General features: G+C 39.4%; 4 protein-coding genes across 8 annotated transcripts; 1 reads left to right on the forward strand and 3 right to left on the reverse strand.

The window, feature by feature from the left end:
• Positions 1 to 8,827: 8,827 nt before the first annotated feature.
• Positions 8,828 to 29,141, reverse strand: txlnbb (taxilin beta b). Its single transcript, XM_057859644.1, has 10 exons — positions 29,074 to 29,141; positions 25,693 to 25,921; positions 21,581 to 21,672; positions 21,345 to 21,515; positions 17,430 to 17,624; positions 16,119 to 16,238; positions 15,978 to 16,052; positions 11,586 to 11,678; positions 11,411 to 11,506; positions 8,828 to 9,307 (listed from the first exon to the last, which is right to left on the reverse strand). The coding sequence occupies exons 2-10, from the start codon at positions 25,904 to 25,906 to the stop codon at positions 8,996 to 8,998; spliced, it is 1,368 nt and encodes a 455-aa protein (XP_057715627.1). The 5' UTR covers positions 25,907 to 25,921; positions 29,074 to 29,141; the 3' UTR covers positions 8,828 to 8,995.
• Positions 29,142 to 32,005: 2,864 nt separating this feature from the next.
• hivep2b (HIVEP zinc finger 2b) lies at positions 32,006 to 75,530 on the reverse strand. Of its 3 annotated transcripts, none has more exons than XM_057859393.1 (7): positions 74,634 to 75,530; positions 48,839 to 52,352; positions 45,262 to 45,419; positions 43,963 to 44,138; positions 43,616 to 43,714; positions 41,510 to 42,216; positions 32,006 to 38,153 (listed from the first exon to the last, which is right to left on the reverse strand). In XM_057859393.1, the coding sequence occupies exons 2-7, from the start codon at positions 52,271 to 52,273 to the stop codon at positions 37,845 to 37,847; spliced, it is 4,884 nt and encodes a 1,627-aa protein (XP_057715376.1). In that variant the 5' UTR covers positions 52,274 to 52,352; positions 74,634 to 75,530; the 3' UTR covers positions 32,006 to 37,844. The 3 variants fall into 3 exon arrangements, with proteins under 3 accessions (XP_057715376.1, XP_057715375.1, XP_057715377.1); XM_057859392.1 differs by lacking the exon at positions 74,634 to 75,530 and adding an exon at positions 66,124 to 66,768; XM_057859394.1 differs by lacking the exon at positions 74,634 to 75,530 and adding an exon at positions 66,124 to 66,751 and having other exon boundaries at positions 41,510 to 42,213.
• Positions 75,531 to 77,614: 2,084 nt separating this feature from the next.
• fuca2 (alpha-L-fucosidase 2) lies at positions 77,615 to 84,675 on the reverse strand. The gene is made up of 6 exons (XM_057859736.1): positions 84,383 to 84,675; positions 84,082 to 84,269; positions 83,602 to 83,941; positions 83,305 to 83,515; positions 81,261 to 81,560; positions 77,615 to 79,904 (listed from the first exon to the last, which is right to left on the reverse strand). The coding sequence occupies exons 1-6, from the start codon at positions 84,571 to 84,573 to the stop codon at positions 79,767 to 79,769; spliced, it is 1,368 nt and encodes a 455-aa protein (XP_057715719.1). The 5' UTR covers positions 84,574 to 84,675; the 3' UTR covers positions 77,615 to 79,766.
• A 136-nt stretch (positions 84,676 to 84,811) lies between these two features.
• On the forward strand, positions 84,812 to 102,651 carry LOC130931173 (putative deoxyribonuclease TATDN3). Of its 3 annotated transcripts, none has more exons than XM_057859739.1 (10): positions 84,812 to 84,904; positions 84,973 to 85,005; positions 85,084 to 85,157; positions 85,249 to 85,333; positions 92,374 to 92,436; positions 93,336 to 93,445; positions 93,524 to 93,579; positions 96,633 to 96,745; positions 100,888 to 100,968; positions 102,131 to 102,651. In XM_057859739.1, exons 1-10 carry the CDS (start codon positions 84,851 to 84,853, stop codon positions 102,272 to 102,274), a joined length of 813 nt encoding a protein of 270 aa, XP_057715722.1. In that variant the 5' UTR covers positions 84,812 to 84,850; the 3' UTR covers positions 102,275 to 102,651. The 3 variants fall into 3 exon arrangements, with proteins under 3 accessions (XP_057715722.1, XP_057715720.1, XP_057715721.1); XM_057859737.1 differs by having other exon boundaries at positions 84,828 to 84,904; positions 100,891 to 100,968; XM_057859738.1 differs by having other exon boundaries at positions 84,828 to 84,904; positions 100,894 to 100,968.
• The last annotated feature ends 232 nt before the right edge of the window (positions 102,652 to 102,883 follow it).

Raw genomic sequence — 102,883 nt, forward strand, 5'->3', positions numbered from 1 at the left:
TTCTACCACATGTGCAAGGACAGACAGAGAATTGAAATTGCGTTACTCTCTAACCTCAGTGGCAAGTAAATAAAAGAGAAATGAATATATATTAAAATAGACAACTGTACAATCCGACAATATCTATGAAACAAGACACAAAATAAAAACAGGTGAATAGAAAAGAAGCTGAGTGTAGTAGTGCAAATGTATTGTTCTATATACATATACATACAGTGCCTTGCAAAAGTATTCGGCCCCCTTGAATCTTGCAACCTTTCGCCACATTTCAGGCTTCAAACATAAAGATATGAAATTTATTTTTTTTGTCAAGAATCAACAACAAGTGGGACACAATCGTGAAGTGGAACAACATTTATTGGATAATTTAAACTTTTTTAACAAATAAAAAACTGAAAAGTGGGGCGTGCAATATTATTCGGCCCCTTTACTTTCAGTGCAGCAAACTCACTCCAGAAGTTCAGTGAGGATCTCTGAATGATCCAATGTTGTCCTAAATGACCGATGATGATAAATAGAATCCACATGTGTGTAATCAAGTCTCCGTATAAATGCACCTGCTCTGTGATAGTCTCAGGGTTCTGTTTAAAGTGCAGAGAGCATTATGAAAACCAAGAAACACACCAGGCAGGTCCCAGATACTGTTGTGGAGAAGTTTAAAGCCGGATTTGGATACAAAAAGATTTCCCAAGCTTTAAACATCTCAAGGATCACTGTGCAAGCCATCATATTGAAATGGAAGGAGCATCAGACCACTGCAAATCTACCAAGACCCGGCCGTCCTTCCAAACTTTCTTCTCAAACAAGGAGAAAACTGATCAGAGATGCAGCCAAGAGGCCCATGATCACTCTGGATGAACTGCAGAGATCTACAGCTGAGGTGGGAGAGTCTGTCCGTAGGACAACAATCAGTCGTACACTGCACAAATCTGGCCTTTATGGACGAGTGGTAAGAAGAAAGCCATTTCTCAAAGATATCCATAAAAAGTCTCGTTTAAAGTTTGCCACAAGCCACCTGGGAGACACACCAAACATGTGGAAGAAGGTGCTCTGGTCAGATGAAACCAAAATTGAACTTTTTGGCCACAATGCAAAACGATATGTTTGGCGCAAAAGCAACACAGCTCATCACCCTGAACACACCATCCCCACTATCAAACATTTTGGTGGCAGCATCATGGTTTGGGCCTGCTTTTCTTCAGCAGGGACAGGGAAGATGGTTAAAATTGACGGGAAGATGGATGCAGCCAAATACAGGAACATTCTGGAAGAAAACCTGTTGATATCTGCATAAGACCTGAGACTGGGACGGAGATTTATCTTCCAACAGGACAATGATCCAAAACATAAAGCCAAATCTACAATGGAATGGTTCAAAAATAAACATATCCAGGTGTTAGAATGGCCAAGTCAAAGTCCAGACCTGAATCCAATCGAGAATCTGTGGAAAGAGCTGAAGACTGCTGTTCACAAACACTCTCCATCCAACCTCACTGAGCTCGAGCTGTTTTGCAAGGAAGAATGGGCAAGAATGTCAGTCTCTCGATGTGCAAAACTGATAGAAACATACCCCAAGCGACTTGCAGCTGTAATTGGAGCAAAAGGTGGCGCTACAAAGTATTAACGCAAGGGGGCCGAATAATATTACACGCCCCACTTTTCAGTTTTTTATTTGTTAAAAAAGTTTAAATTATCCAATAAATTTTGTTCCACTTCACGATTGTGTCCCACTTGTTGTTGATTCTTGACAAAAAATTTAAATTTTATATCTTTATGTTTGAAGCCTGAAATGTGGTGCAAGGTTCAAGGGGACCGAATACTTTTGCAAGGCACTGTATATATACACATACAGTGCCCTCCATAATTATTGGCACCCCTGGTTAAGATTTGTTTTTTAGCTTTTTTTTTTTATTCAAATAATATGGCCTATAATAGAAAAAAAGAGAAATATCCAGCCTTCAATACAAGTGCATTTATTCAGTGGGGAAAAAATCCCACATAAAGAAATAATTATTTGACATCAAATAATGTGTGTCACAATTATTACCACCCCTGGTGTTAATACTTTGTACAACCCCGTTTTGCCAACAAAACAAGGTCTGGGGACTGAGATGGCCATGGGAGGAGCTTGATTTTGTGTTCGGTGAACCATTTCTGTGTAGATTTGGCCATATGTTTAGGGTCATTGTCTTGCTGAAAGACCCAGTGACGACCCATCTTCAGCTTTCGGGCAGAGGGCAACAGATTTTGATTTAAAATGTCCTTTTTCAAAGCATTCATGATGCCATGCACCCTAACAAGGTTCCCAGGGCCTATGGAAGCGAAACAGCCCCACAGCATCACTGACCCACCCCCATACTTCACAGTGGTTATGAGATGCTTTTCAGCATGCGCATCTTTCGTGGCAAACCAGACCCACTTAGAGTGTTTGTTGCCAAAAAGCTCATTCTTGGTCTCATCTGACCAAAGCACACGGTCCCAGGCTTCCCGTGTGCTTGTCATTTTGCGACCTGATATCAACAGGACGTGTCCCCAAAATGTCCCCAAATACACAGGATGTGACCTGATATCAACAGGAAGTGACCCCGAAATGTCCCAAAATTCACAGGAAGTGGCCTGATATCAACAGAACATGTCCCCCAAATGTCCTTAAATTAACAAGAACTGACCTGATATCAACAGGACGTGTCCGCGAAATGTCCCCAAATCAATAGGAAGTGACCGAATAAATCTGTATCTACCACAGCAAAGCCCCTTCGTAATTTCTCCAGAAATTGCAGTTTCTAGTTAAAATGACTATTCTTGTAAAACTGTGGATTTTTAAAATTTTTTTTATTAAGTGATATTTTTTCAGGGCAAAATATTAAAATTGACAAAAGTACCCATTTGCCGCCACTTACGGCAATGTCCAATTCATTTGAACTGAGACGGATCACCGTAAATGATCATGATTGAGTTGCTGGTAGTGGTTGGCAATGATTGAAACATGATCAGTCAATGCCAGCCATCCCGGTTCAAATGATTTTCACATCTGTTGCTGTCAATGGCAGTGAATGAGTTACAGGAGAAAAACCTACAACAATTAAATTGTTTTTCAAGGGAAAAAAAATGTTGTTTTTTTCAGGAAAAGGTCATGGTAATAAAGTTTTTGTTACTGTTTTCTCCCAGGTGGAAAACCATGAGAATCTTTAAAAGATTTTTTTTTTTTTTTTTTTTCCCCAGAATTAAATCCGGATATCTCAAGAAGGAAATCCTAATAGTAAGTCACATTAAAAAGGAATCAAGTTGCATTTTTACAAGAATTCAGTATTTTATTTTATTTATATAAAAATACGTGTTACGAATCCTGAGAAAAATATTCTCATGGTAATATTTTTGGGACCACTTTTAATTTTAATCAAATTTTTTTCAAGATTATGTCATGCGTTGATGCTAATTTGTAGTTGCAAATAAGTGTTGATTGCAGTAATCAGTATCGTACTGATTGACAGGTCTGCGTGCTTTCTTGCCTATACGAATTTCAGATAAAAGCCGCAAAGACCTTTGTTGCATCATCTTCTTTGTCCATTTTGACAGCTTTAATGTGGTGCTGTGCTAAATGTATGGCAACCCTTATCGGTGTCTCCACCTCGGCCAAGCCATTGTTTAATCAGTCTTCTGTTGTAAAGCGAATTTACACTGCTCTGACAGCTTGGGCTCTCGTTGCCACAGTGACAGAAAACAAAAGGACATAGGCGTCCAATAGGGTTATAACGCTCAAAACCGGACCACATTTTGAGGGTCTTGATCTTGTCTGAATCTCGGGCTGGCTAGGCGAACTCAGGGTTTACTTTCAAAACCAGCATTTCAATTTCAACACATTGAATGCCATTTTACCAGGTTTGGATGGCAATTTGTGTTGAAAGTGCCCAGAATTTCATTTTCTGAGTGATTTTAGGTGGTCCTTTTCTCGCTCCTCTGCGGAAATGTTTTTTCTCATTAATTTGCAGCTGACTGGAGCAAATTTGCATACTCTTTGCACTGATTGGCCGTCGGTGGAGAAGGTGTGTCAGTTGGAAGCTTGTGGGCGTTGGCAATATAAAATAGTGTCTCAAGGCTAATTTATGCTTCTGCGTTCTGGTTACGGCAGAGCGACAGCATAGACCAGATATGTCCAAAGTCCGGCCCAGGGGCCAAATGCGGCCCGTGGTAAAATCTCATCCGGCCCCCAGCCTCTGTCATAAAATCAATAACTTCTGGCCCGCACACAGACTTAATAAATTGGTCAGCAGTACTGCAACCAGCATATGACGTAGCTTACACACAAAATGCTGCTCCTCATTTACCCACTAAAAGGCAGCAGCACTTTAACCCTTTATTGCCAAACGTTTCACATTTGATACACCTCAAATTTAATGATTTTGAGACTGATTTAGAATTTTGATATTTCTTTTTGAAGAAAAAAAAAAGATGGATGCAAGTCAACACATGCATCTGCAGGTTCCATGAGAAAAAAAAAACATGATTTAGCATGGGTTATAGATATAAGAGCGCTTATTACGCATATTCATTTTGACTTTTCTTTTTACAAATTTGAAAAAAAGGTTTCATTAGGACCTTATTTTTAAAATTTTGGGATTCTCTGATAATTGCTTCATGTTGGAGGTATTTAAGGGCTAAGCAATGTTACCTCGTGTGACCCATGACTTCCATTTTCTAAAACGGCGACAACAAAAAAAAGAAAGTTGACTGTTACGGCCGACGCTTCAAGGATAGGTGGAAATTGGACTATTGTTTCACTAAAATACGCAACAACTGTGTCTGCCTCATTTGCAAAGAGACAATCGCTGTTTTTAAAGATTTCAATGTTAGGCGATATTACCAAACGAGACAATCTGACATGTTCGGCAAGATTACAGGGAAGATACGCAGCGAGAAATTGAAGCAACGTGAAGCTAGTTTAATTTCACAGCAGCAGTATTTCGCAAATGCCTGAGAGTCGAAAGAGAACGCCACAAAGGCTAGTTGGAAGACTGTTGAAATTATTAATTAAAAAATAATAATAACGCAAATGTGCCACACCGAATGGCTTGCTAAAATTTGCTTAAATATATTGTTCTACGTAAAGCACGTCAGCCAAGGTCGGCCCCCCACATTTATACCACACCAAATCTGGCCCCCTTTGCAAAAAGTTTGGACACCCCTGGCGTAGAACCTACGCCAGACATGTGCAAAGTCCGGCCCGGGGGCCAAATGCAGCCCGTGGTCAAATTTCATCCGGCCCCCAGCCTCTGTCATAAAATCAATAACGTCTGGCCCACATACAAACTTAATAAATTGGTCAGCAGTACTGCTACGAGCATATGATGTACCTTACACACTAAATTTACCCACTAAAAGGCAGCAGCACTCTAAGCAACATTACCCCGTGTGACCCTTTACTTCCAATTTTCTAAAATTGTGACAATCAACAAAAGAAAGTCAAGGATAGGGGGAAATTGGACTATTTCTTCACTAAAATATGCAACAACTGTGTCTGCCTCATTTGCAGAGACAGTCGCTGTTTTTAAAGAGTTCAATGTGAGGCGATATTACCAAACAAGACACTCTGACATGTACGACAAGATTATAGGGAAGATACGCAGCGAGAAATTTAAGCAACTTGAAGCTAGTTTCATTTCACAGCAGCAGTATTTCGCAAGAACCCGAGAGTCGAAAGAGAACGTCACAAAGGCTAGTTGCGAGATTGTTGAAATTACCGATTATTTTAAAGCAAATATGACACACAGAATGGCTTGCTAAAATTTGCTTAAATACATGTCCTACATAAAGGACGTCAGCCAAGGTCGGCCCCCTACATTTTTACCGCACCAAATCTGGCCCCCTTCGCAAAAAGTTTGGACACCCCTGCCCTACGCCGTCATTGCTCATTCGAAGTTCTGTGTCAGGGGGATGCGTTGCTATGTAATTCAGAGCCATTCCACTAGAGAAGTGTGGGTTTGTCTTTGTATGTTTTTTGTCGAATTCCTTTAGTTTTCCTCCGGTCATTGACGGCAATGGCAACAGAGATGGAACGTGTGTATTTGCAGCTGCAACGAATCAATATTGAACAACAAATGTTGTTAATACAAATCTTGAAGTGTAGGCGACACAGAAGACGTTCACGAAAGGTCGTTGTTGCGCTGAACCAGAAACAACATCTTCTGAAGACGATACATAAGAAAGCCCGCCTGTCTCATCAGACCATAGGACATGGTTCCAGTAATCCATGTACTTTGTTGACATGTCTTCAGCAAACTGTTTGCAGGCTTTCTTGTGTACAGAGGCTTCCTCCTGGGGTGACAGCCATGCACACCAATTTGATGTAGAGTGTGGCGTATGATCTGAGCACTAATAGCCTGACCCCCTCACCTATTCAATCTCTGCAGCAATGCTGACAGCACTCCTGTAACGAGTAACATAACATTTTGGAGGGAAAATGACAAGCAGTACTCAATTTGGACATTTAGGGATATACGGTTTAGGGATGTTTCGATATTAATGGCTAGTTATTTTGAGGGGAAAATAAATTAACTCTTTGAAGCTGCACACAGACTACTTTTCATTGTCTCAAAGTGTCATTTTGTCAGTGTTGTCCCATGAAAAGATATACTTAAATATATGCAGTAATGCAAGTAGTGTACTCACTTTTGTGATACACTGTAACAGAGGTTGCACTAGACTTTTTCGTTGTCTGTCATTTTGACTGACAGGGTCATAAAAATCCGGTCATAATCTATTTTTACCCGTCACTTAAATTCTTAAAATGATGATAATGACATTGTGGTGACCCTTTGTTTGGCATAATTCACCTTCCGTACTTGTGTGTCCATTTGGCCGAGCGCATTACCGGCTACGACAGTCACGTGACAGAGACACTTGAGAGCCGCGCGCGGTCCCCTCACTATCCACTCGCTCTCGCTATATGATTGGCCGAAGAGTCGAAATGCTCTCCCGTGAAATGCCTATTTAAAAATGTTCCCGCTGTTACTTCTTGCGTTCGCTCATAAGTGCCCATTTAAAAAGGAAACGCGATGGATGATACTACACACAGAGCGTATTATTAACAAATGTTAAAGTTGTATAATCATATAGCGAGAATAAGGAACGTCACTGACAAGCGCAGGCCCCCGCGAGTGGATAGTGAGGGGTCTAGGATAGTGCGCCTACAGCTAACAAGACTCTTAACATTGCATACCGCTTCAACATATTCAATAGTATTTAGTTTTCATTCATTTTAAATTAATATTCTGTCCGAACAAGCTTAACAGAGAATCCACACCGTGCCATCACACATCAAGCAGATGAATATGTAACTTTTTCTCCGCAGTGACAAAAACAGCTGACTGTGGCCCCAGTAGTTAGGTAGCCTACCATATGTAGCATATGGAACAATGAAATTAACAGTTCACCTGCTGTGGCCTGAACGTAGTCTCACACTTTCCTCCTGGTGCGCATGGACTTGAATTGCGTGCCCGCTTGTGCAGTCCCTGTTTTTCACCTCTTTTATCAACACCATCGTCGTTTTGGGGCTTTTTGAAGAAACTTTGGACACTCAGTTGCCTTGACATTTTTCAGAGTAAGGCCAACGACGTCATGCATCAAGAGAGACAATAGCTAATTAATATGCTCACTCGCCACCCTGTGGTCTGGGGTGTGAATTGCAACCGGTCAAAATGACAGATGGACTTCAGTTTTTTCCGTCACCGTTTTAAAAAAAACGGTCAACGACGGAAAATATTCGGTTAACGCGACCCCTGCACTGTAACAAATTCCTTATTTAATAATAATACTGATAAAAATAATAATACATTTTATTTTAAGGCGCCTTTCTGGCACTCAAGGTCACCGTACAATCATTTAAAAATATTAAAAGTGAGAAAATGAAAGTATATAACATATAAGGAAATTTAAAATACTAAAAGAGATATAGGGGCAGTTAAAAAGACCAGAACTAAGTGATTATTGTGTATAGGCTAGTCTAAACAGGTGAGTTTTGAGTTTTGTTTGAAAAAGGGGGAGCGAATCTGTGTTCCTGAGGTCGGGTGGGAGTGAATTCCAAAGTCGGGGAGCCGAGCGGCTGAACGCTCGGCTCTCCATGGTGCTAAGGCGAGCTGGGGGGACAGACGGTTGTATGGAGGAGGAGGATCTAAGGGCACAGGAGGGAGTAGTAACATGAATGAGATCGGACAGGTATGGAGGGGAGAGGTTATGGATGGCCTTGAATGTGAGGAGGAGAACTTTGAACTGTATTCGAAAGTGGACCGGGAGCCAGTGAAGCTGTTGGAGGACTGGAGTGATGTGGTGGATGGACGGGGTACGGGTTATTTCTACTTCAATAAAATATTCACTGACTTGAAGCCAACACACTCACACTGTGCATGGAATTTATCGTTGTCTTGCGAGTGTCAGGAGACAACACGCAGGATATACTCGTAGTAGGGTTAAATATAAAGTCCACAGCTTCATTTTCAAAGTCCACCTTTTTTCAAAGCTCATTTACTTCCATTGGCAGCTGTAAACTTTGGCATTGAATAATCATGTTTCTGTGCCAATGAGTTAATGTATGAAATAACATTAAAGCCGTTAGAACAGTAATAAAGGTTGTTGATGTGTTTTAAGACCCTTTGATGGTAAGATGCATTTTCTTTTCTCTGCTTCATCATTTTCACTGGCAGCCAATGAGTTGAAGACAACCTTGTGATTTAAAAAAAAAAAAAAAAAAAAAAAAAAAAAAAACATTTGATATCAAAACAGATTTTTTTGTCTTGAAAAATAAACTTTTTCCGTTTCTTTGTTCGAGTACAAATATATCTGCCTTTAAAATATCCAACTTTTCTCACATTCTATTCAGCCGAAATGTATGGTGGAAACGCCAGCACTGAAATGTGTGTGGTAAATGCACCTTTTTTTTTTCTTTTTTCTTTATTTTTTTATTTTTTATTGCCACCCAGTAAAAAGCAGAACATAGAAAGTGTTAATCAACAGACTCCGGTTCCAAATGTTCTTGGCATTGAATGCTGCCTTCTGTGTGGTTGTCCACCATTTCGTGGGCACCTCCTGAGGGCGCCGGTGTCATCGTGTCATCAGTTTCCTTTGGGTGGGCCTGCTCCTGGCTCGTGGGGATTTCTGGGGAGCTGACGGTTGTCTGTTCCTGGGGGACCTCCTTCTTGGCCGCTTGCGCTTTCTCGTAGAGATTTTTCCTCTCGTCTTGCAAAGCCCTGCAAAGACTCTCCAGCTTTTGGTTCTTGATGGTGACCACCTCCAGCTCCTTGTCCCGTACTGCTTTCTGCATTGCGCACAAACATGACAGGATGTTTTGTAAATGGTAAAATAGTCTCTTGAGCTTATACACGTGACAACCGGTTTGAAGGTTTAGCTAGGTTTTCCAAAGTCAACGTCAAAATCAATATGATCGTGTAACTACACTTAACCCTGTACGGGCAACTGACTTTGTTAATGTAAAAAAAACTTAACCCGTAGTCCACATGCATACATATCTACCGTAAACCTCAACCATGAGAGACAGAATGTAGAAAATACCCAGAAAATCACATTGTTTGATTTTTAAAGAATTTATTTGCAAATCATGGTGGAAAATAAGTATTTGGTCAATACCAAAATTTCATCTCAGTACTTTGTTATGTACCCTTTGTTGGCAAAAACAGAGGCCAAACGTTTTCTGTAACTCTTCACAAGCTTTTCACACACTGTTGCTGGTATTTTGGCCCATTCCTCCATGCAGATCTCCTCTAGAGCAGTGATGTTTGTCGTCCTGGTCCCTTTGCAGAAAAACAGCCCCAAAGCATGATGTTTCCACCCCCATGCTTCACAGTGGGTATGGTGTTCTTCGGATTCAATTCAGTATTCTTTCTCCTCCAAACACGAGAACCTGTGCTTCTACCAAAAAGTTCTATTTTGGTTTCATCTGACCTTAACACATTATCCCAGTCCTCTTCTGGATCATCCAAATGCTCTCTAGCGAACCGCAGACGGGCCTGGACGTGTACAGGCTTCAGCAGGCGGACACGTCTGGCAGTGCAGGATTTAAGTCCCTGGTGGCGCATTGTGTTACTGATAGTAGCCTTTGTTACTGTGGTCCCAGCTCTCTGTAGGTTATTCACTAGGTCCCCCCGTGTGGTTCTGGGATTTTGCTCACCGTTCTTGTTATCATTTTGACGCCACGGGGTGAGATCTTGCATGGAGCCCCAGATCGAGGGAGATTATCAGTGGTCTTGTATGTCTTCCATTTTCTAATAATTGCTCCCACAGTTGATTTCTTTACACCAAGCGTTTTACCTATTGCAGATTCAGTCTTCCCAGCCTGGTGCAGGTGTACAATTTTGTCTCTGGTGTCCTTCGACAGCTCTTTGGTCTTGGCCATAGGGGAGTTTGGAGTGTGACTGACTGAGGTTGTGCATAAGTGTATTTTATACCGATAATGGGTTAAAACAGGTGCCATTAATAAGGGTAATGAGTGGAGCCTCGTTAGCAGAAGTTAGACCTCTTTGACAGCCAGAAATCGTGCTTGTTTTTAGGTGACCAAATACTTATTTTCCACTCTAATTTGGAAATAAATTCTTTAAAAGTCAAACAATGTGATTTTCTTTTTTTTTTCCACATTCTGTCTCTCATGGTTGAGGTTTACCCGTGTTGACAATTACAGGCCTCTCTAATCTTTTCAAGTAGGAGAACTTGCACAATTGGTGGTTGACTAAATACTTATTTGCCCCACTGTATATGTAAAAACAATGATCCTTCGCTACTTCTCGGCTCAACTTTTGCGCCCTCAGTGCATCGCGGATTTAAAAAAAAAAAAAAATTATTATATAAAAGAGTTCTAAAAACTAAAAAACATTCATGTACACTTTATTTACATCTATGTATGTAAAGTCCACTTACACACACACACGTGTCATGTGAAAGATTGAGAGAATGAATGTACATTCCGTATTATTTTTATGATAAATAAGAATTAATTTTGAGGTAATAACTGAGGGAGCACTGTCTATCCATTATATTATATGTTGGGCGGTTTGATTTGCAAACCATCCCTCCAATTATTTCATTAGCTTCCCGCCCAGGTACTTCTGAACATCCATTTTCGTCAATGGCAGCCAATCTGTTACCGGGAGTTTTCAACATAACTACTAACTGCTCTTTAAATACCACACCCATTCCTGAGCAGGCTTTTTTTTTCCCTGAATAAAACAACCATCTAGTTTTTGATCAACACTTGGGTTATCTACAGTATTTCTCATAAATCAAAGTGCGTACAGTAAATCTGGTGAGTCTGACACCTCCCGGCCGGCGCTCCTTTTGAGCTATAACGAGCATCACACGTCCACTCCATCACTTGATTAGGGAAGAACAAAGGCTAAAGCCGCCTTACATCCGCCACCATGTCAATGAGGCTCTTGTTGCAGCCATCGAAGCGACTCTTCCATGATTGACACTCCTTCTCCAGCTTCCTCATCTTCTTGGCCATCTTGGAACACAACAAACATGCTAAGCGCCTAAAAATATCTTGCTTTTTTTCTGCCTCCTTCAAAGGCTGCCATTCTTACTTTGTCCATGTCCTGTTTGAAGCTGCTGTAGACGCTGTTACTTTTTGAAACGGTGCCCTGGAATTCATCAAATTTCTTGGAGTACATGTCGAGCTGAGGAGAAAAGATTAGTTTTATTCTTGGAGAAAAAAAAAGCAAATTAAAAGTCCACACCATTTTGACTTAGGTAGGCTTGCAGTGAATGATCGCTGCCAAACCTCCTTGTCAATATGTATTGGACGTCTAACACCTGCAATGGCAATGAAAGATGAGCATTCACGGGCAGTCCTAATGTTAACGAATTGACATCTATCAATGTCAATGGCCGACAGTCATTGAAGAACTATGAAATTAAATAATAATTATTATTATAATTGTATTTATTATTATTAAAAAAAAAAAAAAAAAAAAAAGAGTTTTTATGCGTGCATATAGGCCTATACAGCTTATATTACTGAGACAAGGCGTACACACGCAACTTGTATACCAAATGTTAATATTGTGGCCTACATCAGTAATCCCCAAACACCCGGTACTGGTCTGTGGCGCATTTGCTACTGGGCCGTATAGAAATAATGCATCGTTTGTTAACCCTTTAATGTCTGCAATATAAAGCAATTGTCAGAGAATCACAAAATTTGAAAAATTCTGTCTTAATGAAACCTTTTTTTTTTCAATATGTGTAATAAGCACTCTAATATATATAACCCTTGCTAATTCCTGTTTCCTTTTCTCATGGAACCTGCAGATGCATGTGTTGACTTGCATCCATCATTTTTTTTTTCCAAAAAGAAATGTCAAAATTCTGAATTAGTATCAAAATCATGAAATTTTAGGTGTATCAAATGTGATACATTTGGCAATAAAGGGTTAATGACTGCAATCCGGCCTGTCCCCCTTAAATAATCCAAGTAGAGATTTGCGTACGTCACCCTCTAGTGGCTGGCCGCCATTACTGGGGTGTTTGCCCATCTATAGCAGCCCAGCGTCAGTGTCAGTGTAAACAGTAACATTAGCTGCTGTTGGCTGTGTGCTGTGGGCGGCGAGATCTTTGAAAGGCCTTTTTACCGGGAAAAGGCCACCTGCTGAGTCAGAGAGTTGCCTACAATCAGTCTATTCTACATAATATATGGCTAAAAGCGAGCAAACGAGGCAAGAAAAGCAAATGCACTGAGAGCATCATACCGTATTGAACCGTATTGCTAAAGCCAAGAAACCTTTCACGATTGGAGGAGAACTCATTATGCCTGTGACCAATAGTGATGTATCGTTCGCAAACGAACCGGCTCTCAGAACTCTTTGAAGTGAACGACGGGAGCCGGCTCCTAATAGGGAGCCACACCTAATAGGAGCCAACTTTTTTTTTCTCCTGTTTTTTCCCCCCTGCGGTTAAAGCCGCACGTGATTGGTCAAGTTAAAAGCTTATAAATATACACAATCAGAGATTGGAACTTTTTGTTGACCTTGTTTTGAGATGGGTCTTTGTTTTTGTACTTTATAATTTATTTTTTCTAGCACTCCATGTTGTACTCCATGTTGAGTATGTAGAAGATTATAAAGCCATATAAATAATAAATATTACATATACTGTATATTTTTTACATTAGTAATTCGTTTTACACATAATTTTACATTATTTTTGGTAGTAAATATAATTTAAGCAACAAAAAAACTGAGGAGCCATTTGGGAGCCGAAAGAGCAGGCTCTTTTTAGTGAGCCAAGCCAAGAACCGGTGTTCGGCCATTCCTTACAACGCGGCGAAATGTCCTACACAATGCTCAGCGTGCTTGCGCATGCATCCACACGCATGCGCTCATCGGTTAGAAGCGGCGAGAACTCACTATTTTTGTTTTTATTCAATTATTTAGAACCTTTTCACTGCCTCAAAGATACTTTTTGCATGTATTACCCTCTCATACTTTTAACCATTGTGTTTTTTGTGTTAGCTTTGAAGCAGTTGACCACATTACTCACGTAGCGTATTTAAACCGTCCTTATCTGATATAACTACCTAAGTATTTTCAGCTGGCACTTTTTTAGTACGTTATTCCTGTATGCATCTAAACAAAACAAGTTTAGAGTAGGGATGTCCCGATCCAGGTTTTTGCACTTCCGATCCGATACCGATATTGTTTTGCACTTCCGATCCGATACCGATACTGGCCGATACCGATACCGGCCTATCTGAGCATATGTTAAAGTTTAAAGTTATTTAGCCTCCTTACTTAGTTGCCAGACTCATGTTGAAAAGAGTTTTAATACTGTTGATAACAACTAGCCAGCTGAATTAGGTGAGTTTGAATAACACACAACGGTTGGTAACAAAAAACTGACCTGTTTATTCAATGACAAACACAAAACATTATAAATAACAAACAGAAATGGCATAGTCAGTCAGTAAAACGTGCAAATAATATTGTAAACTGTCTTGAAAAAGCAAAACACACAAACAACCTCAGTGGAAAATCCCACAACCACCCCCCCCAAGCTATTAGATGCTTTTAATGTTTCGTGCATTAGTTACAATAATTGTATAAAAAGCCTCTCAGGTTTAAATAAACGACTATTTCAGTATCAAGTTAACATTTTAAAACAGTAAATAAGATACTCAAGTCCCCCTTCTGTATCAGTAGCTTTAAACTACATTCAATTCATTTAATTTTGCGAATCAACTGTTAAAGTTGTTAAAAATGCTCCCGTTATTCCATAATTTCCCTTCTGTCTACTTTCGACATGTGAAAGTCAAGATTTTGCCGATTTAGGAGTATTTTAGATAAAAAGTTAATTAGGTTCGCTTGGAAGGTTCACAACAGCCTACTAGGGAAGTCTCCTGCTTTAAGATGGCGGCCGTTTACTAGCGCATCTAATTTTCCATACTTCAATGTTGCTAACGCCGTCGAGTCTGTCATTTTGTATCTAGTTCTATATACATATGATATCTATTATCTACAGTAAAACGATGTTGACGTAGTTTGTAGCGGCTGTCAGCAGCAGTCAGGTATTCTTGTGTATTTTATCCAGCGGCATGAGTTGAGCTAAAGCCGTGAGTTGAATATTGGCATTACCCGGGTCTATGACAATCATGATGTTTACTCTCGGGACGCAATGCGGTCCGTTTCTCATTGCGTCCCGAAGACCGCGCTGTGTATCAGTTCCGCTTTACTCGACATATTTCAATAATCGGAATTTGGATGTTTGTGAATCGTTCTCGAATCTTCCACGGCCGAATCGCTCAAGGATGTAATGACAGCTGGGCATGTTGTACCACGGTTCTAAGTGTTGGATGGTGCGTCTTTACTCACGAGAGATAATGGCTCGTCATCCAGAATGAATTCTTCGGCAATGACTCTTGTTATTCCCTGGGTTTTGGGACTGTCGAGTGCCAGTTTGTCACGCATAGCAAAAGTTTCTGCTAGTGTTAGTTGCGTAGGACCTTTCTTTTTGTCTTCGGTTTTCTTAACATACGCCTTTTATTGTTTGTGGTGGTATGTGGCTAAATGCTTGATTAGGTTGGTTGTATTAAAATTTCTTACAGCTTTACCACCACGCTTGACTTTATTGTGGCATATGTTGCACTCTGCCTCTTCGTCTTTGTCGTCTTTTAAAGTGAAATGATCCCACACAGCTGACATTTTTACCGATAAAGTCTCTCGGTAAATTGGGAGACGGTAATGTAGTGTGTTGAAGGTGTGCCGTAAAATTCGGACCGGATTTTAGGGAAACCGAAGCAAAAACTGGAATAGATTATGTAAATCGGTGCGCCGGACTTATAAAAAAAATAAAAAAAAAACTGGATCGGAAGTCTGGATCGGAATTTTTCTGTGTCGGCTGATCCGATAATGACGCGCATTTTTGCCCATTTCGGCGTCCGATCCGATCCAAATATCGGATCGGGACATCTCTAGTTTAGAGCGCACGGTAGTACTTTGGGTGTCAAATTCGACTAATGTAGCACGTTTCGCCGATGTAGGAGATTTTGGCAGAACACCAGCTCTCTAAAAAGAGCCGGTATTCCCATCACGAGACCAAGGATATTTGCCATCAAGTTTAAGGAGAGGCCGCTGTTGAAAAAGGTTCATTCAGTGAATGGTGAGTTACATTTTCCCTGTAATTAATGTCCGTTTTTAGCCCAGTCGTGTTTTTTTTATATTTACTGTAATTTTCTGCCACACATTGCCAGTTGTGAAAAAAAAGGCCGACATCACACCGGTCCGTGGTGCAAAAAAGGTCGGGGATCACTGGCCTACATGACCCAAAATATGATGTCCACGTACAGTAAGTGGGCGCCAGGTATTAAAATAATCACTTACCCTATAACAGGCCGAACTTGGAGCAATATCATATACAATGCTTTTCATGAAAAATTTGGAATCCTGTTTTTTCATTTAACGGGTATTTGTGTTCGAGTGTACCTGCGCCTTCATGTCCACCTCACTGTCCTTCAAGAGCTTTGCTTGTGACTTGTATTCGGCGGCCTTTTGTAGCAGCTGTTGGGACACGGGCAAAGTTGAGGAAGGGCGTTGGGCACCAAAGTAAAACGTACCAGCACATACTAGCTCCCTCTCCAGCTTGTGCTTTTCCTCTGCCTCCTTCAGCAACATGTTGGCCTGAGTCAGTTTGGTATCCAGAAGCTTCTCTTTTAGGTCACGGTGCTTGAATACTTTTTCTAGGTTCTGCCGGAAGACAATTGTAATGATTTAATCAATCGAAACACGAAATACAGATTGTCATCATTGTTTAAATATGTGTTATGTTCAAAAGATTGTTTTTTTTTTTCTTGTTTTTTTTTTTTTTTCTCAAATATCTGAAATGTTTCAGCAACAAAGTTGTGCAAAATGTCAAAATTACTTTAGAAGAAAAGTAACAGATTTTTGTTAAAAGTGAGCAAGATATCGAATTAAATCCATCAAAGGCCTTCAAATTAAATCATCATGAACTTGGCGATATACTTTAGGACACTGCTTATTGATACAAAAGTTGCCTGAATAAAGTGCTGTTCAGATAGAAAAGTTTTATTATTAAAGAAAAAAAGTCCAGATCTTGAGAGAGGAAAATCGTGTTATGAGAGTAAACAAAACTCAACGGTTGAACTTGAATAAATAAATAAAATTAAAAAAACAATAAAAAAGAATGCTAGTTCTGCTACTTTTTATAATAGCGTTGAAGGTTTTAAATGTTTTAATTTACTCATCTTGATAAATTTTCTTATAAAAGGCATTGTATTTTGTCTTTAAAACAACTTAACCCTTAAAGTCCAGGCATTCACTTACGTGTCATCACATTTTGAGTCATGTAGGTCACATTATTATTGGTAGCTTTCACATATGAATGAAATCATTATTGTATTTTTCTTATTTTGTGTATTTATTAATAAATACAACTATAAATATAAAAAATGTTCATCAAACATAAGTTTGTAAAATTAAAATGAATAAAACCAGAAATACACTCTTGTTATGCCCCGCAATAACATTCCAAAGTTTGTTGTTGTTTTATTTCCTAGCATTTAACTCATTGCCTGCCATTAACAACAATAGACGTTAAATTCATTTAAACTGCATGGACTGGCTTGTGAAGGCTCATCTTTCAGTGCCACTGACAGTGTCAGACGTCCAATTATTTAAATGAGAGCCCTATAATGGGTTAAATTAGGAATCGTGCTACGTTGCATGCATTGTGTTTGAGAATTTTTTTTACTTTCTTGGAGTTGTTCGGGAAATTTACCCCAAAATTGCCAATAAAACCTCTTTTAGGTGATCTAAAGAAGGTATTTCAAAAAGTCTACAATTTCAAAATGTGCATTTAGTGAAAAAAAGACCATTTTAACTAAAAAATTGCAGTTTAACAACTTTAAAAATACATACGGCCTCCCGCTGGTCGTACTGCGTGACGAGGCCCTTGAGTTTGTCTGCCAGGGCGCTGTTCTCTTGGCACAGTTTGGTGTTACGGTTGCTATGCTCTTCAATCTGGGCCTGGATGTCGCTCAGGGTCCCCTGGAAGTGGGTGGTGATCTCCTTCCTCTTCAGGTCGTCTTCGCGGCACCTCTGTAGCGTCTCCTCCTGCCATCGGCATTTGCATTATTTGTATCTGGGGTTAGAGCAGTGACGCCTTCGGAAATATTTCGAACAGGTGGCCATATGGGGACACTTTCAATGTTGTTGTGGCACTCCAAAACCAAAAGCCATCATTATGCCTGTAGAAAGCTATCGGAAAGACTTAAAAGGAAAGACAATAGCTAGTATACAATAAATGACCTTTTAACTGACGTTATATAAGAATGCAAAATACGAATTACTTAGAACTCTAGGAGTGAATTACAGTAAAAATAAAATAAATAAAGGCAAATTGAAAGGATTCAGTGAATTAATCAAATAATATACTCTGGAAGAATACAATTAATTTAATTTCAATTCAACACTGAGGAAAAAAATTATCTGGAGGGGGAAAAAAACGAATGATCTGAAGTTAAAATGCAATTTCGAGCCCCCCCCCCAAACTGTCCAACTTTTAAATGATCAAAAGAAGACGGAAACATGGCATAGTGCACATCTTTCTTTTTTGGAACGTAACCTGTGATTAAAATGCCAGAATATTTAAAAACTCAATAAATCTTTTGCACTTAGTTATTTATGATTAATCCGTTAAAGTCACAGCCTATTCGAAACACACTCCACTTGTGAGTGCAGCCATTTTATACGTTATGTAAAAAACAAGTTGGCAAAATTTGAAATTTCAAGTCAATCAGTTTTTCTTGAATTTTTAAGTTTTGATGGAAAACTCCCCAAATAATTATTGGTCAAAACTTAATATTTTAAGCAAGCTGGACTTCAGTTAAGTAGTTTGAACTCGAAGTTTACAATATTAACATGATCCGATGAGTAAAGAATACTCAAAATATCAAGTCAGTTCTGGTGGAAAACTAAAAAAAAAGTTTTTGGTTCAAACTCATTATCCATCCATCCATCCATCCGTCCATCCATCCATCCATCCATCCATCATCTTCCGCTTGCTTCGGGGTCGGGTCGCGGGGGCTTTAACAGGGAAGCCCAAACTTCCCTCTCCCCAGTCACTTCAACCAGCTCCTCCGGCGGGATCCCAATGCGTTCCCAGGCCAGCCAAGAGGCATAGTCTCTCCAGCGTGTCCTGGGTCGTCCCCGGGGCCTCCCACTGGTGGGACATGCCCGGAACACCTCTCCGGGGAGGCGTCCAGGAGGCATCCGAACCAAATGCCCGAGCCACCTTAGCTGGCTCCTCTCAACGCGGAGGAGTAGCAGCTCAACGCCGAGTCCCTCCCGGATGACCGAGCTTCTCACCCTATCTCTAAGGGAGAGCCCGGATACCCTGCGAAGGAAACTCATTTCGGCCGCTTGAATCCAGGATCTTGTTCTTTCGGTCACGACCCACAGCTCGTGACCAGAGGTGAGAGTAGGAATGTAGCTCGACTGGTAAATCGAGAGCTTTGCCTTTTGGCTCAGCTCCTTCTTCACAACTACGGACCGGTGCAGCGTCCGCATTACTGCAGACGCTGCACCGATCCGCCTGTCGATCTCTCGCTCCCTCCTACCCTCACTCGTCAACTAGACCCCAAGATACATGAACTCCTCCACTTGGGGCAGGATCTCATCCCCGACCCGGAGAGGGCACTCCACCTTTTTCCGACTAAGGACTATGGTCTCGGATTTGGAGGTGCTGATCTTCATCCCAACCGCTTCACACTCGGCCGCGAACTGTTCCAGTGAGAGTTGGAGGTCACGGCTTGATGAAGCCAACAGCACCACATCATCTGCAAAAAGCAGAGATTCAATGCTGGGGTCACCAAACCGGACCCCCTCAACTTCCCGACGGACCCTCCCCTCCAGCACCCCTGAATAGACTTTACTAGGGAGGCTGAGGAGTGTGATCCTTCTATAATTGGAACACACCCTCCGGTCCCCCTTCTGAAAAAGGGGGACCACCACCCCGGTCTGCCAATCCAAAAGCACTGTCCCCGAAGTCCACGCTATGTTGTAGAGGCGTGTCAGCCACGACAGCCCCACAACATCCTGAGCCTTTAGGAACTCCGGGCGGATCTCATCGACCCCCGGGGCCTTGCCACCGGGGAGCTTTGCTACCACCTCAGTGACTTCAACCCCAGAAATCTGAGAGCCCACCTCGGTTAATGTTAATGGTGCACTGCTTTCCTCTCCTCAGACACCGGATGGTGGACTAGAATTTCCTCGAAGCCATCCGGAAGTCGTTTTCCATGGCCTCGCCGAACTCCTCCCATGTCCCAGTTTTCGCCTCGGCGACCGCCATAGCTGCAGTCCGCATGGCCAGTCGGTACCTGTCAGCTGCCTCCGGAGTCCCACAGGCCACAAAGGCCCGTAAGTCCTCCATCTTCAGCTTGACGGCATCCCTTACTGCTGTTGTCCACCAGCGGGTTCGGGGATTGCCGCCACGACAGGCACCAACCACCTTACGGCCACAGCTCCGATCGGCCGCCTCAACAATGGAAGTGCGGAACATGGCCCACTCGGACTCAATGTCCCCCACCTCCCCCGGGACAAGGGAGAAGTTCTGCTGGAGGTGGGTGTTGAAACTCTTTCTGACAGGGGATTCTGCCAGACGTTCCCAGCAGACCCTCACAATACGTTTGGGCCTGCCAGGTCTGGCCAGCATCTTCCCCCGCCATGGGAGCCAACACACCACCAGGTGGTGATCAGTTGACAGCTCCGCCCCTGTCTTCACCCGAGTGTCCAGAACATGCGGCCGTAAGTCCGATGACACGATTACAAAATCGATCATCAAACTGCGGCCTAGGGTGTCCTGGTGAAAAGGACACCCCTATGTTTGAACATGGTGTTTGTTATGGACAAACCGTGGCGAGCACAGAAGTCCAATAACAAAACACCCCTCAGGTTCTGATTGCGGGGGGCCGTTTCTCCGAATCACGCCCCTCCAGGTGTCACTGTCATTGCCCAATGTGAGCGTTGAAGTCCCCCAGGAGAACGCGGGAGTCCCCAGAGGGGGCGCTCTCCAGCACACCCTCCAAGGACTCCAAAAAGGATGGGTACTCCGAACTGCTGTTCGATGCATAAGCGCAAAAAAAAGTCAGAACCGGCCCCCCCACCCGAAGGCGGAGGGAAGCTACCCTCTCGTCTACTAGGGTGAACCCCAACGTACAGGCACCAAGCCGGGGGACAATAAGAATGCCCACACCTGCTCGGCGCCTCTCTCCGTGGGCAACTCCAGAGTGGAAGAGAGTCCAACCCCTCTCGAGAGGATTGGTACCAGAACCCAAGCTGTGTGTGGAGGAGAGTCCGACTATATCTAGTCGAAACTTCTCTGTCAAACTCATTATATCAAGTAAAATTGTGACTTCCGTTAAGTATAGTTACAATTTAAAATTTTCAAGTTTACAATATTAAATTAACTTGATGAGTTAGGAATACTCAAAACAACATGTCACTTGGGATAACTTAAGAAATAGAGTTATACTTGCAATCTTACATTAGTTTACTCATGATTGAATCATGATTCCTCATGATTTGTCCGAAGGTTTTTTTTTTTTTTTAAATCACAGTGCGACATCAGTTATACCAGCACACATGAACAACGACTTGAACACAGGTGCTTGTAATAAAGGGTAAAATTACGTCACGAGAAAGGGCGGATAATCTAGGAAACTCGCGTTTCATTAGCTAAAATAGTACCAGCATTGATAAACTGCTGCCATCCCTTACGATGGCCGCTCCTGGCATGGCTATCCTTGGTAGCACCATTTGCCAGTAGGGGTTTACCTTTAGGGTCTTGTTGTGCCGCTGCAGTTCCCGGCAGAGTCCCTCCAATTTGCTGCGAGCCAGCACGGCGCGACTGTGCTCACTTTGCAGCTGGTCCTTCTCCTTCATGACCTGCAGAAGCTTCTTCTGCAAAAGCTTCAACTGCTTCTGGTCGCTCCGATGTTCCTCCAGCTATAACCACAGTCCAGATGTCTTCAAGTAGGTGAAACACTCCCGAGGCTCGTAAACCCACTCACCAGCTCAGCGTGCTTCTTAATGGTGGCCTCTAGTTTCTGCTCAGGGGTGTCGAGTTTGTTCAGACTTTGCATCAGGAGCATAGCGTCCTTCCCTGAGCCATGACAGAGAAAACTCCTATTTAGCGTTAAGTCAAACCTCTAAAAACACTCTGCTAAAACTAATTGGCGTCCCTTGCGGATGTTAGACGTTCAATCCATTTGGACTGTGAGAGGCTGACAGTGAATTAAGTGAACGTTAGTAGTTTGGACTCAACATTTTACTGGACTGCAGTTTCGGCAAATAAAAAAAAGCTGCTCGAAGCGGAGATAAAATAGGGATGCTTGATTGCCAGAGAAGCGTAGGACAACTGAGCTTAACACCCTAAGTAACTAGTAGAGTATGAAATATTTAGGGAAATCCAGTGGGTGACGGGATTCCCACGGGAGTCAAAATTTTATTAATTCCGTGATTGGGTTGGGACTGGAACACTACTATAAGGTGCACCTGACTATGAGCCACCACACACCAAATTTGACATGAAAACGGCATTCGTTCAGAGATAAGCCACACTGGGCTATAAGCCACAGCTGTCTTTACTGTATTATGGAATATTAACACCATAAGATATCAACCGGTAACAGTTTATTTGACAGCGGCATGATAAGGCTGTCGTAAGACCAATAGAATAGAATAGAATAGCCCTTTATTGTCATTATACAGTTGTACAATGAAATTGTGGAGCATCTCCCTTTACATTGCAGGGTAAGTAAAAATCATGAAAGTGGCTTGCAAGAATAAAAGTATAAAATCTAAATAAATATAAAATATGTATGAGGTAGTCCTATGTTCAGGCAGTGCAAATATTGAAGTGAAGTAGCAACAGTTGACAGTGAAGGCATTGAATATTGCACAAGTAAAAATCTCGAAATTCGCTTGCAAGAATTAAAGTATAAAATCAAAATAAATATAAAACATGTATGAGGTAGTCATATCTTCAGGCAGTGCAAATAATTGAAGTATCAGCAGTTGACAGTGAAGGCATTGAATATTGCACATTAATATTGCACGTAAATAAGTATTGCACATAGAATATGTGTGAATAGAAGTTTACAACCAACATAAAGCTTTGACCCAATTGCTCCAAGAAGCGTCATTTGGCCATCACTGTTCTCTTGGGGGAGACAGTCAACCTCTGCTGCCACCTGCTGTCAACACTGTTGTCGTCCAACATGCCTCCTAGCATGCATTGCAGCATTATAGATGTACATAACAAATCAAAATTCATGTTCTGTGCTAATTATTTCTTCAGTTACTATTGTAGTTGTTTCATTAATTGCTAGTTATGGAATTTGGTCACACTTTATTCAACAGTGACGCCATAAGAGTGTCATAAGACCATCATAATTATGACATGACGCTGCCATGACCACTAATGAATGCTTGTGACAGATGTCATTTTGTGTCATCCAGCAAATTATCTCCCTTTTGAATGGATGTAAAAGATCCGAGCTGGACATAAATGGAGTTAGTGACATATTTTTCCCGATGGCACTTAACGAAATCCGTCATAAGCATTCATAAATGCTCATCATAGTCTCATGTCATAATTATGACGGTTTTATGGTTGTCTAATGACACCGCTGTCAAACAAAGTGTTACCTATTAACCCAAATAAATCAACAAATAAGCAATACTGGACCATAAGCCGCATGATTTAAAATGAGGGGGAAAGGTAGTGGTTTAAAGTCCGGAAATTACGGGAATCAGCAGAAGCGGGAACACACAAATAGATGATGATTTTCACCTATGTTAAAAAACCTACAGGACCGACACATTCATTTTTGTAGTTTCATTGGCCAACACTATCTCGACTTGTGTTGGCACGTAAAAAAAAAAAAAACTACACATTCCAACACTTCGACTTTCGGCTTTCCTATTTGCGCGGACTCAAAATGGCGAACGGTGGAGGTAAAAACCCAAAGAGAGAACTTCACATCATGAAACTCGAAAAGAATGACCCATCGGTTAAACTGGAGGAGTTTATAAGAGGAAGGTCCAAGTTATTAGAAAACTTCTTGAGAGTGGAACACGACAATGCCATTACAAAATATGTGGTGTGCTTTATCAAAAATAAATAAAAAAAACAAAAACCGGGTGTGGGAGTAATTTTGAATTGGAGAAGGACGGTATTGGGAGTTATTCTACAGGAGTGGGACGGGATGGGATTTACTTTTTGACACGGCCCCTGGATTGGGATTAGATGGGAAATTTTCTCTGGGAACAGGAGTGAAAATCCACTCATGATTCCTGCTCGACTGCCTAGTTGAAAACAAGGATTTTTGAAGGCATCAGGAGTAAAGTTAAGCGTAAATTTACACAATTTATATAATTCTGTTTACTGAGAAATTGAATTATGACCCACAAACTTAATCATGCAATTTAATCAAGATCACAATATTAACTTGATAAAATGACTTAGGGATACTCCAAATAACAAGCTACTGACGGCAACTTAATCATTTGAGTTATTTACATCTACTAAAATCTTTAGTTACCATAACTTTGTTTTATTTTGTACAGCGAATTAAAAAAAAGGTTGTTTAAACACTTGATTCCGTCATTCTTTTGTGTACGTAGCCCTCAAACCACCAGTTGTATCCGTACTCGTACCACACTTTAAGAACCATTAACCTCACCATCTGAGGACTTTATTTTGCAATATAACTTGGAATCTGGGATCCATTCAAATCCAGAGTGGAAGTAAGAGTTGAAATGATCTCAGCTTGCAATTTCTTATGTTGTCATCACCGAAGGTTGAACTACAAAATCAAGACTTTCCCGAAACCAGAAATTGCTGAGCTCATGTCAAGATACAGACTTGTGGGTGTCAAAACCAAAAAAAAAAAAAAACAAGATTAAGTCTTGATCATACAACATGAGCGGTTGGATCATACAATACCAAAAAAATATATCTGACCCCTTTTGGCTCAAGATCCTTATCGTCTTTTAAAGTCCGTCTTTTAAAGTCGGCCAGTCAGTTGTCAGACGTCCGTCTTTTAAAGTCGGCCAGTCAGTTGTCAGACGTTAAAGAAGTGAGTGAGAAATGTAATCAGATTCAATTAAAAGCTGTATACAGTGGTACCGCTACATATCAATTTAATTCGTTCTAGGACCTGGTTTGTAAATCGAAATGGTCATATGTTTAGCGGCATTTTCCCATAAAATTACATTATAATTCAATTAATTTGTTTCACAGCCCTAAATCAACGCTGAATCCTTAATAAATACTGCGGGTATAATTACAAATGGCAATTACACATAGCAAAACGAATAGATTATAAATACAAATCGAAATAATAATAATAATGATAATGTAACGAATCAGGTTCTAATGTAGCGGTTGTGTTTTGCATGCTGTCCCTGAACACACCGTGACTGATGAGAGTGACAGAGGTGCAAAAGAGTGGGAAGTTTTTACTTTCTCTTTTCATGTTCTGTTGTTGGCAGCGGACAAAAGCCGTGTTGCTTTGCACAAGTTCTGAAATGAACGATTAAAAACCTGATGAAGCTGGCGACTTCCTTGCCAATGTTACAACAATAATAATCATAATGAGAATTGTCCTCGAGATCATAGACATATTCCGGCCAAATTGTCGAGCCAGTTCACTGATGCGCACACCACACTCATATTTATTATATATTATTATTTATTATCATTTCCTTCTTAATTTCAATGGTAAGCGTCACATTTTTCCTTATTTCACCACTTGCACTAACCTTCATGAGACCCAATCTTATTTCTCTCTCATGAAAATCCGCCGTGCGTCCATCTTTTACGAAAACAATGAAATAGCGAAGCTGTCATGAATCGTCGTATTTTGAGCATGTCGTCATATGTAGAGACAAATGACGAGTCAAATTTTATTAATTTCGTACTGTACGTCGATGCGATGGTATATCGAGGTACCAGTGCACAAATATTTTTGCAGTCCGCATTACTCGTCCAGGTAATTTATACAGAAGCTCTTAAATCAATATCCATCGCAATCCACATTACATAATCCAGATATTTGATGGAAGCTACAAACCACATTTCATCGAAATCTCTTGGTGTCACACAAACAAGCCCTACCCAAATTTTTCAGCATCTTTTTCTCCAATTTCTGGTCCCGTCGCGTGTTGGACCGGACCTCTTCCTTGTCTTCCGGCTCCTCTGCAACCTCGTTGGCCTGGTAGGTGCTGATGATGTCCTCCAGTTGCTTGCCCAGATCCTCGGTCAGGTCCGCGTCAGGGTCCCCGACCGGGACTGCTGGGGTCTTGGTGCTGTTCTCCGGACAGGGCTCCATCTTTAATTTGCTTCGCTGTGAAGTAATCATATTTTAATCATATTTTTGTGTCTGTATTCAATTTATATGGAGGAACACGGAAAAACAGACAAACTCAAGGGCTGACCAGATTATGTATGAACTTTAAGTTTCTGCCGCATTTGAATTTAACAAGGATTTCTTGTTTAAAAGGGAAAAAAACTTATTTAAATGAACATTGACATAGCTATATAGCGGAAAACACAGACAAGGCTGAAAAAGCAGTTTCTGCTTGTGCACCCTTCTTTAAAATAAACTTCTGTATTTTAAGACAGGAACTTATGTGTTTGATAGAACAATATGTCTATATGCTGCCATAGCAGATTCATGGCGCACTAAGCCTCCGAGCTATTTTTAATTTGTCCGTTTTACCCTGGAAACCCCCGTTTACAGACGTCGCACAACCGCTTTTGTTTCTACCTAGCCATAAAAAAAAGGTAAGTAATTATATTTATTATTCAAAATGTCTGTCATTTTTAGCCTAGAATCATTAATTGATGTCTAATATTTAGTTTAAAAAAAAAAAAAAAAAAAAAAAAACACTTTAGAAAATTATTTACTCGCATATTTTAAACTTTTAAACAAATTACGTCACAATGAAAAATTTGGTTTCTGTAAATAAGTCACGGATATCTACCTAATAACTATAACTTAATTGTATTTTTTTCTGTCAGATTATAAATAATCGATCCAAACAAAGAAAAATTGAAAATAACGTTTAAAACGGTAAATATATGAAAAAGAAAATCTCGACCACTCCTTGTTGCCTGCGATTTCTGCATCACGACCCTTGTTATATCACCATGTTTTACCCATAAAATCCCCCAAAAAGCCAGCTGTGGCCATTCACAGCTGTGTCTTGACACTCGGTGATACATGCGACATGGAGTTTTTGGATAAAAACAAGGTAAGTACGTGATAATATCACGTTAAAATCGTGGCGTCTTTAATTCTGCTCTTGCGTGCTCTCGCCTCCAGTTAGGGTTTTTCTGTTTTGTTTGTTTGTTTGTTTTTTAAATGCCCTACTGTTCAAAATTTGTATTTCCCCAGAAAATTGAGATTTTAAGCTTTCCAGGGATGTATCACACATGCATCTAGGACCATTTTGAAATTTGGCCAAATTGGGGGTTTCAAAACGGAACTTCAAGTCACCTGAGTGTTTTCCGCAAGTATACGTGTGATATAATAAGTCGTGACGTGACGAGATATGATGTGATAAGGCTCCTAAAAACCAAAGTTGTAACAAACAAGAGATTGGCCAGTATTTAAAATTTTGTAAGATCTCTTCCAAATATGTTATTAACATAAAAAATGAATACGATATCAATACTGTACTTTGGACAACAATATAATATTTCCCAATATTACAAAATCTGCTAGATTTGAGGACCTTCAATCGATTAATATTATGTACAGTAATTTTTGGAGTATAAGGCGCACCTGACTATAAGCCTCCACCTACCAAATTTGACACGAAAACGGCATTTGCTCATAGATGAGCTGCACTGGACTATTAGCTGCAGATATCCTCACTGTATTATGGGATATTTACCCCAAAAGATATTAACCGATAACACGTTATTTGACAGCGGCATCATAAGACTGTCATAAGACCAAATGAACCACCATGACTTCATTGCTTCAAGAAGCTTCGTTTGGCCATCACTGCTCTCTTGGAGGAGACAGTCAACCTCTGCTGTCACCTGCTGTCAACAGTGTTGTTGTCCAACATGCCTCCTAGCATGCATTGCAGTGTTACAGATGTAAATAATAATCAAAAGTCATTTTCTGTGCTAACTATTTCTTCAGTTACTGTTCCTGTTGTTTCATTAATAGCACTCATGGTATTTGGTAACACTTTATTTGACAGTAGTGCCATAAGACTGTCATAAGACAATTATAATAATGACATGACACTGTCATGAGCATTAATGAATGCTTTAACAGATGTCTTTTAGTGTCATCTGGCAAATTATCTCACTTTCGAATGGATTTAAAAGATCTTGGCATAAAGTGAGTTAGTGACATAATTTGCCAGATGACACTGAATGACATCTGTCATAAGCATTCAGTAATATAAAGTGTAGAAATAAATCAACAAATAAGCCGCACTGGGCTATAAGCCGCAGGATTCAAAATGTGGGAGAAAAAAAGTACAGGCTTATAGTCGGAAAATTACAGTATATATTCAGCACAATGCGTAACATTTCACCTACTGTAAAGTAATGAATTAGGCAAAGCTTTGTTGACGTGATTGTATAATTTTGATGCTAAACACTTCAGAAATTTACACGAAAAGCATTCTTTTGAACAAAAAGCATTTATAAAAATGACAATATTGATCCACGTTTTTTACATTTCTATAGATTTGACCTGATTATTGCTTGACCAGTTAATGTTATCGATCTAGACAGAGGCATCGTTAAACCATTAATTCTTTCAGATATTTTTGTACCATTTTCGTATTACATTGAACGTTCTGCTTATAAATTAGTCATATTTTTGCAAATAAAATGTCATTTTTTACAGAAATCATTCTCCCGCATGTGCCAACAAAAACAGTACTCCCAATTTGTATGTAGCCTACTTGTAATTGGTGTAGAACATGCATTTTATGCTTACAAGTGAATAGTTTGTCAGAAAAGATGATTAAAACGATAGTATTTGCACAAGAAGGATCAAAAACAAGCAGTAATGTTGTGCAGAATCCCAGTTGGAGAATGTTTACGTGCATAAAATTAGCGCAGCCTTCACACTGCTTTCACAAGCTGAGCACATGGCACCTGTTCCCGAGCCATGTTTATTTTTAGATTCTCTTTATACGGGCAAGACATTTATTTATTTCCTCCGAAACCCATGCTATTGATGGTTGGGAGCGTGCAGAGAAACAGCAATGATTTGCTGGGGGGAAAAAAATTGGAGGATGCAAAAAAAAAAATAAAAAATTTGTAGTAGAGACTGTAAAGCCGTCACTATTGTGTGAGTAATGGCATATAATGCAAACATGCATCAAACAAACACGTTTAAAGACAACAGAAGTACTGAAGGGTATTTTAAGTACTGAAGGGTATTTTAAAACTATTTAGGTTTTTTTGTTGTTGTTATTTTTTAAACAAACGGGCTAAACCTAGCTAAATGAGGAGTCTTACCGGGATCGAGGGCCGCAGGGGGAAAGAAAGTGTTCAGAGGGGCTCTGACAGGCTGCCTGCCACCACAGATGCAACAGCTGTGATAAGACCACCTCAAAATAGACCACCCCCCAACTGGGGGGGACGTAAGGGTGATTGGAGGACAGAACAGGAATTCATAAAAAAAATGACAGAACCGGCAGTGAAGGATCATTTTACAGTGACATTGACGAAGTTCGACGTCCAGTTAGAATCGGGAGTTCATATGGATTGGAAGTCTGTTCATCCAATGTCCAATAAATCTTGCTAAATTGAAATTTTAAGTAGATATGACTCAAATTCGTAAGTTCTCTGAAGTAACTTGTTATTTTGAGCTTTCCTTAATAATTTTATCAAACTAATCCTTTATGAGGTACTCATTGATTTCATTAGCTTCCATTGATATTCGCTAGGCGTCCAGTCAATTTTGACTGAGAGGGATGACAGCAATTTGTTTTTTGGGCATCTAGTGCCACCAGTGGCGTCTCATGAGTTAACAGAAAATATTTTCCCATTTGATTTACAGAATGTTTATTTATTTATGTATTACATTTTTAAATAAAAATAAAAGCAGGTAAAGAAAAAAACTGATCTGTTTGTACTTTTTATTTATCATTTGAATTAAAAACATACTTTAAATAAAATACAAAAAAGGACAAAATGATAAAACAGTGATTCCCCCGTTTTTCGCGGTTATTGGAGACCAGAATAAGTGAAAAACCGCAAAGTAACCCCCCAAATGTATCATCATCATTGTACATTGTAATCAATGTATTTATTCAGATTTAGCATTGGAAAGACATACATATAAGACATGTATTTTCACTTTACTATAATGTTTTTTTAATATATGTATATTCTTTAATAAATGGTTTTTAATCACTTCAAAAGTAATAATTATTGTTAGTTTTTAATATGTTTACTGTGCCACCAAATTATTTTTTAGACAAGAATAAAGTAGTAGAAAAAATGTTTGGCTTTATTAAATGCTTCATTGAGTTAGTCCACTCAAATCCGCTTATACACAATGAGTTGCCACAGCAACTGTTAGGAAGTTAAACGATGATTGACGCATGCAGAGCTTTGAAGCTGTTGCAAGAACAAACCCAAACATCTGTCAACATTGTTGGCTTTAATAAGCAACTCCAGTGGACAGGCTGATGAACAAAGAGCAGGGAGAGGGAGAGAGCGAGAGTGAGACTAAGCGATCGGCTCGGGACAGCTCATTTGTATTTTTTTTTTTTTTTTTAATCTGCGATGGACTAAGTGCGCGAAGTTTGAAGCACGAAGTAGCGAGGAAACACTTTATGAATTATATTTTTTTAAGTCTTAAAATATTTAGTTTGAAAAAATCATAAAAATAAAGTAAATGTAATCTTTTTTAATTTACTTTTCTGTTTCAATTTTTTAAATATATATTTCAAATAAAAGACATGAAACGATCATTCACAAGCAGTCCTCCCACTTTACATAAATTGGACATCTATCTTGTTTAGTGGCAGGCTATGATTTGAATACTAATCAAACCCCCCAAAATAAATAAATAAACAAATGAGTGCCATTGGAGTTATCTGTTTTTATTCTTAAATTTATTAATTTTTTTCCTTATTAAAATTTGATAATTGAAACCTGGGATCCACATACTGTATGTGGACATGTGATGTCCACACATGCCTGGTCTTCATGAGGTAAAGATTTTTTTTTTTTTTTTGGACCTATAACCTCCGCCCCATATCCAACCTCCCTTACATCTCCAAAATCCTCTAAAGAACAGTCGCCTCCCAACTCCACTCGCACCTATCCCAGAATAACCTCTATGAACATTTCCAATCTGGTTTTCGACCACTACACAGCACTGAAACAGCACTTGTTAGAATAACCAACAACCTCCTCATGGCAGCTGATTCTGGACTGCTCTCCATCATCATCCTCCTGGACCTGTCTGCAGCCTTTGATACCATTACACTTGCACTTTGCACTTTACCAACTTAGCTGTATGAGCTGGATGGATGCTCCAAACAAAGTTTCGTTGTGCTTTTTTTGTAACAATGACAATAAATATTCTGAATCTGAATCATTAGTCACACCACACTCCTCCACTGGCTTTCCACAATTGGCATCACCCGCACTCCGTTGAACTGGTTCTCATCCTACCTTTCTGAGCGCACAGAATATATCCAACTCAAGTCATTTAAATCTACACTCTCCCCAGTTACCTCTGGTGTGCCTCAGGGCTCTGTCCTCGGGCCCCTACTCTTCATCATATACCTACCTTCCCTTGGCAATATTTTTCATAAATTCAACATCCACTTCCACTGCTATGCCGACGACACCCAACTCTACCTCACTTCCGAACCCTCCTCCTCTCTCCCGCTCTCATCCCTGATTGACTGTATCACAGAACTAAAAATCTGGTTTACCTACAATTTCCTGACACTCAACAGCAATAAAACTGAGGTGCTCCTCGTCGGCTCCAAATACACCATCTCAAAAAACTCTAGCCTATCCCTTACCATTGACAACTGCACTCTTTCACCCTCCCCCCAAGTCAAGAGCCTAGGACTAATCCTGGACAACACACTTTCGTTTCAATCGCACATCAGTAAGATTACCCGGATTGCCCACTTTCACCTACGCACCATTAAACGCCTCCGCCCTTCCCTCACCCCACATTCTGCTGCAATTCTGGTTCACAGCCTTGTCACTTCCCGCCTGGACGACTGCAACTCTTTCCTCTTCGGCCTACCTCAAAAAACTCTCCATAAACTCCAACTGGTCCAGAAGTCAGCTGCCCAACTTCCTCCTGTGCCCTTAGATCCTCCTCCTCCATACAACTGTCTGCCCCCCCCCCCCCACTCACCTCAGCACCAGCTTTGAAATTCACTCCCACCCGACACAGATTCCCTCCCCCATTTTTTCAATCCAAACTCAAAACTCACCTGTTTAGACTTGCCTATCCATAATAATCGCTAATTTCTGGTCTGTTTTTCCTTTTTTTAATGCCCTCATATCTCCTTTAGTATTTTAAAAAATGCCTTAAACGTTCTATACTTTAATTTTCTCACTTTTAATATGTCTGAATGTTTTAAATGGTTTTACAGTGACCTTGAGTGTCAGAAATGTTTTAAATGATTGTACGGTGACCTTGAGTGCCAGAAAGGCGCCTTCAAATAAAATGTGTTATTATTATTAAAGTTAAAATTTCGAGTTGCAACCACAGGCGTCCAATTTACTAAAGATATTGAGTTTTAACCACTAACATTTTGGTGTGTGGGACTTAAATTTCAAGTTCTGCCAATATTTATTGTTTTCTTTTACAGTGCAATAGACGTCCAACCACTCTTGACTAGAAAGGGCCAGCAGTGGCATTGAAACATGATCAATCACTGACGTCCCTTCCAGTTCAAATCAATTTGACATCTATCGCTGTCACTGGTAGCTAGCCACTAGAGTTAATAGGTGTCGCAAATATAATTTTTCTTCTTTCAATAACAACCACAACACATCTTCTGTAAATACTTCACTTAAAACCTGGGCTCTTAACTTCTTGCCAGCCGTTGACGGCAATAGATTTCCAATTCATTTAAACCGGTCAATGGCAGCAGTTAATTTGTTAGATTTTTGCATAATTTGATCATAACATTTTTGTCTGATCATCTAAATCACAAAGACAACACACACAGAGAACTGTTTTCCAAAATCTCACAATATGTTTTCATATTTTTATTGAAAATAACAGGTCAATATTCACAGGACAAGGGGGAAAGTATGTGAACCCCTGCATTTAGCAGCTGATTGAGCTTATTTTAGAAGAAAATTCTGACCATTCATCTTTACAAAATTGTTCATTAACCCTTTTTAGGGCACTCGTTTAACTACTAGGTGGCAGTGGCATTTAGTGCCGTCACGGGCAATGAAACTTGAGCATTCACAGCTAGTCTTCCTTGTGTAAATCAACTGGATATCTACTGTTGTTAATGACAGGCAATGAGAAAAACAAAAATACTTGACACCAAATATTGATATGCGCCCTACTCAACCCAAAATATGTAGTCCCCCAATGTGAATTTGTGGGTTCAAGCTCATTTTTTTTGCCCTGTAAAGAGTTAAGTTCACATACTTGTGCCACCCTGCATTGTGATTTGTACTTGTGTTCAGTAAAAACATGGAAACATAAAGTAGTATGCCTTTAGGGCAACCATTTTTGTCTATTGTTAAAAAAGTACATGAACCCTCTATTATTTCTGCATTACTTGCTCCTAAAATGTCCAATTTTTCACATTCTACCGCCAGTCTCTGCAGAAATCTAGGTCATTCCAACGTAGTTTTTCTTTGAACTGCACCACTATTTTTGAAAGCTTTTTTTAGTTTCCAGTGCCAATTTGGAACAAAGTGTGAAATAAATTGCCACACGCACACATTCCTGGGTTAGAAGTATATTCTCTTAAAACAATTTTGAATTGAATGTGAGCACCAAATGATAATAATAGAACTTCAAAAGCATCAAAGAGGCACTCCATCCCGACCGTGCAAATTTAACGCAAACTAGTCAAAGGATGGATTGGCTACTGAGGCTTTTTGCCCTCAATAAATCTCATCTGAGAGGTAAATGATGTGTCCTCTTACACATATGAGAGGCACAATGCACTTCAGTATATATACGATGTCTATATGTATATATATTCATGAATACAGAATAAAAAACAAACACAAACACAATCCGGGTACATAGCTTTTCCCTTTACACCCGCTTTGACGAAAAAGTGATCAAAATCTGCAAGACGCGTCGTTAAAGCAGTGCACCTCTTAAATATGATTTATGTAAACATGAACGGCATTTATCTATCCCTTCCTACGCAAACGCGGCAACGCTCCAATAAAAAACTCCACCGCGTTGCCGTCGTTTAGCGTTGATGCAAGTAATCCACGTTAAAAGTTTTCAGAGTTCCGACACTGAAATCAAACACGAAATGTATGTACAGAGAAGCGTTTGGTGAACCATCGCTTACATTTTCCAGTAAATATCGGCAACCAGCGCACGTGCAATGCGAGTAGGGATGGGCATTTGACTTTTTAAATATATATAAATTTTGATATGCCATCTAAATTGATATAACAAAACATAGATACATAACTAATGTGAAGGAATATAAATGTAAGAAATAAACAAAGCACAGTATAAAATGGTGGATGGATATGGATAGTATCAAATGCAAATAAATGTATGATTTTTTTTTTCATTTTCAAATTTCATTTCTTTTAACATTACAACAGGAATTAACATTTAGTCGAATGCATGATAATGTGAAAAAAAATGTATATTCGTAATGGTTAGGCAACACACAAACAGGTAAATACAGTGAAGAAAATAAGGACTGTATTCGGAAACCCTGCTATTTTGCAAGTTCTGTCGCTTAAAAATCATGGACGAGTCTGAAATTTTCATCGTTGGTGCATGTCCATGTGAGACAGATAATCTAAAAAGAAAAAAATCCAGAAATCACATTGCATTATTTTTTTAACAATTTATTTGTGTGGTACAGCTGCAAATAAGTATTTGAACACTTGTCTGTCATCAAGAATTCTGACCCTGAAAGACCTGTTAGTCCGTCTATTAAAAGTCCGTTTCCACTCCATGTTTTACCCTAAATCAGATGCACTTGTTTGAGGTTGATGGCAGCATAAAGACACCTGTCCACCCCGTACAATTAGTAAGACTCAAACTTGTAACATCGTCAAAACCAAAGAGCTGTCCAAAGACACCACAGACAAAGTTGTTCACCTCTACAAGGCTGGAAAGGGCTACGGAGTAATTGCCAAGCACTGTTGTCCACTGTTGGAACAATCTTTAGAAAATGGAAGAAGCTAAACATGACGTTCAGTCTCATTCGGAGTGGAGCTCCATGTAAGATATCACCTCGTGGGGTCTCAATGATCCTAAGAGAGGTGAGGAATCGGCCCAGAACTACACGAAAGGAGTTGATCAATGACCTGAAAAGAGCTGGGACCACCGTTTCCAAGGTTACTGTTGGTAATACACTAGACGTCATGGTTTGAAATCATGCATGGCAAGAAAGGTTCCCATGCTTTAACCTACAAATGCCAAGGCCCCTCTTAAAATTTTCCTATGGCCATTTGGATGATGCAGAGGAGTCATGGGAGCAGGTTTTTTGGTCAGACAAGAGTAAAATATAACTTTTTGGTCATAATTCCACTGTGTTTGGAGGAAGAAGAATGATGAGTACAACCTCAAGAACACCATCCCTACTGTGAAACATGGGGGTGGTAGCATCATGATTTTTTTTTTTTTTTTTTCTGCGCATGGGAGAGGACGAGACAGGACAAGATTTCAGGGAACAACCTCCTTCCTTCAGTCAGAGCATTGAAGATTGCATAACATAAGCATAACAAGGTTCTAGCATGGAATAGCCGGTCTCCAGACCAAAACCCAATAGAAAACCTTTGAAGGGAACTCAAACTCCGTGTTTCTCAGCGACAACCCAGAAACCTGACTGGTGAGTGGGTTAAAATCCCACATGCAGTGTGTGCAATCCTGGTAAAAAAAAAAAAAAAAAAACTATGGGAAACGTTTGACTTCTGTAATTGCAAACAAAGGCTACTGTACCAAATATTAACATTCATTTTCTCATACTTATTTGCAGATGTATCACACAAATAATTTGTTTAAAAAAACATTCGTTGTGATTTCTGGGTTTTTCTTTAGATTATATCTCGCACAGTTGACATGCTCCAACGATTAAAATTTCAGACCCCTCCATGATTTGTGGGAGAACTTGCAAAATAGCTGGGTATTCAAATACTTATTTTCTTCACTTTATATTAAATATAAATAAATAGTTACATAAATAACACTGGTAAAATAAAATTGTTGCATTGATGCAAACACCTGTTCATCCATAATTTGGGTGTGTGGATTCCAAATTTTTTTTTTTCCTCTAAGCTTTATTTTTGGGCAAATCAAGGTTATAATTTTTGTGTGTGATATTCTGAACAAAGGGGGTTTATAGCTGGCACTGAACTTGCACAATTGGTGGTTGACTAAATACTTATTTGCCCCACTGTATATATAAAGAAATATATGTATGTATAGGGACTGCTGCAAAAGTGCTCAAATATGTGAAAATCTGTCAACTAAAAATGTACGTAACTATGAAACGGACTGAAAAATTAAACTAGAATTGGTTGAAAATGTATGAAGAATCTGTATAAAATACAAATATCAAAATGCCAATTGCAGGAAAACTGAAACATATGGGGGGAAAAACCAGGCAACAATTGTAGAGAATCAGTTAAAACAAACAAAAACAACTCATAGAACAGATTAAAATATATATATATATATTGGCCTGTGTTGTATACAGTACAGTATATATGACATAACAGGGCTGGCCAATGATTGCACATCTCAATAACGATTAATTGCAGTTTCGCGATTAATCGATGTCACATTTTGACAGAATTCTCACGTCATGCCCATCCCTAAACATTACCTGCGGCAGGTTTTGTGTGCGCGTTTCTCTTTTACGGCATTGTATCAAAAAGAAATGGAATGTTTGAAAAAGCGCCCAAAAAACAATACGTTTCCCGCTTCGACAAAGTGCATTGTGGGAACACGGCGAGTACTTATTCTGATGGTCAGTACAGGAGAGGAAAGAGAGCAAAAATATATCAAAAGCAACACCAGCTTGGTGGCTCACTGCATAACTTGCTGCATAATAAGTACATATATATTATATTTTTATATATATATACCATATATAAATAGTAGTCAAATATTTACCAGTATCAATAAGTGCTTACGTCCTAATATATAAATACATCTTACAGTAATTACATGTTGACTTCCTGTAGTTTTTGTGCAATAGCAAATCTCATGCAAGTTAAAAAGACATTAGGAAAAAAAAATCTTGTTTCTTGTTGGAGTTTTTTTTTTTTTTTTCAACTCTTTCAATGCCGTTGATGATGATAGACTTCCAAATCAGAAATTGAATTTAAATTTGTTTGTCACTAAATAGGCGCCCAATCCATATGACTTGGTCAATATAGATTTGACGTCTATCTCCCTCAATGGCAAATCCATTAGTTTCAGTGTTGTAAGTGGTAATTTATCAAAGTTATTGTGTGGTTTAGAAAACAATTTCATTTTTAAAGTAACTCTGGTTCATCTATCACTGTCAGTAGCAGCCAACAAGTTAAATTCGCCAAGCTCTTCCTCGAACCTTTTAAAACAAAGCAAAATAAAGGCACAGACCCTCTTCCCGCAACATTTAGACCGTCTCGTCATACGCGCCTCCGGCCTTTTTATTTTAAATATAAATAATTACCGCACTACTGCATCACACCTCGATATGAGTACATGAAACAACAGTCTATACGCAAAATACACGTACGTTAAAATACATCGCATCTAAGAAGGAGGGAGTGTAATAGGTCAAAGGGCAGGGGGTTTTGTACAGTAATCTATAAATATAATTTATGTGCAATCGTATGCAAACTGCTATGTCAAACAAAAGGCATATTAGCGTAATACAGAATATCTCTTCTTCATATTGCACCTGCACCCAATGATGATAATAATAGATTTTCTCGTCCAGTCCAAAACCAAGAAATTGTTGTCATATCGCCTCCCCGATTGGGGGGGCTCTTTTCAAACGAAGGTTCCTCCGTGTTTAGGCAGTCCAAAGAAGCTTTGTCGTCATATTGCCAAACAAGTGGGTGACGGCCCAAGGTCTTTAATGGGGGTCCTCGGTGTTGATCTTAAGCGAGGCGATGGCTTTCAAGCACGTTTGGACGTTCTCTTCCTGTCCGCCGTCTCTGACGCCAGATTCTAGACTCCCGCCGTCCCTGTGGGACGCCCCCTCTTTGCCGGATGGGCTCGGTGGATTGTCAGAGGAGGCGGGGGAGGGCGGCGGCGCCTGCGGGGTTCCTCCAACAGGGAGGACGGGAAGCAAGCTGAAGGCCTGCTGCTGAGAGTGGAGAGGCAGGTGGCTTAGAAGGTTCTGGTGGGGACCCCCGCCAGCAACGGTGATGTTCCTCTGCTCCTGAAAGACAAATAATGGAGGTAAGAATATATTGAATAATACTTGGACAAATAAATGGGACCAGTTACGTTAAATCAAAGGTTTCAAACATAAGGCCCTGAGGCCAGATCCACGCCGCCACATCATTTTGTACGGCCCTGCTTAGATTTAATGTTTCCCTCAAAAATAAAATGCCTGTAGTTCTAAATGAAAGACCCAGGATAATATTCAGACAATAATTATTAAAAGAAATAAAGAGAATAGTTACTCTTATAAAACAATAACAAGAAAAAAAGGTAATAGATATGTTTTTTTTCCCTCTTTTTGCTTTTTTATGAAGAAAACTTAAATAATTATTCTTTAAATATGCCATAATTTTATTTATTTACTTTTTGCTCTTTTTGAAAAAATAAATAAAGTGAATATTTACTGGTTATTTTAATGTTTATTTTCTTTTAATAAACAAAAGAGAAAATATTTGCTGTTGTTCTTCTTCTTTGCTCTTTTTATAATATTTTAACATAATACTTAAGAGTATTTTTCAGTTCAGTCTGTTGATGGGGGCACGGATGGCCCGGGGGACCACCCTGGATCCCGGGGGGATGACAGCGGGCCTGGGCGGCTCCTGCATGGCATTTCCACTCGTATACAGGTCTATCACATGTCTGATAGGATTCACGCATTAATAGGTGCAATTAGACACACTCAAGTAGAAATACTCAGGATTAGCGATCAGACAGCATAGAATAGGATGCCAACATACTCACACTCACAAAAGATTCACAAAAATACTGGGTTCTCTGCCACATGGCTAATTTGTGTACACTCCACCCCTCCCAATCACTTATCTTTCTGACTCCATCCACCCCCCCCCCCCCCCACTCTCCTTGGTCCCCCACATGGTGTCACCCAGAAATATAACTAGCTAACGATAGCCCCAACATATTCATAGTTAGTGTAGGCGTTCAATGTATTTCTTGTTGTTGTTTGTTTGTTTGTTTGTTTCTTCTGTCTCTTTCTCTGTCCCCCCATAACCTTTTCCTGTTCACTGCTTTCTCCTAATAAACGAGACACGTTGAATTATCACAATGGGAGTATGTCATACTCCCGTGTGATGCATTAAAACTATTCAGACCAATCGGACACTCAGATTTCCATTCTCCGTGTGTAGTACCTGAACAAGACAAGTTAAAAACTAAAGGAAAAATTTTTTTTTTAAAACCTAAACCCTAACCCTAGACATCAAAAACATAAAAATAAATCAGTTATATAAATAAAGAACATTTACAAAAAAATGCCAAACAAAAATGATGAATATATTATTTTTTAAATTTTTATAAGAAGCTCAAAAAAGAGGATTTGTGTAATTTTTGGTTGGGTGGCAGCCCTAGGTAGGAGAAATAATGGCCCTCCGTAGAAAACCATAACTACGACGTGGCTGGTGATAAATATGAGTTTGAGACTCCCCAGCCTGGTGGTAGAGAAGCCCACCAATGGCTCACCGTGTTTTGGGGAAATAAATAAATAAAAATGTTATGTTGACAGGAGAGATGTCCCGATCGATCGGGTCCGATCACGTCATTTTCAAAGTATCGGAATCGGCAAAAAAATATCGGCCATGCCTTTTTTTAATATCTATATTTTTTAATTAAATCGTTTTCTAATTGTATTTAACATTACAGACATAAAATGTTACACTCATCCAGAGTCTTTTAGTTTAGGCTTAAGGTAGGGTTATCAAATTTATCCTGCTAACGGCGGTAATTAATTTTTTAAAAAATGTATCACGTTACAATATTTAACGCAATTAATGCATGCGCTGCACGACCCACTCACGCATTGTCGCGCTCAATCTGTAATGGCGCTGTTTTACCTATAAGAGAGATAAAAGGCAGCATAAAATGATTAGAGTGAATTTTGGCAGCCGTTGGAGCCTTTTTTTAATTGGCTAAGGCCTTACAATCCCTCTCCCTACGATTAGAAATATCATGGGAGGCAATGTGGGGAAGCAAGGTAGCAATTGGTCTTTTTCTTAACACCTTATGTTATTTCCCAACGCAGAGAAGATATATCAATTGGTAGCACTACGCACAGTCATGGTTCCACTTCCCATCATGCTTTTGGGCATGGCTACAGTATCATTTACTGAAAGCTCAACAAATACACTAAATGGCAATGTTTAGTCACAATATACAAAGTGACAAGTCTTTCTATCCGTGGATCCCTCTCACAGAAAGAATGTTAATAATGTAAATGCCATCTTGAGGATTTAATGTCATAATAAACAAATACAGTACTTATGTACTGTATGTTGAAAGTATATATTCGTCCGAGTTTTATTCATTTTTTTCTTAATGCATTGCCAAAATGTATATGATCGGGAAAAATTATCGGGAATGATTGGAATTGAATCGGAAGCACAAAAAAAAAGCAATCGGATCGGGAAATATCGGGATCGGCAGATACTCAAACTAAAACGATCGGGATTGGATCGGGAGCAAAAAAACATGATCGTAACAACCCTAGTTGACAGGTATTGTGACATTATAAGTATAATGTGTTATTATAAGACATTGACTAACAATACCAAGACAAATTGAAAAAAAGGGGGTCTCGCCTATTTTTCAGCCATATGGTATCATTCTACATCACATTTAAGTAACAATTTCACCTTGACATGATTTGTGAAAGCTATGTATTTCATAGATGACTTAATATAAACTTTTTTTTTTTTTTTTTGCATCATGGCTGTCTCAAACGGTTGGAAATTATGGAATCACAGGAGTGCCAAAATTAAAAATTAAATGAATGAATAAATAAATTAAAATATTAAATTATATTTTGTCAATGACATTTACTTTTTTTCATTGATAAACACCAACGAAAAAAACAGGCAATTTTTGTCATTGACTTTAACCTTTCGTCATTGAAAATCACAAACGGAAAAACAAGAACCAGGAAATTACCATATAGCATGATTAAAAGCTCATGAAAGTGAAATTTGTATGTGACCCCCACCCTTAAACGTTAAGTCTTACAAAAAGGCACAGTCTTGAAATGCAGTTTTCAAAACAAACAAAAATACAGTGCATGCATCTGTGCGACGGCAGAGAGCCGGGACAGATTTGTTCACATATCAACTGTAAAATGTTGCCATTTTGCTTCTTTCAACCTGTATCACCAGACGTGGTGAAAATATGAATGGTTTTTATATTTCTTTAATAGCACTGTTTTAGACTGGCAGGGTGAGAAAAGAAAACTGGCGAGCCGCCAGGCTTATAAAGCACTGGGCGAAACCCTGCTGCTGTTTTCAAACCAAGGCTACAGATAAATCCAGGTAAAGAAAGTTGTAAATAAGAATAAGATATCACACGTACCAGTTCCATCTCAACGGCCCCTTGTTGCTGGGCGACGTCCATCTTGGAGTGCTGTCTGCTCTTGTCGGCGCCGCCTCGCTGCTGATGGCAACCGCCTCGCCGCGGCGACACGGCCCTAAGTACAACTCGTTGCCTGCCCCGCATCGCCGACTCCCGCTTCCCTGCCATCTCCACCCCCCCGGGGGAAGCGGAGCGCTCCGGCACCACAGGAGGAGAGAGATGCTGAACGGGCGAGAATCCGGGAGAGCTGGGCCTCAGCGGGGAGGTGTCCCATCTGGGGGAACAGCGACCACGCGGTGAGAGCTCCCGCCTTGGGGACGGGTACCGAAGACGGGAGGGAGACGGTTCCCTGATTGGGGACTCCCAGCCAGGTGAAAGGAGACATGAAGAATAAGGGTCGAAGAGGAAGCCGGCCTGATCCGGTGACAAAACACCTAGCGAGTCGTCCTCTCTCTGGTCTGAGCCTGACCACCTGCCGGAGGCGGTGACGGTGACTGGCAGGGATGTGACGACGACGCCCGGCTGTGGGCTGGTGCTCCTAGAACGCAGCTTGGGCGTGGAGTCACCCTCGTATTCGTCTTCCTCCTCCTCGTCCTCGTCCACATCATCTGCATCTTCATCCATGCCGTCCGAGTATTCGGCGTCAGAGAACTGATGTTTGGCCGTCATCGCCACCTCTGCCTTAGATTCTTGCGGCGCCTCGTCTACTTGAAAAGACATGACTTTAGTGATACTATGCATGTTTATTTTTACATTTAATTTTGAAACGAAAAAGATGGTCATTCTTATGAGAGGTAGGAAAATAATTAATTTCTGAATTGGATCACATTTTGGATTCCATTCCAATTTTCCATTTCACTCCTCTGGTTTTCTGCTACATAGTCATCAATAATAGGTAATAAACAATCAAAAACAATCATTTTATCTTAGAGATCAATGGAAACATTTTTGTTGCATGATTTATTTGATATTTACAATATTTGGCATAGTCACAATAATAGGGTTGCAGGTAATATTTCAATGCACTTTTTATGTTAGATGTCAAATATAAGGTTGAAAAAAAGAATGCAATACATAGTTTAGGCTTTGAATGATTATTTTTTACTACCAGTGATGGTAATAGACGTCCAATTCATCTGGACAGGGACAATTTTTCATAACGGTGGTCCAAATCCTATTTTTTTAGTCTCTTAATATTCTTTTATATTTGTAACATTTTTTTTTTTTTTACAAGTTTTATTTAGAAAATAAATACATATTTTTTCTTTTTCTTTTTTTTTTAAATTATATTTTTGTCTATTAAATTTAGATCATGAACAAAACTTGGAATAATTTATTTTTATTTGAATATTTATTATTTTCATAAACAAAGTTTATATTTTTTTTAATTTTGTAATTAAATATACAAAAAAAAAAAATGGCGAATGAATCTCCTACTGCTGATCAAGAGCCCAAACATACATATGTAAATATGTAAGGAACAAAATATTAATAAATTGTCATATTGTGACTATATGCATAACAGGGTTGTATGAGGTCAAGTTTGCCATTCAGTCAAGGCAACTCCCTTTATAAAAATATAAAAAATAGAAGCAGGGACAAGAGTTTCCGCATCCATTCTTTTCCAAAATTGTCTGTTTACGTCAATTCCAGCATATCAGGTTATATACTGTTTTTTTTTCTTCTATCATGTTAAAAAGTAACAGTTGCATACCAATAATAATTGAAGTACTGTATTCTGATTATTTTTATACAAATGCTCCCATAGTACCAGGAGACAACAATGAAACATATAACACCCCAAAAGTAAAATCTAAATATTTTATTTAAGATTCAATATGTTTATGTGGGGGTGAGACAAGAGAGAAATGCATTTCAGTCCTTCAGAATTTTCTGGTATTTAAAAAAAAAAAAATTTTTAAACATAGCTTTCTTAGTTTTCTTCCTCTTTTTCTTCAATATATGGTCTCAGAACAAGTAAACTGACTCAGAACCTGCATAATTTAGTATTTTGCATCTGTATTATTTAAAATTTGAAGGGTGAGACATTAAAAAAACTCCAGTTCTGGAATGACCCATTTTTCAATACACTTGATGTGTTATTACCATGTTCTTGTATCTCCGTCTCATCCATTGAAACTGACACACCGAGCTCCAGACACTTCTTCATGTGCGCCTTTGACTTCATGTGTTTGGTCAGGTTTCCTTTTCAGAAAAAAAAAAAAAGTGGAAGGGATTGGCCTCAATTCGTGGCCCGTGTGAGCAAACAAGCACTCGGCAGGAAGAAAAATGACATGCCAAAACAAATCAGCTGATACTGTAGAAGCTGGAAATAGACCCGATGGTGTTCCGCTGCAGCTGCATTTCCGCATTGTGATTTCCACGCACATTTTTGGACTACTTTCCAGACGTTGCACAGAAAACTAAAGACTTGAATGGATATCAATGCTTACCTTTGGTTTTGAATGCGAAGTTGCAGACCTTGCAGATATAGGGCCTCACATCCGTATGGGTTCGGATGTGTTTCTTAAGCATGCTGGGCTTCTTGCAGCGGATGCCGCATTCCTCGCAAATGTATTTCCCCCGGCCGCGGCCACGAACGTAGACGTAGTCCTCATTGGATTTGTACCTGAAGAGACAAAAAATAGTGAGTGACAAGTAGGCCTGTTGCGATAACAAATTTTAGTAGGCGATATATTGCCTCATAAATTATTGCCGATATGCGATACTATTGTCAATAATTTTGTATCCAATTAAACCACTAATGCAGTGAAAATACATCCTAATAAATCACCCATTCAAATGCAATGAATTGTTATTCTTTAATAAAACACAAAATATATTAAAAATAATAAATATTATTAAAAAAAAAAAAAACACACACACACACACACACACACACACAATGTACGAGTTATTTGAAAGCTAGCTAAGTGCAGAATACGACATTGGTGAGAAACTCAAGGCTATTTTTTTATCTGCCAATTAGAGCCCATCAAAGTGTTTATTGTCCTGCAAATTGCACGTTAGCAAATTTGAAGCCAAATTATTCATTGCCAATCAATCAGATTTTTCATAATGGTTGTCATTTTAAAGCTATTCTTAATGTACAATCTGAAGTATGTGAATTTTACTCCAGAAATCTTTCTTTACATGTTGAACATGACGTGCTTTTATTTTGAAATGTTTACCGGACATACATTTTCTGAGTCATTAACCTTAAGCTTTACACGGGGTAAAGAATTAAAAAAAAAAAAAAAAAAAAACTTCTCTTTTAGTCATGCTTGTGGTGTCAGTAATAGAATTTTTTTCTTTTTTTTCGTTTGCAAATGCTGTTAACAAGCGATTTTTCATGTAGGCTGTGTCACCTTTTAATCGCAATTTTGCGTTTTGAATAAGACTGCCAATGTCTTATAGCAGGCTAAAGTGGTTAGCACATTGTCTTTTTTTCATTAGCCTTAGTGTAGCAATGCTAACGTTTTACAATGTTTAATATGAACTTGAATTTTAAGGCATGTTGATGACCAATAAACATCTGCGAAACGAACTGGAGTCTCATATGCCATCAACACGCATGTGTGCCGAGTGCACGCAGCACACGCACGCACAAATGTATGCACGCGGCGATAAATCGCAGCCGAGAAAATTACTGCCCTCATTTCTACTTATCGTGCAATAAATTGACTTATTGCATATTGCGACAGGCTTAGTAACAAGTCATTTTTAACAGCGATGGAGGCCGTTTTACTGACCCGCCTTCAAAAATCTTGATGCGCGTCGGTACTGTTTGGGTATTTGACGCTTCCCTCTCCTTCCACTCCTCCTTGGCAGCCTTCAGTCTGAAGCTGGTGTCTTTTACCTTCTTGCCCAGGTTGACGTCTGCCTCTTTGGGCTCCGGTTTCCTCTGGAGCTGTTTGGGACCAGCAAACGTATTGTTAACACGCTGGGAGTAACGTGACGCGGCCAGGCACTCTTGTGTCTTACACGGCAAGGTTGGCAAACATAAATTCGATTTCCACAGCTGGAAATAACCCTTACTTTGTTTGTTTGGTTTATTTTCTATTGTGGTCTTGGTTGAGTACCTTTACATGGAACATTGTGGTTTGCAACTAGCTGTGGCGCTATGTGAACTGCAACGGTCCTTTTTGATGAAACACGCAAAAATGTCTTAAAATACAGGCAAAATTGCCATAACTTTACTATTAAGACCTTTATAGATCAAGTGGCTATTTTTGGTCATTTCCAAAAACCAAATATCAAAAAAGACCTAGCGTCTATACACATGGACCTCACATTTTGGGTCATGTATGCCGAAATAACAGCGAGCAATTAAAGATTTTGAACAAGCAATAATAAATTTTGCGCACAGATAATAATATTGAGCGAAAAAAAACTACTTTGTGCTTCATAATTGTGTTTGCATGTTAGTTTTACTCGCTCAATTTCCCCCTCCTGCTCTCGCCCAATCTTTCGACCCCGAGTGTATCGAGGTTATCAGCGTTTAGGTGCTGTACGTGTGTAGCGGTACCGATTTCACGTTCGTCACACAATGGTTGCGCTCATAAGCGGTAACAATTTTAACATTTTTGTGTTTAAACTAGGGCTGTCAAAATTATCGCGTTAACGGGCGTTAATTAATTTTTTTAAATTAATCACGTTAAAATATTTGACGCAATTAACACATGCACTGAATGACCAGCTCGCACATTGCCTTAAACAGATTACAATGGGGCCGTTAATGGACATTAAGAGTGAAGAGAATGCCACCGGCCGCTTGGGGGCAGCGCCGTTCCATACTAATGTTATTTCTTCTAAACGTGGGAGAATTAGTAGTTGTGAGATGTTTATGCTGTATGCACGATGCAATGCAAATTGCTATTTGTGCTCCACACATATTTCGGTAAGTTTTCTTTCTTTTAGTGGCAATTATGTGTCTCTTGTTTTATTTTGGGTAAGATATGTACAGAGATATGTATTTCATAAAGGTGAGTGGACACATGCGTTCTTTGGACCGCGCCGTTTATTGGCATAAGCTTCTCCTTCACAACAAACATAAGTATCATTTAGTGAAAGCACAACAAAAATAATATTCCTATCTCTCTCAAAAAAAAATAATGTTCACAAAAAGAAAAGCACTTCAGTCTATAGTAATGAGGCCCTATTCTCACAGTTAAACAACAATGCAAACTGAACTGGCATTCCATATCAAAATAGCTATGCAAAATACACGAAAAACTTACTCAGACTTTGGTCACTCAATTCTTATTATTGTTATTTTTATTCATATTATTATTATATTAACTCTACTTTTGATTGAAAATTTTACAAATTTTATTCAAACGAAAACATGAAGAGGGGTTTTAATTAAAGATGCACCGATACCAATACTAGTATCGGCAGGGGGCGCCGATCCGGCCCGAAATGGTGGTATCGGTATCGGCGAGTACCAACAAAGACTGCGCCGATACCATTTACCGGTCCATTACTATAACATTTGACCACAGCCTTTTTCTCCTCCTGGCGCTCACTACACTCTGTCTCTGTGTTGTGTGATGACACGTGAACACCAAGCAGCTATCGCTATTGGCCTGCTCCTGACCAATCAAAAGGGGGCTTTTTCATATGTACGAAAAACAAACCAGGAAATATGGCTGCGGTCGGGAAATTTTTCCAAATAGAAATCCCGTCGATTAAAATCAATGGCTGCATGCAAGCTTTGCGGCCTGAAAGTTTGGAGATGTGGAGTTAAATCGGCCAGTTTCAATACCTCGAACTTGATAAAACATTTGAAGACGAAACGTGAACGAACACAACGAGTTTGAGCCTGCAAGAGCAGTACTGCTATCCAGAGGAAGAAGGCCGCTGGACCAGAGCAACAATCTCTGGTCAGTTCACTTCGTCTACTTTACTTTTATTGTCTTTTACTGAAAGAAATGCCGCAGTAATTTGGGAAGTGTTTCCAAAGTATTGTTGCCACCTTTCAGAAATAGAAATACGGGACTCCCACCTCCCGAAAAAACAGGAGAGACGGGATGCTGTGGTCAATTATTATTACTTAGAATTGTTAGCGTCCGCAAATGCGGAAACAAGGTTGAACCTCGAAGCAGACAACAAGCGGGGGTTACATAAAAGGGTTTAATGATTGCAAACAAAAAATAACACGCGATCGCGGGATAGTAGAAATAACAAAAGGAGTCCGTGACAGCAGGTCGACGGACAAACTAAGACGATAGGCAGCGGTTACAAACGAGAGCAGCACACTAACAGAAAAACCCAATGCAGGGGAAGCAAGCAAATGTAGCGAGATTATTGTGCCAGATGTCAAATAGCGATCAGCAAGGCAAATATCTCGGCATCCTTCTCTGAGATCACCCGTGCTTAAATGCTGCGTTGATGAGCCTGCATTGGATTCAAGTGCCACGCCCCCACGCCCAGCAACAAAACACAATCTAACCAGCAGCAGAATGTGACAATAATTTCATGAAAGTTGCACTGTTTGGACTTTGAGAGGTTTAAAAAAGTTTATTCAGTTCATTCAGAGTTTATTATTATGAATGTATTTTTACTTTCTTACTGTTGGGCTAGTATTATACATGTTTTATTAATTTCACAAATTTTGCACTATTTTGGCCTTTGAGAGCCAAAGGTTTATTCAACTATTGTCTACTAGGGTTTAGTGTACTTTTTCCTATTTTGCAAAGGTAAGCAACAGCCTGAAAAAGCCTTGATAGCAATGATTTTACATCCAATTATGTAGCTCTTTGGAAAAAAAAAATTATATATATATAAACGGGGTGGTATCGGTATGGTATCGGTATCGGCCGATACTGCACAGCCAGGTATTGGTATCGGGGCCAAAAAATGGTATCGGTGCAACACTAGTTTTAATATAAAATTACTATAACTTGTAACTATAACATTTGTCTTTTAAAAACTACAGGTCTTTCTATCCATGGATCACTTTAACAGAAAGAATGTTAATAATGCCATTTGTGGATTTATTGTTACAATAAACAAATACAGTACTTAGGTACAGTATGTTGTATGTATATATCCGCCTTGTGTCTTATATTTCCATTCCAACAATAATTTACAGAAAAATATGGCATATTTTATAGATGGTTTGAATTGCGATTAATTACGATTGATTACATTTTAAGCTGTAATTAACTCGATTAAAAATCTTAATCATTTGACACCCCTAGTTTAAACAGTTTTCCTCTATTATCAGAGGTATAAGAATGTGCAATTTACATACATAATACTTTGTACAACCGTTTTTCTCATAAAGGTCATTTAAGCTTCTTGTTGTCTGTTTAACACCCTCACCTGTTCAAATGTCTGCCGCCACAGGACCAGGGACGAAACCAGCTTCCCGTTGCCGGGCTGACACATGGCAGCCATTGAGTAGATCAACTTGCCACCCTTCTGCCTGGAGTGCAGCAGGGCCAGAGCGGCACCGGTGCTCAGCTCCGATGGATTGGGATTGCGGGAGCTTACATGCCACGTGGCATAGACGGAGGAGAAAGGAGTACCGCTGCCCCCTTCGCCATCATGGGAGCAACTCGGCTTGGTGTAGCTGAGATAGCACCAGCTCACACCAGTCGCCGTACGAAGACTCGGAAAGGGAGATGGGGGCTGCAGCTGCACTCGTTTGTCCGAGCCGGCATCGTTCGTATACGGAGGCGAGCAGGTATCCGAAGAGCTACTTTCCATGGCGGACTCCTGGTCACCAGTAACTTTTCGAAGCGTGATAAACTTGCTTCTGTGTGAATCATCCTCCAAGTGGCACTTGCCCAGCTCCACCGCACTCAGCTCCTCTACAATTTGCCCGAACATCCTTTCCTCCTTCACGCGCTTCTGCTGCTTGACCTCCATGAAGAGGTCAAGGCTGCTGGCGGGGGAGAGCATGCGTTTGTTGGCGCCGCCGCTGGAGGCGTTGGTGGTAGAGATGGTCCGGGAAGTGAGAGAGAGGGGGATGCCTGTCTTGAGTTTAGCGGAGGAAAGATCCAGAGCTTCGAAGGAAAGCGTGTGCGTGGCAGGTCGGGTCTGAGAGGCAGCTAACACGGGGCTAACTCTGTCGTAGTGACTGTCAAAGATCTGGGACACAGACGTGTACGTGAGGCTGCTGTAGCTCGGCATGTGAGTCTGGATTCTTACGGGGATCAACAAGCCGGGATGAGGCGGCTGAGGGAGATTGTTCCCGTTTGAAAACATAGTTGCGCTCCCACAAAACATTTGCATATGCGAGGCCTCAGTGTCCATGCTTAGTGGCTCCTGGCGCACTAAGTTCCCTCGCCGTCTCTCATTGGCCAGGTCCCCAGGCCTAACTTTGGATGTGGGTGAGAGACTTCCATAGTCAAAAGATACGCTGCGTACTTCTGGGAACTCCTTGCGCAAGTTGCAAGGTGCCTGCTCTGAAGAGGAGCGTCGCATTTCATGTTGCTGACGTTGATGGAGAACGGAAAGCGAGTGGCCGCTTCCCGGCACGGCTAAAAGCTCCAGAGGCTTGCCAAATTCGTCCTGCCTGGCAGGGGAAACTGGCTTCAGGCTCTCCTCCCTGTCAAAGGAGAAGGCAGAGCTGTAAGATAAGTTGCTGTCCTGACTTGGGCTGCGCGAGAGGCTGGTACAGGCCGACTCGAAACTGGATTCCCCGGACGAGTGCTCAATGTCGGCCAGGCGCAGCCTTTTCTTCTTTGGGGGGAGTTTTTCGGGGGGAAACTGGGCTAAGGTTTCACTGCGCTGTGGCCACTGAAACTCTTCCACGTGCTTCTCCGGCTCCTTCACCGGCATGTCCGGAGCTTTTTCTGGACTGTCGGGCTCCACGGTGACCCTGATCTCCGGTACTTGAATGTTGGGCTGCCGCACCAGTTTGGCACCCAACTGAAAGGACTGCCTCAGCGCGCCATCACCACTTTCCATTTCAAACGACTCCTCCATGGGCCGAACGGAAGAAAAGGCCTCCTGCCTCTGCCTGAGACTTTTGTAGGAATCGGACTGGTCAGCGTGAGGCCTGTTGATGAAATTTGTATGCTGGATAACGGAAATGACATTTCCCAATGTTTTTCGGACGCACATTTCAGGGCTGACTGATATGTCCATGTCACTACTCAAACGTCCTTTCACAACACCCACTGGCTTTGGCTCGTAATCCTTACCAGAGTCAAACATTTCTTCGCAGTGCTCGTGATGCACCTCGTACTGTGACGGCAAATCCTCCTCTTCCCGTTTTTCTTTCCGCCGCTTCCGTGTGGCCAGCTCCATGGCATGCCTCTGCAGATTCACGCTTGGTGGGTAATTGTCCATTTCTGGTCCCGTAGGTGACAGCTCGCTCGTCTTAGAGTGGCCGTCGCTGTCCACGTGGCCCTCGTGGGATGGCAGCTCGAAAGCGGCTTGCCGCCGGAGTCTCCTCATGCCAGCGTTGCTAGTTCTCTCATCGAAAGAGTGGCTGCCCCGGAGGGCCTGGGGCATGGTCAGGCTGACCGCCGAGGAGGTGGGCATGCTGTTGCTCCTTAGGAGGGTACTCATGTCAGAAGCACCTTCAAACTGCCCTTCTTTCACCTCTTCTCTCACCAAGGATTTTGTATTTATTCTGATTGACTCGACAGTGTCCTTTTCCTGGGTGAAAACGCGAGAGACTCCTTTCTCTGGGCATCTTACAGTATCATCAGAATCTGCCCTGCAAGCCAGGGATTCTGTGGTCTGCTTGGGGCTGGGCCTATAACATTTCCCGAACATTATTTCCTGGTAGGATTTGGCATTAGCGTTCGGGGGACTGGTCTGATGCTCGGCACTTTCAGATCGGGAAAAATAGCCAGAATCCGTACTGCCTTTACTGGACTGACTCGGGAGGGAGAGATTGTGTTCCGAGTCGCCGCTCCTTTTTTCTGACAGCCGAAGCGCCAGCCTTTGTTTAATTGCGCAAGATTGAATTGCACGGTTAGCCTCAGCAGTGTTGATTTCTGGGGGCTGGGATAAGCCGTCCTGAGCTGACGCGAATGCCTTTTTGTGAGAAATGAGGTTGAGCACTTTGACGGCGGTGTGATCAGACACCTCCGCTGGGGAGTCCAGCAGCAGCAATGGGTCACTAAAGGTGTCCTCGTCCGTGTCTGTGCTCTGCTCTGCATCAGAGAACAGTTCCCCTTCACCTTCGAAAGACCCCTGGTCCATGCTGACGTGAGGGAACGGCGACGTTCCAGCTTTAACGGAGTGAGCGTGGGACTTTCGGTGTTTGTACAAATTGCTCTTGGTTTTGAAGGAGAACCCGCAAGGGATGCAAGGGTAGGGCCGCTCCCCAGTGTGCGAGCGGATGTGTTTCTTAAGCACGCTAGGTTTGGCACATGCCCTTCCACAGTAATTGCAAACATACTTGCCAGGCTTCTGTGGTTTTGGGTCAGCCTTAGCAACGGCGTCTGATTGCAGCTCCATCCCTGAAGAGCAACTCTGTTGTTCAGGTGAACCGTGCGATTTCCTTTGTTTGCCCACCACTTTAGCGGTTTGCTGTGAAAACGACGACACTTCGGCATCTTGAATCAGGGAACCGGAATCCTCGATAGTCAGTGGCTTCCCTGAATCATGCACTTTTTTAGAATCGCATGTGTCTCTGGTTAGACCCTCCTGCAGGTGCTGATGGTGCCTCTCTTTACCCTCCATTTCCACCGATGGATTCATACCTATCATGCCCACTTCAGGTGAGCATTTTTTCAGTGCAGCATCCCTTTCCTGACCTTCCCAAGAGCCTGCAGCGGTTTCGAGAGACTCCATGAATCCAAGGTTGTAATTGTTTTTCAGGATATGTTTTGGCTGTTGGTATTGATGTTTACATGCACGTGTGATGCTTCATCTGCAATAAAGGAAAAACAAAGTGAAGATTGATGAGGATTAATGAGCATGAACAGCTACTCCCATACAGTATTACATATTATGAATATATACATATTCAATGTGTGTCTCGTCCCTGTGCCCTTACTACCCTTTTTTTTATTAGGTTTCTGTTCTTTGAGGGTTTTTTTGCCTCCTTTGCTTCAATCTTTTGCATTTTGTTTGTACTTTATTGTTGCTTTGTGTCATTTTTTTGTCCGCACCAGCTCACGTTTGCTTGCTTTGTTTTCTCACACTTTGCATACACTTCATTGGCTTGCTCATTCCCTCATTAATGACAAAATGGACTTATGCTATGACCAAATCAATAAAATACTAATGAACGCATGAAAATACGTTTTTTTTTTTTTTTTTTTTTTTTAAAGTAGAAAAGCCTGGAGGCCCCCCTTTAATCCTATTTTTCTCCTGTCCCAACCCCCAAATGAACAAATTGAATCTCAAATAAAACTGGTGAAATAAATTTAAATTGTGTTTTTTGGATGCTATTTGCATCATTGCTGTCTCTTGTAACTTTGGGAAAAATTATAGGAAAATGATTAGAATATTTCAATGATTTTTGGTAGAACGCAGTGGTGGAACAAATGTGAACAGGGCCCGGGTGCGATGTGCATTAACGGGACCCCCTCTAGTGGACCAGCCAACAGGGGTGCTAGTGAACAGTTACCGTAATTTTTGGACTATAAAGGCGCACCTGACTGTAAGCCTCCCCCCACTAAATTTGACACGAAAACAACATTTGTTCATAGATAAGCCGCACTGGACTATAAGCTGCAGGTGTCCTCACTGTATCATGAAAAATATGTTAACCGTTAACAGCGACATCATTGGACTGTCATAAGACCAAATGAAACACCATGACAACCAAGTTTTGCAGCCAATTGGTTCAGAGCTTCATTGCTTAACGAAGCGTCATTTGGCCACCACTGATCCATTTGGGGAAGACAGTCAACCTCTGCTGCCACCTGCTGTCAACACTGCTATCGTCAAACATGTCTCCTAGCATGCATTGCAGCGCTACAGATGTAAATTACAATCAAAATTCATGTTCTGTGCTAATTATTTCTTCAGTTACTGTTCTAGTTGTTTCAGTAATTGCTAGTTATGGTATTTGGCAACACTTTATTTGACAGTGGCGCCATAAGACTGTCATAAGACAACCATAATTATCACATGACCCTCATGAGCATTAATGAATGCTTATAACAGATGTCTTTTAGTGTCATCCGGCAAATTATAACACTTTTGAATGGATGTAAAAAATCTGAGCTGGACATAAAGGGAGTTAGTGACATAATTCCGGATGACACTGAATGACATGTCATAAGTATTCAGTAATGCAAATGATAGTGTCATAACTATCACGGTCTTATGATGCCGCTGTCAAATAAAGTGTTACCTATTACCCAAATAAATCAACAAATAAGCTGCACTGGACTATAAGCCACAGGATTCAAAATGAGGGGAAAAAAGTAGCAAATTATAGTTCGAAAATTATGGTATTTGCAGGCCCTTCAAGACGATCGTCCAGTGTGCGTGTGTATGTGTGGGGTGCAAGTGGAATTATTTTTGCGGGCCCCTCCAGAAACTAGCCAATTGGCTAGCAGAGATATTTTAACATTTAAGCTACGTATACACTAGCACGGACAACTTTTTTGCCTTGTAATTCGGACAATATTTTATACCTGTCCGCACCACGTTTATAAACGCCACGCTCGGCAAGGGAAGCCTGCGCAAAAAGGAGCAGCCTCGTGTGTGACGTCGCCGTCCGCGTGGGTCACCTCTGAACCGGAAGCTTTTTTTCGGTGTTGTTCGATGTCTTCTCCGGACATTTTCAAGTGTAAAATTTACAAGCTGTTTCAGCTGTAAAAAGAGGAGCAGGAAAGCCGTGTCTGTACCATTCGCCTCCATTGTTTACGATGCCGTAGTGCAACACAAAAAAATGGCGATGCTGCACCCCATGATGTCGATTCCGTTGGCTCCGATTTTTACACGAGTAACCAGCGGTCACACTAGACCGGGTATCCCGCGTTTAACAAATTACCTGGCTCCCTAGCCTGTGTGATAAAATATCCGGAAAAGAGGTACATTAGAGTAGCCGACATGCCGTATAGTATAATAATTTGAACGTTTAAGGCCATTATCCGTCCTAGTGTAGATGTAGCCTTAAACACTATATTTCAGCCCTGTGCATCGCCTTCAATTCAATAAACTTTATTTATTCCTAGGGAGAGTTCCTTCAGCACCCCAAGTACCCCCTTAGTTCTGCCCCTGTTGGAACGTGTGTCCCACAACATGCAGTCAATCTTGTTATCACAACCTTTTTACGGAGAAGGACATGATACAAGCAAATTTTTCATTAATTTCAACTGATTTGTCTCATTGAATGTCACAACACTGTTACAGTGGGGCAAATAAATATTTAGTCAACCATCAATTGTGCAAGTTCTCCTACTTGAAAAGATTAGAGAGGCCTGTAATTGTCAACATGGGTAAACCTCAACCATGAGAGACAGAATGTGGAAAACAAAAACAGAGAATCACATTGTTTGATTTTTAAAATAATTTATTTCCAAATTAGAGTGGAAAATAAGTATTTGGTCACCTACAAACAAGCAAGATTTCTGGCTGTCAAAGAGGTCTAACTTCTTCTAACGAGGTCTAACGGGGCTCCACTCGTTACCTGTTTTAACTCATTATCGGTATAAAAGACACCTGTTCACAACTCAGTAACACTCCAAACTCCACTATGGCCAAGACCAAAGAGCTGTCAAAGGACACCAGAGACAAAATTGTAGACCTGCACCAGGCTGGGAAGACGCAATAGGTAAAACGCTTGGCGTAAAGAAATCAACTGTGGGAGCAATTATTATAAAATGGAAAACATACAAGACCACTGATAATCTCCCTGGATCTGGGCCTCCATGCAAGATCTCACCCCGTGGCGTCAAAATGATAACAAGAACGGTGAGCAAAAATTCCATAACCACACGGGGGGCTCTAGTGAATGACCTTCAGGGAGCTGGGACTACAGTAACAAAGGCTACTATCAGTAACATAATCCGCTGTCAGGGACTCAGATCCTGCACTGCCAGACGTGTCCCCCTGCTGAAGAAAGTACACGTCCAGGCCCGTCTGCGGTTCGCTACAGAGCATTTGGATGATCCAGAAGAGGAATGGGAGAATGTGTTATGATCAGATGAAACCAAAATAGAACTTTTTGGTAGAAACACAGGTTCTCGTGTTTGGAGGCGAAAGAATACTGAATTGCATCCGAAGAACACCATACCCACTGTGAAGCATGGGGGTGGAAACATCATGCTTTGGGGACCAAGGCGACTGATCTGTGTAAAGAAAAAGAATGAATGAGGTCATGTATCGAGAGATTTTGAGTGAAAATCTCCTTCCATCAGCAAGGGCATTGAAGATGAAACGTGGCTGGGTCTTTCAGCATGTCAATGATCCCAAACACACAGCCAGGGCAACAAAGGAGTGGCTTCGTAAGAAACATTTCAAGGTCCTGGAGTGGCCTAGCCAGTCTCCAGATCTCAACCCCATAGAAAATCTGTAGGGGGAGTTGAAAGTCCGTGTTGCCCAATGACAGCACCAAAACATCACTGCTCTAGAGGATATCTGCATGGAGGAATGGGCCAAAATACCAGCAACAGTGTGTGAAAAGCTTGTGAAGAGTTACAGAAAACGTTTGGCCTCGTTATTGCCAACAAAGGGTACATAACAAAGTATTGAGATGAACTTTTGGTATTGACCAAATACTTATTTTCCACCATGATTTTCCAATAAAATTCTTTAAAAATCAAACAATGTGATTTTCTGTGTTTTTTTTCCACATTCTGTCTCTCATGGTTGAGGTTTACCCATGTTGACAATTACAGGCCTCTCTAATATTTTCAAGTGGGAGAACTTGCACAATTAGTGGTTGACTAAATACTTATTTGCCCCACTGTATACATACATATGAACAGAATGTGAAAATTATAAATGTTTCCATTACTAATTTCCATAATAAAGTTTGTTGTCTTAGTCAGCTAAAAGAGCTAGCCTCTACTCCTGAGTAAAAGTTATCATTAGTATGGATTTGCAACCCTTTTACAGTGACGATACCAAATACCATAAACATAAAAAATGTATTAAAAATAATATTGATAGTTTATTAATTACAACTATAAAAGTGAGATTTCATTTTCAAATTTTGAGACAAAATCTCCTTTCATTCTTGAATAACTACGCATGTAACAAAAAAAATTGTTTTTTTAAAAAAGGCAAATCATTTTAATGCACTGTGTTGTTTTGAAATAGCAATGCAACAGTCATTTGTCAAAAGTGTGTCTGGCAATGGTTTATTTGTCTGTCTGCCAGTGGGAATATCTAAGTGAGTTTTGATGCAATAGTTTTCAGCAAGTTGGGATGGGATGACATAGCCCCATCTATGCGGGCAGACGCTCTTCCAAATCCCAGATTTATTTACTGTTGTGTGGATGTTTCAGTTTGCTTCCCACTGTCATCACTCTCCCCCTTTTGTTTAAATGACACTGACGTAGCTTGCACAAAATGTTCCTGTTAAAAGTGCAGCTGCCATGTGATTTTTAAAATTTGGAAACAAACTCAGAACTGTGATAGCACCAAGCTGCTCCCTTAACTCTTTCGCAACGGCGATAAACATCCAAGCCGTTTGAGATTGGAATAAAGCGTTCAATTCTACTGTACTTCCATAGCGAAACATTGGTCAACATCACTTGGTATTCCCTCACGTCTCACACTCTGCAAAAAAACGCCGTCCTCTCATGAATTCTGGGAATTGGTTTAGCCTTACACTGGAAGGCACGTCTACCTCCTCCTCCTCCTCTTCATCCTCTCAGTATCAAATGCTGTGTCCTCCCTAACGAGGTTATGTAAGATTATCTGGTTCAAACCCTCCGAGTTCCCCCTTAATTAGGACATCCTCTCTCTATATATATTTTTTCATCTCTATCGCTCGCCTGCCATCTCTCCTTTCTGTGTTGGCGAAGCATGGATGCGTTCAGCCCGCCGCGATTCACCGAGGATGCGAATCCAAGGTGACCGGCCGCATGCGCAAGGCCGCGTGAAAATGACTGAGGTGAGAAAAAAGGCAAATGGGGGACGCCTGACTCAACTGATGTTTGTGATCATCACAATCCAATTCAAACTGACTTACGTAGTGCGTTCACAACAGCTGTTGTTCATTGTTAAATAACACAAAGATCAGTCCTTTTAATGTAGCCGATCTTCTGCTACTTCCTGCTAACCTAACTTGCTCTAACCGATTGGTTCAATGTAGTGTTACCGCACTTTCCTAACGCAACCCAACATTGTAAATCACTAATTTCATGCCAATAATGTATATCGATTCTTTGGAAAATAATACGATGCGTTATGACAAGGTCTGTCACGATTCCATTCAAGGGAATTCGATGTATTTGAGGCAATTATATGTACAGTAACATTTCACTTAGAGCAATAAAAGATATGAAGCAGTTTTGATGTTTTGACAATGCAAAATTTCAGACATTTTAATAAAGAATTCTTTTGAACAAAAATATCTAAAAAGATGACGATATTAATTGGTGTTTTGCGTTTTAATCGATATCGATTTAATTGTGCAACCCTCGAGTGAGGGTGTCTAGTGATAATGGCCGAAAAACCCAATTATATACAGTACGGTATGGTACAGTATGGATGAAGAAAAGTTCATTTAAAATTCAACTTATATAGAAATTATTAGTAGTATGTCAATAATGAATATTTCATTTCAGATGAATCAATATATAGCCAGCGTTGTTTTCATCAACGATAACGGATAATGGAAATATTGAAAATATTTTGTCAACAAACACTTTTTCCATGACGATGACAGACGATAACGAGCTAAAAACGTGTTTTGGGAGACTAAAACATAACGAGCCTAATGGCAGTTTTCGTCTGACGAGACGAAATCGAGATGAATATGCGCCATAGTTTCCGTCACATGTTCACAATTTTTGATATTTTATGTGTAGTTAGCCTAAATCGTAGCAGTGTCTCGTTGTGTCACTTGGGCCCCCCCCCAACTACCACCAGTGTGTTGTCTCCATGCAGGCTTGCGCACAAGATTGTTTTTTTTGGCCAGAGAGAATATGCAATGTTGCTTTAGCCTTTAAAGGTCTGTGCCAAGTGACCATCACACACTAAATGTAACTCGTAGCGTTAGCATAGCATTCGCGTTATGCTAACGGCAAGCGTCCTCTAAACTCTTTTCTTTTTTTTAAACAAACAGTTCGTGGCATCCAGGTGGCTATAATTAATTAAAAATAATGTTTTCCTGCTGTGTGTAATCACCAAGATGGCATCCTTGTAGATGCTACAATATCTGCTCGTCTGTCAATGTTCATCCGAAATTGTTGGTAACCTTTATTTGTTTATTTATTTATTTATTTATGGAGTAAATTTTTGAAATTTCACAGACGAAAACATTTTTAATAAACTTAGACTAAAACTAGACGAAGACTAACACATTTTGAGATGACTAAAATATGACTAAGACTAATAAATATTATCGTCCAAAAGACTAAGAGGAAGACGAAAATTAAAAGGGCTGCCAAGAACAACACTGTATACAACTAATACTTTTAAATAATGATGAATAAGTTATTCTTCTTTTCCATTCGGCTTTTCCCATCAGGGGTCGACACGGAATCAGTTGATTCCATTAACTGTCCTCTGCATTTAATGTACATAAATGCAAAAATGAAACAAAAAATACTAAATAATGAAAATACATATATAATCAAACAATTAAAAAAAAGAAATAATAATTAAAGTTACTTTTTACTCTGGTTTCAGGTAGTGTACATATGTGAGAGAGGGAGGGTGGGTGGGTGGTATGTTTTGTAGGTAGGTAGGTATGTGGGTAACAAAATGTCCTCCTTTACCCTTGTCATTTCACTTTTATGTTTGTACAAGTTTCCTGTTCCAATTAGCTTCTACAGCATGCTGGTAACAAGTCTTATTTTCCAGTCAAGTGACTGATTTTGACCAGAAAGCACAATATTAGTGTTCTATCTTGGAAAGTGAAATCTGAGTAAAAATAAAGCCAGTCATACAGAAAGTACTACTAGTCAAGTTTAAAGAAACTAAAACAACTTTAGAAATGGGTAGAATATCAGTACTATCAAAATTGGTTCACCATCACATACAAGCCATCAGGGGGCGTTCTCAGCTGATGTGTCGCCACTTGTCGACAAGGCTCGATACAATGTACCCACTGCTTTTGAGCTCATCTCCCACCCAAGGTCCCTGGAGGGCTGGGCCCGATGCAACCACGTGCACCCCCCAAACTCCGCCCCTGCGTTCAATGTAAAATTTGTTCATTTTTAGAACAACTTTGATTTGTCTATCAGTCAATGACTTTATGGTTGGGCGGGAATTTGGAGAGTTGAATCTGGTCCATGAGCTACAGTTGGAGATATATTTCAGGTTGAGTGGGGAAGGATTCAAATTTCTCATGTACCAAAGCTTGGGAAACTGAGACACCACATTTATCAAGGCTTCGCTCATTGTCTTTATGCTGTTACCTCTAAATAAGTCAGCCAAAATAGCAGTCAATCACACCAGCAGCCAAAATAAAAGTGCTTTCTGGTCACAAGTAGAACTTGTTTGTCAAAAGTCTTCCTGACAAAGGCCCATCAACGCTCCATCTGTTTTATATTAGGAACTTCTCACTAATGGTGACTGGACCAAGACTCGCCTGAAACCAAAAATCACCGAGACCAAGTCAACTTCACTTTTTGGAATCAAGACTAACCCAAGACCATCTCCAGTTAGGGGCGGTAACCAGGCTATATAACAGTTTTTGTTCATTTTAATTTTTTGCATCATTAACATTGTAGTAATTTATATTTTTTATATAATGAATATAAAAAAAAATAAATGCAAAAAGTAAAATAATAATAATTATTATTAATGAAAATGGAAATAATTTACAAGTTGCATGAATCGATACCTAGGAGAATTGAGGCTGTAATTGCCGCAAAAGCTGGACCTACACCATGTATTAAGTTAGTTTTTGTTGATTTTTTTTTAAGGTGCTTCCATTATTTTGTCTAACCCCTGTATGCAGAGGTTAATTTGTGCCGGATTCTGCCGGAACAAGATCCGGGACCTCTTGATTTTGGCTTTCCTGTGTTCCGGGACTTATCTGGGCAGATCCGACACCTCTCGTGTATAGAAAATAACGTTTAAAAACGTTTATAAAAAAATGTATAAAATAAAATAATAATATGCATAAATTAATTTCCAGAACAAATGCCAAGAATTGCCTGTTGTTTATAAAAATTTACCGTCATTTGAAAGAGTCGGAAATTTGTTGATGCACTGAAAAGCTGACCAACAAATCACACCCCTTACATTAAAAAATTTTTTTTATTTTTTTTTAAAAACTGGAAATTTGCGGCATCTGGGGACCAAGCAGCCTGGATTGAACGGTATTTCAACATGTCATAAAGACAGTTGCATTTACTGTCTTTTTTTTTTTTTTCCAAAAAGAAGGACGATGGTTCAAAACGAGTCAGAAAAACGACAACCGGCAATGAGGGCGGCTGCAGCGATCATGTTAATGGTCAAGACCAGGTGCAGCAGGAGGCTGCTACCGTGGCAGTAGCTGGTCAGGTTCAGCACCACCCGGAGTGGGGGCCAGCAACTGCGCCAGTTGTCAGCCAGGTGGACCAACAACAGCCGTAGCAAAAGCCCAGTACGCTTATGGGAAATTCGGGTTTGGGTTGCACAATTTGTAAGACGGTGGGAACTTTGGTGCCAGAGAAGACGGCGGGGCAAAAGAGTGGGTTTGTATTATTTATTGTAATCTCAGATTTTTTTTTTAATGTTTTATAAATTATACCTGTTGAAGAACTTATTGCTGACTGTGTACTTTAAGTCCCACCTGTGGTTATGTGGGCAATTGCCCGTGCTGTGCAGAGTATAGCCTAAATAATTGTAAATTGTTATCATAACATTTATACCATGGATATTTTCTGAAATTGAGGCTTGTAAGTCCCACTGCATGGCAAGTGGGCATTTGCGTGTTGCTTTCAGCACCATTTCCTGCATATGTTCCGGGACTTGTGCCCGTGTTGTCATCCCTGCGCTGTCATATGTACTTCGTGTTCCGGCACCTTATGATTTACACATTAAACACTGCCTGTTTATTAGTAACCATTTCCTTAAAGGGACAGACAATATACAAATGGCCTTCATGGGAAAGACAATTGCTCAAAGTGTTTAAGTATGCAAATGGGAAAGTTTGTTGACAAAAATATTTTCAACACAAAAAAATTTCCATAAACCATTTTCCAACGTCAATTATACCGACACACATACACAGATAAAATTGAGCTCAAATGTGTGTGATAATGAGTATTAACGACGTCACGAGGAACAGAGGGTAATCTGGGATACTCACGTTGGATTGGCTAAAATAACACCAGTACTAGGGGTGTGACAAAATATCGAAATGGTGATATACCGAGATACTTTGTATCCCAAAAGGTTATCGATAGGCTCCTGCCAAGAATCGAGACATTTTGAAAAGGTGTCAATGTCTACAAAAAAAAAAAAAAAAAGTTGCTATCAAAATCTTCCACCACAATCGTGTCTCGGTTAACTCTAAGGCTGCCAGTGATGGTGCTCAAAGCCGAATCCATTTAGAGTGGGAACGTTCGTTCATTCGAAACCAGAGCATTCACAGTCATTCTGTCCGATTTTCAGGGCATTTACAGGTCACGTGCTGTTCATTTTAGAGCATTTACAGGTCATTTTCTGTTGAATTTGAGTCACTGCCTATTCATTTGGATGATTCCCAGGTCACTTCCTGTTCTGTAACTCAAAATAAATGGGAAGAGATCCATTAAATACCTTAAAATCAAAAGGAAGTAACTGAAAATCAACAGGTAAATGACCTTAAATGGCCCAAAATGACCTCATTGTCTGGCATTGGCTGCCACTACCGGCCATAGACGTTCAAATGGATTGGGCGTCTACTAGTGATACTCATTCCAATTCCTTAAAAAGCTTGTTTTGCCAGTTTATTAGTTGTTTGTAGAATATCCTAGAATGATTTTCTGACCAATGTTATCGATAATCGTTGTAACGCCATATCGTCAGATCATCGTTATCGTGAGCTTTGTATCGCAAATCGTATCGTATCGTGAGGTACCAAGACGTTCCCACTCCTAACCAGCAATGATTAAACGGTTGCCCCCGCTTCAACTGGCCATTTCCTGGAAATAGTGGCTTTTATTTACCAGTAAAATGAAATTCTGTTTTTTTCAATTTATTAAACAAGCGTCTGTCCGCTAGATTGCAAATGACTGTCCTTTTAAGTCTTTTGGGTACCAGCCAGTTTAGAATATCAGAAATGATTACCTGGAATTATGGCTTTTAGTTTTGGTGTATCATCTCAATTTCTTAAGTACCGTATTGGCCCGAATATAAGTTTTTTGCATTGAAATAAGATTGAAAAAGTGGGGGTCTTCCTATATTCGCAGTCTAGACGTTATACCCGTTCACGACGCTAGATGGCGACAGATATCATTGAAGCGATGTTCTGTCATGACAGATCTCAGCTACTCTCAAGTTTAACCAGTTTGCATTATTCTATTGCAATGTTTTTCCTTATTCAGATTTTTTTCTAGACTACAGTTACAGTTAGACTTTACTTTGATGGTTAATGCAGTTATTGCAATTTTGTTGTTTTATCACAACAGATTGGTTTATTTACATTTCAAAAACCAGTAGCCATTCATTTACGAACGAGTGATTGCACTTTAGTTCAAAGCTGAAAAGAATACTCGAGCAACTCGAGTAATTCGAGTTTAAAAACTGATCAGTGTAATTTTATTCACCTCGAGGAATGGTTTAATTTTGCCAGCTCTAAACATCACGTTTTGCCCGGACTACTTTTAATGTGGGACAACGCGCTGACGTCACGTGCGTAGAGGAAGAAGCAATAAAAAAACAAAATAAAAACTTACAGCAGCCGACAGCCGCTACAAACTATGTCGACGTTGCTAAAAACTACGCCCGCATGATGCTAGTGTGGTAGCAGGTAGTGTCCGATGTGTCTCATAGATATCGAATGCATGTAGGACTAGTTGCGAAATGACAGACTCGGCCGCGTCTGGACAGCGTTAGTAAACAGCCGCTATCTTTAAGCAGTAGACTTCTCGGCGCTAATAAATATAACGTTACTGTCACTTGCTCAAGTAACGTTAGCCCTTCGGAGGGCTAGGTTTCTATTGATTATGACCACTGTCGATGCGTGGCTAACGTGTCTTTCATACAGGCTTTATTTAATCTGTAAAAACACAGCGCTGTAGAGTGATGAGGGTGTAAAATTAAGACATAATAAAGCTAACTGTCAGTTTTAGCTTAGTAGTCATTGCCGAATAAAACACCAAGTAGCACTGGTCCCTAATGTGCTCCAATACAGCAGGTATCATACATTTATTTTGAACACTGCATAAACTCAAAATCCTATCAGGACTTACAGTTTAGACTAACTTAAAACTTAACTAGAACATTAAAATAGCTTGACACAAATGGAAATTCAATTGAAACACGTGGGAAAAACACGTAGCTTTCAAGTGATGTGTGTTATCTAGAGTAATTACATTTTTAGGTAAGAAATTTTTTCTCTCTATCTAGATCTAGAGGTGTTTTTAGTGAAAGAAGTGAATTTTTTTTACTAGTTACATCTGAGATGCAATTGTTGGTTGTTTTCAACAATGTACATCCAAAATAAAGACATTGATTGACTGAAAATGGTTTAATATTGGATTAAATGTCTTTTTTTCCTCATGTATATTTATAATTTCTCTTTACCTAAAAAAAAAAAAAAAAAAAAAAAAAAAAAGTTTTATCCGATTACTCGATTAATCGATTGAATTTTCAGCCGATTACTCGATTACTAAAATATTCGATAGCTGCACCCCTACTTTAGTTTACATATTTAATAGCGCTGTCAAAATGATCGCGTTAACGGGCGTTAATATTTTTTTTTTAATTAATCACGTTAAAATATTTGACGCAATTAACGCATGCACTGAATGACCCGCTCATGCATTGCCTCAAACAGATTACAATGACGCCGTCTATGGACATTAAGAGTGAAGAGAATGCCACCAGCCGCTTGGGGGCAGCGCCGTTCCATACTTATGTTCTTCCTTCTACTAGTGGGAGAATTAGTAGTTGTGAGACGTTTATGCTGTTACATTGTGGTATTTGTGCTCCACGCATATTTCTGTAAGTTTTCTTTCTTTTAGTGGCAATTATGTGTCTCTTGTTGTATTTTGGGTAAGATATGTACAGAGATATATACAGTGGAGAGAACAAGTATTTGATACACAGTCAATGGGAAAACCCATTGGCAGTGTGTCAAATACTTGTTCTCCCCACTGTATGTTATAAAGGCGAGTGGACACAGGCGTTCTTTGGACCGCGCCGTTTATTGGCATAAGCTTCGGCAACTCCTTCACAACAAACATAAGTATCATTTAGTGAAAGCACAACAAAAATAATATTCCTATCTCTCAAAAAATATATATATATAATGTTCACAAAAAGAAAAGCACTTCAGTCTATAGTAATGAGGCCCTATTCTCACACAGTTAAACAACAATGCAAAGTGAACTGGCATGAACTGGCAACTTACTCAGACTTTGGTCACTCTAATTTTATTATTGTTATTTTTATTCTTATATTAACTCTACTTTTAATTGAAAATTTTATTAAAACGAAAACATGAAGAGGGGTTTTAATATAAAATTACTAATACTATAACTTGTAACTTATAACATTTAGCTTTCTATCCGTGGATCACTTTAACAGAAAGAATGTTAATAATACCCTTTGTGGATTTGTTATAATAAACAAATACAGTACTTATGTACAGTATGTTGTATGTACAGTATATATCCGTCTTGTATCCTATCTTTCCATTCCAACAATAATTTACAGAAAAATATGGCATATTTTAGAGATGGTTTGAATTGCGATTAATTACGATTAATTAATTTTTAAGATGTGCTTAACTCGATTGAAATTTTTAATCGTTTGACAGCCCTCATATTTAAATGTTCAGATATTAAGATATATATATAAGATATATTATCAAATATATTATTATAATCATTTGTTGTTGTCATTAGGTGGTCAAAAAGTCTTTTTTCAAACTTGAGTCTTGAAAAAAAGGCGGTCGTCTTATATTCGGGCCAATAGGTATATCCCCATCTGGCCACCCTATTAAAAAGTGTCTGGAGCTGTCACTGAAAACAAGGCACCCCTGACTGAACCGAATAAGCAAAACCGAGTGTGTATCGGCGGTGGAAAAGCGGGTTAACACAACATTCGCGGTGGTGGTGGGGTGTTCTGGGGAGGAGGGGGCTTTGGAAGCTCCCTCCTCAAGGTCGATCTGACCTCATTGCTTAGTTTCCATCCCTCCGAGGACCTGATAAGACGACTGCGGTGCATCACGGATGAATCTCGAACACAAAGACGCGGGCGCGTGTTGTAGTGTTGCACCTGTGCAACAAATGCGTGACACAGCAGCGGTGCGAGGCGCAGGTGGGGGGGGGGGGGGGGGGGCGCCATCTCTTTAAACGGCAGCATCCATAAATATCACAATGACATTCACACGCATGCAGCTCAACCGCGATCCTCATACGAACCTGACATTTCATGTCCCTCTTCTTCTCCCGCGTCCGGCATCCTCATCCCGCCGCACCGGGATAGGAAAAAAAGCGCGGGGGTAAACCTCCCATCAGTCCGGAGCAGCGGCGGTGGCGCACATTCGGAGCGTTCTATTGATGTGAGCCAGTCACCGGAGAAAATACCCAAGCATGACGTGCAGACCCCGGCACAAAAATAGCAAAGGGGCCCTAAAAGGGATTACACAACGGCCCACGTTTGAGGGCGCTTTTCCTCTCCAGCGCTGGCGGCTCGCTCAGGCTGGGGAGGGGGCGGAGCTAGAGGGAGGGAGTCAGATGTCACCGTCATTGTCAAAAGCTGCTCTTCATTCATCAAGAAGTGAGAAGCTCCCTTCAAAAGAGACCATTGAGATGGCGTACAGCGAGGAGGAAGTAGGGAGGGGTAAAAAATCGGGGCCCTTTTGTAAGGCGCTCGGAGCTTCCCGTCACGACGTCCTCGGCCTCCATTCACAAAGACGGAGAACCGGCGACGTCGTGACCAAAACAATGCTGCCTGATGACTTGCAGCTGCACGTATCATCCTACAGGTGTTCAACACGGGCAGCAGAAATTGGTAGAGTAGCCAAAAATTTTACTCAAGTAAAAGTAGCGTAACTTCAAAATAATATTATTCAAGTAAAAGTAGAAGTAGTCATCCAAAAAAATGTACTCAAGTACAAGTAAAAAACGTATCCAGTGAAAAGGATACTCAGCAATGAGTAACATTGTGACTAACTGCTTATTTTTTTTAAATAAGTTTTTTTTTTTTTTTTTTCCAGTGGCGCCTCCAGAAATTTTTCATTGGGGTGGCGAGATGGGGCCACTTAAAATCTTGGGGTGGCACACCAAAACTAAAAGCCATAATTTTAGGTTTTCATTATATTATTGCAGTAAAAAGGTCAGGGGAAAACTATCAGAAAGACTTAAAGACACGGCTACTGATATACTTTGGTGTATTGTGTAATATTTGATGTTACTAATGATTTAATGTGCATAGTCCATAACTGTCCAGTCAACATTTTGAGTTCCACAACAAATGTTTTATTGTGTTATGTATATATTAGGCATAAGGTGTACATTTAACAAAACAATTACTGGGGAAAAGCAGGTGCTGGCAAATACAATAAAAGCAAGTACAGAGGCAATCATATCTTAACGGGATATTTCCCAACAGAATGTTAATGTGACAGTAACTGATGCTACAACAATCTAACGATATACTGGCAAGCAGGGTGACCAGTAGGGTGGCCAACAAATTTATAGGGGGGGGGGGGCGTGGCCACCCCCTGGGGGCGCCACTGTTTTTTTCTCTCAGCATAAACTCATCTATATGAACTGTTGTTGTAATGATCATGTACAATAAGCCATTACAGAAATACGAAGAAAAAAAAAATCATTGAATTCTGGTGAGAGAGAAAAAAAGACAGAAATGAAGCATTATTTGTCCAAAGAGCATCAGTTCCCCCTAGTGGAAAAAAATAAGTTCCTAGTCTGAATACTGAATAGTTCCTTCAGTTACTATTATGAAATTAAAAGGATCATATATCTCTGGTTTTCCGTGGTCAATCGGTGCCAAATAAAAACTGGGAGAGAGGTTTAAATCTGCACTTTCGAGTTATGTTGAGAGCAGCACTCGATGTCGAATACAGTGATACCTCTAAATACGCAGTTAATTAGTTCCAGGACCTTGTTTGTAAATCGAAATGGTCGTATGTAGAGCAGGATTTTCCCATAAGAATACATTATAATCCCATTAATTCGTTCCACAGCTCAAAAACCTACACTAAACCCTTAACAAATACTGCTGGTACAAATGGCAATTACACATAGCAAAACAAATAAATTATAAATAAAAATCGTAAAAATAATAATAGTTCCTGTAATAGTGATATGAATCGGGTTCTAACGTTTTTCTTCTGTACCTGAACGCACCGCGTGGCTGACGTGACAGAGAGAGGGAGCGGCGCAGTTGAGTTTACTTTCAATGTTTTCTTGAGAACACCGTCACCTTCGGCAGACAGTAGCCGTTTTGTGTTGGATACTTCCTGAAATAAATGATAAAAACCTGACGAAGCTGGCGATTTCTTTGGTGATGTAACCATAAAAACCATAATAATTGTCATCTTAACTTATAAAGACTGGCGAACAGTGGGCGGAGGAGGACCGTGGAGATGTATTGTTGAGCCAGTTCACGGATGCGCACCCCACGCTCATATTTTTCTATAATTTGCATCTTCATTTCAATGTGACAGTCAGTCATGTGATTATTGTTGCGACGTCTCATTGGTGAAATTAATAGAGCAACTCTTGGCATCGCTGGCAAAAAAATAATAAATCTAATATTTAGAATAAAGAGGAAAAATGTAATGACTCTTGTGTAGCCCAAAGTAGCAGAGTAAGTGTAGAGTTTTTTTCTCCACAAATCTACTCAGGTAAATGTAAAAAGTATGGCAGAGTAAAACTAATTTTAGAAGTACATTTTTCTCAAAAAGTTACTCAAGTAAATGTAAAGGAGTACATGTAACGCGTTATTAACCACCTGTGATAGGCAGATATCGCAATCTTTGTTAGATTTACTAACTACCACAGCACATATTTTGAGTTAAAGAAGTAAACACTTTGTACTTAATAAAAGAACACACTGTAAAAAAAACAAAAAGGTTTAAAAAATTTACGTCAAAATACCGGGCTCTGTGGTTGCCAGAATTTACCGTTAAAAAAAAGGAAAACGGTAACTTTAATGGTCAAAGTAACAAATTCTACCGTAAAGGGATTGATATTTTAACTGTTTTTTTTAAAAACCGCAATCAACTGTAAAAGCTATGCATGTAAAATTGTCTGATGGTGGCGATGTCACTGCACTGAAATGAAATGAACCATTTCGAATCCGATCCAGGTCACTTTCGTATGTGGTTAAAATATGATCTGGACCACATTTTCCCAGAATGTGGCTGCGGTCTGAACTGTCAAGTCCCCCGAATCAGAATTTATGCAGCAATTACGTCAGCAAAGCGCGAGAGAGACAGAGCGCTACGTTAGCAATGGAGCTGTCCATTAGTGTTAGCGCCTAGGTTGAACGCACCTTTTAGGGAAGAGGCGAGCTTGACAGTCATAAAAAAATAAAATGGAGGGGTGCGGGTGGGCGGGATAACCCTGAGAATGCTCGGTTTTCTTTCTGTGCTCCAAACGAGCAATACTTCAAGATTGCTTGCACAGCCGAGAGTCGGGGAAAATTGTCCATGTATGTGTGCGTCATGCATGCTTTCAATCCATGTAAACTTTGAATATAAGACTAAACGGGAATTATTTATGTCTGTTATTTGTGTCCTCTTTTTGGAAATCATAAAATGATCAACCTAGAATGACTTTGAGCCAGGATTTGTTTTGCTGCTCCTGCGCATGTGGGTCAGTTTGCACAGCGCATCTCAAACTGCGAATTAGTGAGCATGCGTGACTTTTGAACAGGCTTAATGGACAAAGGCAGTCGGAGCTGGCACGCCAAAAAAAACAGATATGACAAAAAAATCTGAATTGTGCATTAAGAGCTGCAGTGTGAACCTAGCCTCAGAGAGCAGACTTCCACCTAAGCAGCCAAATTCAAAGCATAGCCATATTTGGTAGAGTGGGCACTCTACCTTTGCCCTCATTCTACAAGATTGTCATCACTCCTTCTCTTCTCAGCATATTGCTTACCCTGTAAATTTGAGTTAAATAGGCTAATCCGTCACCAGGTAATTGTGAAATCCCTTCTCTGACCTCAGTGACCTCCATTTCCCAAAATTTAATCACCTCTTCCATTTCATAATGCAAAAATATCCTGCAGGTTTTATAATAATCACTGTATTTGTTCCTAAAAAAAATAAAATAAAAATAAATAAATAAAACTGGACAAACAGACATAAAGAACCGAATACATAACCTCCACCTGCCGTAGGTATCACCTACTGGCGGGGGTAATAAAAGATATGACACTGTCGTGTCTAGACAAGTGCCGATTACCGGGTTCAAGGTTGTGGTATGAAACCATCAAGGTTTCAAAAAGGCAAACATTTTCTGCCATACCATCCCTAAGGTATTAGATATTTTTTATGTCCCAAAAATGCATGGAGAAATCCCTCACTTGCAGCTGTAAGGCTCAACCCTCCCCCACCGGTTGTTGCTCAGTGTCAGTGAGTCAGCTGTGCTACACAATGGCTGGGGGAGGTGAAACTCCTGAACTTTTTCCTCCTTTAAAGAATGGGAAACTTCGGCTACAGAAAAGTTATAGACTGCCGCGGCTTAGAGGAGGAGGGCCAACCGACATGTGAAACATGTTCGCGGAGGGTGGCTGATTTTGCATTTATACAAAATTAAAGGTTAGTAAACACTGTCATGAACGTTTCCCACCAGCCACGAGAGTTAACTCCAGCGTGTTTAGTGTGTCTAGCGGTGGTAAAACGTGTTTTTTTTTTCTCTCTGTCAAAAAGAGAAAGAGTGTGTGTATAATGTAAACTTCATACGAGTCATACACAGGTGGTTTTTATGGAAAATTAATTGAATTATTTTTTTTGTTCTGATGGAAAAAATGTTAAGCTGTGGCTGTGGGTTTAGGCTCACCTAAAGGACTGCATTTATTTTATTTTTAATTTTGAATATTCTGCTATTTTTTTAAATATATTTTTTATTTTTTTTATTTATTTATTTTTTAATCTTAACATTATACTTACAATTTGTATACCAATAAATACCATAAAATCCTGTTCAGTAGAAAAAAGATGTATTTTTGTTAAACCCAGATATCTCAAAAGTAACACATTTTAGAGCTGTAATTGCAATACTACCGTTGAACCGTTATATTTTGGCCTAAGGTTATCATACCGTCAGAATATCTTATATGTCAGTGTTGCACGTAGGCACGTCTCCTTGTAGTCTGCGATTGGCTGGCAACCGATTTAGGGTGTACCTCGCCTTACTGCCCATAGTTAGCTGGAATAGGGTCCAGAACCCCCACGGCCCTTGTGAGGACAAGTGGTTTAGAAAATGAATGAAAATAAATAATACCATATTAAAAATTTTAAATGGAGTAAACATTGATAAATGAATTAATGGAATGTAACAATACTCTCTTAAAATAATTTCCAAAGCCATTTTTAAAATTATTATAATTGTTACTAAATATAAAAAAATTCAACAAATGGTTAAGTTTTTGTGATTCCTTGAAAATTCCAAAAGAATTACTTAGGTGGTTGTTTTAAGAGGGCGTCAATATGGTAACCATGACACTTTTTTTGTCATTAGGCCATTACATTGCAAATACCATTTCTTTTTCTGAACCACTGCCGACTCATTTTACTTGTTTTGTTTTTGTTTGTTTTTGTATAATGGGATAGCCTTTGCACTCCTGGCATGTGTTGAAAGAGGAGTACCTCAGGGCACTATTCTTAGTCATGGAGCATTGAACAAGTCTGAGCAATGGACAAATCGGGTGGGGTCGCAGCAGCTAATATACAGTGAAGGACGAGCCACCCGTCGTCTATAAATACAAATGATTCCTCATGAGGATTCACGCTTGCTGTGAACAGCTGAGCGGGATGTTCCATGTTGCCCCCCTCCCGTCAAAAAAAGCACACGATCACAACACATTGGGGGATTATGAATGGACGGTTTCGCACACATCAACGGCATGATTCGGCTTCATCCTTGCGCTGCCACCATCTCTTTAAAATCTGAAAATAAGCTTGACACCTAGTGGCACATCGCCATGGCAACAGAGTCTGCCACAATGGCCTCGCTTCCTGTTGGCGTATATAATTACCATCAAATGTAGGAATTACGTGTGAGCGTGTGGTAGGAAAAGAGTCATGTCTGATGCAGATAGACCTTCAGATAGCATACAATATATTAATAAGATTCAAATGCGAGAATTAGCAATTGTATTAGTGGGATGTGCAATATTTCCAAATTTATGATAGAATATATACTAGAGGGGCAAGGTAAATAAATCATGTACATAAAAAGTAAAAATATGAATAGACCAGGGTGATGTAAGTTACTGTTATATACTGTAATGCTATTGAATGGAAGAATGTTGCCATATCATGAGCATTAAGAAAATTCTTTGTTTGCATGGAAAATAACATGACTGAAATGATTGTTATTTTTAATGAAATTTAGTATACATTGTATAAAATATACTGATATTTGTGACAGATTAAAGACATGTTTATTTTTTTTTATTACATACAGTACATACATGTACTGTATATGGCGGAAAACACAGACAAGACTGAAAAAGCAGTGCTCTTGCACTCATCTTTAAAAGAAACTGCTGTATTCTAAGTCAAAACAACTGCTGTGTTGATAGAACAATATGTCTAAATGCTGCCGTAGCAGATTCATGGCACATTAACCCCCTAAACTATTTTTAATTTGTCCGTTTTACCCTGAAAAGCCCCGTTTACAGACATCGCCCAACCTCTTTGTTTCAACCCAGCCATAAAACGAAAGTAATTAATTATTTTCCAAAATGTCGTTTTTAGCTTAGAATCATTCATTGATGTTTCATATTTGGTTTAAAAAACAACTACTTTAAAAAAAAGTATTCACTCGCATATTTTAAACTTTTAAACAAATTATGTCACAATGAAAAAAAATGTCTGTAAAAAAGTCACAGATATCTACCTCATAACTATCGCTTAATTGTATTTTTTTTTACTGTCGCATTTTCTCCGATATATTAGATGATAATAATCGATCCAAACAAAGAAAAATAATTGAAAAAAAAAATTTATAAGGGTAAATATATGAAAAAGAAAATCTCGACCACTCCTTGATGTCTGCGATTTCTGCATCGCTACCCTTGTTATATTACCATGTTTCACCCATAAAATCCCCCAAAATCCAGCTGTGGCCATTCACAGCTGTGTCTTGACAATCAGTGATACATGCTACATGGAGTTTTTGGATTGAAACAAGGTAAGTACGCAATAATATCTCGTTAACGTCACGGCGTCTGTAATTCTGCTGTTTTGCTGTTTAAAAAATGTTTTTTTTTTTTCAAAATGCCCTCCTATTCAAAATTTGTCTTCCCCCAGAAAATTGAGGTTTTAAGCTTTCCAATGATGTATCACACATGCATATCGGACCATTTCGAAAGTTGGCCAAACTGGCTTTCTCAGAGCGGAACTTCAAGTCACCTGAGTGTTTTCCGCCATATATGTTCTTATGAAACATAAAATACAGAATAAGCATTTTAAAAGGATGAACTTTTGAAATGTATTGAGGTAGAGCAATAATATAAATAAACATACAGATACAGACATATCCATACGTAGTTATGAGCATGAATTAAATTGCAATATCAATAAAATTGCTATCTGCACAAAGTGAAATTTTCAGACTACAAGCCGCACCCACCGATTTGTTGTTGTTTTTTTTTTTAATAAGAAAATAGTATTTGTTCATATACTGTATGTATAAGCTGCACTAGACTACAAACTACAGGGTTCAAAGCTGGCTTAGCATCTTATGGTCTGAAAATTACAGGACTTGTATTTATTTTATATTAAATTATACCCATGTAATGTATATGCGCTTTTGAAAAATCAGCAAATTAAAAACGTATCATTTTAAAAAGATCAAACTTCAAAATGTATTCTACATGAAGCAATAGAACAAACACTTAATATTAAATATCCACATGTACATACCGTATATGTATAATTACACATACTGTATACGACCATGAGTTAATAAAAAATCATTTTAGCAACAATATTAAATCAAAAGATTTTCTTCTTCTTTGGCCTCCTGCTTGTTGTTGGCTTGGATAGGCTCCAGCACCCCAGCGACCCTTGTGAGGATAAGCGCTTCGGATGATGAATGAATGAATGAATATATCACTTTTTTATGACAAAATGTGTGTGGAAAAATACAGGTGTAAAAAAATGATTTTATATAAGTATTCATATAAGTATTTTATAAATACATATATACTAAAGTTGTCTTCTACATTAAACTCATGTATCAATGTATCGTCTCACAGCCAACAACAGTTTGACTATATAGAATTCTATCAGTAGGCATACCAAACTGTAAATGAATCATAATTTTCTTTTTTAATATGGCGTCTTTTGCTTTGTTTTGTTGGATCTGCTGTCACGTGCTTGGCTATATGGGGATATCCGGCTCACTGTATGCGTGTGTGTTGTTGTTGTTGTTGCGGAGGGGGAAATGCATGGACCCGAGAACCCCCTTGGTCTACCCCCCATCTGCATGTCATGGAACATTTGCAGAAGAGGGACCTCCCCCCCTTCAAAAGCGTGCTGCAGCGGGGTGGGAGTAGACACAACGTCCCCCGCACGGTAGTCACCCTCTCAGGTGACAACTCGCCACACACCCCCACCTAGGCTGAAAGACCCCCACCACTACCACAACCGGCCTAAATTCCACTCGGAAGAAGCGATGCACCAAAGAAAAAAAAACAGCAGGGACAAAAAGGCGGTGAGGCTTACCAGGTAGTAGACAGCACCCAGATAACGTCATTAGACCCACCCGGGTCTACGGACGCACGAGACGGGAGAAGGGGGTGGTGAGGATAGTGTCCGTGGGGGGTCGCTTTCTTTACGGGGTCGTCCGAGATGAGCAGGAACGTGTCCTGACGTCTCCTCCAATGTGCCGTGCTGCCGGTCGCCACCAGAGGACGCCAAAAACTGCACACAGCCTCAGAGTCGAAAAAGCAGCTTTTCAGTAGTCGCAGCCCCGCCTCCAAAGAGAAAACTACAAATAACATGCGAATCATGCATGTTTTTACTTTTTTTCAATGTCTCTCGCTGCCACTGATGGTGATAATCGTCCATTCCATTTAAAACGGACAGAGTTGGTCGCAAATGATCGCTGCCATCCCTCCAATTTCTAATGGATTGGACGACTGTCGCCAACTCGCTGTAAATGGCAGCCAATGAGTTAATACGCAAAATGGACATTAAAGCCATCATATTCGGAGAATTGAGTTGTACATTTTTTAATTTTAAAAAATTACCAAAATAATTGTACACTATTAAGATTAAAATGTAATACTATAATAATGAGGTCATACATTATTGAAAAAGGGAAGCTTTATGTTCTAGAATAGATAAATTGATCATTTATAAGAATCAAGTCTTAACGTTATGAGAATTGACATTATTGCTGAGATAATCATACAAAACAGTATTTTTTAAGATGTTTGTACATACCCATGAAAATATTTTTTTGATTAAGTCATATTTTTGACACTTGATGAAGGAGGAAACCTTTACACAAAGTTTCGATTATTAGAGGGGAAAAAATACAAGACTTTAGTCAAATTTTGTTGTGGTTAAGTTTATAAAATAATAATCATAACACAATGGATGTTAATCTGATATTTGTTAGATTAAAATTGTAAAATATATATGGAAGAAAACACTCAGGTGACTTGAAGTTCCGCTCTGGGACCCCTAATTTGGCCAAATTTGAAAACCGTCCTATATGCATGTGTGATACATCATTGGAATGCTTAAAATCTCAATTTTCTGGGGCGAGAAAAAATTTGAACTGGAGGGGATTTAAAAAAAAAAAAAAAAAAAAAAAAAAAAAAAATGAAACAGTGAAACCCTAACTGGAGGTGAGAGCTTTGAGAGAGCAGAATTAAAGACGCCACGATTTTAACAAGACATTTTCGCATACTTACCCCTTTTCGGTCCAAAAACTTGAAACTTGTATCACCAAGTGTCACAGCTGTGAATGGCCACAGCTGGATTTTGGGGGGATTTTATGGGTGAAACATGGTAATATAACAAGGGTTGCGATGCAGAAATCGCAGACAACAAGGAGTGGTCGAGATTTTCTTTTTCATATATTTACCATTTTAAATTTTCAATTTTTCTTTGTTTGGATCGGTTATTTATCATCTAACACATAGGAGAAAATGCAACAACAAAAAATACAATTAGGTGATAGTTATGAGGTAGATATCCGTGACTTATTTACAGACGCCAATTTTTTCATTGTGGTTTAATTTGTTGAAAAGTTTAAAATTTGTGAGTGAATAATTTTTTAAAGGTTTTTAAAAAAACATTTTTTTTAACTAAATATTAGACATCAATTAATGATTTTAAGCTAAAAACGACAGACAATTCAAATAATAAGTGTAATTACTTACATTCTTTTAAAGGCTAGGTTGAAACAAAAACGGTTGTGCGGTGTCTGCCTGTGTGTGTGTATATATATATATATATATATATATATGACAGAATACACAGACATGGCTGAAAAAGCAGTTTCTGCTCTTGCACCCCTCTTTAAAATAAACTGCTGTATTTTAAGCACTGTTGTGTTTGATAGAACAATATGTCTATTTGCTGCCATAGCAGATTCATGGCGCATTAAGCTCCCGAACTAGACGTCGCGCAACCGCTTTTGTTTCAACCCAGCCATAAAAAGTAAGTAATTATATTTATTATTCAAAATGTCTATCATTTTTAGCTTTGAATCATAAATTGATGTCTAATATTTAGTTTAAAACCACTTTATAAAACTATTCACTTGTATAATTTAAACTTTTAAACAAATTACACACAATGAAAAAAATAGTGTCTGTAAATAGGTCACGGATATCATCACTTGAACGTTTGCTTTTTTTTGTTACTGTCGCATTTTCCCCGATATTTAAGATGATAATCGATCCAAACAAAGAAAAATTTAAAAAAAAAAAAAAAATTTTAAGTTTAAAAGGATAAATATTTGAAAAAGAAAATCTCGACCACTCCTTGATGTCTGCAATTTCTGCATTGCGACCCTTGTTATATTACCGTGTTTCACCCATAAAATCCCCAAAAAGTCAGGCTGTAGCCATTCACAGCTGTGTCTTGACACTCGGTGAGACATGCTACATGGAGTTTTAGGATCGAAACAAGGTAAGTATGCGATAATATCTTGTTAAAATCATGGTGTCTTTAATTATGCTCTCTCATGCTCTCACCTCCAGTTCTGGCTTAGGGGTTTAATTTTTTTTTTTTAAATGCCTTGCTCAAAATTTTTCTTCCTCCAGAAAATTGAGATTTTAAGCTTTCCAATAATGTATCACACATGCATAAAGGACAATTTTGAAATTTGGCCAAATTGGGGGTCTCAGAGCGGAACTTCAAGTCACCCGAGTGTTATTATCTTGTAACACAAAAAATGTACAATTTCCTTTAAATCTCTTCTATTATGTTGTGGATGTTATACAAGGTTAAAAAAAAATCATCGATTTTCAACACTGCTTATCCTTTTTAGGGTCACGTCATGCTGGAGCCTATGCCAGCCAACTTCGGGCATAAAGCGGACGACATCCTGAACTGGTAGCCAGTCAGTTACAGGGAATACACAAAGACAGACAACCATTCATACTCACTATCACACATCCACTGAGTGGGAATCGATTCCACGTTGCCTGTCCCGAAGTCAGGCAAAAGCACCAATACACCATCAGTGACATGAAAAAAAATGTTTATTAATTTTGAAAAAGATTTAAAAAAAATTTTTCCAAACAGACAAAAAGGAGCACTCAGAGAGTGAAGACATCCTCCGAAGCAGACAAATTCAAAGCATTGCTATATTTGGTGGTGTGAGAGCTCCCTTTAAGTATCAAAGAAGTTACGATGAAATTCCTTTTCTGACTTCCGTGACCTTTGACCTCATTATCATTATTTCAATACCGCTTTTACCCCAGATTTTAAACAACTCTTCCGTTTCATATTACAAACATATCCTGGAAGCTGGATAATAAACCCTTTCTTTGTTCGTGAGGTATTGCTAAATTCCCTTTCTGACCTCTGTGACCTTTGACTTCACTACCCCAAAATGTAATCACTTCCTTTTCATAGTGAAAATACTGTACAGTAGTACCACTACTTACGAAGCAGTTTTGTAACCTGAAAATTCTGTAAGTTGAGACGCAATTTCCATGTAAATACCTTAATCCGTTCCAAGCCCCCCAACATTTGACATAAATCTTTTATAATGTAAACAAATGCATCAAAACATGTAACAAATACACGCTGCAATTAGATTATTGCACAATAAACTTAAAATCAGAGTTGTGCAAAAACAAGAATAGAGGAAGAATAAAAGTTAATACATGTAAATCTTTCGGAACACAAGGGCCGACTGACAAGGACGCTGGGATACACACATACACCTATCGTAGAGGTCCCACTTAGCCAATTCGATGCCAAGAATGCTAGGCGATAGCCAAAGGCAGAGCAGCTATAAGTATGTTATGTTCAGCAAACTCTGGGAGCTGCGAGTACAAGCCATACTGTATTTTTGCCTTTCATATCCTGAAATTTCTTTCACATAAAGGAGAGCACTGTGAGCTGATACCTACAGCCACGGGACCAGACACTACCAAGGTTTTGACCCCGCAATGTAACTCCTTAAAGTGGTATCTAATTGTCTTAAAGAACCTTTTAACAGGAACCCTGAGGGGGACTTGCTAATTTTTTCACATCTTGCTAAGGCTAAGTTCCGAGACCGCCGTCATTTTTTTATCAATGATCCCCGGAATGAAGGACATAGTACCTTTTCTCGTAGGCACCATCTAACTGTTTGTATTACTCTAACACACCCAATATAAAATATATAGCATTTATACCATAGTTTAAGGAAAACAAGCAGAATACAGGGCATAAAAGATACACGACGCTTTCTTATCACGGAAGCCCAACGTGTGCGTCATTAGCAAGATTGATGCAGCAACTCTCGCAATCAGTTCTTCCGGCACGACGCTCTGTCCCAACACAAGGAGCCCCCAGAACGCCCGATTTCCAACTGATAACACGACTGACAAGACTCCAAGAGCCCCTTTGACGCCGAGGTGGCAAAATCCACAACCCTCGTTGCCTGAGCAACAGTAACTCCCGAATCCCCCTGTCCAATCCACAAACAGACAATAATCCCAAACACACCCTTCGTCCTGACCACAACCCAACCTGCGAGAGCCTTCAAAGACTGAATGTTTAACTAAGCATTGTCATTTTTCTTTTGTTGACTTCTGATATGGTGACCTTGGAACGAGCTTGCCTCCCCGCCTGAGTGTTTCTGTTTCGCCTTGCCGTTTTGATCTCTGTTGACCTGAATAAATTGCCTACTTGTTTTCAGTAAGCCTTCTTTAAACCTTTCAAAATGGAGTCAATACAAAGAGTTAAGACTAAGGTGAATGCACAGAGTTTGCCCTTCTGGCCGGATTGCTAGGTCCCGCCAGCCCGGGGCATTGGAGCTCCGGCAGTTCGGCTGGTGCGATTCCGGCGGTCTGGCTAGAAGGTCAGATTCCTTCGGAGGCAGTATTTTTCCGTTGAGGTGTGTTTTTACCTGAAAATTCTGTATGTCAAGACGTTCGTAAGTAGAGGTACCACTGTATATCCTTCAAGTAAAAGAGTAATCCCTTTATCTGTTCTTGGGTTATCTTGAACACAAACACATAAACCGGACCAAAAACATAACCTCCACCTTCCGTAGGTTTCAGCAACTGGCGAAGGAAAAAAATAAATGCAAATTCACCCTAGCTGAATTTTCTGGCAGTAACAGCTTGAGTTCTTGTAAGCAGTTCAGTGCATCCGAAATCAGTGTCGTCTTCTTGCAGCTCACTTGGCACCCGTAAGCTTGAGGGTCCAGGCCCACTGGCACGGTATCTGGCTAATGGACAGACGAGGCAGGAAGACCAAAAGACCACTACTGGCGGCAGGCACCCACTGCAGGGGCCCATGACCCAACAGCACCACCTGGAGTCGTGATTTTGGTCAGAAAACAAGAACAGACCGCATTTTGAAATGTAATTCCCGACTTTCAAACAAGAAAAATCAATGTGAGCCGTCCCGCTTCCCGGAAAACTACAGCGTAACCCGAGAAGGCATTGAAATGAGTCAGCGGGGCGCAGCAGGTGGCGGCAGGTGGGCAATTTGCATGCCACACAACTCATTGGCCGCCATTGTTGGCAATAAACGTCCAATCAAATTTGGCTGGGAGGGCTAGAAGCGATCTTCTATTGCTGTCAATGGTACTGAAACATGAAAATTGCCAGCCTAACCACTGATAGAAGGGCTCTCTCTTGTGGTATTTGAAAGAATTACTTAAATGAAAGGGATGTTTTTGAGGTTGTTCCTTATTCAGCTTTTTTGCCGAAATTAAATTCTGATAATCAGTAGATTAATAAACCCATTAATTTTTTCATGGTAAATTAATACGTTCAGCAATAAATCTATGAAATGCATTACAGGCAAAACAGTATTTCTTGCATAGCATTTGTTTAACTTTACAACAATTAGAAAATTTGAGGGAACTGTTGGGCAATCTTTGTTTGAATGTCATTGTAGTTACTCAGATTGAAAATGTGAAGGATGTTTAAGTACATAATCCAGAACAGTACATTACATTGTATTTTTCTTTTAAACACATTGGGCAATACGTTAGCATTTATTCTTTTAGCTTTTTTTTTTTTTTTTAATCTCGGCGTTGAGTGTTTAAACTGTGCATAATGTTACAGTGGCTAACAAATATAAAATACACTGAACGTTGAATATCCATGTATAACATTGTAAATTATGTTGTTTTAGGCCTGACGGTGGTTTTAAACTAATTTCTGGATGCGGAAACCAAAACTGATCTGAGTTTTTCACCATCACAAGTTTTTTAACTATCAGATCCTCGTTCATATGAAAAATATTGTTCTTAACATGTGTGCTTGTTTGTTTCATAAAAATGTTCATAACACTGTTCAATGTTTATAACACTATTATTTGTTTATGTACAAAGGCTGATTGCTCTGACAGAGAAAAATTCCCTTTTGGATTCTGCACAAAAATATTACTGTAGGTGAAAATGACTGTCATACATAAAACAACGGATTTGTTAAAAATGTTGCACAGTGTTGGTGCTCATTTAAAGTTAAATGGAAAAAAAATTTTTATTATTTTTTTTAACATTTTTTTTCTTTACATTCCTCCCAAAAATGATTTGAATTAGCACTGATAAAACACCATTAAGCAGTTTTCGTGGTTTAGTGGCTTAAAAGAGACCAGGTTTTTCTTTTTTTTTTCCTCTGCACTTGATGTGAAAAGTTCATACTTAAAAAATCTTACCTGAGTGTGTCCTGATCTACATCCAGGTTCACTGAGGAATAAAGATCCAGCAGCCGGCCACTGAAGGAAGAAGGCAAAGATGGTGTCCTGCTGCGGTTTGGCTGTATACCAAACGCCAGGCGCGATGGAGTCCTTCTGAGCCCGCCAGGCACTGCTGTTATACACTGCTTCGCCGTTGACTCCGAGCCATTGACCCATCTGACGCAGGCGCTCCTCGAAGATTGGCGCGATCCTCCCGTCCGCTGTTGGACCCACGTTCATCAGCAGGTTGCCGCCGCAGGACACGGTCTCCACTAATGTCTGGAGAAAGACACGGTTTTGCCACTTTGGTTTTAAAGCATTTTGGACATATCCAAAATGTCCTACAAAGACCAACAGATATTAAACTGATTGCTAGAAAAAATGATTTAATTCAGCCCCTGAGCACAGTTTACCTGAGTAATATGGAATTTTGGGAGATGATAGATGTTTATCATGAGGAGACAAACAAAAGTTTCCAAATAGTCATTTTTTCTTAGCAGCACCATGTGTACTGTATTTAAAAATTCAGCCCCCGACAGCTACTTTCACTTAGGAATAATAAATGTGGTGGACATGTTTATAATAGGTAGAAGCAGAAAAAAAAAGTCTTGAGAAGGCATGTCCAAAAATGCACAGGACAACGTCCAGCTTGAGTCAAAGCAGCCGTTTCAAGCTCTTTTGGGCTGTTTCTGGGACAAGTTAATGGCCAACATCTTCTTCAGACTTTGCCCCACTGCTAACTTGCTTTAAAAAAATCAGACGTTTAGCAAAAAAATAATTTGGTAGTCACACCTATTGTGATTGGGCCCGCAAAAATTTGGGAGCCATTTGAAAAAACACTGCCATTTTGATGCAAAGTGGCTGTAACTAATTCACTGCCATTGACCACACGAGATGTGAAATCTATTTTAACTGAGAAGACTGGCATTTATGGCAGGCAGCCAATGAGATAATATCTGAAAAACATTATAGCCGTTAGAATAGCAGCAAGATTGTTGATCTGTTTCCTTAGTTTCAGTGTTACGTACACTGTGTGGCTAAATTTTAGACCACCTCTGGTTCTTCAGTTGAATAGAATAGAACATTATTGTCATTGTCAGCAAGAACGTTGTCAACAACTAAATTTGACGTGGCACTCCAGTATAAAAATATGTATTAAAATAAATTAATAGAATAAATAATAGGAAAATAAATACTCTAGAGCTATAAGTGAGTAATTATAGCTTGCTTGAACTGAATACTGTATGTACAACAGGAATAGTGCAATACGGTCCTGAAGTTAGCAGCGTCATTTGTGCAAAACAAGGATTTGGCCTAAAAAAAGTAAACAAACTAACAACAAAAAATAAAACAATTTAAAAAAAGAAAGGGGGAAAAAAAGTCATCCTGAAAAGCCTTATTGTCACTAAAAGCGCCATTGGCCATCACTGCTTCCTTGGGATAGACAGTCAACCTCTGCTGCCACCTGCTCTCAATACTGTTGTCATCCAACATTCCTCCTAGCATGCGTAGCGGCGCTACAGATGTAAATAACAGTCATGTTCTGTGCCAATAATTTCTTCAGTTACTGTTCCAGTTGTTTCATTAATTGCTAGTTACGGTATTTGGTAACATTTTCTTGGATAGTGGTGCCATAATACTGTCATAAGACAGTCATAATTATTACAGTACACTGTCATAAGCATTAATGAATGCTTATAATAGATGTCGGTTAGTGTCATCCAGCAAATTATCTCACTTTTGAATGGACGTAAAAGATCTGAGCTGGACATAAATGGATTTAGTGACATAATATGCCACATGACACATATTGACATCTGTTATAAGCATTCAGTAATGCCCATGATAGTGTCATGTCATAATTATGATGTTCTTATGACAGTCTTATGATGGCTCTGTTAAATAAAGTGTTACCTATTAACCCAAATAAATCAACAAATAAGCTGCACTGGACTATAAGCCGCAGGATTCAAAATGAGGGGAAAAAGTAGCGGCTTATAGTCCGAAAATTAGGGTAATTCACCGCCACAAGCTCCTCGATGCTGAGGTAATCAGCGAGGGGGGCGTTCCGCCTGTAGCCCCATGATTTTGTGTCGATGGTCATGCAGTTTTCCCACTTGTGTGGCAGCAAGTGACCCGGCTGGTAGCGGTCAGCGCAGGTGTAGTAGCCACCGTGTTTGCAGATGGAGCCCAAGCCCCACCGGTCATTTGTCACCACCGTGTCCCTTACTGGACTGCAGGGGGGGGGGAAATAAATAAATAAAACAACAACAACTACAGACCGCAACTTTTACAGAAATAGATAAATGAATGTTTTTACCTGTCGTTATAAAGCCAGGCTAGGAAGCCGGTACTGTTCCAGTACTTGTCCGGTGCATCCCCGTCTCCGTCCGACCACAGCACATCAGGCTTGTACGTCATCACCAGCTGGTAAAGTTCGGGCAGACTTTTGGCGAGGGGGAAGCGATTAGTGGCGAAGTGGTTGGCAGCGTCCTGCAGGAACAACGGATGAAACCACTCGAAGAGCGAGTGGTACAGCCCCAGGCGCAGGTCAGTGTGGGCACGGAGGGCACCCGCCACCTCTGCCACAAGGTCGCGCTTGGGGCCCACGTCTACCGCATTCCAGTTCCATGAGGTATCAGAGCCCCACAGCGTGAAGCCTGGGGGCAAACGGCCAACTGGTATCAGTACAGTGCATCTTTGCAGGGAAAACATTTTTGCACAATACAACCAAGAGTGACTTGATGTCATTCAGAGCCAGTGTATCAATCAGTATTTTAAATATTGATGGATGCAGCACCTTCGTGGTGTTTAGTGGTCAGCACGATGTACTTGGCTCCTGATGCAGCAAAGATGTCCGTCCATTCCTTGGCGTCAAAGAACTCTGCAGTGAAATGAGGTGCAAAGTCTTGATAGTTGAAGCCAGGAGGGTAGTTCCTTTTCATGAAGGCCTCATACGAAGGCAGCTTTTGACCCTTCCAGTACCACCTGCAAGAATTTTTTTTTTTTTTTTACAGCCACTAGATGTCGGTATCGCTCAACGTTCATTTGATTTCGATTTCTACTGCATGACTCAAAAGATTGCAGAGTAAACGTCTAACCAGAACCACTCGCTGCCGAAGCTGGGCACAGAGAAGACCCCCCAGTGGATAAAAATTCCGAATTTGGCCTGGTCGTACCACTCCGGAAGTGGCCTTGAATCTATGGACTCCCAGTTGGGTTCGTATTTGGCTTCGGTGACACGGAAGAACAGCAGGCAAACGAGGACAAACTCAGCAGTTAATGCAGTCATTTTCTGTCCAAATCACGTCAATAAACTCGTAAAAAGAACAAATGGAAGGAGAAACATTTACCAGTCATTTTCTATGTTATTGAATGAGGAAGTAAACGTGAATGAATGACGTAGAATGGGAGTATGTTTGTTTTATTTCCAACCGTTTAAGTCAACTGTTTTTAGTTGACGGTTCGTTATTGCACCGCCCTTACGGGAGACACGACGTTAAAGCTAAAAATAAAGAAGTGTTGCGCATGCTCACTCATGTTCGCTACCCGGATGTTTTGATACCAACATGCATGGCTACCTCGACTGTCACTGTCACATCTCCGCGGGAGATTTTGACAAGGTATAAATCACATTTATCGAACGTTTTAATAATTATTCCGTCTGAAATGTATAACTTTGATCTTTCAGGACATAGACGCTGTTATTGAAGACTCCAAACGGGTGGGTTAATCGTTCTTTAAAGTGTTCTGGCTCTATTTGTGTTAATTATAGTATATGCGTGTTGTTTTGAATTGGCAGGCCGGGCTCTTGGCGTTGTTGGCCGTGGCCGAGCATGCTGGGGAATTTGAGAAGATAATTGCGTTGTCACAGAGGTGATATTAATACAAAAATAAAATAAAAAATAATTCCAACGTTATAGTTGTCTAAACAACAAATTTTCATATTTCTTTTTGTGCGTTTTAGATTTCCAGGGTTTGTTTTCCCTTGCCTTGGAGTCCACCCTGTTCAAGAAGTGTCCTCTGTTGAACACAGAAGTGCTTCTCTACCGGTTGGAATGCTAAGCTAAAAGCTTTCATTCTTGGAAATATCTCTTAATTAACTGCGATGAATCACACATGTTCGATAATGTGATTTAACCCTTCCAGGGACATTGGTCAGTACTAGGGAAGGCCAAATGAAGCCTCATGAAGCAATGAAGCTTTGCAGCCAATTGGTTTGCACATGGAGCAAATCTTCATGGTGCTTCATTTACTCTATGGCGCCATCAAGTGGTCTAGAAGCCCAAGAGGTCAACAGTGTTAAGAATTCAATGGCTATTTGCTTAAAACCCTTTCTTGCCAAATGTATCACATTTGATACACTTAGAATCTTAGATAGTCATGATTTTGAGACGTAATTCAGAATTTTGAAATATCTTTTCTCAAAAAAAAATTTTTTTTTTTAATGGTTGCAATTCAACTCATGCATCTGCAGGTTCCATGAGGAAAAAAAAGGATTTAGCAAGGGTTATAGATATTAGAGCGCTTATTACACATATATATATTTTTCATTTTTACAAATTTGAAAAAAAGGTTTCATTAAGACCTTATTTTTCAAATTTTGTGATTCTCTGACAATTGCTTTATATTGCAGGCATTAAAGAGTTAAGACAAAGATATAAATGTGCTTTTAAGACAAAGATATGAATGTGCTTGTGTTAGTACCGTAATTTAGTATGTAAACAAAATACAACAAGTGCTAAGGATAATTTGTTATCCATTTTATTAGAAATAATAGCTTTCCCACAGTGGCTGGCTTTAAACGGTTTCTTTTTTTTGGACAATATTTCACCAGCTTTAGAAAATAATCTTTCAAAAGGCACAGATGAAACAGGGGTGCAGAGTAATGTGAGTGCCAGTTTATATAAATTAGGGTAGGTATTTTTATGTGTCTCCCAGTACACTAATGGATTGTTCATTCTGTCGATGACTGGTTCAGATAGGTACTTTTGGACCTCCAGGGTTGCATCAGTTGGGGTGTTTGGGGATTAATATAGTTTTTCTCCCTTATCTTATTGGAAGCAATCAAATCAAAATGTTCCCATACAGGGGAGGATCGCCTTTTTCGTGCAGGTTCCATCGCAAGCAACGGACAAGGCTCGAAAAAAGATTGCACTAGTTGCACTGTTGCGCACAGGTGTAACAAGTATAGACCCTACTCACCGACGTCACAGAATGACATGTCGCTGTATCCGGCCGCCATATTGTCCGTCTCTGTTTAGCCCGATTCTCAATGGTTTCAATTAGTCGTTCAGTTTATAGAGCAATTCATGGAAGCCCCAGTGCTTTCAGACGCGGTAAACTCATTGGATGCGTTGCATAAAAGGCGTTATGTGGAAAAGCTTCAGTCTATCCATTCGCCAGATCCATATTTGATGCCTAAATCGATATTTTTCGACCCGCCGTCTTCGCCCTCTCTGCCTGACATCTGCTACCCTGATATCTACAACTATCTTTTCCACAGAAACTCTGCCTATTCTCACGAAACTTTGAAAAACTTTAAGAGCAGCACTCTAAGCAACATTACCCTGTGTGATTTCTAAAATGGCGACAATCAAAAAAAAAAAAAAAAGTTGACTGCGATGGCCGACGCTTCAAGGATAGGTGGATATTGGACTATTTCTTCAATAAAACACGCAACAACTGTGTCTGCCTCATTTGCAAAGAGACAGTCGCTGTTTTCAAAGAGTTCGATGTGACGCGATAATAAGACACGCTGACATGCAGGGGCGGACTGGTAATCTGTGGGTTCTGGAGGATCACAGAACGGCCGGTGCCCTGGACGGCCGGCGGCCGCCATTCATTATTATACATCACTGTTTTTATCCCGTCTATCCTCTGATTATCTACAGTTCACATTCAATCCGACAGGTGGCAGCAATGCGCCTGGCTGTTGACTGCCAATCTGATAGACTAGGAACGAAGAAAGCACAGAGTAGCCTTCATTGGTTCCTTCCTTGTGGAAGCAAAATAGCGACGAGCGTTAATGCACAATATGGATGGTGGTGGCAAAAAACAGAAAAGAGCAGGATGGCGCGGAGAAGGTTAGGGAGAAAAAAATTAAACTGGAGAGTGAAGCATTAAAATGTCATAAGTCGACAAATATTTTCGCAAGCAGCAGTCTGGCTGCAACGGCCACGTCGGATAACAACAGCCCAGCTCCCGGCAATGGTGAGAGGGAGCGGCAGCCGCTCTGACGTGCAGCCGGTGCAGGGAGAGAGAAAAGAAGAGGGAAGTAAGCTGGAGGAAGTTCCCCAGACAAGCGCAGGGCAAGTAAATTGGGATGAAGAGGGTTACTGGCAATTGTTATCCACCAGGTAGCTACATTTTAAATGAAATAAATGACAATTAAAGGGTTAGTGCCAGCTAATCGATGTACCCGTTTGCAATCGTGTCAAGTTACAGTATGCTAGTCCTACTATCCCACTCTTAAGAAAAAATATTTTAGCCGTAAAACAATGTATGCACACGCAGCATAGCAATATTAATTCAGAAGAAATATAACAAAATATTAATAAAATGAATAGTTTTACTTTAAAGTTTAGGTAGTTAAACTGATATGATATACAATATATTTTTAATCATTTATATATCGTTTTGTTGTCTGGTTAATACTTTCCAATGAAGGTTATGTATACAGGATTTGTCTTGAAATGTTTATTGTATTTTCATTGAAATTGATTATTTGTATGGCAGGGGTCTCCAAACCGGTCCTCAAAGGCCGCTGTGGGGCCTGGTTTTTGTTTCAACCGATCGAGTACCGACAGTTTAACCAATGAAGTTTCTGCTAAAACAAGCAGCACCTGACTGCAATCAACTGATTACACTTGTAAGACACCAGATCGGTGCAGAGGTGTTGTCTTGTTTTGTTAGAATGAAATAGAATGAAATCATGTGCCCGCCGCAGCCCTATGTGGAATAGTTTGGAGACCACTGAATTATGGCATAAACAATGAAGTCATTTTATAGACAGAGATATATAGAGATATATTATAATCAATTGGATACCTAAAACTTGCTTTGAAAAATAAATTCTTTAATTTGTTTATTCAGGTTGATCATAGAGCTAGTACAGAAAATGAATCCAACTCCAGTTCAGACTTGCAGTACTTTGAGCGCCCCAAGTCAGACAGTCACAGTCTAGACACATTTTCTTAATTTTTCTCTGAAAGTGCACGAAATTGATGCATTTTACAATAAAATGTAAAAAAAAAAAAAAAAAAAAAAAATCTCCCCGGGGGGACATGCTCCCGGACCCCCCTAGGGGTTCTGTGTTTCCTTTCATAAAGCGATTCATGTGGGCTGGGCTGAGTCAAAGTCCAGGGCTGCTTTTTAGTCCCAGTCCGCCCCTGCTGACATGTACAAAATGAGGGGCGGCTAGCTTGACTTCGTTTTAACGAGTGGAGGGTGGCTTGACCGCAGTTTCGCAAGAGCCCGAGTGTCGAAATAGAACGCCACAAAGACGAGACTGTTGAAATTATTAATTTAAAAAAATAATAAAGCAAATGTGACACACAGAAGGGCTTGCTAAAATTTGTTTAAATATATTGTTCTATGTAAATCAGCCAAGGTAGCCCGCCACATTTTTCCCACACCAAATCTGGCCCCCTTTGCAAAAGAATTGGACACACCTGTTTAACTGATGATCCGTAGACGAGGCCAGCTTCTTTCACTTGGTACCAGCTAAATATTATTCAAAATGTAATGATGGTGGAAGAAATAAGCATCTTGAATTTGAAACTGTATGTTGTCGGCAATTAGCCTTGCAATGATCTTAATTGTGGTTGTCAGCCCAAAACCCTCTAAATATATATTAAATGCATCTTACCAGATATAAAATGACTACTACATAATCCGTGGTAATCGTTTGGACCCCAGTTTTCTCGTCGAATTGCAGCAGTCCATCTCACTCTCCTCTCCGGGTCTCTCGGAATACGGTAAAACTTCATGTCTCTCCGTCTATCTTCTCTGTTACTGCAACCAACCGCCACACACGCCTTCACCATTATGATTATTAATGTTAACGAGCAGAAAAACGCCATAATAGGAGGAATTTACGTAGCGGTAATGCATATACACTACAAGTAGACGGACAACATGGTGTGGAGGCATGGTTGTGACGTCATGTGAGTAGGGTCTATAGGAGCCCGAAATCCACAAAATGTGAGATAACAGGCGATCGCCATTGCGTTTTGCAACCAATTTATACCGTAGTCTGTCCTGTGTTTGCAATGTGCACCAAACGTCGGACCACTCCCGAAGCATTAATTAGATTCATCCGGCCGGCGAGGCTTTACACGACAACATTCCCGGGTTTTGCCGAAAAGACGCGCGCCTCGATACACGCTTCGTGGAAACGCCCCTCCCATTACTCGACACAAGCTTCGGAACCTCGGCCCATTTTGTCCCATCAGTTGTCAGTACAGTGGACATCTATTCATTATCATTAGCTTGACGCATTCACTGCCAGCCCACATAGTATGTGTTGTGGTAGTTAGTAAAAGAGGGAATTTGATAATGAAATCACTTATTGACGACATTGAACGTCCACTACCTTTCAACTAGGAATATAAATAAAAATGATAAAAATAAATAAAAGAGTAAGTAGTAGTGTAACCTAGAGATCGCTGCCAGAACCTCCCAGTTAAAATGGATTGAACATCTAATGGTGTCAATGGCAGACAAGGAGCTATTTGAGTCAAAAAAAGTAAAGCAAAATACATAGAGAAATTTCCGAGAGCAATATACACACGGCCGCACTTAATTGAGTTTGTCTTTCTTTTTTCAATTTATTGCAATGTGTTTCAGTTATTTTTTTTAAGTTTACGTATAATTATTTCTAAAAAAAAAAATTATTAATCATAGTTTTTTTTCTTTTTTTGTTTGATTACTATTGGAATAATTATTTTTCCCAAAATGGATCTTTCAATTAATGTATTCACTTTATTTACACTTATATATACACGATGATTCAAAAAGAATGTGCCAGAATCATCACGCATTTTTTCATTTTAAAATCATTGAAATAGACTGAATTACTAATTAATTATTAATTAATTTTAATTAATAATTTAATAAGAATTAAAATAAGAATTAAGAGTCTTTTTCACATGTAAGTAATTTTCACAAATTAAAAGTCCTATCGGCTTGATGTTGTCCGTGTCGCTGGTGGTCACATTGAGCACTTGTACAGGGTGACCCAAAAAAAAGTTTACACTGCCATTATACAACTTAAATGCCATGTTTATTCAGCTTAGAATTAGAATTGAATCACAAATTATACATTATTGTAAAGAACATGTACAGTACACTCTATTTTTCAATGTGTCCTCCCTTAAGTGTCACAACAGCCTCCAGGCGCCTGCGGAACGCTTGACAGGTCTTCTTTATGTAGGATGCTGTCATCTTTTCCCAAGATCTAACAATGGACCTCTTCAAGGCTGCCACAGAAGGGTGTGGCTTCTTAAAGGCACTGTCCTCCAGAGTTGCCCATATGCTATAATCCAGGGGATTGAGATCTGGACTCTGGGGTGGCCACATATCCTTGGACCAGAATGCCTGCAAGTTGGCATCCAACCATTCCTGAGTCCTTTTGGAGGTGTGTGCTGGTGCACCGTCCTGCTGGAACACATAATTCCCATCCGGGTAGTTGTCAAGGATCTATGGCTTGACTTTATCATTCATAATAGCCAGATATTTGTCTGTGTTGATGCGCACTCCTGAAGGAATGAACACTGGAGGCATCTTCTTTCCATCTGATGAGATGAGGCCAAAAACCATGACAGAAGCTGGGTGTTTTGGAGTGTTGGTATACTTTACATTATCAGGGACATCTGAAGGACCACCTCCAATCCATCGGTCATTTCTGCGGTTGAGGATTGCATTCACAGTAAAAATCTTTTCATCTGAGAACAAGATCGCACGACCTGCTGCAGCATGCTTGACATCGTTCAACAACACCTTGGACCGACTGAACCGACTTTCTTGTTGCGCCTCAGTAAGCAGTGGAACCTTTACTCTGGCCGTGGACTTCATATTCAGATCATTCTTGATGAGCCGTTGCATTGATGAGCGGCTCACATCAAGCTCACGTGCCATCTTTCTCATGGACCTCACAGGATTGATGCGCCGTTTGACCTTGTCAATCAACTTTTTGGTCCGCACAGATCGGGCACGTCCAGACCCAGGTTTTCGTGAGGCTGTTCCAGTATCTTACGTCCAGACCCAGGTTTTCATGAGGCTGTTCCAGTATTTTTCAGCTTCTTTTTAATTTTGTAGACTGCACATCTGGATATTCCCAGATTTGCTGCAATCTCAGTAGGTGTCAGACCGGCACACAGCAATTCAGGTACAGCTAAAGTTTTCTTCAATTTCAGCAGAAGCACAGGAATTGTAGAAACGAGAGATTACCAGCTGCATTGAGTGACCTTAATGAATCACTTAAGCATGACAACCTATTTAGATATGTTTCAATGGCTTTTAAACAAGCAGTCAACTGAGTGTAAACTTTTTTTTGGGTCACCCTGTAAAGCATGAAATAAAAACTTCAAGTGGCATACAATACTTGTATCGAGCTATTTATTAATTGTTTGTTTGTTTGTTTTAAAACATACCGCAATGGTTTTGGCACATTCTTTTTGAATCCCCTTTTTTTTTTTTTTTTTTTTTTTTGCCCATCACAAAATCATGCTGGCAACACAAACTACATCTGGTCGCAAAATATTGTCTCACTGGGCGCTGGCTTCATTTGGCCCCTGGGCCACGAGCTTGAAACCCCTCTCCTACATGAATGCAATCAATACATTTAAAATGAAAAATAAATCATAATTTGTGCATGAAAGGCTTAATTGCATTTTTCATCCTGATCATAGCTTGTCACAGATGTTAATTTGAGTAAAATCACATAATTTATATTAAGAATAAAACAAGTTCCTCAGACTCATTAATATTTTTTTTACGTTTGACATACTTTAATTTCCAAAGTAACACATCAACTTCGCAGTAGTGTACTTACAAACTTTATAAAATATTTTAATTGTATTTCGAACAGGATCTGGATGCTGCTCTTCCCATAATTGACAAATACAAAGAACACCTTGTGGCCATTGGAGAGGTAAGTATAAAGATAATGTAATTGGCAAAACATTTATGCTTGATGCCTTATTAATGTTTAACATTTCTTATACTTCATTTTATTCCTTGCCATGAACAACTTCAAAATAAAAATCAATGCATGAGTATTTTCTCATGGCTCTTGAGAAAATGACAAAAATATGCACACAGAATAGTTTTACTAATAACTTCATCGGTCAATTGACTATTTTTGAAAGCTTGAAAAAAAAGTACATCCAATAAAGACATGGTGGATATTACATTTTGGATCATGTAGGCCACAATATTAACATTTGGTACAAAAGTGTAGCCTACTAGACCCAAAATGTGATATCCACTTATGTTAATGCTTATACAATTTTTTTTAAAATTACGGTATGACTATTCATCATGATTGTATTTTTTTATTGTATTGTAAGTAAAACAAAAAAAAGGTTAACAAAAAATCATTTAATTTCACTTTTTTTAAAAATTAAACATTTTCAAAAAAATTCTAATAAAAATATTTTTTATAATACCTTTTTTATTTGGAATGTTTTTAATTTAAATTTTAAAAGCTAAGTTAAGATTTTTCTTTTTCTGCTTTTGTTTTAATTTAAACATGTAGGGAAAAATGTAAACATTAAAACGTAGGGAAAAATAAACATTCAAACTTTTAAATGGGGAAAATATTACTACTACTATTGGCAGCGTCTACTATTAACTCTTTAGATGCTATTGACGATGCTAGATGTCTAATCCATTTTGACTGGGAGGGCTGGCAGCAATCATTCACTGCAAGCCTCTCCCAGTCAAAATGGATTGAAGAGTTTAGCACCGCCAATGGCATCCAATGAGTTAAATGAGTGCAGTGTAAAGTGTGAACAATCCACCCTAAAAAACTTTTGTAACTTGTCCTAGGTCGGTTTGGATTTTACGCCCAGGTACGTGAGCAGCGAGTCGGACAAAGAAAGCCAGAGGCAGGTTTTGATCCGCCAGGCGCATCTAGCTAAAGAGCTCGACCTCCCGCTGTAAGTAGCAGTGTCAAAAGACACATTCAGGTGCACCAAAATGCTGCTAATAGACTAATTTCTATGCATTTATGTTAGAAATGTCCACTCACGATCTGCAGGGAGACCCACTATCCAGCTCCTGAAAGAACAAGGTGATATCTTACATCACTACTCTTAAATATGTACCATATATGATATTTAAATTGATTGATATTGATATTTAAAAGCAATAAGAAGAAACTTAAGGTTTCACTGTTAAGTATTACCACTAGGCGTGAGACTTTGATTTTAATTAATATTCTAGAAGTTTCTGGAGTAAGAGTAATTATAATAATTCACTCATTAATGGCCATAGAGCTAATGCCAGCCCTACGAGTCAAAGTGAATTGAAGTCTTATCGCTGTCAATGGCAGATAGGACTGCTACAAACGATTATTTTCATAGTCCATTAATCACTGTTTTTGAGAGGAGTGTAATCACGTTAATGAACATTATACAGTAATTCTCTGCTGTAAATGTTCGTCGCATGAGAATAGTTAAGACTATGGATATTAAGTATATATTAGGGCTGTCAAACGATTAAAAATTTTAATCGAGGTAATCACAGCTTTAAAATTAATTAATCGTAATTAATCGCAATTCATACCATCTATAAAATATGCCATATTTTTCTGGAAATTATTGTTGGAATGGAAAGATAAGACACAAGACGGATATACATTCAACATACTGTAGTAGAGATGTCCCGATCAATCGGCATCCCGATTTTCAAAGTATCGGAATCGGCAAAAAAATATCGGACATGCCTTTTTTTGATATATATATATTTTTAAATAAATCGTTTTCTAATTGTATTTAACGTTACAGACATAATATGTTACACTCATCCAGAGTCTTTAGTTTTGGCTTAAGGTAGGGTTATCAAATTTATCCCCATAATGGCGGTAATTAATATTTTAAAAATTGTATCACGTTAAAATTTTTAACGCAATTAATGCATGCGCTGCACAACCCACTCACGCATGGTCGCGCTCAATCTGTAATGGTGCCGTTTTACCTATATAGAGAGCTAAAAGACAGCATAAAATGAGTAGAGTGAATTTAGGAAGCCTTTTGTGCCTTTTTTTAATTGGCTAAAGCCTTACAATCCCTCTCCCTACGATTAGAGCTATTGTGGGAAGCAATGTGGGGAAGCAAGGTAGTAATTGATCTTTTTCTTAACACCCTATGCTATTTCCCAACACAGAGAAGATATATCCATTGGTAGCACTACGCACAGTCATGGTTCCACTTCCCATCATGCTCTTGGGCATGGCTACAGTATCATTTACTGAAAGCTCAACAAATACACTAGATGGCAATATTTAGTCACAATATACAAAGTCACATTTGAGAATTACAAGTCTTTCTATCCTTGGATCCCTCTCACAGAAAGAATGTTAATAATGTAAATGCCATCTTGAGGATTTATTGTCATAATAAACAAATACAGTACTTATGTACTGTATGTTGAATGTATATATTCGTCCGAGTTTTATTCATTTTTTTCTTAATGCATTGCCAAAATGTATATGATCGGGAAAAATTATCGGGAATGATTGGAATTGAATCGGGAGCAAAAAAAAAGCAATCGGATCGGGAAATATCGGTATCGGCAGATACGCAAACTAAAACGATCGGGATCGGATCGGGAGCAAAAGAACATCATCGGAACCACCCTATATTGTACATAAGTACTGTATTTGTTTATTATAACAATAAATCAACAAGATGGCATTAACATGATTAACATTCTGTTAAAGTGATCCATGGATAGAGACTTGTAGTTCTTAAAAGATAAATGTTAGTACGAGTTATAGAAATTTTATATTAAAACCCCTCTTAATGTTTTCGTTTTAATAAAGTTTGTAAAATTTTCAATAAAAAAATAGACTAGTAGCTCGCCATTGTTGATGTCAATAATAATTATGGTGCTGAAACCCATAAAATCAGTTGCACCCAAGCGCCAGCAGAGGGCGACAAAACACAAAAAAACACAAGTAACAAGTGGAAATGACACATTGCTGTCATTTTATTCTGTTTGAGCGGGGCATGTGCGTTAAATGTGTCAAATATTTTCACGTGATTCATTTAAAAAATTAATGCCCGTTAACGCAATAATTTTGACATCAAATCAAATTTATTTATCTAGCCCTTTACAAAACCCAAAAGATCCCCAAAGTGCTTTACAGAAAAGACAAACATGGCTCATAGTAAATAAAAGGCAGGAAAGTATTATACTATGACATTTAGAAAAAAAAGAGAAATGAAACAACGCATCACGATAAAAGTCAGACAGCAAATAAAACAGAGTGAGTCTAAAAAGGTGTGTCTTTAACCGAGATTTAAAAAGGCTTAAATTCGTGGTGCTGCGGATTTCAGGGGGAAGACTATTCCACAACCTGGGGGCAGCAACCGCAAAAGTTTGGACCTCGGAACGTGCAAATGAAGTTGGCCGGTAGAACGAGGAGTCCTGCCAGAATTATGGATGGTTAAAGTTTCCGATAAGTAAGAAGGAGCCTGGCCATTAATAGAATTAAAAACAAACAGTAAAAGTTTGAAATCAGTTCTAAAATGGACTGGAACCCAGTGGAGCGATGATAGCACGGGGGTAATATGTTGACGTCATGTTCATGTAGTGGTCATCTTCATATATAGCGGATATTTTTTCAAAGCAAAAGCAGATGTGCAAATATCTCATTTTGATTCATTACAATCTTTTATCAAAGACTACAGAAATTAGAGAATATCTACTAGTTTCCTTTTCCCCCATTAAAAAACATCTAAAAATATAAAAGGGAACATTTTTTGTTTTTAGCTTGTTAAGACAAGGACTCACATAAGTGACCTACATGTGAGAGATAGTTGCTTAAAAATTGTTTATGCAAATACTGAATTTCTTAAATGTATGATAACTGAGAAAATAACTTTTAAACACAGAAAATGACAGCATGTGTGAGTACAGCCATTGTGTGATAAACTTGACGTCAGTCACACCACCCAAAGAAAAGATGATTCAGAGCATTTTTAGGGAAAAATGTCTTGAAATGATTAATTGACTATCAAGATAATTGTCGATTCACCCGATCATCAACTAATTGTTGATTTATCATGGCGGCCCTAATGCCAATCGATGAGTTAAAGCAGCCACTGCTGGTTTTTGCAGGTGTGGAAAAAGCTCTCCTACACGCATTTGATGGGAGGCCCTCAGTGGCTTTGGAAGGGGTGAAAGCAGGATACTTCTTCTCCATCCCGCCGTCCATCGTGCGTAGCGAACAGGTGTGCAAAAATACACGCAACGAGCCTAATGACAATGAGTCCATGTAAACAAAGTTCATCTTAAATAAGATAAGAAAGCAAATTGATCATTTCAGGGAAGTTTCTATCACGTTTTGTCTGCGAACCTTCCTTTCGACATTTTGAGTTTCGACTAATCTATGCAGTTGTAACCGCTTGTGTGCTTTTTGATAAACTAATCAACGGTTAGATTACGACGTGAGCGAAAGGTGCAACTCTTCGTGATCCTTTCATACCCGATTGCTACACATTAAACACCGCTGACAAGTCTTTCTGCGGTCTCTACTGTACATGTGATTCCTATTTACATGGTACCCGCGGGTTATTAAAAGTATTAAAAAAGCATTGAACTTAATTTTCCATTATTAAAGGTATTAAAAGTATTAAATTAGCGGTTGTAAGTCTGGAATTTTTTCGCCGTGGTCTTAATTTTCAAGAACATCTCAGTGCAACCTAAATTATATCCGTGACGAAGTTTCTTTTTTTTGAAATCCACAATGAAGATGACGCATAGAATTTTTACGATGCACTGCACTACAAATCGTAATGCAACTCGTGCGTGCCAAACCACCACAACCGGCAAAACAGAGAATCCACCCACCTCTGCATCGGGAATGCGTCCGTTTGTCGGTGGAACGAAAACCCTGCAGGCAGAAGTATTGTGAATTCTGAACACCAAAACAGACCACCATTCATATACTTCAAATGAGTCCATTGGTGATCTGTTTTGGATATTACCATTTTTGGTCGGCATCGGCTGTCACAATGTTGGTCATACTGCGTTTTGTTCCAGAGGGAGCGTTCCCAATGTCGTAACTGTCTTTTGTAACGAATTTTCAGTTGGCAGAAAAAAAAAAAACGCACATTTTCTTAATGTTTAAATAGTCTACATATTTTTATGATCATTATAAATGCATTTACACAATGAAATAACGCTGGAAAAGTTTATTAAACATAATGTTGGTCAAATCATGTTTTTTTCCGGAGGGAGCATTCCCGACTTCGTAACTGCAGCCAATTTAAGCTCATCAAGACTTTAAGATAGAGGTAAAATCGGACCTAAAAAACTGGTCCGGGGGCAGGGCCGGAGTGGGACTCATTTTCGGCCCTGGAATTTCATGCCTCAGACCGGCCCACTCATTTAAAATTATGTCATTATGCATACACGTGTTCAGTGTTCTCTAAAGCCGTGTACTGTAATTCTGTGTATTCCAATTCAGTGCAGGTAATGGTTGTTTAACAAGGTGGCTTTATTTTAACAAGTGCAACACAACATATTTTGAACAAATTTAAAAATGGATTTAAAAAAAAAACTATATTAAATGATACATTTGAAAAATAAATTAGGGCTGTCAAACGATTAAAATTTTTGATCGAGTTAATTACAGCTTAAAAATTAATCGTAATTAGTCGCAATTCAAATCATCTATAAAATATGCCATATTTTTCTGTAAATTATTGTTGGAATGGAAAGACAAGACACAAGATGGATACATACATCCAACATACGCTACATAAGGACTGTATTTGTTTATTATAACAATAAATCAACAAGATGGCATTAACATTATTAACATTCTGGTAAAGCGCTCCATGGATAGAAAGACTTGTAGTTCTTCAAAGATAAATGTTAGTACCGCTTATAGAAATTTTATATTAAAACCCCTTTGAATGTTTTCGTTTTAATAAAATTTGTAAAATTTTCAATCAAAAAATAAACTATTAGCCCGCCATTGTTGATGTCAATAATTACTTACACAATGCTCATGGGTGCTGAAGCCTATAAAATCAGTCGCACCCAAGCGCCAGCGGAGGGCGGCAAAACTCCATAAAACACAATAAGTGGGCATGTCATTGTACTGTCATTTAAATCTGTCTGAGCAGGGCATGTGCGTTAATTGCGTCAAATATTTTAACGTGATTCATTAAAAAAATTAATTACCGCCCTAAAATAAATGAATAAATAAGACCTTTTCTGCAACATCAACTATTAACAAAATGAGTGCTTACAGATAAAACAAACATAGCAACATAACAATATGAAAAATAAAGAATACGTATTGCACATTGTAACAACTTCTAATGATACTATTATCCATGTTCCATTTCCACTTTAAAAACGCCACGTAATTGATTATATTAATTCTAATGTTCACTCGCTGAACGACATGGCAATCCTACCTTCCAGCTCTGCACCTGTGGTGTGTTCATTATGGCTAATGCTTGCTGCTACATATCCCTTGTGAGGTGCTACAAGAAGCCAAAGTTTCCACAATTACATATTGTCGTATCACACGGTGCAAGTTGCATTTTATTCGCCATCTGGCCTTACCACTTTCGTTGTAATCCTCTGTAGTTTGAGGCAGCAAGGTCGTTGCATGAAAAAAATTAGCTATTTTCGCGCATTTTGCCGATTCTTTCACGAGTGCTTTTCTCTTTTTAATTCTTATTTTTCAGCGCCACCCTTGCTCTTTTTATCCATCCGAGCACCGAGATAGCAGCTAATTTGGCTCAATACAGACTACAATTAGGGGGCGGAGCTGCATGCTGTATTTTTCGTCTGCACACGTGAGGATGAGTCTGGAAAAAAAAATAATACTGTTTTTTTTTTTTTTTTTAAGACGGCCCACAGGGACAGCGGTAACAGAATGTAAGTTATACTCAGTGACACTGTCATAAATAAATACCAAACAAAAAATTATAACAGTGTAATTTTTTTTTTTTTTTTAATAAAACCCGGACCGGCCCTTCTGGCCGGCCGGCCCTTCTGGAATCGTCCAGAAGCTCCCGATTAGTCACTCCGGGCCTGTCCGGGGGTATTAAAGCCCGACCCGCATTTTGTGTGATAACATTTGTGACGATGTCTGCATAAAAGCCTTGTCTTTTGTAACGAATTCTCAGTTGGTAGAAAAAACCCCGCACATTTTCTTAATGTTTAAATAGACTACATATTTTTATGATCATTATAAATTTATTTACACAACGAAATAATGCTGGAAAAGTTTGTTAAATATAAATAAACAGATGCGGTTTTGCGGACTCGCAGAGGGGAAGATTAAAAAGGGCGTTTAGGCATGCTCTGGCTCTGCAATGACCATACAGCGCCTTCTTTTTTTTTTATCCAAATTATTTATTTTATAACAAGTATTCCTGAGTTTATCATTCATACATCGTTAATATATGGTTATTTCAAAAAGTTAGCGAGATAGAACCTTGGCCCGGACCTACGTAATAATTGACATTTTAATTTTGGTCATGTTTTCAGTTTAATTTAGCTGTTTCCAGCTTGCTATGTTTAGAATTGCGATGTTTGTTTACCGCTTTTCCTCTTACTGGGAAGAGGGAGGAAGTTACATCGGCCGCCGCTGTGATATTTAAGTCATCAGCCATCTGCTGTGACCCGGGAATTTAACGCCCGCTTTCACACACACTGCTTCCCATGTCAGTCGACACGGGAAATTGTTTTCACACACAACTGCTGCACGGTTAAGTCCCGCCATATTCCCGTTGTTTTGGACTATGTGATAGGGGCTCAAGTTACATCCAGATACTTTAGGTTGCAGTTTATGGGTCATGCGAAGGCAGTGGACCTGCTTAAACATTTCGGTTTGCCTTCCGAATGAATGTGAATTTTGCCGTTTTAACTCAAGAGTTAGCCATGTTCACTGAGGTCTTGGCAGGTGCACTCGTGGCTAGCCTGTTACAAAAGATGGCTGGTCTGAGTCCTGTCCTCCTCCTCTTTCTGTCCATAATTATTGTGTGCGTGTGTGTGTTTTAAAAAATTCTGACATAATGTTACTTTAAATGTGTTTTAATTGTATCTTCAATATATGTGCATTCTTTTGTCAAACACACTTAGTAATTGAGGTTAAATTTGATGTTCAGTGCTTTATTTAATATGATTCAATATGATCTAAATAATGGGTGCAAGAAAAGTATTAGTTTTCAGTGGAAATTGCATTGAAAAAGGTCTTAAAAGTTTTTAATTTAGATTTATCAGTTCTGGGGGGGGACCCTGTAATTATTGATGTACAGTTGTCAGTCCACTTTTGAGAGCTATGCTGACGCTATTTTGGCTTTGGCTCGGGACTAATCTATTCATTTCTTTCCTTGTGTCCACCAAGAAGCAGAAACTTGTGAAACAGTTGCCTCTGGAAAACATGTGTTTGGAAACAGACTCACCTGCGCTGGGCCCTGAGATGCAGGTCAAGTTTTATTATGTGTTGTATAGTGGTTTATTGCTTTTATTTTCAAATAAACTTCCCAGAGTGTGATTTTTTAAATTATTTTATTATTTAAATATTTTTAGTGTTTTTTTCCAGTGCTTTATAAGCCTGGCTATTTTATATTGTCTCATTAATAAATGTCACATAATAACGCATGATAATCATGACTTCAAAATTTCTGTCAATTTAAGAGTTTTATTAATTTTTCCGCTGAAACATACCACCGACCACATACCAACAAGCTTTCTGGGGGAAACCCTGAATATATTTTAGTGTTTTCAGTAAAGCGGACAATATATGCACAATTTTTTTCATCAATAGTATTGATTTAAATATCAGTTTGATGTTTGCCCCTATACGCTAAACGTATATAATGCAATATTCAGTTTGTGCTCAGCCACCGTAGTGAACGTTCAAACAATGACTCCAAAAATAATAAATAAAGATGGGCCAAAATTTTGTTTCAGTCACGTGCAAAATGTAGTTATACTATATTATGATGAAAAATTGCTAAACACTGAGCCAAATGACTGTAGAAATTAGTAAATTTTGCTCAAAATATCGATGGGGTACAACACACATCAATGTTGACAGTTTGTGCAAAAAACAAAAAAATGACAACAGCTATGTCAAGATATTGACATCAAAACATTTAGTTCGTCAATATCGCCTATACATGATCCAAAGAAATGTCAAATAATTTGATGTCAATGCTATTGATTAGATATTTTGTTTATGGGCTGTTTAAGGAAAGTAGCAAGCGAAGGATTTCTGCCATTCCCTTCCAGTTCAAATGGATTGGATGTCAAACAAGTGAAAAACCAAGTGAAATTCACAGCTAAGGATCAGGATGAAAAGAGCCTCATGCACCTTGTAGTTATCCATCATTGTAAATGGCACTTAAAAAGCAACAACAAAAAAACATTCTCTGTATTGAATAACTTAATATTTGAAGTTCGCTCATACTTAATGCTGTGAATTGGCAAAAAAAAACAGAAAATCCTAAAAAAAAAATTTATCACAAGCTGAACCTTGGTAAAAAAAAAAAAAAAACTAAACAATGAGGCCTGAGGCTCAAGAAAATGGGAAGGAAAGCAGAATAATTGAAATTTTTTTGTGCCTTTTTCCCCCCAACACACAGGTGAGGAACGAGCCTAAGAACATTGTCATTTCGGCCGAGTACATCAGCATGGTGAAAGGAGTGTCTGTGGAGGAGGTGATGCAGACAACCACGCGCAACGCACTGCGACTTTTTCCCAAGTTGAAGTTGACCGTCAAATTGTAACGTTGGGGGATTAAGTCATTTAATCGATTAAACAGACTCGTGGCTCAGTTTCTAAATTTTTTTTTTTTTTTAATTTTTGAACTACTTAAATTTGTTTTCAAGTTTATGTCACAGATTGAAAAAGCACAGTAGTATTTGTGGTTTCATTTGTGTAAAAGAGTACCACATTTTTTTATAGTTGTGTAACCTACAGATCGCTGCCATCACCTCGTATTTCAAACGGATTGGACGTCTATCGCCGGCAGCAAATGTTAATTTATGGAATAATATTAAAGGTCTTGAACAGTAGGAATGTTGTTGATCTGTTTTCTTAGTTTCAGTGTTGTGAATGGTAATATGACAACGTTACTAAGTGGTTAATGTAGAAGTTGTTGTTGTTTTTTTTTTGTTTTTTTTTTTTTTCAAAAAACTGGTTTTCAGTCACTCTCAATGGACCCGATATGTGAAACAAAATTAAAAGACTGAAAACTTGTTTTTAACCCTCTGGTGCATAGTGGTCACTACGGTTTCTATGTTTTAACTGCATAGCAACCTCAAGTGCTCTCTGCTGCTATACTCTATTGAGGTCAATTCAGTGGTTAGTTGGTATAACTGCAAGTAAATATCCTA

Source organism: Corythoichthys intestinalis, chromosome 15, assembly GCF_030265065.1.
Source record: "Corythoichthys intestinalis isolate RoL2023-P3 chromosome 15, ASM3026506v1, whole genome shotgun sequence".
NCBI lineage: Eukaryota > Metazoa > Chordata > Actinopteri > Syngnathiformes > Syngnathidae > Corythoichthys > Corythoichthys intestinalis.

Coding starts and splice junctions, on each gene's coding strand:
- LOC130931173 (XM_057859739.1), top strand. CDS start 84,851: ATGCATGGCTACCTCGACTGTCACTGTCACATCTCCGCGGGAGATTTT. Junction 85,334..92,373: donor ACAGAAGTGCTTCTCTACCG/GTTGGAATGCTA, acceptor TATTTCGAACAG/GATCTGGATGCTGCTCTTCC. Junction 100,969..102,130: donor CGCTGGGCCCTGAGATGCAG/GTCAAGTTTTAT, acceptor CCCAACACACAG/GTGAGGAACGAGCCTAAGAA.
- txlnbb (XM_057859644.1), bottom strand. CDS start 25,906: ATGGAGCCCTGTCCGGAGAACAGCACCAAGACCCCAGCAGTCCCGGTC. Junction 16,053..16,118: donor ACAAGCTGGAGAGGGAGCTA/GTATGTGCTGGT, acceptor GTGTCCCAACAG/CTGCTACAAAAGGCCGCCGA. Junction 11,679..15,977: donor AGGTGGACATGAAGGCGCAG/GTACACTCGAAC, acceptor TTTTCTCCTCAG/CTCGACATGTACTCCAAGAA.
- hivep2b (XM_057859393.1), bottom strand. CDS start 52,273: ATGGAGTCTCTCGAAACCGCTGCAGGCTCTTGGGAAGGTCAGGAAAGG. Junction 43,715..43,962: donor CTTCGCATTCAAAACCAAAG/GTAAGCATTGAT, acceptor TTTTCTGAAAAG/GAAACCTGACCAAACACATG. Junction 38,154..41,509: donor GGGCCGTTGAGATGGAACTG/GTACGTGTGATA, acceptor TTTGTCTTTCAG/GAGCAGAGGAACATCACCGT.
- fuca2 (XM_057859736.1), bottom strand. CDS start 84,573: ATGACTGCATTAACTGCTGAGTTTGTCCTCGTTTGCCTGCTGTTCTTC. Junction 81,561..83,304: donor GCATCGAGGAGCTTGTGGCG/GTGAATTACCCT, acceptor GTCTTTCTCCAG/ACATTAGTGGAGACCGTGTC. Junction 79,905..81,260: donor GTAGATCAGGACACACTCAG/GTAAGATTTTTT, acceptor TCACGACTCCAG/GTGGTGCTGTTGGGTCATGG.